This window comes from Oreochromis niloticus, linkage group LG3 (genome assembly GCF_001858045.2).
Source record: "Oreochromis niloticus isolate F11D_XX linkage group LG3, O_niloticus_UMD_NMBU, whole genome shotgun sequence".
Taxonomy (NCBI): Eukaryota; Metazoa; Chordata; class Actinopteri; order Cichliformes; family Cichlidae; genus Oreochromis; species Oreochromis niloticus.
Genome location: NC_031967.2, coordinates 7,078,323 through 7,217,682, shown reverse-complemented (window position 1 = coordinate 7,217,682; position 139,360 = coordinate 7,078,323). Strand labels below are relative to the sequence as shown.

Below are 139,360 nucleotides of genomic sequence, written 5' to 3'. Positions count from 1 at the left end.
CTCTTCTACTTTAATGTTCCTCACAGCTTCATTCAAACAGTCCTGTTCCTCTCTGTGTAAGAATGATCCAGTATACTTGCAGACATTTGTGACTGTAAATGTGTGTAACTCTGTCACATTGGCATGTCTAATCAATCAGCTTGGGATAATCTTCAGGCACCTTAAAGAATCAGGCTCACAGAGTTTATGCTCTTGCTTCACCTGAGCTCACTTTAGGAACAACAGCAGCTGGGAGGCTGGTGGTAGGCCATGTAAAATCAAGGGCTGGAGTCAGCGGATGCGCACAGTGTGCAGAAAAAAAAATTGACTATGTGTTATTGACTAAAACAAAAACCAGTTTGAATCGTAGGTGCTTCACCACTGACTCAGTGAAAGCTAACAGGTTATAAGTTACTGAGGTTACAAGTCTGATTCTTTGTTTCTATTATTTCTTCCAGGAAATGTCCGGTCTTTCCATCCCTCTGTTTCTGACAGTGCTCTGTTTCCTGCTTCTCAGGCCCCCTCCATGTAGCAGCAGCAACATTCTGGTAGTCCCCGTCGATGGTAGCCACTGGATAAACATGAAAATTATCCTTGAACAGTTACACTCCAGGGGCCACAACATCACAGTTCTGCGCTCTGCAAAGAGCTGGTACATCCCTAATAACTCTTCCATTTATACTTCTATTAATATAAGCACGCTGGAGGATGAGTCAGACATTAACTACTACAACAAAATGATACAAGATGTTATGGAATGTCGCACTTATCCTACATTTATACGCACGTTCTGCCAACAGTACTTGATCATGTCCATGTTAGATCAGGCTCACAAGATCTTGGCCAGATCAGTTGCTACAATAATAGAAGACACAGTATTTATTCAGAAGCTACAGGATACCAAGTTTGACTTAATGTTAACTGACCCTGGTCTGACAATAGGAATACTTCTTGGAACTTACCTCAAGCTGCCTATGGTTTTTATTTATACTGGAGAAGGTCATTTCACCATAGCTCCATCTCCTATCTCATATGTCCCTGTGCCAGGAAGTGAGCTCCATGATCAGATGGACGTTCTGGAAAGAATCAAAAATATGCTGCATTATCTTTATAGTGTCATTGAACAGCACTTGATCATAAATCCTGCCTACTCAGACCTGCTCCAACGACACTTCCCTCCTGGTACTGATTTGCTGTCTTTACAGCGTAGAGCTGATATCTGGCTGTTCAGGGCAGATTTTGTCTTTGAGTTCCCTCGGTCCACAATGCCTAATGTAGTATATGTAGGGGGCTTCCACTGCAAAAAGGCCCAACCCCTCCCTGCTGAGCTGGAAGCATTCGTACAGAGCTCCGGAGAACACGGAGTGGTTGTCATGTCTCTGGGGACGTTGATATCAGTCTTACCTCGGAAGGTCACAGAGGCCATTGCTGCTGCTTTTGCTGAGCTCCCTCAGAAGGTGATTTGGCGTTTTGTGGGTGAAAAACCTTCATCTCTTGGAAACAACACCGTGCTGTTGGAGTGGCTACCTCAGAATGACCTCCTGGGACACCCCAAGACCCGTGCCTTTGTGGCCCATGGAGGCACCAATGGCATGTATGAAGCCATCTACCACAGTGTTCCTGTTGTGGGCCTCCCACTCCTCTTTGACCAGTTTGACAACTTACTCCGGCTGAAGGTCCGTGGTGCAGCTCAGGTTGTAGAGGCTTACTCACTGACCAAAGAAGACTTCCTGGGCGCTCTCAAGGATGTTCTTGAGAATCCCTCTTTCCACACTAACATGCAGCATCTGTCCCAGCTACACCGTGACAAGCCAGTGACTCCAATGGACACTGCCATCTTTTGGATTGAATATGTCATCAGGAACAAAGGAGCACCTCACCTACAGTCAGCAGGTTTTCATCTGCCTTGGTATTCCTACTTCTGCCTGGATGTGGCTGCTTTAACAATAGCTATAACTGGAATTTTCATCTGGGCTTTGGTCTTTGTCTGTAGGCTCCTCTGCTGCCAGAAGTCAAAGAGAAAAATGAAACCAGAGTAAATGACCCAAACATGATACAGTCTTTGCAAAGTTTAGTTTAACAGAGTCAATGTCACATGATTAGTCTTTACAATAATTTCTCCCTTAAATTTTCGCTCTAAAGAAGATGTAAATTGTTGCAATTAGAACTGCATTTGCTAGAGATTTAGAAAAAGTTACCCCAAAAGAGATTTGTCATTCAGGGGGAATAGTTTTACTTCATATAGGCATCATATAGTACAACATGGTTTTTGATATGATATCAAAGGTCAGGAAATTTGTGTTAGGTTCATTATTTGTTTGTTGTAATAATGCTTCTTGGTTGATTGTCAGAGAAGATTCAACCCATAAGCTCAACTCTGCTACTAAACCTACAAATGCATTAAGGGGAAATAAACAGCCTTTCCAACACATACGATATATTGGCAGAAAGCATTGTTACGACAATGAAATAATTGACTAAACACAAATTTCTTTACTTTTTGTGCTAACTTTATTACAATTAGCTACAAATGTGCTTTAACTATCTGAAAGAAGCTGTTTGAGCTCCCTTTCACTCCCTTTAGGCCAAATTCATTCTGATTGGCTGCCCCTCATAAACAGAGGGTTTGAACAATAAATGGGAGGAAGGAAGTTTTTGGCTCATTGGAATTACGTGCACATGCTGTCCTGATTATTTGATGGGTTGACCATGTTTAAAATGACCAGCCAGCACTGACTACAAGGAAAGCAAACGAGACGAACTCTTTTGGCTTTTTGACATAGTTTTAGGGTGAAGGTTACACGATAGGTGTGAGAGTGTTACATGTGGCATAAACTGCAGTAGGTGTTAAATTGATATTCTTTCTTTGAGTCACAGCTCAGACAAATGCAAGCACAGGCATGAATTCAGATTCAGGATGAGTTACATTGTCATTATATCTAAGACTCACTTCAAATAAGCAAGTCACTGACAGCAAATGTTTCAGATTACTCAGGAAATTACCTGACATTTTTATCGCAGTCTGACACTAATAACATAAAACTGTTCTTTAACACTTCATGGGTCTCTATTGTACAGAGGAGATTCTTCAAGGAAAAAGAAAAAGAAAAATCATATAAAGTGGCATTTGAAATAGCTTGTTATTGTTTGCAAAATGGCTAAACACACCAATATGTCCAGAGTACATAATGTAATTTGCAAGTGACCACCTGCCCCATGCAAACATGTATGCTGAGGAGCCGAAAAGTCAAGCAACTGTGTTTGTTTCACAACCTGGTGCGAACAGAACAATCTTCGCATCAATGCCAGCAAGACGAAGGAGCTGGTCATTGACTTCAGCAAGAAGCCACGCCCTATTACACCAGTGAACATCCAGGCTTAGGACATTGAAAATGTGTACAGTTTGAGGAGTACAAATACCTGGGTGTTCACCTCAATAACAAACTGGACTAAAACAAACTGGACTTTGTGGACTAACTTATACATAGCTTTGTAGATTTGATACATATCTCTGTATATTTTATACATATCTCCGTGCAATTTTTCTGTTTTTCTATACATATTCTGTACATTGTTACCTGTATATACCTATATATACGAACTTCGGTTGCTTATGTATATAGGACCACCTTGTGTCTTCCTTTTATATTTTATTTTCCCTTGCTGTAAGAGCTCTGTAACAGCGAAATTTCTCATCCGTGGGATAATAAAGGTTTATTTTATTCTATTCTAATAAAGTTGCACAATTACACAGTGAATTCGCATTTATTATGATATTTACAAAATACCACAGTTTTTGTTTTGGTTGTATCATTTTATTTTGTTGTATTTATTGGTGACACCTTAAAGGCCGGTCTGTGAAAATATTGTCTTACATTAAACCGGTCCGTGGCGCAAAAAAGGTTGGGGACCGCTGGGTGAGGTCATTTAAAAAAAAACATGTTTTACTACTGAATTTACTTTATTGGGAATATCCAACTTTTTGTGCAATGAGTGAATTTTGCTTAAATTTTCCTCAGTGAACTTTGAGAATCAGAATCAGAATCAGGATGGAAACCTTGTGACGTGGGTTCTCACATGCCTCACTCATTAATCACAGTCATAAATCTTTCCTCTAGAAAATGAGAAATAACGTTGAGGGGATCAGGAAATAAGGTGAGGGGTAACTTTGTACTAAACCAAACAAAAGTACATCTGATAACCAGTAGACACCTGGGTGAAAGGCAAAATAAGGATAATATGTGAAGTACTTAGAACAAAACTAAAATGTAGGATAAATTATATATAAATATCTGCAATATGTAAGCATACTATACACATACTATACACATGAACACAGGACATATTAGACTCATGCTACACTAATTTAACTTTTACTTTGACGCACAGGCCACAGACCTTTATGAGTTACCTCTCATCTACATTCTGAACTTTGACCTGATGTAAAATAGTGTGTGTGTTCAAAGGTACAACAGTCTGCAGAAACATATCACACAGTATCTCAGCTCACGTAGCATCTGGAGCACAAGTCAAACTTCTGGAATTTGATAAAGGAAAAAACAGGTAAGGTCTATTATAATCTAACACTTTTCACTTAAAAATGTCAGCCATAATACAACTTTACTTGTGTATTATTTTAGCCCTTCACATATCAGTGTCACTGGGGATTTTATACAGCGTAATATACAAAGGTGAACGCAACTACTTGAACCCTGTTTAAAAAAGCATATTCAAACAAGATATTCGTCCTTCTCACAAGTCCAAACAAATAGCTAATTGGAGGGTGGATGTGTGAAGAATTCCAGCCACAGATTATAGAGGGGACAGACAGTGATGACTGTTGGAAAAGTAAAGTCTGAGGTATTATATATTTGTATAATTAATGACCACTTTAATAAGATGTTTAAAATTCAAATTTAAAAAATTCATTCATTTTTATTGTATAAAAAGGAATTTTAATGGGAATTTTTACATATGGTATCTTTTTGTTTTACATATTGTCTGTTCTTTCCATTGGAAAAATCCCAACAGTCCCAAACCCAGGTACTTTGGTCTGTAACATGATGAGTGGCTTCAGATCCTGTTACTGACATGTGTCTGTCTGTTTATATTTATAGGTCTCTGCAGCCATATGAAATTCAGAAAGCTGAGCAATAGGTTAGAGATTTGAAAGTATCTTATCTGAGTGAAGGGATGAAGAGACTGTCTGAAGTACAGTGGTTACTGTACAGTGGTTTATTGTGGGAGTTACGTTCAAAAAATAACCCGTGATAAGTGAAATCCACAAAGTAGCCATCTTTAATTTTGACAATTATTATAGATGTTTTAAGGCTGTAAAACCCCTCACTACACACGTTATACACTTTTCTCAGACAGGCATTTCACACTTTTCTTTCTTGTTTAAACACTCTCAAAGTTCAAACCTTCGTAGAAAAAGTCCAGTATTATAGAATGAAACCAAAGATCAAACCCTGTTTTCAGGTCAAGAACATGGGAATAGAGCAGCTGCCAGAGAATTCAAGATTAATGAATCAATGGTATGGAAGTAGAGGAAGCAAGAAGAATAAGTTGAGTAAAGTTTGACTTATCTGACTGTTTTGTTTCGCTTAATGCGCCTTATAGTCGGAAAAATACAGTCCTTTAGCATGTCCAGAAGTCCAACTTTTTGTGCGATGGTTAGCATCTTCCTCTGCCTTTTGGGTATTACCGCAGGTGCATTTGACAGTGCAAAACAATTTTTATACATTGTTGTGTTTGTTGGGGAGAAAACTTAAAAACATACAGTACAGCAGTTAAGAGTTACGCTGTTAACGATTGAAGATTTAGGTAAATTTGACAAGCTGAATGCTTCCTGTATTGTACAGGAGACATGGTATAAAGGAGATTGATTGACAATGGTCTACAGCTGATCAGGAAAAAAAAAAGGATGCAAAATTACACAAAAAAAATCCACAAAACAGCGAGGCTGCGAAAGCTGAACCGCGTTATAGTGAGGGACGACTGTATATAAAAAAGGATTGCTTCAGAATTAGTATGATAATATACTTCTACTGGCCAAAGTAAAGAATTCTACTGGTTTGATCTGGGTCTTCTGCAGTGTTGTTTCTGCACAGAGAGAACCTGGATGATACTGGTAAAGTGCTAAAGTGGCAGACAGAAAAAGAAACAGCTACCTGCTGTTGGTAACAAACAGCAGACCAGATCACAATCTAATACAAAGCTAGTAGCACAGATCATTGGACCCTGAAAGATGTTAAAGCTCAGTTTATCTCAGGCAAAGTTTGATTTTAACATGTTATAAAACCAGTGATGAGCAATGAGGCTTGTAGCACTTATCCTTTGAACATAGTGTATATACATATATATATATATATATATATATATATACATTAGTGCTGTCAGCGTTATTCTCGTTAAAATGACGTCAATGCAATAACCGCATTAACGCAGCAAATCTCCCCTAGCGAGTTAACGCGCATCGCCCCTGCAGTGGCTGCATGGCACTAACGTGTTAACGACCTAACCGTTAACGAGCTAGCCACGCTAATGCGTTGACGTCGTACAGCCCTCGCACAGGGCGATCCGCACTAATATATATAGCAATGAGGTTTGTAGCACTTATCCTTTGAACATACATATATATATATATATATATAAAAAAAAAAAACACCCAGCACGCCCCTGCGGGCGGTTTATCCTTCAAGCTCGGGTCCTCTACCAGAGGCCTGGGAGCTTGAGGGTCCTGCGCAGTATCTTAGCTGTTCCCAGGACTGCGCTCTTCTGGACAGAGATCTCCGATGTTGTTCCCGGGATCTGCTGGAGCCACTCGCCTAGCTTGGGAGTCACCGCACCTAGTGCTCCGATTACCATGGGGACCACCGTTACCTTCACCCTCCACATCCTCTCGAGCTCTTCTCTGAGCCCTTGGTATTTCTCCAGCTTCTCGTGTTCCTTCTTCCTGATATTGCTGTCATTCGGAACCGCTACATCGATCACTACAGCCGTCTTCTTCTGTTTGTCTACCACCACTATGTCCGGTTGGTTAGCCACCACCATTTTGTCCATCTGCATCTGGAAGTCCCACAGAATCTTAGCTCGGTCATTCTCCATCACCCTTGGGGGCATCTCCCATTTTGACCTCGGGACTTCCAGGTTATACTCGGCACAGATGTTCCTGTACACTATGCCGGCCACTTGGTTATGGCGTTCCATGTATGCCTTGCCTGCTAGCATCTTGCACCCTGCTGTTATGTGCTGGATTGTCTCTGGGGCATCTTTACACAGCCTGCACCTGGGGTCTTGCCTGGTGTGATAGACCCCAGCCTCTATGGATCTTGTACTCAGAGCTTGTTCTTGTGCTGCCATGATTGTCTCTGTCCAGAAGAGCGCAGTCCTGGGAACAGCTAAGATACTGCGCAGGACCCTCAAGCTCCCAGGCCTCTGGTAGAGGACCCGAGCTTGAAGGATAAACCGCTCGCAGGGGCGTGCTGGGTGTTTTTTATATATATAAATATATATATATATATATATATATATACAGTATATATACATTCTAGACAAGTGAGGCCTGTAGCTGTTTAGAAGTTTATTTGGGGATTTTTCTGACCTCTTCAATGTACTCCTTAAGTCATTATGGTAGCCCAGCCACTCCTGTGTTTTCTCCATTTGTGAATAATGGCTCTTACTGTGGTTCACTGAGGTCCCGCAGCCTTATAAATGGCTTTGTAAGCCTTTCCAGACTAATGGATGTCAATGACTTAAATTCGCAGACAAGTTCTGTTCAAACAAAACACTATATAGCGAAAAGTATTCACATTTTGCATGAATTATTGAATTCAGGGGTTCCGATGACTTCCATGGTCACAAGTGTATCATTTCAAGCACCTAGACATGCAGACTGCTTCTACAAGCATTTGTGGAAGAATCTTAGGAGCTTAGTGAATTCCTTTGGGAAACCGTGATACGAAATTTCCTTGCTATTAAATATTCCACAGTGAGCTGTTAGTTGTATTATAACAAAGTGGAAGTGATTAGGAACAACAGCAGCTGGGAGGGTGGTGGTAGGCCATGTAAAATCACAGACTGGGGTCAACGGATGCTGAGGCGCGTATTGCACAGAGTTCATCAAATGTTTTTATTGACTATGTGTTACTAGGTAAACTGAGTTGATAATCGGCCCTAGTTAGTTTCCGAACATTTGTTTATTGACTATGGGATTAAAATAAAGACCAGTTTGAAACGTAAGCATTTCGCCAGTGACTCAGTAACTTTCAAACTTTTAATATATTAGCGTTCACTGAGGTTACAAGTCTGATTCTTTGTTTCTGTCTATTGTTTCTTCCAGGAAATGTCCGGTCTTTCCATCCCTCTGTTTCTGACAGTGCTCTGGTTCCTGCTTCTCAGGCCCCCTCCATGTAGCAGCAGCAACATTCTGGTAGTCCCTGTCGATGGTAGCCACTGGATAAACATGAAAATTATCCTTGAACAGTTACACTCCAGGGGCCACAATATCACAGTTCTGCGCTCTGCAAAGAGCTGGTACATCCCTAATAACTCTTCCATTTATACTTCTATTAATATAACCATGCTGGAGGATGAGTCAGACATTAACTACTACAACAAAATGATACAAGATGTTATGGAATGTCGCACTTATCCTACATTTATACGCACGTTCTGCCAACAGTACTTGATCACGTCAATGTTAGATCAGGCTCACAAGATCTTGGCCAGATCAGTTGCTACAATAATAGAAGACACAGTATTTATTCAGAAACTACAGGATACCAAATTTGACTTAATGTTAACTGACCCTGGTCTGACAATAGGAATGCTTCTTGCAACTTACCTCAAGCTGCCTATGGTTTTTAATGTGCGCTGGATTAATACTGGAGAAGGTCATTTCACCATAGCTCCATCTCCTATCTCATATGTCCCTGTGTCAGGAAGTGAGCTCCATGATCAGATGGACGTTCTGGAAAGAATCAAAAATATGCTGCATTATCTTTATAGTGCCATTGAACAGCACTTGATCATAAATCCTGCCTACTCAGACCTGCTCCAACGACACTTCCCTCCTGGTACTGATTTGCTGTCTTTACAGCGTGGAGCTGATATCTGGCTGTTCAGGGCAGATTTTGTCTTTGAGTTCCCTCGGCCCACAATGCCTAATGTAGTATATGTAGGGGGCTTCCACTGCAAAAAGGCCCAACCCCTCCCCGCTGAGCTGGAAGCATTCATGCAGAGCTCCGGAGAACACGGAGTGGTTGTCATGTCTCTGGGGTCGTTGATATCAGTCTTACCTCGGAAGGTCACAGAGGCCATTGCTGCTGCTTTTGCTGAGCTCCCTCAGAAGGTGATTTGGCGTTTTGTGGGTGAAAAACCTTCATCTCTTGGAAACAACACCCTGCTGTTGGAGTGGCTACCTCAGAATGACCTCCTGGGACACCCCAAGACCCGTGCCTTTGTGGCCCATGGAGGCACCAATGGCATGTATGAAGCCATCTACCACAGTGTTCCTGTTGTGGGCCTCCCACTCCTCTTTGACCAGTTTGACAACTTACTCCGGCTGAAGGTCCGTGGTGCAGCTCGGGTTGTAGAGGCTTACTCACTGACCAAAGAAGACTTCCTGGGCGCGCTCAAGGATGTTCTTGAGAATCCCTCTTTCCACACTAACATGCAGCATCTGTCCCAGCTACACCGTGACAAGCCAGTGACTCCAATGGACACTGCCATCTTTTGGATTGAATATGTCATTAGGAACAAAGGAGCACCTCACCTACAGTCAGCAGGTTTTCATCTGCCTTGGTATTCCTACTTCTGCCTAGATGTGGCTGTTTTAACAATAGCTATAACTGGAATTTTCATCTGGGCTTTGGTCTTTGTCTGTAGGCTCCTCTGCTGCCAGAAGTCAAAGAGAAAAATGAAACCAGAGTAAATGACCCAAACATGATGCAATCTTTGCAAAGTTTAGTTTACCAGAGTCAATGTCACATGATTAGTCTTTACAATAATTTCTCCCTTAATTTTTTGCTCTAAAGAAGATGTAAATTGTTGCAATTAGAACTGCATTTGCTAGAGATTTAGAAAAAGTTACCCCAAAAGAGATTTGTCATTCAGGGGGAATAGTTTTACTTCATATAGGCATCATATAGTACAACATGGTTTTTGATATGATATCGAAGGTCAGGAAATTTGTGTTAGGTTCATTATTTGTTTGTTGTAATAATGCTTCTTGGTTGATTGTCAGAGAAGATTCAACCCATAAGCTCAACTCTGCTGCTAAACCTACAAATGCATTAAGGGGAAATAAACAGCCTTTCCAACACATACGATATATTGGCAGAAAGCATTGTTACGACAATGAAATAATTGACTAAACACAAATTTCTTTACTTTTTGTGCTAACTTTATTACAATTAGCTACAAATGTGCTTTAACTGTCTGAAAGAAGCTGTTTGAGCTCCCTTTCACTCCCTTTAGGCCAAATTCATTCTGATTGGCTGCCCCTCATAAACAGTATGTTTGAACAATAAATGGGAGGAAGGAAGTTTTTGGCTCATTGGAATTAAGTGCACATGCTGTCCTGGCCATGTTTAAAATGACCAGCCAGCACTGACTACAAGGAAAGCAAATGAAATGAACTCTTTTCAAGCTTGAAGCTTTTTTGAGCTTTTTGACATAGTTTTAAGCTGAGGTTTAGAGGATGGGTGTGAGCATGTTACTTGTGGCATAAACTGCAGTTGGTGTGAAATTGATATTATTTCTTTGAGTCACAGCTCAGAGAAATGCAAGATCACAGGTTATGACATACCCAACTGCCGATAACTGTGAGTTTGTGAATACCATGCATGAAACAGAACTTAAAGAGAACTGGACTCTAAAAACAAGATGTAAACCTTCAATAAAAGACCATGTAAAACCAATGGTATCATTTTTTTTTGCATTCATGTGATGTTTGTTTGTGTCTTAATGCATGTTCAATCATCCAGGTAAGGAACTCACAAAAAGTTGAGTCTGTTCATCTCTAGCAACGTTACCAGTGGGAGAACAGTTTCGTCACTCATCCAAATTACTTCTTCAGTCTCAGCTGACTGCGAGTTTCCTCAACTTTATAAACAGTAACTTTGCATAATGACTGAAACCAGCACCACTCTGTTTGTGCTGGGGCGACCCGATCGTTTGGGTCGACCATCTCTGTGATCCTCAAAACACGCTGGCCAGTCTTTCAATGACGAGAGTGTACACATCTTGGACAGGGAGGAACACTGGTTTGAAGAAGGGGGGAAGAAGAGGGCCTAAGGGTATATCTTTCACTATCTTACAATGCTTTGATTGCAGCCATTCCCCAACTCTCTGTGATCGGTTCTCGGGGCCTTAGATTTAATAACAGTTGATCATTTATGAAACTGACTGATCTTCTTTCTTCTCCTGGGTTATTTCTTATAAATATTGACATACATGAGCAAATTATGATATTTACTGAACAGTCAAAATACTACACTTATTTTGTATTAGATTGTAGTGTGGCAGTTGTGGGATTGTTTACTTCAGGGCTGCAAACTGCACAAAGGTGGTCAGGGTCTGTTCAGTTGTTTTTTTTTGAGATGCTCAATTTGGAAATAACCTCAGACCAAGTCAGGAAGAGACTCACACCTTAGTAAAAAAAAAACCCAAAAAACCTGTTTGGTAGATAGAGATGAACATGTTTCAGCATAAAACTGTTCTTTAACACTTTATGGGCTCTATTGTACAGAGGAAAATCTTCAGGGAAAAAGAAAAACTAAAATCATATAAAGTGGCATTTGAAATAGTTTGTTATTCTTTGCAAAATGGCTAAACACACCAGTATGTCCAGAGTACATAATTCAATTCAATTCAATTCAATTTTATTTGTATAGCGCCAAATCACAACAACAGTCGCCTCAAGACATTTTATATTGTAAGGCAGACCCTACAATAATACATACAGAGAAAAACCCAACAATCATATGACCCCCTATGAGCAAGCACTTTGGCGACAGTGGGAAGGAAAAACTCCCTTTTAACAGGAAGAAACCTCCGGCAGAACCAGGCTCAGGGAGGGGCGGGGCCATCTGCTGCGACCGGTTGGGGTGAGAGAAGGAAAACAGGATAAAGACATTCTGTGGAAGAGAGGCAGAGGTTAATAACAGATATGATTCGATGCAGAGAGGTCTATTAACACATGTTGAGTGAGAAAGGTGACTGGAAAGGAAAAACTCAATGCATCATGGGAATCCCCGGCAGCCTACGTCTATTGCAGCATAACTAAGGGAGGATTCAGGGTCACCTGGTCCAGCCCTAACTATATGCTTTAGCAAAAAGGAAAGTTTTAAGCCTAATCTTAAAAGTAGAGATAGTGTCTGTCTTCCGATTCCAAACTAGAAGCTGGTTCCACAGAAGAGGGGCCTGAAAATTGAAGGCTCTCCCTCCCATTCTACTTTTAATACTCTAGGAACAACAAGTAGGCCTGCAGTGTGAGAGCGGAGTGCTCTAATAGGGTGATATGGTACTACAAGGTCATTAAGATAAGATGGAGCCTGATTATTTAAGACCTTGTATGTGAGGAGCAGGATTTTGAATGTAACAATGTAATTTGTAAGTGACCACCTGCCCAACACAGACATGTTTGCTGAGGAGCCGAAAAACATGAGCAGCTGTGTTTGTTTCAAAACTTTATGCTCCCTGAAAGACTAATAAGTCAATTTCAATATAATGTCATTTTTTCCATAAAATTAAGAGTGTACTCACTTTACCTTTGCAAATATATGTTGTTTAGCATATGTAAGTAGCTTAATTTAAAATTTGGGGGTGTTTTGTGACGGGAATCAGCCTCACCTTAAATTTTGAAGCAAAAAAATAAGTCTGCTCATCTGTGGGGCCAACAGCCCATTTTCCCCATAAAACACTGTGGCAGGGTGTGGCTTGTGGCTCAGCTGCAGGGGAGAGGTGGAGCAGTGGGCTCAGGGTGGTGTCAGGGGAGCCTGAGACACACCTGAGCTCCATCCGCTGATTATGTCTCACCTATAAAGAATGTACCAGGATCTGAGTTGGTGTTATATGTGTGGCTGGCAGTTGGAAAGCTGCGGCCGAGGGTTGGAAGAAAGAACAACCAAATAAAAAGTGTCGAAACGTGAACTGTGTGGTCGGGTCATTCTTGTCACAAACACATGTTCAGACTAAACTAATCTGTTAATTAACTGTTTATATACATTTTTCCAAGCTGGTCTTACAATCCTACACCCGTTAATAATATTCTTGCTAGCAATTGTACATTCAAATGCCTTTGGAAGTTTACATATGCAAAAGATTTGCCAACCTAAATTCTGACATAGTGTGAAGAGGTTTTCTTTTAATAATTTATGCTCTGGTGAAATTCATACACAGTATGTTTCGATGAATAGTAAACAGTAGCTGTCAGTACATGCCAGGCGTCTGAGTAAATGGTGTCATGGGGGTTGAAATGAGCCACATCATGACGCAAAACAATTGAAGGAAGGAAAAGTTCTGAACCAGCGAGCGCCTCGAGGAGCTTTGTTCACATGTTTTTGGTTTGAGATCAACTTTGAAAAGGTGCAGTGAATGTAGAAAGAGTCCCACGAGAAACATAGCCATGCATGTTTTCATTTGCTGACCTTCCGTATTTAAGTAATCACCTTAACAACAAATGTGTTTATGCAAACAGCAGCCGCGGTCTTCAATTAATACTAGCAGAATGTTTTGTTGTATTGCCAATATACAGATGAGGATAGAATTATTAGCCCTCCCTATGAAAATTCATTGTTGTTTTTTACAAGTATTTCTCAAGTGCTGTTAAACAGAGCAAAGAATTTTTAACACAACTTTTCCAAACATCCAAGTTTTATTATGGATGCTTTCATTATTTTACTTTGCACACAGAACCCCCCCCCCCTAAAAAAAAAACCAAAACCTACCAGGGTCAAACCTATAAGCTCTCTGATGCTAATGGTAAGTTGTGCATCCTTGTTAGCTAACCATCTGTAATCAGTTGTTGTAGCTTTCAACAAGTCTCACACTCACCTCCTGAGCAAACCTGGCTCATTGTTCTTTGTAGAGAGTCTCAAGATTGTCTTTCAAAATCTTCAATCTTCAGTTCCAGATGCAATGAAGCATCGCCACAACATAATACTCCCGTTTCTTTGGATTGTATGCCTCTCCCTTCTTTCTCCAAACATAACAGTGTCTCTATCCGGTCTTTAAGTGATGACGTGATGAATCCTGCTTCCGGGCCCAAACTACTCCATGTTTAATAAGGCTTTTGTGTTTTTTACATGTTTTAATGCTTTGTATCTTCTTCTATTTAATCTCAACAAGCCCCTAAAAACAGTCAGTGATCACTGTTGGCCTCTCTCGGATTTTATTACCACTAATCATTTCAAAGCTCAGTTTTTAAAACCTTACGATGTAACTACAGTCCAGCCCATGCAGCAGTATATTAATAACTAATCTCGTATTATGGATGGATTATCTCAGTTGTTCTCCCGACTGAAGTTTGGTCAATTTACAGCATCCTGCCATGCTATTGCATTTGGAAAAAAGTTAGCGGTCATCCTCCAGCTTCAGTTTATATTATGCTAACATAGCTGTGTCGCTAGTGATCACATAGCACATTATTATATACCAGCTAGTCCAACTTCAGTAATCCTACAAATGTCACTGCTGTTTGCTTTCCTGTCTTCATTTATGTCGGAAATGATAGCAGAGGTGTAAGTCTTAATTTGTTTCGGAAATCCCTCAGTGAGAACATGGTATATTATATTTAGATGGAAACTAGTGAGCTAACTTCCTGCTAACTTCTAACTCTGTTTGGGCCCAGGCACGGCTAATGACGTCAGACTTAAAGACCAGATGGACAAACACCTCTAGTTTTGTCTCATCTGTGTGTCTTTTGTCGTACAAAAGACACATTTCCACTATGCTTACACTTCCTTCGGGCTGTTCTTAGTATAGTTCAGTCTGGTTTGAAGGTGTTGCGGTCAGGTGTTTCAAGTTTTCTTCAGCCTTGAAGTCAAATCTGGTGCACATTTCTAGTGATTGTCTTCTTTGAGACTACACTTCCCAACTTGGCTGAGTCAATCACTCATACATTGTTAGTTGTTCTGTCTTTAAACACATCTCTCACCAGCTCTTTCCAGAGTCTTTGAAATATTTCCCTTCCTGCCTCTGTCAGGCATGTTCCGTATTCTGTGATTCTCTTACTTTCTTGAAGATATTTTTTAGTACACTACTCTTGGGAACACTTGTGATAACTTTGTATATCCAACTCCTGCTGTAGTCTAAACTGACATATTTTCCTTTTGGCATGATGCTTTATAAAGTGAGAGTTTAAACCCTCCCTGAACTTTTTATATTGCATGTAAATTTGAAGCTTGTACTAAAGTTACTTTCAACTTGATTTTACAAGCTTTGGGAATTACAAAGTTAAAACACATCATTGCACAGCAGTGGTTTGTGCTGTGGCTCAGTAAAAAGTTCAGTTTTTTATTAGGGCTAATACTGCTGACCCTGTTGAAATATGATGTTGTTGCTCTGTTAATAAATCTTTGACAAAAACTTTAAATGCCATAGCGGAGCTAATAAGTTTATCCACATCTGTATATACAGTATATAGTGTGTTTATGGAAACACACAAAAAACTTCGCCAGCTTAATAGAAACCATGAGCTAAAAAGATGGTAAGTATACTACTTACCATCTTGGTGGCGCTGTCACTTGGTGTTCGCTCGCTTTGTGGTAGAGTATCACTTCCTGTTCCTGCTCAAACACAGTGGTGTTTCTGAGTAGCTTTTCTGCTTAGCAATTTAATTAAAATCTTTTGATACATCCCTTCTTCATAGTATAATCTTAACGTGCTTCATCTGAATCACCCTCTCTGTGTACTCACTACCTAATTTGTAGCCAAAGTATTCACTCACTGTGTCTTTACTGTTTCGCTAGCTTAGCTTAGCTCGTAGCCGACTCGTTAGCACCATGGCTACTTCACCTGTCCCTCCTGCACTTTCCTGCTCATTGTGTCAGATGTTTAGTTACTCCTCGGCCTCCTTTAGCAGTAATGATACCTGTAACAAATGTAGCATATTTGCAGCTCTGGAGGCCAGGATTACTGAATTGGAGACTCGGCTTCGCACCCTTCATTCACCCGTAGCTAGCCAGGCCCCTGTAGCTGGTGCAGCCGAAGATAGCGTAGGCCCCGCTAGCTGTTCCCCGGCAGACCCCAAGCAGCTGGGGAAAGAGGGCGGCTGGGTGACGGTGAGGAGGAAGCATAGTCTTAAACTGAAGCCCCAGGTACACCACCAACCTGTTCATGTGTCTAACCGTTTTTCCCCACTCGGCGACACACCCGCCGGGGGTCAAACTCTGGTAATTGGTGATTCTGTTCTCAGACATGTGAAGCTAGAGACACCGGCAACCATAGTCAATTGTCTTCCAGGGGCCAGAGCAGGCGACATTGAAGGAAATTTAAAACTGCTGGCTAAGGGTAAACGTAAATACAGTAAGATCATAATTCACGTCGGCAGTAATGACACCCGGTTACGCCAATCGGAGGTCACTAAAATCAATATTGAATCGGTGTGTAACTTTGCCAAAACAATGTCGGACTCTGTAGTTTTCTCTGGTCCCCTCCCCAATCAGACCAGGAGTGACATGTTTAGCCGCATGTTCTCCTTAAATTGCTGGCTGTCTGAGTGGTGTCCCAGAAACGATGTGGGCTTCATAGATAATTGGCAAACCTTCTGGAGGAAACCTGGTCTTGTTAGGAGAGACGGCATCCATCCCACTTTGGATGGAGCAGCTCTCATTTCTAGAAATATGGACCAATTTATTAAACCCCCCAAAATATGACTATCCAGAGTTGGGACCAGGAAGCAGAGTTGCAGTCTTACACGCCTCTCTGCAGCTTCTCTCCTCCTGCTACCCCCCCAAAAACCCATCTCCATTGAGACTGTGTCAGCTCCCAAACAGACAAAAAACAAACTAAAAACCAGCAATAAACAACTTAAACATAAAAAATCACAAAGAAAGAACAATACAGTATCCACATCTGAACCAAAGAGTAAAACAGTGAAATGTGGATTATTAAATATTAGGTCTCTCTCCTCCAAGTCTCTGTTAGTACATGACTTAATAATTGATCAACAAATCGATTTACTCTGCCTTACAGAAACCTGGTTGCAGCAGGATGAGTATGTTAGTTTAAATGAATCAACACCCCTGAGTCATTCTAACTACCAGAAATCCCGAAGCACAGGCCGAGGGGGCGGTGTGGCAGCAATTTTTCACACCAGTCTATTAATTAACGAAAGACCAAGACAGACTTTTAATTCATTTGAAAGCCTGATGCTTAGCCTCGTCCACCCCAGCTGTAAAACTCAGAAACCAGTCTTACTTGTTATCATCTATCGTCCACCTGGGCCTTACACAGAGTTTCTCTCTGATTTCTCAGACTTTTTATCTGATTTAGTGCTCAGCTCAGATAAAATAATTATTGTGGGTGATTTTAACATCCATGTAGATGCTAAAAATGACAGCCTCAACATTGCATTTAATCTGTTATTAGACTCAATTGGCTTCTCTCAAAATGTAAAAGAACCCACCCACCACTTTAATCACACTCTAGATCTTGTTTTAACATATGGCATAGAAACTGGACATTTAACAGTGTTTCCTGAAAACCCTCTGCTGTCTGATCATTTCCTGATAACATTTACATTTACAATAATTGATTACACAGCAGTGGAGAGTAGACTTTATCAAAGTAGATGTCTTTCTGAAAGTGCTGTAACTAAGTTTAAGAATATAATCCACCCACTGTTATCATCTTCAATGCCCTGTACCAACATAGAGCAGAGCAGCTATCTGAACGCTACTCCAACAGAGGTCGATTATCTTGTTAATAATTTTACCTCCTCTCTACGTACGACTCTGGATACTGTAGCTCCTGTGAAAACTAAAGCCTCAAATCCGAAGTCCCTGACTCCGTGGTATAATTCTCAAACACGTAGCCTAAAGCAGATAACTCGTAAGCTGGAGAGGAAATGGCGTGTCACAAATTTAGAGGATCATCATTTAGCCTGGAGAAATAGTTTGCTGCTTTATAAGAAAGCCCTCCGCAAAGCCAGAACATCTTACTATTCGTCACTGATTGAAGAAAATAAGAACAACCCCAGGTTTCTCTTCAGCACTGTAGCCAGGCTGACAAAAAGTCAGAGCTCTACTGAGCCAACAATCCCTTTAACGTTAACTAGTAATGACTTCATGAACTTCTTCACAAATAAAATTTTTATCATTAGAGAAAAAATTACCAATAATCATCCCACAGATGTAATATTATCTACAGCTACTTTTAGTACCATCGGTGTTAAGTTAGACTCTTTTTCTCCAATTGATCTTTCTGAGTTAACTTCAATAATTAATTCCTCCAAACCATCAACGTGTCTTTTAGACCCCATTCCTACAAAACTGCTCAAAGAAGTCCTGCCATTAATTAATTCTTCGATCTTAAATATGATCAACCTCTCTCTAATAATCGGCTATGTACCACAGGCCTTCAAGGTGGCTGTAGTTAAACCCTTACTTAAAAAGCCATCTCTAGACCCAGCTGTCTTAGCTAATTATAGGCCAATCTCCAACCTTCCTTTCATATCAAAAATCCTTGAAAGAGTAGTTGTCAAACAGCTAACAGATCATCTGCAGAGGAATGGCTTATTTGAAGCGTTTCAGTCAGGTTTCAGAGCTCATCACAGCACAGAAACAGCTTTAGTGAAGGTTACAAATGATCTTCTTATGGCCTCTGACAGTGGACTCATCTCTGTGCTTGTCCTGCTAGACCTCAGTGCTGCGTTTGATACTGTTGACCATAATATCCTATTAGAGCGATTAGAACATGCTGTAGGTATTACAGGTACTGCACTGCAGTGGTTTGTATCATATCTATCTAATAGACTCCAATTTGTTCAAGTAAATGGAGAGTCCTCTTCACACACTAAGGTTAAATATGGTGTTCCACAGGGTTCAGTGCTAGGACCAATTCTATTTACATTATACATGCTTCCCTTAGGCAGCATCATTAGAAGACATAGCATAAATTTTCACTGCTATGCAGATGACACGCAGCTCTGTCTATCCATGAAGCCAGGTAACACACACCAATTAGTGAAACTGCAGGAATGTCTTAAAGACATAAAGACCTGGATGGCCGCTAACTTTCTGCTTCTTAATTCAGATAAAACTGAGGTTATTGTACTCGGCCCTGAAAATCTTAGAACTATGGTATCTAAGCAGATTCTTACTCTGGATGGCATTACCTCGGCCTCCAGTAACACTGTGAGGAACCTTGGAGTCATTTTTGACCAGGACATGTCCTTCAATGCACATATTAAACAAATATGTAAGACTGCTTTCTTCCATTTGCGCAACATCTCTAAAATTAGAAATATCCTGTCTCAGAGTGATGCTGAAAAACTAGTTCATGCATTTATTACTTCCAGGCTGGACTACTGTAATTCACTATTATCAGGATGTCCTAAAAACTCGCTGAAAAGCCTTCAGCTGATCCAAAATGCTGCAGCAAGGGTCCTGACAGGGACTAGAAAGAGAGAGCATATTTCTCCTGTTTTGGCTTCCCTTCATTGGCTTCCTGTTAAATCCAGAATTGAATTCAAAATCCTGCTCCTCACATACAAAGTCTTAAATAATCAGGCCCCATCTTATCTTAATGACCTTGTAGTACCATATCACCCCATTAGAGCACTTCGCTCTCGCTCTGCAGGCTTACTTGTTGTTCCTAGAGTATTTAAAAGTAGAATGGGAGGCAGAGCCTTCAGTTTTCAGGCCCCTCTTCTGTGGAACCAGCTTCCAGTTTGGATTCGGGAGACAGACACTATCTCTACTTTCAAGATTAGGCTTAAAACTTTCCTTTTTGCTAAAGCATATAGTTAGGGCTGGACCAGGTGACCCTGAATCCTCCCTTAGTTATGCTGCAATAGACGTAGGCTGCCGGGGATTCCCATGATGCATTGAGTTTTTCCCTTCCACTCACCTTTCTCACTCACTATGTGTTAATAGACCTCTCTGCATCGAATCATATCTGTTATTAATCTCTGTCTCTCTTCCACAGCATGTCTTTATCCTGTTTTCCTTCTTCACCCCAACCGGTCGCAGCAGATGGCCGCCCCTCCCTGAGCCTGGTTCTGCCGGAGGTTTCTTCCTGTTAAAAGGGAGTTTTTCCTTCCCACTGTCGCCAAAGTGCTTGCTCATAGGGGGTCATATGATTGTTGGGCTTTTCTCTGTATTTATTATTGTGCTATCTACTGTACAATATAAAGCGCCTTGAGGCGACTTTTGTTGTGATTTGGCGCTATATAAATAAAATTGAATTGAATTGAATTGAATTGAATACTACTGAATTAAACATGTTGAATATCCAGAGCATTTTTCTCTACCTGTCCTTATATAGACGAAAGTCTGTATTTAGAACATTCCAGTGATAAATCTAACATCTTACAATGAACAAACAAAGATAAAGAATGTGATACAGCTTCTCAGAAAAGGCCTGTTTTCACAGCACAGCCATGTGACCTTCTGCAGGTTGCTTTGCCTCCAGCTGCTTCTCTTTCTGTAAAACCACCCATGAAAGCATTTCTGTCTCCATCTGCTGGATGTGCTGCAGCGTGCTGCGGATACCAGATGTTGTTCGTCCCATCGCACTCTGCATGATTCTACGTATATTCAGAGAGGTGCCTTGCACCTTTTCTCCCTTGAGACATTTTGTGTCTCTACTTAGGGACATGTGAGTTGAGCTGACTATATCCAATCTGCTATCTACAGCATCTGCTCACTGTGCCAGGTGGGCAGAGATCAACAATACAGGCAGGAGGCCACATCCTGCTTTTAATCCTGCTGAATCCTTCCAGTATTTTAGGCCTCTGGGTTTTTTTTTTTTATCATATTGAAATATCCAAAACACATTACTGGATGTCTTTGTCTGGATATCTCATCTCAAAAATCAGTTCTGGCTTGCTCAGCATTCTCAAGCTGATGCATATTTGGTTCTACTTTTATCAGCTTTCCTAATCCAGGAATATCATCCTATCTTTACCATGATATGAGATATGTAGTGCTGCACTAACATGTTAGGAGGTCATTTGTGAGAAGACAAGCGAGCACACGGAATACATGGATTAACGTGAATGAAAGTAATTGTGCCTCAAAGATAAACAGCATGCGTGTGTGAGTGTGTCTCTGTGTGTAAACTTCACTGAGTTTTTACCATGTAATGGTTCTGTTTCTGAAGCCTTGGGTCATTGCACTGGCATGCATTTAGAAACACATATCATCGACCTAAACATTGTTTCGAGCTCCAAGCACCCTTCATAGTATATTCCCTAATGGAAGTGGCCTCTCCCAGCAGGACAATGCTCCTTCGATAGGGCAGAACCTCTCAGGAAAGGAACATGACAAACAGACCATATTTCCAGGATCCTAATAATATAATTTAAATGAAACGTGGATTTAAACACTGAGGCATCACCCACTGGTTTTTGTACTGCAAAGTTTAAAGCCACAACTTTAGCATTTTGAACTGTGCTATTTTCTTGGCATCAGAACTAACCATAATTCAACAGGAAAGTACTTTAGGGAGCTAGATATGAAGTGGCCTTCCTAAATAAGTTGCATTTCATTGTTGAAGTAGTAAACTGAGTCAGCCCAGCTATCGCCAGGTCATGCTAACATCGAGGTCAAGCTAGCTAGTTTTGAGATTTCCCATTGTAGACAGCAGTCAGGTGTTATTGTAATGTTTTTCTACACGTGGGTCACAAATAAAAGTTTTAGATTTGTATTGTACATGTTGGTATTTAATATCGTACTTCTGCAATAGTGTATTCAGCAGCATACTGTTAGCTTAGCACCAAAAGAATCACACGTCACTTCAGTCATATCTCTGCGGGTGTTTGTGGGATGGTGGTGTTTGCATGTGTTTGTTGGCAGGAATGGCCTCTGCATCCATAACTTAAACCCAAAACGTTCCTGCTACAATGATACTGAGGGTGCGTAGGTGTTTTTAATTCAGTTATAATACGGAGCAGCAGGCACTATGGAGAGAATTCATTATGCTGTCATTAAGTGTGGCAATGGACGTTATGTGGAAATGCCCTGATATCAGCTCATTGCGCCAGTGGTATTTGGTGTTGACCAAATTTTATGCATGTGGCTAGAAATGGTAAGCATGCTAAGCATTATCTGTCTTGATAATCGGTTATAAACTGTTGTGTGCATTTGTTGGCAGTGCTGTTTAACCTTCTACAATTAAAGCTTAAAGTCCCTTTAGTTTTTTGCAGACTTAAATTGTGAACATAATCAGACAGTTTGCTCGCAGTGAAAATAACTTTGCTCTTCTTTTGAAGCAAACATCAACGAACTATCATGCAAAACCTGTGAAACACTGAAAGTGCAACGTAACTTCGCTCTAGTGAGCGAACTTTATATTACGAAAGCAACACTGAGATTGTGTTGTGATTGCAACAAACCAGAGCGTGCTGAGTAGAAATTGTCACTATTTATTTCCCTCTAACATTATTTTGCTTCTTCTTTTCATGTTGAATACTTAAGTCTTGGACACAAACTCATTGAAGTGTCAAAGATTGAATTTCAGCAGATATAATGATGACATGCATATGATATGGTAATAAATTGTTTATTAGGTTAATAAAATAAACACTTTTGCAACCTAATCTGTAAGAATGTAAAACTCTGTGCCACATTGATCTAGTGTCAATTGGATAATATGACCCTGCAAGGCTCTATGATGTGAACTGAACTGAAACCAAGCTGCTAGCAAACAGAAAAACAAGGCTTTTTGATATTTTCTGAGACCTTGCAGTTTGTTGGTCCGTGTGGTTCTTGCAGTTGTTCACAACACAAATTTCTATAATAAAGTCAACTTAATGTGAATTAACTTCAGTATGACCTTTATTCAATCAACTTACAGTTTTAATGATCTAATAACTAAAATTAGACATCAAGGTAACTGTAAAACTTAATTTTCCTGAAAGAAAACTTTTATAATGGAAGTGACACTTCAGAGTAAAGCTAACAATTAAGAGAAATTTCTAAAAAAAAAAAAAAAAAAGTTGACTCGCGTGGAATTTAAGTTAAAACAATCCAAACTTGTAATTTGAACACATTTAAATGATTTAAGTGTATCTAAGTTAAATCTGATTTGCTGATCTGACTTGGCAACTGAACTTTTTTAAAAAAGTAATTAAATCATGCGTTGCCAATAGAAATTGTTTAAATAAGTTGTATAAAAAATTTACAGTGGGGTCCCCAACTAAAATAGCAGGAGGTCCACTACCTCCATCATCCAATCAATCTGGGATCTGAACATTTCAAATGAACAAACAAAAATATTTTCATTCATTTTTATATAACAGTTAATTAACGATACAGATTTTTGTCTTGTAACTACTGATCAATTATTCATCATTCATCTGCTGAACAGAAAAGTGTAATCCATTTCAAGTACCAATATTAAACAAAAAACAATTTAACAATAAAATTATGCAATAATCTTTAGATCTGTTGCATTTAAACCAACATTAAGGTGTCCTGATCCATGCTCAATCATCCAGGAAAGTAAATCCCGAAAGGTTGATTCTGTTTATCTGGATGTGGCGTTTTCATTGGGAGAAACATTTCATCACTCATCCAAGTGACTTCTAAAGAAATATGTGTAAAGGGAAAGACCATCTCTAAATTAAGGGAGCGTAATTGTACATCTTTTATCATTTTACAGCGGTGTTATTGCAGCCATTCCTCAACTCTCTGTGAATGGTACTCACGGCCACTGGACATGTTGCATATTAATGATCAAGAAACTGACCTCATAGCCCATTGTTCATTCAGTGATTGTGCAAATGTACTGTTTATAAGGTTTGTTCCAGGTTTCCCCAACAATCTGTGTGATTGGAAGAGCAAAGCTTTTTGTCAGTGTTTTGATTGGTCAGTAAGTTCAGAATGCACTAATTAAATGGCAACCCAATTCCATTAGGACAATTAAAAAAATGTCTTACTACTGACTTAACTCCTAAGTTTCTCCTAAGTGACTAGATTTTTTTACAAAAAGTAAATTTTGCTCAGTGGACTTTGAGAATCAGAATAGAAGCCTGTTGAATTGGGCTCTCACATGGACTGTCACTAAACTTTCCTCTAGAAAATGATTAATAATGTTGAGCAAATCAGGAGAGAAGGTGAGGGGTAATTTTGCACTAAACCAAACAAAATTCCATCTGATAACCAGCAGACACCTGGATGAAGGACAAGAGAAACGATAATATGTGACATATTTAAAGCACAACCACAGAACTCCGAGTTACCTCGCGTCTACATACTGACTTCACCTGCGTGCTTGTTTAAAAGGTACACCAACGGGAAAAAACACATCACACAGTATCTCGGCTTGCGTAGCACTTTTTGGAAGTCAAACTTTTGGAAGAAACAGGTAAACTCTATTATAATTTAACAATATTCACTTAAAAATGTCAGCCATAATACAACTTTATTTGTGTATTATTTTAGTCACTGTCGCTGGGGATTTTATACAGTGTAATACACGAAGGTGAACGCAACTATTTGAAATATGTTTAAAGATTAGAGGGTGGATGTGTGAAGAATTCCAGCCACAGATTATAGACTGTTGGAAAATTGAAGTCTGAGGTACTATATATTTGTATAGCCCCCTGATAGCACCTTTAATAAACTGTTTAATATTAATGTCTTAATGTCTTATATGATTGAATACTCATTTTGCTATATGGACATTAGTGTCAGGAATAACTAGGAATGGGATTTGATAAGTTTTCATGATGCTGCTGTGTGGTAGGCAATGGACCCAAAATGTAGAGCTCCGGAGGCGAGGCGTAACTCAGGAAGGCAGCTTTATTGCTGTACTCTAACAAGCCTGAGTTGTACAAAATGCTAAACTAAACTATGACTCAGATTACAAAGGAAGACGGAACACAAGGCCAAGAGAGCACACAGCGATGAGGGAAAGAATGACGACGATGTGACAAAGAACAGAGGGAAACAGAGGACTTAAATACACACACGAGGTAATTAGGGAGGTGAAAGACAGCTGGAGAAAACAAGGCACAACAGAAAAGAACTGACAAGACACAGGAAGCAAAAGTGAACGCACATGAGACGAACGACTGTCAACAGAAAACTAACACTCAGACATATAAACTTGGCAAAGACAAGCGAAGAATCAACAGAAACATGACCAGCTACAGAAACTGGGCACAGCGGGACCAGACAGACACAGAGATACGACTGGGAAACTGCCCCGGATGACACTGAGAACAAACGATTAAAATCACTATCAGAAAATTGTAAGACTTCAAACATAAATTGTTACAAAAACCAAAGATAAGCAAGAGTACAAAACTAAAGATACTCCTAACTCAGAATAAGGATTTGCCCCTCCAAACAGTGAGTCAAATATCCAAGACCATGACATAAGAATTTAGCGATTCTAAATCCATTGTCGATTCTCTTATAACAATTTTCACTGGGTTCTCATTGGCTCTGCTTTGAGAGTCACCACCATCGCTAAGATGACATTTCCTTAATACAAATTCATTGCATGCTGTGTGGTCAAATGTTTGTGAATGTTGGTAGTTACCACCCTCCCACCCCTCCCCACCCTTGTTAGAATGCGTTCATGTTACTCTGTAAAATGACCTGAACAGTGGCGTATCCAGCGGGGTGGCCTGGGGGGGCACAGGCCACCCCCCCAACCAGACTGGCCACCCCAGGTGCCACCCCGAAGCTAAAACAATAAAATTCAATGAAATGTCAAATGTACGATTATGTTTTCACAGTGAAGCTCAGATATGTGAGTGCAAGTGAATGCAGCATCGGCTTCTGCACTATGAGCATCACGTTAGCAAAAGTAGGAGAGCCAAGCACGAAAGAGGCACCGCAGAAAACAATTTTGCGGAGAAAGATTAACAGGTTAAGATAGCTGGACTGGCCATCGAGCATACCAGGCAAATGCCCGGTGTGCTGATGACTTATTTATTTATTTTTTTTGTAACGGCATGAACAATGAGAAGTGGTGGATTCGCCAGATGCTGGCTGATGTGTAAAAATAAGTCAGTTGTTTGGTGGTGGCTATGGCGGAGCTTCCACAGAGGCCAGCAGGTGGATGAGGGAAAGGGGAGGCAGAAGGAGAGACCCGAGGCTGTTAGGATGCCTGGGTCGTTGACCCAGAGGTTTTGAGTTCATTATATTATTTATCATTTCTAGTCTTTGGTTTCTTTGTTAGAGTTCTGTCTTTTGGTTTATGTCTCTGTGTTATCCTTAGTTGCTGTCTCCCCTGTCTGCTATATCCCCGTGTCCAGTCAGTGTCTGTGTCTGCCCTGGTCCCACGTCTCTGTTCCCTCTGTTGCAGTGCCTGCCTGTGAGTCTGTGTCTTTAAGTTCAGTCTGTGTTATGTTTCCTGTTTTACTTTGGAGGTGCGTGTCTTATGTTAATGTGTCTGGTTTTGCTTCCCCTGTTTCGTTAGGCCTGATTTGCCCCAGCTGTGTTTCCCTCCTGTTGCCCATTCCCTGATTGCTCCCTCTATGTATTTAAGCCCTGTGTTTCAGTTTGTCGTTGTCGTGATCTACTGTTCATTTTGCTGTGTGTTCTGTCTGTATAAGTTTACGTTGGAGTCTTAGTTTTGTTACTTTTTGGAGTTCAGCATTAAAGCTGTATTTAAGTTCACCTTTTGTCTCTGACTGTCTGCACTTTGGGTCCTATTCCTGCCTGCACACAGCCGTCACATAACAGAGGCAGCCGCCAGTCCGAGTGTCAGGTGAACTGAACTTCAGGTAAGAAGTTATGACCTGCAGTCTATCTGGGTCAGATATAAACCAAGTTTAGGTGGAGTTTATTTTCCTTGTGCTGACTTTTTACAGTGAGTTACAATAACTCGTACTGCGTACTAGCTAGCATGACGGAGTTTCTATACAGCTGGGCGGGTGCTATGATGTTACTGATAGTGAACTTTATTTTATTCATAAGGTTAGTTAGTAGAGTTGCCAACGGCTCCTTAAAATGAATGGTCCCTCATTCAGAGAAAATATTACATGTTTCGTATTGAGCTGAGAAGAGACGCAGTTTGTCCTGTACTTTAGCTATAAGGAAAAAAAGACACAAAGCTGGAGTTATTCTGTCTTTGCTGCACAGCTGCCTCTTCTTCTCTCATTCTCTCCCCCCTCCCTCTCCTGTTGCTACTTCAATCATGAAACTGATCAATGATCAGCTGATCGGCTTTTCTCTCTTGTTTGTTTATTGCCCACTTTGCGCCAGAAAGAGGAAACCAGCAGAGGGCGCGCTAAACAACAGCAGCACATGTAAGCTTGATCAGCTGTTGTTAGAATTTTATTTAATATTAATTTCGAGTATCAGCTGATGTTTGCTGGAGCCACAGCTGTAAAGCTGCTGGTCATGATATCGGTTTGGATATGTGGTGAGAGGGAAACATGAAGATGAAACCAGGAGATGTCCTTACTGAATCATCAGAGCTGAACAGGTGATGGAGAAACAGGTTTACCTTTTAGGTGACATGAATGAGTTGAAGTTATGAACCGTTTCTGAGAGACAAATGACACCAGGGGCACAAAGAAATACTTTTTCTTATTCTCATTAAAAATATCTAGCTTTTATTAAATAATTATCTGAATCTTGCGAACAAAGTTTTTATTCTAAAATGTATAGAAATCATACATATACCAACAAGACAGTGTACAATCTACAACCTGTACATACTTATAGTTATAGAATATTCATAACATACTTCATACCGTGTACATTATAACATACCATAATAGACCCATTTCTGTAATATACTTACATATCTATATTATTGCTAATATATATTGTAATATATCTATATCATGGCTAAAGCACTTCTGGATGGATACAAACTGCATTTCGTTGCCCTGTACCTGTGACATGTGCAAAAAGTTGAATTCTATTCTATTCTACATCACTGTCACAACAGCGTTTGTTTTCATTCAAAGGCTTTATGGCTTTAATACCTGGTGGGCCGGTCTCTAGTCAAAATGCCCATTTTTTTTTTTGTCCCAGTCCAGCTCTGCAGGTTAATACTGGCAGTGTCACCATGCCAGCTGACTGTATTTCTTCATCAGCCAGTGTTGTTCTTTATACATCAATATTACCAAAGTTTACCATAAGGCAGCATATAAAGTATTTACTTGCTTTCAGGTTTCATTCAGATGTTAGTCTTTTAATTTGTTTCCCCACTTTATTCCTGTTTCAAAATCAAACACCAGTTTGTAAGAAGATTATCTTCTTTTTTTTAATAGGCAGATAAAGTTTTGCATTGGCTAATCTGCCAATTGTATGTTAAAAATGTTCGTATTTTAATATTCAAACATGTTTTTGCCGAAAACATATGTGCACTATATGTCAGTAAAAAAAATACTATGCAAATATTGCTGTCCTTGAATGCTGAGTAAACACTGACAAAGCACTGATTGTATCTCTTGTACTTTATCAGCACAGTATCTAAAAGCTTTGCACCGTAGTGGTTAAAATCTCATTCTAATAGGAGTTAAAAGCGTTTTCGGTTATTAGGTTTATAGGGTCATTGAATTATGGTTAAGGTCGGTAGAATTTTTTTTAAGATTATCTGCCAATTACATCTGCCACCCTTCTCCAAATCTGTGCCCCTACCTGGCCCCCCCAACAAACATTTTCTAGACACGCCACTGGACCTGAAACGCACTCATAATGACCATTTAACAATATAAATCTGTAGGCTACAGCCCTATACATCAACACAAATGACTGCCCTAATTAGGACACACATATGATCTTTCTTTTAGTATTTAGATATGAATACAAAGCTCAAAACACAAAGCAACGATAAAACACAGCATAAAGACGCAACGATCACCACAGTGATTCTACTCTAGAAACATGAACGAGTAGAAACAGAGGCGGCAGCAAAATTCAAGCTGTGGTTTCTGGGCTGGGATCTGCATTTACTCTGGGTTCTTGGCTAGCCTAGCATTAGCATACTGTCTGTGCATGTTAGCTGAACTTGTGTTAGCAGCATAACGCAGCTGTTTCTCTCCTGCATGCAGTTTCCACTTTACCATTACACTTTCATCCTTTTTTGCAATAAAAACAAAAGTAATGTATATATCCACGCTGCAGACTCTGTCACTACTTTCCTCCTAAGTACACAAACTGAAATCTGATTGTAGCACAAATAAAAGGGGATACAATATGTCGGATCAGCAGACATGCAGGCTTACAGTTCCAAGGAACTGGACTACTGCAAACCTGGTCTTGATTCCCATCCCTTGATGTAACACATCTCAAACTACTTGCAGGAACTTTTTCTGTACCGCTGTAATCTAATGCATTACTGAACTAATCACAGGTACCTAATAATGTGTTACTTGTTTCTGATGAAGTTAGAAAATGGAAGAACTTCTGAGTAGGAAATTGCATTGATCTATCTATCTTTTTTTTTTTTTTTTTTTTTTCATACACTGTTTTCTTTTCCCTTGGAAAGATCCCAACAGCCCCAAACCCAGAGACTCTGATCTGTAACATGATGAGTGGCTTCAGAGCCTGTCACTGACACGTCTGTCTGTTTGTTTCTTCAGCCATGGAAAAGTCAGAAAGCTGAATAATAGGCAAAATATTTGAAAGTATCTTATGTGAGTGCAGGGATGAACAGAATAAGTATAAGTAAGTATGAAAGTCCTGAGTAAAAGAATTGCTTCAGAATTAGTATAATAATATGACCTCTACTGGCTTATGATGACTCTGCCAAAGTAAAGGACTCTAAAGCTTCCACCACGGTCTCCTGCAGAGTTCTTCTTGTACTGACGAACCTGGATGCACCAAAAATAGCATAATACTAGTAAATTGCTAAAGTAGCAAACTCATTTCTACCAAATGGTTTTAATTCAGCCACACTGGAGGGCTTTTGAGCATGAACAGCCTATTTAAGGACATGTCAAAGTTTCAAGTACTCGCCCTAGTTAGTTTCTGAACATTTGCTTATACATTTGAATGTGGGGTTCAAACAAAAACCAGTCTGAATCTTAGGCACTTCACCACTGACTCAGTGAAAGCTAACAGGTTATAAGTTACTGAGGTCACAAGTCTGATTCTTTGTTTCTATTCTTCCAGGAAATGTCCGGTCTTTCCATCCCTCTGTTTCTGACAGTGCTCTGGTTCCTGCTTCTCAGGCCCCCTCCATGTAGCAGCAGCAACATTCTGGTAGTCCCTGTCAATGGTAGCCACTGGATAAACATGAAAATTATCCTTGAACAGTTACACTCCAGGGGCCACAATATCACAGTTCTGCGTTCTGCAAAGAGCTGGTACATCCCTAATAACTCTTCCATTTATACTTCTATTAATATAACCATGCTGGAGGATGAGTCAGACATTAACTACTACAACAAAATGATACAAGATGTTATGGAATGTCGCACTCATCCTACATTTATACGCACGTTCTGCCAACAGTACTTGATCACATCCATGTTAGATCAGGGTCACAAGATCTTGGCCAGATCAGTTGCTACAATAATAGAAGACACAAGATTTATTCAGAAGCTACAGGATACCAAGTTTGACTTAATGTTAACTGACCCTGGTCTGACAATAGGGGTACTTCTTGCAACTTACCTCAAGCTGCCTATGGTTTTTAATGTGCGCTGGATTAATACTGGAGAAGGTCATTTCACCATAGCTCCCTCTCCTATCTCATATGTCCCTGTGCCAGGAAGTGAGCTCCATGATCAGATGGACTTTCTGGAAAGAATCAAAAATATGCTGCATTATCTTTATAGTGTCATTGAACAGCACTTGATCATAAATCCTGCCTACTCAGACCTGCTCCAACGACACTTCCCTCCTGGTACTGACTTGCTGTCTTTACAGCGTAGAGCTGATATCTGGCTGTTCAGGGCAGATTTTGTCTTTGAGTTCCCTCGGCCCACAATGCCTAATGTAGTATATGTAGGGGGCTTCCACTGCAAAAAGGCCCAACCCCTCCCCGCTGAGCTGGAAGCATTCATGCAGAGCTCCGGAGAACACGGAGTGGTTGTCATGTCTCTGGGGACGTTGATATCAGTCTTACCTCGGAAGGTCACAGAGGCCATTGCTGCTGCTTTTGCTGAGCTCCCTCAGAAGGTGATTTGGCGTTTTGTGGGTGAAAAACCTTCATCTCTTGGAAACAACACCCTGCTGTTGGAGTGGCTACCTCAGAATGACCTCCTGGGACACCCCAAGACCCGTGCCTTTGTGGCCCATGGAGGCACCAATGGCATGTATGAAGCCATCTACCACAGTGTTCCTGTTGTGGGCCTCCCACTCCTCTTTGACCAGTTTGACAACTTACTCCGCCTGAAGGTCCGTGGTGCAGCTCAGGTTGTAGAGGCTTACTCACTGACCAAAGAAGACTTCCTGGGCGCTCTCAAGGATGTTCTTGAGAATCCCTCTTTCCACACTAACATGCAGCATCTGTCCCAGCTACACCGTGACAAGCCAGTGACTCCAATGGACACTGCCATCTTTTGGATTGAATATGTCATCAGGAACAAAGGAGCACCTCACCTACAGTCAGCAGGTTTTCATCTGCCTTGGTATTCCTATTTCTGCCTGGATGTGGCTGCTTTAACAATAGCTATAACTGGAATTTTCATCTGGGCTTTGGTCTTTGTCTGTAGGCTCCTCTGCTGCCAGAAGTCAAAGAGAAAAATGAAACCAGAGTAAATGACCCAAACATGATGCAGTCTTTGCAAAGTTTAGTTTAACAGAGTCAATGTCACATGATTAGTCTTTACAATAATTTCTCCCTTAATTTTTTGCTCTAAAGAAGATGTAAATTGTTGCAATTAGAACTGCATTTGCTAGAGATTTAGAAAAAGTTACCCCAAAAGAGATTTGTCATTCAGGGGGAATAGTTTTACTTCATATAGGCATCATATAGTACAACATGGTTTTTGATATGATATCAAAGGTCAGGAAATTTGTGTTAGGTTCATTATTTGTTTGTTGTAATAATGCTTCTTGGTTGATTGTCAGAGAAGATTCAACCCATAAGCTCAACTCTGCTGCTAAACCTACAAATGCATTAAGGGGAAATAAACAGCCTTTCCAACACATACGATATATTGGCAGAAAGCATTGTTACGACAATGAAATAATTGACTAAACACAAATTTCTTTACTTTTTGTGCTAACTTTATTACAATTAGCTACAAATGTGCTTTAACTGTCTGAAAGAAGCTGTTTGAGCTCCCTTTCACTCCCTTTAGGCCAAATTCATTCTGATTGGCTGCCCCTCATAAACAGTACGTTTGAACAATAAATGGGAGGGAGGAAGTTTTTGGCTCATTGGAATTAAGTGCACATGCTGTCCTGATTATTTGATGGGTTGGCCATGTTTAAAATGACCAGCCAGCACTGACTACAAGGAAACCAAATGAAATGAACTCTTTTCAAGCTTGAAGCTTTTTTGAGCTTTTTGACATAGTTTTAAGCTGAGGTTTAGAGGATGGGTGTGAGCATGTTACTTGTGGCATAAACTGCAGTTGGTGTGAAGGAAGGAAGGAAGGGATCTTTTGGCTTGTTGGCATTACGTGCACACACTGACCTGATTCTTTTAAGGGTTAGCCGTGTTTAATATGACCAGCCTGAGAGTCACTGAGTACAATGAAAGCAAACGAGATGAACTCCTTTCAAGCTTTAAGCTTTTTTGAAAAAGAGCTTTTTGACATAGTTTTAGGCTGAAGTTTAGAGGACTGCAAACTGCAGTGTATGTGAGAGTTTTACATGTGGCCGCAGTTGGTGTGAAATTCATACTCTCTCTTTGAGTCACATCTCAGACAAATGCAGACACACAGGCAGGGTTTTGGATTCAGTATGAGTTACGCCAGTGGATCCCAAAGTGTGGGGCCTAGAGCTATTGCAGGGGGGGCGCGGCATGAAAAGGGGGAAAAAAAACAAAAACAACGCTTGGACACTGCTAGCACGGGGCGCCCACACAAACGCAAAGCAGGAGATGAAGCATCGCTGAATATGTTTCCAAACCAACTTCATTCTAAGCCAAAGACTAGAAAATATGGTGAAGCATATCTTCCCTTTGGCTTCACCTGCACAAGTGCTGAGGTAGGTCTCCCTGCAGAATTAGTTTTCCCTGGATCGGGAGCAGCGCTGGGCTGTTCAAATCACGGACAAACAGTATCCCACAGTTGTTTATGTTTTTGAACCCATTTTGTAGAGGGTTTTTTTTTTTTTTGAAAAATGTATTGATAGCAATGTTGAACATTATTACACAGGAAAAAAAACAACTACATGTAAAATAATTACACCGTGATGCCTCTGCCTTTCTAAATGCAGGGACAGTAATGGCCTGTATATGTAAGCGTGTAAAACCTGCAGAGTCAGATTAACAGTATTTTGTCTCTATCTGCCATTCTGCAATTCATCTCATGTAAACAATAACGTGGCGCACAGCGTGACGTGAAAAAGGCACATACCTTTGACATTGCGTGACAAACTCTGTATTCCTTGTCCACACGTAAACGCAAAAAAAAGGAGTTTTAAAAAATCTCCGTTCTCGGTGATTCGATACGCCGTTTACATGTGCCCGAAACAGCTGCGCGTTCAAAAATACCCGTGTAGGTGCAGACGGAGCGTAAAAGAGTTGGTAGTTTATTTTCTTACTACCTGTAATTTATTGCAGATTATTTGTATTTGCTTAATTGTTTAATAAATGTTTGAGGTGTGAAATAAACCGCAATGGAGCAAAATATGGGTGGTGTGGTTGAAAGATGTGTTTGTGCGTGTGTGTGCGCGCGTGCACGCGCGGGGGTGGGGGGCGCGAACATTTTTCTTGTTAAACAAGGGGGGCCCAGCAAAAAAGTTTGGGAACCACTGAGTTACGCTATGATTATGTTGAAAAACGCAAGCAACTTATATTAACAGTCAAAATGCTACACTTATTTTATATGTAAACAGACTGTAGTATAGTACTTGTAGCATTGTTTTTTTTTCAGTGAGACCAATGTATCAATGTCTGTTTAGTTGTTTCTTTGAGATGCTAAATTTGGAAATACCCTCAGACCAAGTCAGGAAGAGACACCGCTCGATAGAGGAGAACATGTTCCAACGTATGCTGTTAAACTGTTCTGCAACACTGTGGGCCTCTACTGTACTTATACCAATCAAGGGAGAAATAAAAAGCTAAATTGTTTAAAGTGGCATTTCTTTATGCTCCCTGAAATAGAAATAAAGTCTATTTCAATAAAATGATTTTTTCCCTGTAAAATTAAGAATGGAGTCATTTTGTCTTTACACATATTTGTCCTTTAGCATGTGTAACTAGCTTCATTTATAATTTTGTGTTGTTCTGTCGTGTTAATCAGCCTCACTTCAAATGTTACATTTTAAAACAGCCTATTTTTCCCATAAAAGAGATACCCAGGCCAAGGTATTCTCTTACAACTAGCTAGTCCTGCTTACAATCATGGATAAACTTTATGAAATTTATGCAAATACAAGACTTAAAAGAAGTGTTTTTTTTTTTTTTAACTTTGTATTGGGGTCCTAATAACCCAGTGATTCAGACTGTCAGTGATTAATGTAGCAAAGTCATGTGGCAGTTGTAAACAAACTGGTTCTTATATAGTTATGTTCTACTCTACTTCACCACTCAAACCAATTTATACAACATTCACCCATTCAAACACATTCATACAGTGACTAAGTGATCTATCTGACATTCACATGCTGATCACCACATCAGGAGCAACCTGGTATACGTATCTTGCCCAGAGATACTCTATTAGTCGGAAGATCAGTGGCTTGTCTTTTCCAGCCCTAATGTCCAAGTATTCTCAGGCAAGCTACTGAGCAAACAATCTCCCCTAATGCATGCAGTGGAGTGTAAGTGTATACGTGATAAAAATACCTGAAAACCAAAGATTAAAACACAATATTAATGGGTGTGTGTGTTCTTCAACCCTGTGGGGACCAAAATCCAGGTCCCCACGGGGTTGAAGGCTTTTCTCACACTCAAAATGTGGTTTTAGTGTCAGGGTTACAATTGGGTTATGGTTAGGTTTAGTATAAGAGTTAGGGTTAAGCATTCATTTTTGATGGTTAGGGTAAGCAGCTAGGGAAAGCATTATGTCAATGAGATGTCCCCACGAGGATAGCAACACCAGACTGTGTGTGTGCATATGTGTGTGTGAATAGGTGAATGTGAAGTTGTATCAAAAAGCGCTCTGAGTGCTCTGATTGGCAGAAATACACAGCCTACCAGGGCTTATAGAGGACTATTTAGAGTGACTTCTTCTGACTTACAATCTGTACAGTACACAGCTCCCATCTGTCTTCATGGCCAGTCACATGTACAAAGAAATATAAAGATCTTTATATGGAGCTCTGGAGAACCTATGATGGCAGTAAGGTCTCAGGGTACTTTCTAATTTATTAATAACAACCTTGTGTTATCTAATGAATCAAAGTTTTGTGACATTTAAAAGAAACAAAAGTGAGTGATTAGGCTCCCCTCCCTCTGAACCCATGTGGTAAAAATACCAAGTAATACCTATTGTTTCAATACGCCCATTCTTCAGTCAAACAATTTCAATTGTGTACTTTTTTTTTTTTTCGGTCTGCACTGTATGAAAAAAGTTCCCCGGAGCTAAAGTGTACAACATTTACTGACTACAAATGATTAATTATATAAGTTGGGGAAGAAGCTTTTTCTTCTTTTACCTTGCAGTAAATTTTACCACAGTATTGTGCCTGGTTTGGTCGGCTTGTCTATCTGCACCTTTTTTGGTGTGGTTTCAACCTTCTCTCTCTAATCTACACAGAATGCACAAACCTACGCACACTAACTGTTTTGGCTATATTTGTGATAACATTTCTCTTCACTCTAACTTTCTCTTCCTATTTCTATTCCAGCCCTATAGTAATTCCAGTATTAGACATCACATCAAGTCTTGACACTTAATTTACCCTTTAAAAGGGAGTCCAAAAATGAGAGCTTAGATATCGTCTCTAGTTTAAAATGTTCTGGCCCTCACAACAATAGCAGAAGTAAGCACACACACACAGCTATATTTTCATGTCTTTAGAGGACATTATGTTGGCTTTCATTCATTTCCTGAAGACTTAGATAAACACTGACCTCAACCAGAACTCCCTTAACTGACCAGTTATCAATTATCTAAAATCCCCCTAAACTAATCTAAAACCACAACACGTGGTGCTTTGATAAGAGAAGAGTTTAACTCTTTTAAGGCATGAAGAAGAACTGTAGCTAATGAAAACAATTCCACATGACATACCTAATAGTTCGTTCAGTGTTGTTTAACAGCATGTTTAGAGATATCACAGCATATGGGTTAACATGACTGACGGATTGTAACTGGAGACCAGCTACAATCTAAAGAATTCTTTGAGAATTCACATCAGCGATCCCTGCACTCACGGTGCCTGTCCATGCCTAATCATTGTGGCTGCTGTAGAAGCAAGAAAGACAGAGGCTCAGAAAAAGAGAGGCTTGTTTTTGTTCTGGGACAGAAAGGCGTTCTCCTGCCTCAGGATGTTGCCTTTAAAGCTGAAGAAGTGGGTTTCCTGTGGAGGAAACGATCACAGAATAGACAAGGCTTGGTCGAGGCAACGTGTTCCCAACATTGCTTGAGCACAGGTCACCCGGCTGCAGACTGGGCTGCACACTATTTGTGGAATAAAGTCAGTCTCAAAGCTCTGAGGGGTGAGTAAGAAGGATTTAAGCTTTTTTATGGTTTCATTCCTCATGCACTTAAAAACTCATGGCATCTGTTTTGCAGGTTTTCATTTCCACCAATGGATCTGGGATGCTCTGAAGCCTTGTTGAGTGACAGCATGAAAAATGAGGGTGAATTTTTCCAGAGCAGAGTGGCTTTATGAATCTTGCAGAGTGGACACGTGTGATTAGGAAGAATGCACCTGAGAACAGAGTCTTCTTTTCTTCCTCTCTGCCTTGAGTGAATGAATGGGCTTTCCTACATTAACTCACCGTTCTGTGAGTGTGAACCAGCGTCTGATTGAGATCACCTCAAGTTTCCCATGTGACGTGTTTTACCCACAGAGACATGTCCAACGATACCTGCAACCTCCCCTTGGACACGGACATATTTGGCCTGACCTTTATTTATGGCCTCATCTTCACTCTGGGTCTCCCCAGCAACCTGCTGTCTCTTTGGGGATTGTACCACCTGGGGCGCTCAGGTGGTGGAGGATGTCAGCTGGTCTACATCCTCAACCTGCTGCTGTCAGACCTCCTCCAACTGCTCACACTGCCCTTATGGATTCTTTACCTCCAGGGTCCACACCAATGGCCCTACGGCCAGCTAACCTGTGAGCTAGTTGGCTACGTGTTTTACGTGAACGTCTATGCAAGTGTCATGTTCCTGTGTCTGATAGCTACAGACCGCTGCCTGGCTATTGTGTACCCATTCAGCAGCCGCAGGGTGCGAACAGTCAGAGTAGCAGCAGTGTCAGGTGTAGCGGTGTGGATCCTAACCTTCCTGTTCTGTCTGAGTGGGCTGCTGCCATCTGTGTTCAACTCTGACAGACTGCTGTGCTTGGAGCAGTACCCCGTCAGCCCCCGATATGCTCAATTTAAGATCGCCACTGTGGTTCTAGGCTTCCTGTTGCCATGTACCATCCTAGGGTGAGTTAATGCCAAAATCTACATACGCACATATGTTTCTGACTCAGTGTTTTCTAGAAAAATTGGATATTTCCCTGTTCTTTTAGAACATTTTGTGTAATAGATAAACAGGCTGGTTTCTGATCTCCAAATCTGTTTCCTCCCTCAGCTACACCTCAGCCCACATTGGGGTGACACTCAGGCAATCTCCATCCCTCTCCGCCCATGAACGGCACAAAATCGTAGGAATTCTTGTCGTGATTACTGTCAACTTCATTGTTGTCTTTGGACCCTACCACCTGGTAGGCGGATACAGGTTTGTATCCTTGCTGCTGACTGATGAGCCATGTGAACTGGAGCATTCACTTTTCCTCATCTATCGCCTGTGCTATGGTTTGACCAGTCTCAACACTTTGCTGGATCCCCTCTTCTACATCTTCCTCTGCCCTGATGCTCGGCTAGAGCTGCAAAGGTCCCTGCCCTGTTTGGGAAGAGGGCAAAACCCAAGCAAAAGCATGACTCTTAGTACCAGAGCTCACCTAGACACCAAGAGGGTGAGTGAAAATAGACAGAGTAACCTTCTAGCAATATAGTTTGGACTTGACCACAATCAAAGCAATTGCACCACCCAGTGGGAAGACATATGTTGAGTTTATGTCCTCTCAGTGAATGCATATTTATGCCTCACAGTGTTTCTACCTTTTCATCTAAAGAATTATTTGGGCATTCACAGTTCCTCATCTAGATACTGCTTAAAGGTAGGAGAGGAAAAAAAATATACTTTTGTGCAAACAGTGACTTCTGCTTACATGTAACTCAGCTGAAATATGGAAATTCACAGTTTCATATTTGTCAAAACTGCACATCCATAACTACTGTGAGTTCATGAAGCGATTGTTTTCTACTGCTCGGTTTACGATCATTAAAAACTGCATTTAATCACACGTGTGCTGTCGGTAATTTTAAAAATAGAAAAGGTGTGAATCACTATGGAAACACAAGATTGTGGTTATATAATGGTAAGCAACGAGTCATACTAAGGTGCCAGGATGCTTTTCTTTTCTTTTATTCATTTTCTAAAATGTCACTTTACTGCTAAAAGGTATTGACAGCATATAAATGAGCACTAAAGTAAAGGTGCAATACACTCTTTCTCATAAACAGCGTGAGCAATTTCATCATAAAAGGAAACCGAATGTTTTGCATCTGAAAAAAAAAATGCTGCTGTAGGCGCTTACAGCTGCTGATAACATCTAGTGAGAAACACATTACACATTTCTTAAGCAGTCTAAGTTTCGGTTATTTACAAAGCAAAAAAACGTTACTACTTTAAACTAAATTTACATTTTCATCAAACACCCAAACACCCTCAAAACAAGAGAAGTTTGCAAATTTAGCGACATACTGCACATGACTGTATAGTAATGCTAACTAAACTGGTTTTTCTTGCTAGAGCACAGACATTACATATAATTCACTAATACAAATGAGTCTAGGACTTTGTACTGAAAAGCTAAAATTAAATGATAAAGCTATCTTTCTCTATTTTTATGCAATGTATCGCTATATCAAGCACAAACAAGCACTGCTAGATATTTTTACTGAAACAAGGACTGATGGATATTTTGTATTGAGTGTTGACTGTGTTGTATTGTATTAGTCAAAAAGTCTCCAGCAGATTAGACCAATTACTGGATGCCTTTAATCTGAAAAGATAGAATTAAGAAGCAAAGAAAGTTTGTAAAAGGACATGGAGTGAACTTTGCTCTTCTTTGCTCTTTCTGTTATGAAAAAGAAAGGCCATTTCTAAAATTTAATTATTTTAAAGACAAATGTCTGCTATCATTGTCTAAATACATGAAGACGCATATGAAAACAACAGAAACCTCATAATATCCATCAGGTCACAAGTGCTCCATCCAGTGTCAGGATTAAGGTTGGATTTTAGTTTATCCACATGTTAAATAGACAAATCTTCATAAAGTCGAGAATGTTAAAGAGGATATAAGATATGACATGAAGTCTCATAGATATATTCTTTGGTTTACATTTGGGAACGCCTTTAACACAGTTCCAAACATGAACTCCCAGTGATGTTAATTTATAATAAAACATACTCTTAATCCTAGATGGGGCACCAATAACTTGATTGATGGATGGAGAAGATTACCTGTTTTACTATAGCATTGTATTAATGCTATAGTAAAACAGGTAATCTTCTTGTGAAAAAGTATTGTCTGAGTTATATGTGTTAGACAACAGGGAACTTTTTTATGTGCAGTTGAGTTAAATAAAACCTTTTTTGCACTTACTAAAGAAGACATGGTATGTTTTACTTCTAAACTGAAGTACTCATACTTTCTTCCTGAGTTGCAAGGGAATGCTTCTTTCTCATCATTATCTCAGAGTTGCCGATAGAGCTCCGAGCTGTGCTGCGGCGCCGGGCAAACTCTGCAAGATCCTCAGCCAGAACAGACTCCATCACTGCACCGAGAGAATGTCGGATCTTATTGCACAGGTCAGGGCAGCTGAACACATACAGAACAGGATTGAGGACGCTGTTGAGGAAGCCGATCGTCGCTGCAACTGGGAGGGCCTGTATTATAAAACCCTGAACAGAGTGAGAGTTTGGAGCCATCACTTCTATGACAATGAATATGTGGTAGGGTGCCCAGCAGAGTACAAAGCTCACCACCACAGACACTACAAGCCGAACAAAACGGAAAGGGCGACGGTTACATCTGTTTGCTATTATGGAGTGTACAACAGCATAGCTCACTATGATGATGACCAAAGGGATTAAGAAGGCAAAAAACAGCTTCATTATTGCCAGTCCTTCTTTCCGCTGTTTAATTATAGGTATATTATTTGTCTGATTCTTTGGTTCAGGCAGGAATCGTGCATAATCATAGTAACAGAGTTTCCGTCCATCTTTTAAAGGGATGACATCACGGAACAGGAAGAAGGGGATAGTGCAGATCAGAGCCATGGCCCAAATCACCCCACATATCTTCTTAACTAGTCGGATGTTTCTGTGGTTTTGGGCCCAGACAGGTTTTAGCACCACCAAGCAGCGGTCCAGAGAAATGGCCGCCAGCAGGAAGCCACTGACGAACATGTTGAGAAAAAAGATGGAGGAATGGATGCGGCAGAAAGTTGTCCCCAGTGTCCAGGTTTTGCCCCGGGCCATGTACAGGGTGAAGAAGGGCAGGCAAGAAGTGGCTAGCAGGTCAGAGACTGCGAGGTTCAGGATCCAGATGCTAATGATGGAGCGACGGACATGGAAGCCCACCACTGCAACGATGAGGAGGTTTTCCACGATGCCAATGGTAGCGAAAATGCCATGGAGGGTAATGGTAAAAACATTCAAAGAATGGGATCCTACAGGGTGGCTGGATACATTATGGTTGCTATTTTCAGTCATCTTGGATGAAAAATTTCTTGTCGTCGTGTCGGGTGGTTGCAGTTCAGATGACGTGCTTCACAGCTGAAAGAGAAAGAGATGATAACATGTAAAATCAAACAGTTCAGTTAGTGGAATCTGTTATGAAAGAGCAAAGTCATTTCTGAAATTACTTTTTTTTTTTAAGAAAAAATTTTGTTGTTATTGTTTAAACGTGGTTACTTTACGAGGAATGGCTCAGCACAAATCTGATTTGACTGTTCTTGTTCAGTAATAGTATATGGCTACTGGTCTATTTAGTATAGCTACAGTAAATGGAGTGATTCGTATATTTCTACGCTATCTTCAACATGCCACATTCACACAAACACGGTTTCTATGCTTTGAAGTGCTTTCTAACTACCATTCACACTCCGATGGATGCATCAGAGATATCCTGCCACAAGGATATTTTGCATGCAAACTAGGGTGAGCCACCAACCACCAGCCTTCCGATCAGTAGATGACCTGCTCTACCTCCTGAGCTACAGCCACTGTATGAAAGTGTTGAACCACCCCTTATTTCTTTCTTGTTTTCTAGTAAAATTGGAAATACAGATCTTATTTTATTTGGTATCTTTATTTTTCACAGTCTGAACTCTCTTAGGTAAGCTTTCTTGTAATTTCTTTGAGTAGTCTTCAAGTTCTCCAGGCTTCCTGGGGGATAGTTAAAGCTTTTCTTTGGATGTTGATTGGTTTTTATTCCCTTGTCTGTTAAGATAATCTCAAACTGCTTCGGTAATGTTGAGGTTGGGCAAGCTGCTGTGTGCTGATGATGATTTCAAATTTGGATTTATCACTTTATAGGACATGTTGTCACTTCTTTTCAGCCCAGTACTTGTGAAAAAAAGCATTCTTCAGGATGGAGCTGATATATGCCAAAATACACAACCGCTGAGACCATTTTCTGATCATGACTTGGAGATACTTTTCATCTGTTGCAGATCATTTTTTATCTTGGTCTGCCACTGCTTTTGTCGTCCACTTATCGATTTGCCCCAGTTTTCTTTAAGGACACACTGCACACCATCCTGAGATACCATTTTTTGACTAATGACTCATTAGGAATCACATTGTTGGTGCAAAAATACCATTTTATGCCTCTCAAACTGTGTTATATTTGATAGTTGTTGGAGTTTGTCAAAAGAAATGGGAACAAATTCTACACTTTTGTGAAAGAAAATGAGATCTTTAATACGTTTTCTGTTATGTGCACACAGTTAGGTAGTTAGGGATGATTCCATAGGTACATTTTAAGTGGCTTACTGAACAAACCAATACAAGACATTGCCCAGAAACTGGTCAATATTGGGTTTGTTAATAAAAAATAGTTATCACATATTACTTGCTACATTTCTTAATGCTGTAATGCTGGACATTTCTTGATTACCCCCACAGAGAAACAAAATTATTACTTCAACTCTGCTGCCAATTACCAGTTAACAGTATAAATCTTTTGCCACATGTGAGTAGAAGTGATCATTCTTTTAGTGTTTAATTATTAACACGAAGCCGACAACACAAAAGTAGTTGAAAACCGGTTCAAAGAGACTTCAAAGTGATCGCAACAGAGATTATACTGTAGAACCACACAGGAAGAAACGTTGGCTGCGAGACTGACTGCACACTCAGCTTTAACATCAGTCTGGGTTCTTCACATTGTGTTAGCGCGCTATTTGTGGAGATGCTTGCAAAGAGTTGATGTCATGTTAATCATTTGTAGTTACTTCTGTCCTAAACGCACTTTGCACTTGACCAATTTACCTTGTTGTTTTGGGCCATTGGAGTATTCCTATCTCCACTTCTCAGAAGTTGTATACACCTCCACCATTATCCCTCTCCATGCATATGAACTACAATCAGTTGATTGTAGCACAAATGCGCCGAAAGAAAAAGACGTTTTTCAACCCAGTATCATGTAATAGACACGCCGGTCCACTGTGTCCATTTCACGTTTGCCTCTATCTAGCAACTTCGTGGCTTTAAAAATCTCCTCCTGCTGGTAATGCAGCTTCTACATGTGTGCCCATTTTACACTAGGAAGGAGAAAAGCATGATGAACACAGTGGACTGGAGTGCGTATTTCACACTTTGCTGTAAGACTGAGTTGCATTTTTTGTTTGTTTGTTTGTCTCCGCCCAGCATGCAGACAATTGAAGAACCTTTGCAATAATGTCAGTGCAAGGACATTTAACTACACATTTAATCCCTGGCATATGTTAATATAAGATTTAAAAAATGCAATTCAACAGCTTATGTTGTTTTTTTACATGATAAATGTGTAAAACTACAGAAAATATTTTGTTCAGAGCCCATACTGCCCCATATTTATAAAACATAATGTTTTTGTTGATTGATTTTTTTTTTTTGTAACCAAAATGTTTTGTAGTAAACAGTGAAAAATGGGAACATTTCTGTAGATTTAATGTTTATCAGTTACTTTGTCATTGTCCCGAGTCCGTGTATTATTATCATTATTATCATTATCATTATTATTATTATTTGTGAACTCATGTTCTAGCTTTGGGATGATTTGTATTTTGAGATTTTCTGGTTCTGGGATTCTGGGGTGGTGCTCCCTCTGTTGGTTCCTGGTGTTAGTGTTTCCCCTGTCTCCTCAGATTAATCAGGTCCAGCTGTGTCTCCCGCCTGTGTGTGATTTCCCAGTGTCCCTCTGTGTGTATTTATGTTATGTGAACTTGTGCGCTTGTTACTGGTCCGTCTGTGAAACTGTCTGCGTAACTGCCATATGTTCTCCCTGCTCATCACCTCCTTCATGTTACTTTCGCCCCTTCTTTTTCAGGTTTGCTGTTTAGTTTAGTTTTTCCCAGTTCAGGTTTTCTTTAGTTTTGTTTTTGCCATCCCTGCCTTGTGTTTTGTTATTTACAATAAACCTCACTCGCATCTTAGTAAGTGCCACTTTCCCAGACATCACACGACTGTTGCCGCAGCCGTGACATACTTAACTACTTTAGTGTAGTATAACTGGCTGTGGGGAGTTAAATAAGCAGAAAAGCTGTAAATATATAATAAATTTATTGAAAAAATACAGTTAAAAAGCCAAAAATGTATGCCTTCCATCATATTTTCCAAAGCTGTCTAGCGGGCTAGATTGGGTGTCTCTGCTGTGCCGATTCTGGCCCCTGGGCCTTATGTTTGACATCCCTGATCTAGGCTTAGCAGTATGATTTGGCTTAGGTTTGGCCTAATAGTTAGTAAGTGGTTCAATAGACAGAATGCAAGGCAATTAAAATAATTTCACAATTCCCCCCCCCCAAGAAAAAAGTGGAATATATGTCAACATAGATTGCTGTCAGCTTCACCACAGTGGGTAAGTAAGAAGGACTACAGGCTGTTGTGTCTCAGAATATTAGTTTCTGATAGTTTGACACCAAACAAGTTAAACTTTCTAAAGTGCCTCGTTCCTCATTTTGTTTTTTCAACAGCTGTTACACCCTTAAGTCAGTTTCCTGTGTCAATCACAGGCAGTGTTTTTTAAAAGAAATTAAAAAAATAAAGTGTACACAAGACTGCAATCTAAGGGTGTGTAACTGTGCCTTCACCCTAAGCTGAAAGCCAGTAAGCTCGAACTGCAGGGCCACAGTATGCTGAACTCACAGGGTAAGTTCAGCATACTGCATTAGCAGTCACACAAAGCTGGTTACAAACTTGCCAAATTAAACCAGGGTTTTCCCCTACGCTTTGACAGAAAGTAGGCATGGTTTGGGTATCATCTGACAGGTTCACTGGTCACATGACTCTCTATGAGCGGCACCTACTCCACAGACTCTATCAGATGCTGATAAAATGATCATCAACATAAAAGAAGAACACAAATAATGGAGCTTTTGGAAAATGGGGCACAATTGTTAATCTGGTGATTTAGCACGCATAACGAAAGAATAAACATTGAAATTTCAGTTAATTATTTTTTCACTGCTTTTCATTTCTAAGGAAAAAAACTGTATATAAAACCTAGAAACTTTAAACTTGTGCATTAAAGCTCCCATGCAGCATGGTCAAGGAGCTGCTGCAGTCTGTCTGCAGATCAAGTGAAGTTATTCCCCTGACTGAACAGGTAGTCTAACAGTGTGCTCTATGTTCTAGTCTTTGCAGTTCCGGTAGTGTAAAAGAGACCTATCAGCAGATTAGAATCAAGCATGCAATATTTGCACACTTTCTGCATCACCAACTGAATGTGTATAATTCCAGTAAGAATGTGATGCATAGTTTGCACTTCGGTCAGTGGTTTTAGCACGTTCACCTTAACTCCTTGCACCTATAAAACACGTTGACCCAGCAGAGAATCGGTAATGCACTTTAATAATGCTGAAAAAAAAAGTGGCGTTTTTAAACTAAACTTTGGAACATCAGCTGCTCAATGCTCTTCTCTGAGCTGCAGACTCGGTGCAGTTTAAGGGTTTGAGAGTAAACATTAAACTGCAGTGTCTGTATAGAATAATGTTTAGAATAATAACACTGCTGTAAAGTTCTTTCACTGACCACAGAAAGCAAACAAACAAAAAAAGATTAAAGAACCAGGAATGGCGACACTATTTTCTGAAGTATTGATTTCATACCTGTTGATATCTAATCTGCTTCACGGCATAAGTTACCATGGTGATATGTTCCTTTAAGAAGTGAATCACCTCTGTAGTTCAGCAAACCCAGTGTTTATCCTGAAGTTAGCTGGATAATTCTGCTTCGTAATCCAGGCATCAGGAACCAGATCCGGGGAAAACTGAGAGTACATTAGGGGAGAATCACAGATGCTATGACAAAGGACCAAGAGGAGTTTCTAGGCATAGAGGGGGCTAATGGGCGAGTGGAGACTAGTGGGGAACGACGTACAACAACAGGCACAAACAAAAACAATGAAGGCATTTAGTCCCTATCAGAGTCCAGAAGATAAAACAGACAACAGTTCACACGCACCATATTTGGTCTATAATGCACTATTACATTTGATACCCACCTGCGATAAAGCCTGTCTGACTGGAGAACACAGTGATGTAAGGAGGGAAAAAGAGATAAACAGACTCAGTCGCAAAAGAGTGAAATTACAGGCTAAAAAAGCAGAATCCACATCATTAGAGTTTATAGGGCACAGCTACTCTCACTCATACAGAAGACTTTTACACACTGCGGCAGTCTTGATACATTTATGTAAACTCGCAAGACACAACAGTGCATATGTCAACGTGCAGAAAAAAAGGGCTCAACTTATGAGGGCAGGAAAATGTCTGTACAAAAACTCTGGATTTAAAGTATGAATTAGGCCAAACACTTGTAACCAGGGCATCTGGTGATATAAAATATAATTCAATTCAAGTGAATTTAATTCAACACCAGTCACCTCAAAGCACTTTATATTTTAAGGTAGATACTCTACAATAATATCATAAAAACAAGAAAAGAGGAAATGTCAGCAGTTACATACAGATACACATACACTACACTTCCGGGCTTGCCATAAAGTCCTGTTTTAAGAAGCCACGTTGGTATAAAATTGGAAACAGTCATGTTAATTATGGTTCTGTCTACAGCTTTTCTGTTTTTCCTTGCCAAACTGGCTGCTCTTATTGCTGCCTTTTCTATTCTTTTTTTTGTTTGTCATTCTGGTCACCCCGTCTGTGTGAGTTTTCACAGTTAGTGATCATCAACACTACTGCCCCCCCCAAAAAAAAAGAAGAAGAAGAAGAAGGACAACGCTTTTATTCTGAAACTCCAGCATGCATGTTTAGAGTGACATCGCAGATCAAAACAGCATTTTTTGAAAGCAGCTTGATAGCTGAACGTTGAATAATTTTGTTGGCAGCATCTCTGCATCTTTGATATCTCTGCATCTGTTTGTCTTTCACACATATTGTTGTTGTTCCCCACATCCTCTATACACAACTTCAACTGCAGATGTATAACGTGACCTAATAATGTAACACATGCATATACAATGAATTAAATATGACAGTATTTAACTCAACGGCTAACATTATTACATTACAATAAAACACAATCAAGACAGCTATAACACCTAAAAACACTAAATTAGGAAGAAGGAGGACTGACATGAACAATTTGGATTATATATATTTTGTCATTCATTGATTTATTTGGTTACTGCGCTGCTGCTGATGGAAACTGCGCCAAAATCTTGTAAAAATTCTATCAAAAGTAGTTTTAAAGCTTTTATTAAAGTAAGTCTTTATCTGATAGATAAGATATATTACAAGCCACATCATTCATGCTCATATTAAACTGGCAAGATATTACCCATTTCCAGTACATTTCATGATTCCAGTGAATATGGATCTGAGTCATCAAAACCTGCTCTCTGAAAGTGAAACTGGACAATGGATTCACAAAATGCAAAAACAAAATTCTTACCGGTTCGTTTTGTTTCCGTTTTATCTGCAGCAGGTCTGACGTGGTCTCTGTCATGCTGTGTTACTAGATGACACTTTGACAGCACTAGCCTCATGGATGTATAAGTACTGTGAAGTAGGAAGTCACAAACCTCAGAATCAACCTAAAGTTTTCACAAGATTGAAAAAGACTATAGCCAAGTGTCAAACCAGACACTTTTATAAAAAGGCCCAAGCTGTTCAGACAAATAAAGTCACCAGTCTGTAACTAAATGAAGAAGTCATTTTTAGATTGATATACTGCCAGTATATAAAGTCAGTATAGACTACCACAGTATCATTTGAGTTACAGGAAAAAGGCCAGACGCTATCACTGACATCTACCAGCATTCACACAGCATTGCTTTCATTTTTGCAGACATTACAGCTGTTGAAGACTCAAATAACTGACATGATATTACACAGAATCTGCTTTTAATGCATATCCTGTGTGATATATATCCTGTTCATCTTGTAATCTCACGTATTTTTATCTGCTAAAATGTTCAAAAAGTCACTGGTCACTGTTTTAAAATATATAAATACCAACTGGCCACTATATCAAGTACATTTTGTTAGCACAGCGTTGAGAAGACAACATCACACATTTGCTGCAGAATCGTCGGCTGCCTATCTGTGATTCAAATCTCGCGTTCCACCACATCTCAAAGGTGCTCTATTAGACTGAAATCTGGTGACTCAATTTAAGTACAGTCACTGTCATGTTCAAGAAACCAGTTTGAGACGATTCAAGCGTTTTGGCCTGGTGCATTATGCTGTTTGGAAGTAGCCATCAGAAGATGGTACACTGTAGTCATAAAGGAACGGATTAGCAACAATACTCAGGTAGACTGTGGTGTTTAAACTGTGCTCAGTTGGTACTAAGGGACACAGAACGCACCAAGCAAATATCCCCCATGCCGTTACACCACCAGCAGCTTGAGTTTCACCACAAGGCAGGATGGATCCATGCTTTCATGTCATTTATCACAAATTCTCACCCTACCAACCAAATGTTGCAGCAGAACTTGAGACTCATCAGACCGAGTGACATTTTTTGTCCAATTTTGATGAGCCCGTGTTAATCGTAGCCTCAGATCTTGGGGATCAAAACATTGGAGAAAATGAGAGAATTTCAGCCAGTCCTCATATTCTGGTAAACATCCTGTTTGGTTAACACTGAGTCTCATGCATGCTGTTAAATTTGTATCGTTTCTCTGACACATATGTTGTGTTTTGTCCTCAGTGCCTTCTCTCTCTCTCTCTCTAGCTCTGGACTTGAACATCTCACTTGCACAACCAACCTCTCCTTATTACTGTGTGCTGTTTTTTTTTCTGCTCACCTCTCTCCTTAACCAGACGAGGCCTTTGACAGAAGGGAGTTCTTTTTCCCCACTGTCACCAAGTACAAAGTACCTCAAAGTACCTTGCTGGATTTCTCTTTATAACACTGGAACGACCTAATCGAATAATGTTAATATCACTATAGCCAAGGTTTTACTTGGAATACATTGTACCAAGAAAGTGTTTCTTTTTCTGTGAATCCAGCCCTCCTCTATAAGTGCACTGGGTCTACACTGACACCTGCTGGCCAATGATAGTGTCGCCCCTTCAAGAAAGCCCCTCAAAGTTGCTCAGTTTTATCAAACCTATGCATGATAACTGATCGGGAACATAATACAAATTTCCTAAATACAGATTTTATCCTAGGGAGTTTTCTCAATTACAAAGCAAACATGTTTTTAATATGGCGAAGAATGAAGTGCTGAGTTATAACTTCTGCTTTTTGTCTTTCTATATTTGGTGGGTGATAAGGAGAGAGCACACAGCATGGTCTACATTTCTTGACATGAAAACTATGCAGTGACAAGACAGAAAAAAAATAAGTTGACTGCACATCGCTGACAAGTCATTTACAACTACGATTGTTTCCCCCACTCTGCAGTGAAGTGTGAATGTCTAGAGCTGTTGTTGTACTTTACTCTGCATGCTTGCTTCAACAAATAACATCTTGGCAAACCTTTTCTGAGGTCGGTCATTTGTCACACAACTTTTTCTGGAGCTTTTTCAAAAGACAAAATAAATAGATTTGAATTCATTTGAAAGTCTACAGCTCCATCTCTGTATTCAAATGATTGATATGCTTCCTGTTTGTGAGGAGACTATAATTTAGAGGTGTTGAGGAAACATAGCAGTTATTAGGTTACTGCGGGAAACGATGACAGCTACAAGCACACACTCACTGCATTTTAAACAGTAACAGGGTGTGGGTTGCAGTCTTCTCCAGAACCAATGATTGAAACCTTCTGTGATGATCAGGTTGAGTTAAGAATTAAAAATTAGAAAGAGACTTTTAAATACATCAATGTCCTCACAAAGATAGCCAAACTACTGTATGTGTGTGTTTGTGCAATCCCAGGGAGTGGACCGGGCAGCAGTCACCCACAGACGTGACTTTAGACAAAATACAAGAGCTGCTCATCCAAATAACCTGCACTTATTTGGGTCTGCTGCAATACACCAAATCTGAATCAGATAAGAGTTTACAACTGATCAGACAGACAGATGGATAAAAGGAGTTCTTCAACCCACTTACATGGACTGATCAACAGTCTGACTCGCCTGATTTCATCTGATCTTTCCAGCTAAGAAGTCGGGTCTGGTTAGTACTTAGACCAGCTGGGGGAAACAGGTGCTGTAAGCCTAGCTTATAGCCAAACCACCCTGAGCACACCCGACTGAACAACACATTTACTGAAGTAGTTCTGAACAGCGCTAAATCTTAAAATATGAAATACTAGAATATGACATCAACCAAGATTCATCTGTCAAATCATAAAACACCTGAGAAAGATCTCTGATCAGACAAAACTGCTATGTTTGCTATGTTTGCATTATCTGTCATTATAACACACTTGATGGCCTGACATTTACCCAAAATAGCACATCTGCGCTTATCTCCATATACATTTACATATCTAATGCCCTAATGCAAATGCACCAACAGAATGCATGCTCACCTTCCCTTTTTTGAAAGCATACTGCTTCCTCTTGTCTGATCTGTGCAACCAAGGAAAAAGACCAGTGGAATCCCCCCAAAGCTCCAGACCTGCTCTGACCTCTTTCTGTTCAGGATCTGTGCTCACACTGACAGCAAGAATTTTACTACTGCAGCGTGTGGGTGTAATATCAGTCTGTTACATTGCTCACTAGAATAAATACAGTTTTCTTTAAAATAGGTTATCTGAGTCAGTCATCAACATACATAAAATATGCAATAATAATAAATAATCCTATTTTGTTCTTTAAAACAGCGGCCCCCAACCTTTTTTAAAGGGCACCGGTCCGTGGCCTTGGGGGTTGGGTTGCTTTAAAACACTAAAAATTAGATGACTTACATCTCAGGGGGACTTAGAAATGAAAACAAATATAATGCTGATATTCCACATCTGTGAAATGGAAATACAATTTATTTAGGAATGTTTGAAACATTGTGCACTTTCTCTCAACCTCTAACTAATCTTGAGAGTTAGATATGTTTTACTTTGAATCACTGTTTCACTTTGTGAACCACTTAAAAGTTTGAGAACCAGAATACAAACAAAGTGACTCATCCAGAAATCTTAGATCGTGTGTGGGGAAAAACATCAGCGGTGAGGATAATACAGTTCTTTGCTGCCCTCTTCAGGTCAAATGCAGAGCAGTCATCAAAGAAGCATCAAATGCATGCACACAGGGATGCAAAGTCAAAGCACACAAAGGTCACTGCAGTGGGCTTTGTGTGCTTTGACTTTGTTTACTTCTTTAGATGTGAAAATCCATCTACACCATAAAAAGAGCAACGCAGTTCAAGCAGAAGCAGGTATTCGATGGAGAAGCTGCTAAAAGTGCAGTTTGGATTCAGGATGTTAAAATATGTGTGAATTAATTATGTACACAACGCGCATGTATTTGTATTTATCATTAAGAAAAAGGTCAATTCAGAGTTTTTCACTTCCTTCTGTGGATGAGCACTGACACCCACACTTCTGTTACGTCTAGACCTTTTCTGCTGAGGCTGTAACTTCTGTCTGTGGCTCCTTTGTTCAAACTGCACTCGTGCTGGAAGAGATTGAACAGTGAAGTGAGAGTGAAGGATGTTCAGGTTTTACATGCTCCTGGTTCCTCTCTATAGAGCCTGTAAGTCCTTCACACTAACTTTTTATTCATTTATGCTGTAAATGAGTTGTTATTGCCTTAAATCTCACTATCTTGTGTTTGTGGAACTGTGAACGCCTACGATATTTCAGCAGTCTCTAACTTATCTTGATTTGTGTTCCAGATGGTACGCTCCTCTACGCTAACCTTGGAGATAATGTGACTTTGCATTGCTCCTTTGCCTCCAGGGCCAAATATCTCTCCTGGTACAAGCAAGTCATAGGAGAGCCACCTCGAGTCATATCCTCTTTCTACAAACATTTACTCGACTCCAACAGGTTCCACCCCGGGTTTAAAAACAATCAACGAATTTCAGTTGATAGTGGAGAAGATTTCTATCGTCTGAACATTTTTAATGTTCAGGATTCTGACTCGGCCATGTACTACTGTGGACAGACCAGCATCTCAGTCACTAATTTTGACAATGGAACGTTTTTGGTCCTGAGAGGTAATGTGGAAAGTTTTTAAGATTTGGGAATATTAACAATATAAAAAGAAATCTGCTTTTTTTTTCTTGCACTTCCTATTTTAACATCTGTTTTTAATACTTTTTCAGAGCCCAGTCACAGGACTTTCCTAAAGCAGCCAGAATCAAACTCTGTGCAGCAAGGAGACTCGGTGACACTGAACTGCACGCTGCTCAAAGGATCCAGTGCCGAAGAAGTCAACGTTTACTGGTTCAAAAAGGATACAGTAGACTCTCACTTGGGAATCATGTACATCCACACAAATAGCAGCAGCCAGTGTGCAAAGAGGTCTGAGTCCAGGTGCTCTGCACAGAGATGTGTTTACAGCTTCACAAAGAAGAACGTGAGCCGGTCTGATGTCGGGACGTACTACTGTGCTGTGGCTTCATGCGGAGAGGTGCTTGTTGGGAAAGGCACGAGACTGGATGTCGTGGGTGAGGAACATATGTGTTAAAACTGAAACCTATTATGGTTTCTTTCATCCTCTTATTTTCCTCTTTTGCTTACTCTACGTTGCTTTGTATGTCTTTGCAGTGAAACAGGACGAAGCTGTCCCTGTCTTGGTTAAGACTGTGGTTGCAGCTCTGGTTGTCTCAGTTATTTTCAATGTAATCTTCTGTGGCACCCTCTGCAAAATAGTCCAGAGAAAAAAGTGTCCCTCTAAAGGTAACTATTGCCTATCATAAAAGCATTCTGATGACTATAAAACATGTCAGCAGTTAAATTTCTCTTTCCTTTCTATTTCTTTCATAAGGGTCACTTCAACAGCCTAACACTCCAGAATACACTGCGAACTGTGAGGTTAGTAAATGAGAAAAAGCACAGTACAGTAAGTCTTGAAACACCTCTGATTTCTTATATTTAGCTTCAAAGCAGCTAGACTTTGTGGTCATTTGTGGTCATGGTCTTGAGCAATAGTTCTTCAGGCTTTCTCAAGAGTTTTTCTTTGGACATGAACGGCTTTTTCAGTCATTTTCAGTCCAGTGCCTGACCACTGTGGGGAATAATTATCAAGGGATGAACCAGTGATGTATCGACACATAACACGCAACTTAACAATAAACAGTGTTGGGAAGGTTACTTTTAAAATGTATTCCACGACAGATTACAGAATACATGCCCCAAAATGTATTTTGTAACGTATTCCGTTACGTTACTCAATAAGTGCAACGTATTCTGAATACTGTGGATTACTTAATATATTATCATGCTTTTTACAACTACATGAATGTACTATTGCTGTGTGATTTATTACTATTACTGAAGGTTACTCGCCATACCAATAACAACTAGATTTTTAAATCTTAATATAAAATGAGTAACAGTAGGGTGGACATTAGGTAAGGCTGAACTTTTTTGCAGCGATCTATTCCGCGCGTATATAAAACAGGTCCGCGGCTCCGAACCGTAGTAAAGGGACCTCTGGCTAATACGTCGGGTTCTGTGTCGGGCTCGTAACCGAAAACTAGCTTCACTTTGTTGTCTGTGTCAACTTTGTTACCGAGAGACAGAGAGAGGCGTTGAAAGGCTGCTCCAACTGAACTTGTTGTTTCGGAGGAAAACACGAACACAGTTTACAGTCGAGTCTTAATAGCTTACTTACAACTGGGCTCATCAGGCACTCTTTTTGGCTGCAGTGGTTATTATTATGTTTACAGGCTTCCATCTCACTTTTCTGGTCGGTGACAACTTGTACTTTTCTCTTTCTCCCTCCCTCGCTCACAGACACATAACGGGTATGGCAGTCCATTCTCCCTGCAGCACGGACTACACTGCCCACAAGGCCACATTCTTTAGGGCTGTGCCTGTAACACTATACCTATTGCCTTCATATTAAATTCTTTTTTGAATAATATTTTTTAAAAATATTTCTTCACGTCATTATGCGGGCCGCAAGTAGAGGTGACAGGACACACGGGCATTATAGCCTCTTAATGCGTGTTTCGTTTGGGTTTCCACCGCCTAACATATGAAACAGGGAGAGACCGCCGTGTAATCCATTTATTTCAACAAAGTAACTGCATTCTGAATACCACCTTTTTAAACAGTACTCATATTTTGTATTTTAAATACGTAACGGCGGTACATGTATTCCTTTACTCCCCAACACTTAACAATGAACTAATATTAAATTGTATCTTTAGGCACAGCACATAATTTGTTCCTATTTCTTTAGCTGAAGCTTCCAAAAATGCCAAAGATAGCACAGTGTGACAGAAATAAAATAGCAACTTTGCACCAACAAGACAATTCCCAATGATCTGTTGGCCAAAAACTTGATATATCTCAACATAGTGTGTCTATAAATATTTGCAGGCATGAGTAGGATCTGAGAATCGTGTTCTTAAGAAATAAGAAAAACACCAGCAGAGACCTGACACAGAACCTGAGAGATGCATCCAGTCTTTCAGTTGATCCATCAGGTGAGAAAAACCTGAAGTATACCACCGGCAGCAGGTTTTATGGAGTGAAAAATCTAAATTAGAAAATGTCAGTTCAAATCAACTTTAGTATGTATGGATGAGGTCAGGATAGAGATATGACAGTGAGTGTCTACAGCCATCTATAAACCACAGAGGAGACTCTGTCATGGTTTGGGGTTGCATTTAGCCAATGGTGTTGCGCATTTTGTCAAAATTGATTGAATAAAGGGGAAAAAAAGTAGATTGAGATTTTAATCCATTTAATATTTAATAATAATGATCCCAAACATGCTGCCAGTCCAGTAAAAGCCTATATGTATAGAAAAAGAAACAGTAGAACACCATCAGTCATGAACTGGCCTCCCCGGAGCCCGGACTTCAACATTTTGAAACAGTTTGGAATCATTCTGACAGAGAACAGAACAAAAACCAGCCAACTTTCAAAGAAGAGCTTTGTGTTGTTCAGTTCTGGAGAACTATTCCTGAAGACTACTAAATAAATTACAAAAAAAGATTAAGAGTTAAGGCTGTGTTGAAGAGGGTTAGAGTGTTCATACAAAAATGTTCAAACTTGTTGGAACTGTACAAAGCCTGCTGTTTTCTTTTAAACTGTATTTCCACGTATTTCACATTTTCCTAGTAAAATATAAAAAATGAGGGGTGGATGAAGACTTTTGCATTGCACTGTATATGGACAGATTCTGTCATATGGCTTTTGTATTTCCCACAGAATGAAGGCTGTGCTGTTGTGCAGTATGCAACTGTGAATTTCAAGAAAAAGAATGAGACAAGTAGGAGACAAAGAAAGGACACAGTCAACGACCCAATCTACTCTGCAGTTAGAACGTCTTACGAGGAATGATTTTGTTCAGTCAAGTCAAAATTATGGCCACTGTCTCTCCTACATCTGTGATGTTGGTTAATATTAACTTCTCAAAGTAGGTTGTGCGATTAGATTTGGACGTTTATTAAAACAAAAAGAGGATTAGGCTCCAAGTGGAATAAATTTCAGGATGTACTGATGGATGGAGGGTTGGGTGGGTGGATTGCAAAAATGTTTCCATTGTAATGCACCTGAATGAGTTATTTGATCAACAGTGCAACAGTGCAGACATTAGGGGCAGGACTGTTTGTGGCTGAGTGACCTAAATTCACTTTTTCATAACAAAGTGGAAAAAGAAAACTCCAAAACAAAACCGCCCAGTATCACCACACAATGCATCTGCTGCCCAAAGTGGTGAACGGGTAGCCGACTCACAGTGTCCCTGGCCTATTTTAAAGTGGAAAAAAGTTATTACAGGAAACACATTTTGATGTACACTCTTTCATGTCTTTGAAACAAAACTACTTTCAAACAAAACTCAGCATATACATTAAAATTTATGAGCCTACATTTGCTGACCCAACTAAATTTCACTTCTTAAACTTTTCCTGTGGGTTTGAGTTGTTTGTGAGCATTTAAGCTGTGCATTCAATTTTTACCAGAGGTAGGACAAGTAAAAAAAAAAGTTTGAAATAACTCAAAACATGTTTTATATTTTAGATTCTTTAAAATAGGCACCCCTTGGTTTGATTACTGCTTTGCACACTCTTGGCATTCTCTCGATGAGGTTCATCAGGTCGTCACCTGAAATGTTTTTCCAACAGTCTTGAAGGAGTTCCCAGAGTTGCTGAGCACTTATTGGCTATTTTGAATTCATTCTGCAGTTAATTTCATCCCAAACTGTTGGGATGTTTCAACCCTCCTGTTTTGGCTTCCCTTCATTGGCTTCCTGTTAAATCCAGAATTGATTTCAAAATCCTGCTCCTCACATACAAGGTCTTAAATAATCAGGCCCCATCTTATCTTAATGACCTTGTAGTACCATATCACCCTATTAGAGCACTTCGCTCTTGCACTGCAGGCCTACTTGTTGTTCCTAGAGTATTTAAAAGTAGAATGGGAGGCAGAGCCTTCAGTTTTCAGGCCCCTCTTCTGTGGAACCAGCTTCCAGTTTGGATTCGGGAGACAGACACTATCTCTACTTTCAAGATTAGGCTTAAAACTTTCCTTTTTGCTAAAGCATATAGTTAGGGCTGGACCAGGTGACCCTGAATCCTCCCTTAGTTATGCTGCAATAGACGTAGGCTGCCGGGGATTCCCATGATGCATTGAGTTTTTCCCTTCCAGTCACCTTTCTCACTCACTATGTGCTAATAGACCTCTCTGCATCGAATCATATCTGTTATTAATCTCTGTCTCTCTTCCACAGCATGTCTTTCATCCTGTTTTCCTTCTTTCACCCCAACCGGTCGCAGCAGATGGCCGCCCCTCCCTGAGCCTGGTTCTGCCGGAGGTTTCTTCCTGTTAAAAGGGAGTTTTTCCTTCCCACTGTCGCCAAAGTGCTTGCTCATAGGGGGTCATATGATTGTTGGGTTTTTCTCTGTATTTATTATTGTGCTATCTACTGTACAATATAAAGCGCCTTGAGGCGACTTTTGTTGTGATTTGGCGCTATATAAATAAAATTGAATTGAATTGAATTCAAACCATCTCAACTGGGTTTATGTCAGGTGACTGTGGAGGCCAAGTCATTTAGCACAGCACTGACTCTCCTTCTTGATCAAATAGGCCTCACACAGCCTGGAGGTGTGTTTGGGATCACTGTCATGTTGAAAAATAAATGATGGTCCAACTAAACACAAACTGGATGGAATGTCATGTCGCTGCAGGATGCTGTGGTAGCCATGCTGCTTCAGTGTGCCTTCAATATTGAATAAATACCCAACAGTGTCACCAGCAAAGCACTTGGGGACACATTCAAAGTTTTAGCAATTTTCCGGATTGACTGACCTTCAGTTCTTAAAGTAATGATTCACTGTTGTTTCTCTTTACTTATCTGATTGGTTCTTGCCATAATATGAATTCTAACAGTTGTCAGATAGGGCTGTGTACCAACCTGACTTCTGCACAACACAACTGATGGTCCCAACCCCATTAAGAATTCATGTCTTCAGTATGTATCGAAAATTTAGAAAGTAGTAAAAAAAAAGAAAAAAAAAGGAAAAACCATTAAATGAGAAGGGGTGTCCAAACTTTTGACTTGTAGTGTATATATGAACTTTATTTTTCTAAACTAAGAGAAACAGTCTTGATGTTGAAAAAAAAAAACTAACTAGATTCCAGGGTCTAGAGGTTTTGTTGGAGGGTTTTGTGGTGCTTGTCCTGTGTCTTTGTTTTTATTCTAAATTTATCTGTTCCTTTATTTTGTGAGGCTTTGCTCCACATGGCATATGTGTTTCAGGGAAATATTAAGTTGTGTTTTAACTTTCCGTTATTGTTCAGCTAAGGGAGCAGAGTTAATGGCAGGTAAGCAAAAAGAGAAAAAGTGTTTTATATTGGAAGGTAAAGACCCTAAATTAATACAGAGACAACCCCAACAATCAGACAACTCCCTATGAACAAGCGCTTTGGCAGCAGTAGGAAGGAAAACCTCCCTTTAAACAGGAAGAAACCTCCAGCAAAACCAGGCTAAAAGAGTGGCAGACATCTGTCACGTTGGGGAGTGGAGAGGAAGACGGGAGATATTCATAGTGTGGAAGAGAACCAGAGATTAATAATGGCTAAGCAAAACTTGGTAAGTCAGTTATCTACTGGTTGAATTCCCGTATTTATTGTACTTGTGTAGTGCCCTTGTAAGAAGAATGTGACAAATGTCCTCTAAATGCAGGGATGTCAAACTCATTTTACATCGTGGGCCACATACAGCCCATTTTTGACCTTAAGCAACCCAAACAGTAAAACTACATGTTAAATGTGTGCTTTCTATGTGTTTGTTTGTTATTAAAAAAAAGAAATCTGTCTTTTAATTGCTTCTGTTTTAGTTAATTACTTAATATGCAGTATGAAAAGAGATGGGAATCGAGAACCCATCTCTGGTTCCCAGTAGTCCAATTCCCCAGAATCCTTAGTCTGCCTGCGTATCGATCCTGCTTATTGGTTCTTACACTCTCAGATAATTTTACACAGTAACATGAAAGCAACTTATCGAGTAGCATAAAGAACATCTTTCTCCTGCCTGTAATTAAGTAATGTAATGCATTACTTTTTAAGTTTTGAGTAATGACCCCAGCAATGATCAAAACAAAGAGCGGAAATGCCTCCAGCATCCACAAACATTTGACCACTCAGCATGTAATTAATTTGCATGAATGTAATGTTATTGATATGGATAAAGCTGTTAAATTAGTAAAAATGTTTTGACATTTTAAATCTGTGTACGCCTTCACATTTTCTGAAGCTGTCCAGTGGCACAGATTGGAGTTTTTACTAGGCTGATTCCTGCCCCCGGGCCTTATGTTTGACACCCCTGCCTAAACGCAACACATGCAGGCCTTTATAAAGTGACTGCTACAAAAACAGAAAAAATACACACTCGCTGAATATGATCTCTGTGCGTGAATCATGCACGGATGTGGGTTTCCGTCATGTGCCACAGGAAACAGGAAAGTCAAAAAATACATTCAACAAAACCATGTCCAGCTATTTTTGTGTGAATCACTTTCAATTTTAGACCATCTGAGTGATTAAATTAGGTTTTTATTTTAAGTTAAACTTTTTTGGGACTTCCTCTATTACTTTTACTTTTTTGAAGTAACACTCTACACTTAAAGGATTAGAAAAAGAATGACAAAAAAACAGCAGCAGTAGGTAATTATATTTTTTCAGGGGATCACATTTCTTCTCACTATGACTTTTTATCACTTTATAAGCATATTTGTGTGGTTATTTTGTTAGTTATTGTCACTAATGTCTTGTTTTATGTGTTGTTGTTTTTTTGTCTGATTTTTTGTAATTACCCTGATTATGTTCCACATTTCCCTGCCGTTACCTCCTGTGATTGGCACTCGGTATGTTGGAGTGTCCTGTTTACCCTCATGTGCTCCCTGTTGATTCTTTGGCCCCAGTTACAAAGCCCTAAAGACAAGTTCCAGTGTTTTGGAACCCCGTATGTAGTTGCTGGCAGTCACTGGGACCTCATTTTCTAAAGCACAGAGACCCAAATTTACAGACTGTCAGTGACCTCATGATTGCCAAGAAGTATATGGTGCTGCGCTTTAACCTACCTAAGCAGAAATAGTTGCTCGTAGTGTGCACAGTAGACGCTGACTTGGTTGCAAACACTTGCCAGCTAGTTTCTTAATCAGTAGAGAAACAGTGAAAAGTGTCCCACAAACTGAAAACTGAGAATGTTCACCTTCAAATCAAAAGGTTTGCCTTTCTACTGAAACCAACATGGTTCATAGGGTGAAACTTTCACTTTGAAGGTGAACATTCTACTTGTCTGGTTTCAGCTTGGTGGTAAGCTAGTGAGTTCTTTCAGAGGTGTTGGTGTCTTGCATAAAACCTCTGCCAACCATCGCTGAAGCCTTAAGACTTGATTTTAAATCCTTTCTTGGGTTTGTTTTCTTTGAACTTTGCAGGAGTTTTTCAGCTAGTCTGTCTGAGAGATTTGCGTTTAGGCCCCAACCCTTCTTCTCATGACAATAAGGACTCAGTTCCTGCATAGTGTGGACAGAATTTTTAGACTTTCTTGGCTGGCAAAAAGACTTCAGCCAGCATTACCACAAACACTGGTGTCCCACAGGGTTGCGTCCTCACCCACAACTGTGTCTCCTCATACAAAGATAACATCACACTGAAGTTCGCGGATGACACTGCAGTGATCGGTCGCATCACGGGACGGGATGAGGTGGTCTACAGGAGAGAGGTGGCCGGTCTGGTGTCATCGTGTGAGTACAACAACCTTAACCTCCACACTGATAAGACAAAGGAGATGATAGTGGACACGAGGAAGAAGAGGAGGCCTCACCAGCCGCTGTTTATGCGGGAGCGCGAAGTGGAAAGGGTGAGCAGCTTTTGATACCTGGGCACACTGACCAGCTGCATCACTGCATGGTACAGCAGCAATACTGCTATGGACCGCAAACGTCTGCAGAGAGTGATAACAACTGTAGAGAAGATCATCAGGACTCCACTGCCCTCTCTGCAGAGCAGAGGAGAGCTGCCTCCATCCTCAAAGACCCCACACACCCCCAACATAGACTGTTCACACTTCTGGCCTCGAGACGAAGGTTCAGAAGTGTGAAATCTAGAACATCCCGACTCAACAACTCCTTCTTCCCCACTGCTATCAGACTCCTGAACAGCTGACCTACCTCAACTGCACTTTTGCACATTAATTTAATTTTGCATATTAAGCTCCTTTGTACATCCATCTACATCGACATCTGGATACCACACTTTTATTTTTTTATCCTTATTTTATCTTTTTTATTTATTTTATCTTGTTCTTTTAACCCTTGCCTAACTTGGCATTTGTGAATGGACAGCAAAGGATGAATTTCACTACACAGAGAATGCTATTTATTCTGTACATATGACAATAAACAATTTGAATCTAATTCTATATATATATGCTAAGATCAAAGCACAACAATACCTAATAAAAGACTAAAATTGTTAAACTATTAAAACTATATAAACTATTTTTTGCACAAAATGGTTAAAACAATGGACGGATGTACAGATCAATTTACAGTTTACATATCAGATTGAACCTAATATGTAAACTGGGTGGAGGAACCCTACAATTTAATATCAGTTATGCTTTAGACCAGCAGAGGGCAGTAGCCCACCATTATTGTGCTTTGGTAAACTTGTGAAAAGATCAACATTTTGCTCAAGCGATCACACAACGCTTAGATGTGGCTGTGACCACTAGATAGCTCAGTGGTGAGATATATGTTATTTCAGGTAAGCTCACCACAAAGGCAAGATGCTTATCTCCACATATCAAAGAGTGATGTTTGTGAGACGTGTCTTGTTCAAAACACGAAGCAATCCACCCACACAGTGAAGTGTTTAGATGTGTTGTTGTGGTTGACTGACATAAAAAGCTTCTCGCTGCCCCCTTTGTTCAACCCCCCGAAACCCCGCTATCATGACAACGTTTGATGTCTTAAAACAAACACTTTTCTTCTTTATTGTGTAAGAAAAGGTAGCAAAGAACCAGTGGAGCAATCTGCTGGAGCACAGTGCTACTTTTTTCCTGAAATTACGGAATTTCATAAGTGAGTAAGTCAGGAAGTTATGCTTTTAACCTGATGCCATGATGAAATGTGACTATCTTGGCATCACTTGACATCATGTTATTTATCCAGAAAGAACAAACAAACAAACAAACAGACAAACAGACGTTTGTCTGTTTGTCTGTTTGTTTGTTTGAGTCATGAGGAGTGGATGTTTGTTCAACTTTGGTCTTGTTTCCTATTGAGACGGACGTGTTTTTCAGCCGGCTGAGTAATAAGAAATGCAAAAACACGTCTCGCTACTGAGTTCCCACTGTGGTCAACCTATCTGACAGCGAGCTGAAGCCCAGCGGTTTTTTCACCAGTCCCCCCACACAAACAACCCACCGCTCCTCCGTCCTGACAGGATGTCTATGTGGTTGTTTTTTTATGCTGTTTGTTTGTTCCAGTTGCTTCACAGTAACAGTTGTGACCTGTCACTTCTCATTCTCACGTATGCTTTGACACTTATGTCTATTAATAAGTTCAAAACCTCTCCACAGTCAAGTCACAAAGAAAAAAAAGTAGTGAAGTGATGCAGAGCTGAACCTGTTTAAATATATATAAAGGAAGGAGGAGGAGCAATATGGTGAGGTTTGTAGGGGCCTGGCTTTACTTTCTGTTCCCTGTTACCATGTTTTTTATAATTATTTTAATTTATTTTGCAATAAACATTTAATTTGGTTTTAAGTTGCTGCCATATTCCTGTTTTTGATCCATTTTCCTAAACTAATTTAAGCAAAGTGCTTCAAGTGTGGGCCACTAAATGAGATATTTGCTCAGCAGTGCAGGCACGCATATGTACTGTGATAATGGAAATGCCCCCGAGTGACCTGAATTTACTTCTTGAAGCACAGTGGAAAAACATACATACTCCTCCCCATTGTGGTGTTCACAGTGTTTTTGACCTATTTGGAATAATGATTCAGTCTACATTCATAGTTTTTGATGGTTTTAAAACGTTTTGGTAAATGATGAGTTAATATTGTTTTAGGAAACCACAATAGCTTCTAGCTTTCTCTGGGTCAACTGAAACTCGGCAAGTACTGCAAATGTATGAGTCTAAAATATTAATGGAAAACTACAAAATAAGTTTGCTGACCTAGCTTCATGTTCCTACTGTGCTTTTCCCTATTTTCTGTGTCATTAATACTTTTTAAAATCCGATTTGACTGATGATGCTATATGATTTTTATATTCAAATGACCATCAGAATTCGAGGCTTTAAAAAAATTACCCAAATGCACCGAATTTTTTCACAATGACTGTTATAAGACACAAAGACATGCTTATACGAGGATTTTAACACGGCCAAAGTTTCAACTCACGAAACAATCCATTACTGTCGTGTTTTTCACTCTTGTATCTGTGTACAGTAAGTGAGAGTGACTGTGAGAGATTATTCTTTATATGGTCATCTCAGCCACACATCTCTGGCTGCAAGTGCAGAAGCACCACCTACATGCTGCTCAACAGGCTGCCAATCAGAAGTGTTTGTTTAAAGGGCGGGTGCCCTTAAAGCGGGAGGAGCTAAAACAGCTTGTTTCCACCAGAGGATGAACTGAGGGTGGTCTCACCAAGGCCCAGTATTCAATAATTATAAATTATATTCACACAAAGCTACTTTAAAAGCTCCAATTTTTTATTGGGACTGTGTTAAAGTGCACATATTCATCTATTTACATGCACTCTTTAAAACTGAAGGCAAACAATAAGCATAATTACATCAGCTATGCTTTGGTTTGTATGATTTGAACACGGAAGAGCCAAATACACAAAACATTTGCTCATTTATTTCTTCTTACTGCACTGGCCATCTAAACCTACATTCTTATAGCTTCAAAGAGCAACTTCTTAATATCTCTGTTTTAACCCTGCTCACTCTAAGTGAAAGGAATTGGAAAATACATAATAACATGTTTGCAGTTTATTTAAATAAAGTGTGCTGCTCTGGATTTTTTGTGAACTGACTGGAAAAATAAAGACTTTACAAGCAGATGACCCAAGCGGAAAATTGTCATCTGGCCATGCTTTATGGAGAAGTTCAACATGAGAACAGAAGACAATAAAATGACAACCGAGAGAAAGAGAAAGTCTTGTCCAACATGCCAAAATCACACTAAACACCTGCTTTCCTCTTCATTACCAGTTGACGCTTTTAACCTGCAACACGACTTCCTCTCAACTGTTCGTAAAAGAACGACAACAAAATGTTTCCATTGTAGCTCTGACGTGTCTAAGAAGCCGTGAGCATTGCACAGCTTGCTGTCACTTTGCACTACTCAGGAAGTGTGGGTTAAAGTGAGAAGACTGTTGGTCAGTAAAGCAGCATCTGTTCTGAGTCAACAGTCGTAGAAGTTTCACCGCAGCTTTCTTAAAACAGTACCTGACCACAAAGATCAAAAAGACTTATATGAGTCACATGCAGTAGTCTACTTGTGCCTGGTGAAGTTCTAATGCAACTAAATGTGGCAAGTGTGAAGCTGAAAGGAGCCAATGAAAATGCTATGTTAGCTAAAAGTATGAAAATGGATAAAAATACCTGACAACAGTCAAGATTTTTCCCTTCTCACCACCAAAAACACATAAATGCATGTAAGTGTGCATTGTAATCTTTTACCAGGGACTCTAATCTGGCACCATGAGTCATTTTTGTCAGAGTGAACCTTCAATGTACTCTTGCCAGTTACTGGTGAAATGTCAGTACTTCACAGTCATGTGCATTTACATTGGCATCCAAAACATTTGTGGGAATGGACCAGAATACTTTGTCACCTTTTGAAAATATATCACCACTCATTTCAAAACTGAAACAACCCGGAAAAAAGAAGAAAACAATAGTGTGTGTGTGTGTGTGTGTGTGTGTGTGTGTGTGTGTGTGTGTGTGGGTGGGGGGGGTTGAATAATGCACATTTCCTGCAATTTTCTATGAATTTCTAGTTTATTTTACTGCAGTGGCATGAAGTGAAATCAACATCTGTCAGCAAAAAAACAAAACAAAAAAAAAAAACACAACAGCATCTGCCTCTCCTCCAGTTGTCACTGCCCTGCCCACACACAGAGTGCGATCTTTGACCAAACATATGTGCACAGAACCTGTGAAACTACAGGAAATAAACAAGCATTGCAAATGCAATGTTATGTTAAACCTTGCTGTGTAATCAAACCAACATACACACAATATTACACAAGTATTCGCTCCTCTCCTTTCACACGCATATGAACTTGTCTAACATCCTATTCTTAACAAATTGCAAGAGTTAAAGCAGTTACAGGAGCTTTAACTCTTCTGGGAAGGCTTTCCACAAGGTTTAGGAGAGTGTTTATTTATCTTTGGCCATTCTTCCAGAAGTACATTTGTAAAGTCAAACAATGATGTTGGGCAAGAAGGCCAGGCTCACAGTCAAAACGTTTTCTGTCCGGGTGAGGTCAGGACTCAGCCCACTTAAGTTCTTCCACACCACACCTCCCACAAAGTTGGGGAGCATGAAATTGTTCAAAACGTCTTGGTATGCTGAAGCACTATGAGTTTCTTTCACTGGAACTAAGGGGCCAAGCCTAACTCCTGAAAAACAACCCACACCATAATCCCCCTTCCACCAAGCTTTACACTTGTGCAGTCAGACAAGCACTGTTCTCCTAGAAACCACCAAACCCAAACTCGCCCATTGGAGTGCCAGACAGACGAGCATGAGAACCTTCACTGCTCTAGAGTCCAGTGCTCCGTTGGACACTTTGCGCTGTGCTTTGTAATGCAAGTCTTGAATGGAGCTGCTTGAATAAACCCATTTCTTGTAGTTCTCTATGCACAGTTATTGAGCTAATCTGAAGGCCACATGAAGCTTGGAGGTCTGTAGTGATTGACTCTACAGAGAGTTGGTGACATTTGTTCACTATGCATCTACTCAACTCTATGGTTCTATGTGGCCTACCACTTCATTTGTGAATTGCTGTCATTCCCAATCAGTTCTGCTTTGCTAAAACATTAGCAGTTGGCTGTAGCAAAGACATTTCATGACTGGTCTTGTTGCACAGGTGACGTTGTATCACTATACCATGCTAGAAATCATTGAGCTTCTGAGAACAACCCATTCTTTCACCAATGTTTGTAGAAGCATTCGGAATGTCTAGGTTCTTGATTTTATACACCTGTGACCTTGGAAGTGATTGGAACACCTGAATATAATGATCTGGATGGGTGAGGGAATACTTTCATCAATATAGTGTAGGAATACCTTTCTTTGTGTGTGCAGACAGGTCCAAGTCAAAGTGTCACGAACCAGGCATGTGGCTGACTAAGATCAGACCCAGATGTAGGTTTCATCAGGCAGAATTAAAATCAAAATTTAGCTTTATTAGCTGGCAACTGCAGAAAACAAACAGGAAAAGAAAAACTGATAGAGCAGAGTAGGTACTAACTGACAAGATGTAAACAAACATGTAGACATGACAAACTTCAAGGGGACACAAAAGGATGAAACACAAAGAGATGGCTACAGGAACAGGAAGAGATTAACACAGGAACCAGGACTAAATATATATGAACTTGACAGAAAGAACAGGGAAACCAGACAACCACATAGACAGGGCACAGAGAGGCCAGACAGACACGGGGTCACAACTGGTGAGCTAAAAACAGTAACAAACATGGAGACAACACTGACTCACACAGGAGACGCTGATTACAAGACACAGAGATGAAACTAGCACAAACTGGACACAAAAGGGAACTAAGATAATCAGACAAGAAACCAAGAACTATAAATAAGAAAACCAAGCACACCATTGTTTCTCTTGTGACATTACCAATAAGTTTGATGTGTCACATGGCCCTCTTCCTATTGAAAAAACTAAAGTTGTATCCAAGATAGCCGACTTCTAAATGACCACCATGGTCACCACCCATCTTGAGGAGTTTGCCCCCTCACATATACTAATGTGCCACAAACAGGACTTTAATATCACCAACCATTCCCATGTTATTACGGTGTATCCATATAAATGGCCCACCCTGCAGATCAAAAAGTCCAGAACAAACTCAAAAATACTGGGTTGGAGACCCAGGACCATTATAAAGGTAATTTTTATCACTTTTCATTTGAAATAATTTGAGACAGCCTCAGATGGTTCCCAGAGGAACTGCAGTTTTTGCTACTGCCAAATTCTCTTCATTTTTCAAATCTAGAGGTTGTCCCTCCCGCAGATTATCTCTAAACACTCCAACCATTGTCGATCCTGAAAATTGTCATCATTCTAAACAAGCTCTGTACATCAATTTATGCATATATGACCATATACATCTGAGATTTTGATGATGTGTACAAGTGTACACACATGATGATGTGTACAAGACCTTCTATGACTCTGTGGTGGCATCTGTCATTTTTTACAGTGTTGTATGTTGGAGCAGCAGTTTATCGGCAGCTGAGAGGAAGAGGTTGGATAAACTCATCAGGAAGGCCAGCTCTGTTCTGGGATGCACCCTGGACCCAGTGCAGGTGGTGGGAGACAGAAGGACTCTGGCCAAAATAACATCTCTGATGGACAGAGTCTCCCACCCTATGCATGTAAATGTTACTGAACTGCAGAGCTCCTTCAGTGATAGACTGCTGCATCCTAGATGCATGAAGGAGGGTTTCCGCAGGTCCTTCCTCCCTGCAGCTGTCAGGCTGTACAATCAAAACTGCTCCCAACAATCATAGATGTTTACATCTGTGCTGTAACTGCAATAATTTAATCAACCGATTTGCACTACAACCTGGTTTGCCTCTTATCTGTAGTTAATTTTTTTAAATTTAATAACTGTACAGTACTCTGTTTATAGTAACCATTGTCCTTAATGTAAATATGTAAGAAAAATTGTGTATGTTTCTGTTCTGTGTCCTGTGTACTGCTTGTTGTATATGTGTCTTTCTGGCTGCTGTTACAACCAAATTTCCCCTTGTGGGACAATTAAAGGATTATTCTATTCTATTCTAAGTACAGGAACAAATGTGAATTCCGCCCTAATGCTCATTAATGGGATCACGGCATTGACAATTGTGCCATTAACCATAACATGTCAGTATTCCCTTTGTGGTTTAGACTTCTTGACCTGATTTCTGCTTTACTTTCTGTGTTCCCCCCCACTAACACTCCCTCTTAACCCACGTAACTGTTTAAACACACCTCCCCATACAAATTCATGCAACATTGAAAACTTAAGTTGTGACTTCAAAATAAATAAATATAAATCAGATATCAAAAAACACAAAGAAGTGTTATATACATATACGAGCCTCTATAACTAACAAAAATTGACCCAAGAAACTTTCCTTTAAGTAAAATACACATTACCACACCTTCTGCCCTTAGTACAGCAACAATGATGTCACCAAAAAAGACTTGACCCCAATCACACCTCCAGTCACCTGATCAGTCTGATCTTTTGGAAAGAAACAAACTGTAGTTCTGAATTTAAAACCAACCATTGAGCTTAGCCAATCACGATCAGTCTTTGTCTCCTATAAGAGTTGGGTGCGTCCGTAAAGGCACACGATACATACTGCAGAGCTTCAGAGATGATGCGCCTTTGTGTTTTTCTTGCAATTCTCTATAAAATCTGTGAGTATTTTGCACTTTTTTCACAGTTTCTTTTTTCAAGGATGTAAATTCTAAAAAGAGACTGATAAGACGTTACAGATATAATTAAAATAATTGTATGCATTTCTGTCCAGGTCAGGTGCTAGCTGTTCACAAGACCTCAAGTGTAATTCAGGAGAGTGGAATCAAGATAGCTAAAGTCGGGGAGAATGTAACAATAACATGCATTTGTCAAGATGATGCTGTAACTTTCCTTTCTTGGTACCAGCAAAGCCTGGGTGGCAAACCTGACATCATATCAACTCGGATGAAGCACAACCCAGACGCTGATATCTACGCCAAGTACAAAGACAGGTTTAAAGTCCTTGTAGAAGATAAAAAAGAATATCTCAAAATCACAAACCTCAGCCTGTCAGACTCAGGGACATATTACTGTGGGGTTTTAGTTTTTAACGCTATTGAATTTGGACAAGGAGTTTTCCTTCATGTCAAATCGCCAGCGACCAGCATTGGATCTGCAATTGACCAGCCAACGTTGAAGCCGCTTCACTTGGGGGACTCTTTGAACTTGACCTGTACAGTGGAAGCTGAACCATGTGCAGGGGAGCTGAACCTTTACTGGTTCAGGCATGGAGCTTCTCAGTCTACAGTCATGTATCCCAGCGAGGGACACGTGTGTGCAGACATCTCACAGGAAACACCTCACAGGAAAAATTGCACTTTAAATCTTGCAATAAAGTCAGTGAGCTCCGCTGATGCTGGGATCTACTATTGTGCTTTGGCCTCCTGTGGGGAGATTATTTTTGGAAATGGAACAAAGGTTGAGATTGCAGGTAGGTGATACTGCAGGAGGGTGACTTCATACTACTGTTTCAAGCAATCTGTGAAACATTGACTGTGTAACATCTGCTTTGTGTGTGTGTTAGGTTCCCCTGTCTTGGTGTATTTCCTGAGCGCGGCATTAGGAGGTTCCTTTATTGTGCTCTTTGTCTTGGCTTTCATCATGTACAAGCTTAGGAAAAGCCTGTGCTCTGTCTGCAAAGGTGAGGTCGCTGCCATCTCTAATGTTAATAATCCTCTAACAATCTGACTAGCGTGCTTATTTACTTTTTTTGATTTGCAGGAACTGTTCCTCATCAAACCTGTACAGTCTCAGATGCAGTGGTAGGTGAAAAAGCCTATAGAATCTGCTCACATGTTTTTACTAGAAGCAGAAGCTATACTTATATTAGATATGATATGTTTCCAGTTATATTTTAACACAACTCCTCTTGTCCGTCACTAACAGAGCCAAGATGCAGACAGCCTCCACTATGCAGCTCTGAGTCTGAAGAGGAGTAGTAAACAACATCGTCAGGAAGAAAATGTGGATAATATTTGTGTGTATTCTAGAGTAAAGAGCAGAAAAGTGTGAATGGATGCAAGGGTACACACTGCCAAATGTAAAATAATGTGGAAATAAAATATATTTTGTATGTACCAGCTGTATGACTAATAACTATTGTGAGCTCAGCAAAATCACATAGCTCAGCATTGTTATACATAGACAATAAAACTGCACCCAAATGTAGTGTAGATAAGCATAAAAATCCCCCACGATCTATTTACGAAGGTATTACTTCGTAAATGCAGGTCACAGCTACAGTAAGTTCTCACTGTTTACCTTACACTTCTGTGGTCAAGGTGATGTGAGCGACAGAGTATAAGTTTCCACTGGTGGAAACATAAGTCCTACGAGAGCTTAAACACAGGAAGACCGGGCTGTTGCCCCCTGGCCACATAACCTCTCATGTTTGCAAGCCCACTCTCACAAGACCTGCTGTGTAGACAATGTGAAAAAAGCAAACGGCAATAAATTACGATCATAACAACCAGATTGAAGGACAAAGATTTCTTTTACATACCTTCAGCTTCAACTGTGTGAATGCATTTCTTACTCCACAGGAAGCTGCTTCTTTGTAAAAACAGGCAGTCATCCATAACCGCTGAACAGTTTCAGTTCCCTAAAAGTAGAGAAGCTTGACCCAAAGCTTCACATTTTAGGAATGTCATTATAGTTTAAAGTTATCTGCTGCTTAGTTGTTTTTGTAAAATACATAGATTATTAAAAAATAAAACCCAGGGCCAGGGCTTGTGGCCCTGCAGTATTTGCAATGAACTGAGCATCCATTCATTAAAACAAAACAAATCAAAAACATGTTTTATGTTTCTGACATTTCAAACTAAAGGGTGGGTAATAGTAGCATATCGACCCAGTACAACAGTTTGCTCTCAGACTGCAGGCTTACTTTTTCAAATCAGTTCAGTTTTATTTATATGGTGCCAAATCACAACAACAGCCACATCAAGGCCCTTTATTTTGTAAGGTAAAGCCTCTACAATAATACAGACAAAACCCCAGTGACAACCACCTTTGAACAAGCACTTAGCTGTTGCTAAGTGCTTGCTCAAACTTCCTTTTAATGAGAAGAAACCCGCAATAGAACCAGGCTCAGGGACAGCTAGTGATCTGCCGTGACCACTTGGGGCTGATGGGACAGGCCTCTCATCGTGGAACCAACTCCCACTTTGGATTCAGGAGAGTGACAACCTCTCTACTTTTTAGATTAGGCTTAAAATTTTCCTCTTTGATAAAGTATATAGCTGGAACATGTAACCCTGAACTCTCCTTTAGTTACTCTAAAGTAGGCCTAGTCTACTGGGGGCTTCCATTCATGCACTGAGCAGCCTCCCCCCTTTTCACTCTGTGCATTTATACACGACTTTTGCAGACGGCCTCTGAGCCTGGTTCTGCTGCAGAACAGGCTTCTTCCTGTTAAAAGGGAGTTTTTCCTTGCAACTGTTGATTGGTTATTAGGGTTTCTCTTTATTACTGTCCGGTCTTTACCTTGCAATATAGAGTGCCTTGAGTCGACTGTTGTTACTGTGACAAGATTCCTCACAAATAGTATTTCCAAATAAAGGAGCAACTTTCAATAGTTTGGAAAAAGAACAAAATAATGGCCACTTGAGGTTGGCTTCAAAAGTGAGGTAATTCCCATAGTCTCCTAATTTGAAATACCTAACTTCTGTCAGAGATGTTATAGGTAATTGTTACCATCATTACAAATGATTTGTTTTTAAATGAGTAAGATGTTTGAATTTCATTTAGGCTCACTCACGCGATAGGTTGATAGGTGTGCTAGCCAATAACTGCTAATAGCTGTCTGCTAGGCCTCAGTTTTGTGAGCAGAGTGATGCTATTTTGTCTTATTTATGTTACTAATTACTACATTTCTTTGTTCTACTGGTTTATGCTAATTTATGAACCAAGCATGGTAATATAGTTTACCCATATACAGTCAGTTGTGATCACTTAAAAAACATCCATATTTTCAAACTGCTAACACTGAAAATATATAGTATACAGACTTGGAGGCAATGTGCCATGACATAATATGTTACTATGTCAAAAATGACACTTTTTGTTAACACAGTAATAGAATGTGATATATTATAATGCACATATATTACTCAAAAAACATCAAACATGTCTTTTTCCTCCTGCGTTTGTGTGCATGGAGACAGAAAAAGGTAGTCCAGTCTAACGTTTGAGGAGTGGTGATATTGACTTTACTTTTATCTTTATTGCACAAAAGGATTTTGTTTCTACGTAAAGTGCATATTGCATCTAGAACAGAAACAGCCACCAGCATTACACTGGCTCTTTGCAAGTATCCGCACATACAGCGTGCTAACACAAAGCTAACAAAGAACCCAGAGTGAGTGTATGTCAACGGCAGCCCAGGAGCCAGAGCCTTCAAAGAGTAAAAAATCAGTGCAATCATCAACAGACTTGTCTCACTGTAGCTTCTATTTCTACATGTTCTTGCAGTGTAATCACAGACGCAGGTGCTATGAGGTATCTTTGTGTTGTTGTTTGTATTTTAAAAGACTGGACATACGCATGTGCTTAGTAGGACAGAGATTTGTGTCAGTCAACTACGTGACAGTGTATTTCTGGTAGTATAGTAGGTGACATCACAGTGGTTACATTCATATATAGTCTATGTTAAAAATACCATATGAAACATTTCTGTTATGCTTTCTCTTCCTTTTCTACATGTTGAACCATATGGTGTTAATAAAAAAAGAAACAGCTCTACCATGATTAAATATATCTCCTTATCCCATTTTGTTTGTATGACATTGCATAACCACACAAGCTGTACAAAATAAGGCACTACATCTCTTTTTATCCACACTAACACTAAAAAAGTCACAAAAAAGACCAAACTAAACATTATACAATACGACCAAAGATACGTTTATTGTAAAGTCGGTGAAGGCTCAGTCAGCTCAGTCAGCAGGTTCATTCTTGTTCATAAACATTACGGTGACAAAATCAAGAGGTGTGACCTGGCTACCTCGTAATGACACATCACATTCAAAACCAACAGTGCATAAAACATTCAGACCTTCAAAGAATGCTAATGTTAACTAGCCAGTGCTAATGGTGAACATTTAATTATGCTGCAGGTTGCAAAGCACCTTTATTAGTAGAATAACATTAATTGAGTGATGAGTAAATTATTCAGTAGTACTCAAGTGATTGGTCACATGTACAGGCAGAGCCTGCCATAGTGTAAACTGGATGTGCATTTTCTTCAGTAAATCTGCATAACTTGCACTTTGAAGTGAAGTTTTTCAAATCTGCTTTGATTACCTCCTTTGTAGAGCTTCTCATAGACCTAAATGAACCCTACAGGGGGCACTGAGCATGTGATCTTTCAGTCATCCTGAGTGACCAATCAAAAACAGTCTTCTCTCTGATAAGTAGAGAACGCAAAGACCTTCTCTCAATGATCCACAGCAATTTGAACAAAATGACACCCCCACTGTTATCTTTCTATGTGACATATCTACTCTCAGGAACAATAGGTAAGTTGCATCTTACATAATATTGTTGACAGCTATACAATGTATCTCATAAATTCCAATACGTATCCAGTTATTATACTAAGTTCACTGTGTATTTTCTTTTACTTTCAGCTCATTTGGCAGCTCTGAAGCTATCACCATCCTTAAATATCACATTTGTTAAAGCTGGTCAGGATTTAACTTTAAATTGTTCATTCAATCAAACTACTGTTGCAGTGATGTTTTACTGGTATAAGCAACCTCTGGGACAGAAACCACAGCTGGTGTCGAAATTCTATAAGCATGATAAAAATGGCACTTTCACTGATGAATTTAAGAATGAGTCTCGCTTTGAACTGGACACTATGAACTATAAAAACAACTTGAAGATCTCAAAAACACAAATGTCAGACTCTGCTACTTATTACTGCATAAGTGGCTACTCATATGTGTATGACATTTTGGAGGGGATTATCATCCAAGTAAAGGATTCAGATTTGGTTTTCCAAGCTTCAGTTCATCAATCAACACCTGAGACCATCCAGTCTGGAGGCTCTGTGATGCTGAACTGCACAGTGCACACTGGAACCTGTGATGAAAAACACAGTGTTTACTGGTTCAAAAACTCTGAAGAATCTCACCCTGGACTCATTTACACCCACGGAGGCAGAAATGATCAATGTGAGAGGAATCGCAGCTCACGGACCCAAACCTGTGTGTACAACCTGCAAATGGAGAGCCTCAATCGGTCTCATGCTGGAACCTACTACTGTGCAGTGGCTTCATGTGGACACATACTGTTTGGAAATGGGGCCGAGCTGAACATTGAGGGTAGCTACCGCTCATGCCTCTTTTGTTAAACAGTAACAATAGTTTCTAATCAAACATGATGTATGTGATGTCTTTTAATGTCTGGTTCTCTACAGGAGAGGGGGAATCTTTTATGTATGTGTACGCCTTGAGCGGAGCTTTGGCGTTCAACTCAGTTCTGTTGGTTTTCCTGGCTTATGCAGCCTATACAATGTACAAGAGAAAAAACTGCAAATGCACAGGTAGGTTAACTGACTTCTTTACATTTTACTGAATGCGATAACAAGGCAGAAAGACATAAATAAGTTGTTGTTAGTCATAATGCTCATTGTTACGTTAACTGAAGACATCAACTGGTGTTTCTTCAGCACACTTGGTTGAAATTTTTGGTCGACTCGCTTAAAGTCCAGATAATGTGTACAATAAGTACATTTCTTTCTTTCTTTTTTCTTTTTAACAAACTCATTTCATAAATATGTATACTATATAAATGCAGTTTGTACTTTTTCTTACTGTCAATTGCAAAGATGTAAAAAAAATTCTTAAATGTATTTATTTATTTTGTTTACTGGAATTAAATTAATTAGCTCAGGACCTAATAATACCTAATTTATTATTAAGTCATAGCTGGTTTACTGAAACAATCTTAGTACTTCAGCTGTTCAATATATTAAAGTGTCCTCTTCAGTTCTGTGTTGACTACATTTGTAGAGTAATTCATTCCTTTTTTCTTGACTGCTTCCAACTGAGTTAAAAGAGTCATCTTTTGTTTCCTTATTTTTTATGAACAGATCCTCGCGCGGAGTCTTCAGGGACCTCGGTTCCAAATGGAGACGTAAGTTTTTCCGTAATGTTCTAATTTTAATTATCAGTGAATAAATTAACTGTTTTTCAAGACCTTACAATGGTAGGAAAAAAACACCTTCTATTCAAAACAGTACCTTCACAATTTAATGCATTGCAGTATTACATATTCTTGTGAAGGTCACAATGTCCAGTTTTCACTTGTAGTGGTTCTGTTGTTTTGAAATTAATTTTATTATAAGTGGGGTTTTCTTTTAATGTGCCATCCAGTGGTTATGTTCGCTGGTTTAAGGGTAACATTTTTCTTTCTTTTTTCTAAACAGGCATCCCAAAATGCAGACCATCTCCATTATGCTGCTTTGAAGGTAAACAAGGCCACCAGATCAAGAAGGCAGCAAGAGGACAACCTTAGCCAATGTGTTTATTCCAGTGTAAAGCAATAAAGCTGGACATGTTTTCTTTGTAGTCTCTGTGAGAAAAATTACACATTTTTTGCTTTTTTGTTTCTGTGGGTTTTTTGGTTTTCTCCTCCGTAAACTAAATGTAAATCTGTGCCCTACAAAAATAAACAGACATGTTTGCTTAACTGCAGCTGAGCCAGGTTCTTTTGTCAGAGGTGTGATCTTTCCATTGTCACTGTACTTACATTGTTATTTATGATGTACAGCGAGCCACATACAACTGTACAACAGCTGTGTGGTTTCACAATGCCCATTTGTGTTGCAGAGCTTAAGATGTGAACAGCCCTCTTTACTTAACAAAGCCTGTGCATGATTAGCGCTTCACCCTCTAATTCAACACAGAGTATTTGATTCTAGATTGATTTTTGAATCAAACACGCTCATTAACACAATCTGAGTCAGGAGGAAACAACCGGCATGGCACTGCAAATGTGACTCATACAACACAGTCTTCTTCCAGGTGTGGTAGGTTGCTCACACAAAGCGGCAACCATTTCACAACAACAAATCCCGCCTAGTCTAAAATGATTATGTGACATAGACAAATCTTCCAGATTATCTGCCCTAAATGTATCGATGGCATCTGAAAGCCTTTGCAGGTTGTTTACTATAAATGTGTCGTCTGCACAGCAGAGCTGAGGGAGTCTTTTTTTAGCATCTGTGTGGTTGATAGGCAAAAACATAGCTCTCAGTATACTTCAGCCATGCACTCCTGTAGGACCCTTCGCACTCTTTGTGGTCTCAAACAGGAAGTCTCTGCATTGTTTTTGTACATTGCAGCCACACAGTTCAACTCGGATTACCAATTACTCTTTTAGGTAGTTAAAAAAAGAAAGGAACCTGGTAATTACAATAGTTTGTTTGCAATTTCCCTGATGTGCAGGTGTCCTGTACTAATAAAATAGCTAATATTATTAATAGTAATTTTAATAGCTAACATTTGTGCATACTGCACACTCTGTGCATGTATAATATAAGTAAACATTACCACCAACAGCTATTTAGAGATTAGCCTGAGCTTCTTTTAATGACTCCCAGCAAATCTATTTGTGCTCCCCCCCCCCATATATCAGCTCTTAAATATGAGTCCTTCATATATGAAGCACTGAATACCCCTGTAAAATTTGCAGGCAAATAATGTGAATAATGTAAAAAATATATCTTTACTAATGTTATCTTGACATAATGGTTTTAACATTACCATATTCTTCCAGGACTCATTGTTTATCTCTTCAGGGTTTCTGTCTCTGATAGCACTGGCACTTGTGCAGAGTAGCAAGAGAAAGTGTTGCCCACAATTAGCTAACATAGACACACCCAGCTGTTGCTAATACATTTAATATAAAATCAGATTTTTCTTTATGGCCCAAGACTTTTTTTGTTACTGAAGAACATAATGCAGGGGTGTAATTATGCAGAGGTGCAATACATGAAAATAGTTAACGTACCATTTAATGTTACAGTTTGTCATTTTCTGATATATTGTGATCAAAAACAGCAATTTGAAAACAGCAAGTAATGAAAGTAACAACAGTTAAAGCAGTGTCATAGTGTACCTGATTGGATTTAAGTTGAAATTAAAGTGGCAGAAATCGGTGTGGAACATCACAAGTCTTAATGCTCCTAGGCGTTACTTCTCGTTAGCCAATCAAATGCAGTCCACTCAGAGGAATAAAGAGCTTGGTGAGTGTCAGTTCATTCAACAGGATACGATGTGGACACGATGATGCCTCTAAAGTTTGCTTTGTGTCTGACATGCCTGGCACTGGGTAGTGTAGGTAAGTTGTCTATTCTAAATACAGCTGTATAGAACAGATATATATACTGATATACATAATCTTTTAAAATCAATGTTTTTTTTCCTCATCAGCTCAGAAGACTAACCTGAAGTCCTCAGTTTATGTGCGTCAAGAAAGTGGTTTTGTGTCGGCTAATGTTGGTGACAAAGTGACTTTGCAATGTTTCTACGAAGAAGAGGCAGTGATGTTTTACTGGTATAAACAATCTCTGGGACGGAAACCAAAGCTTGTGTCTAAATTTTATAAACATGAAAAAAATGGCACGTTTTACAGTGAGTTTGAAAACAATTCTCGTTTCTCACTAGACACTGGAAATGGTAACAATCACTTGATCATTTCAGATATACAGATTTTGGACTCAGCTACTTATTACTGCATTGGTATCTATGTATACGATTTTGAATTTGCTGAAGGTGTTACTGTCAGTGTAGAAGGTTCAGGGATGAACATCCGAACTTTGCTCCATCAGTCTGAGCCGATGGTTCCATCTGAAAGTATTCAGCCTGGAGGCTCTGCTCTGAACTGTATTATACACAAACATACCTGTGATGGAGGCCACAGAGTTTACTGGTTCCAGGACTCTGCCGAATCTCATCCTGGACTCATTTATGCCAATGGAGTCAGGAGTGATGAGTATGAGAAGAGGCCTATGACACAAACACACGCCTGCTTCTACAACTTACCCATGAAAAGTCATAATCTGTCTGATGCTTCGAGCTACTGTGCTGTTGCCTCATGTGGACGCATATTGTTTGGAGACAGGAAAGAGCTCCACTTAGAGCGTAAGTAGCAATACAAAATAAGTTTCAAATTTGCATGACTGTGACTGTTTTACACACAAAGCATTGTTCAAAAATGTTTGCTTTACTCATCTGAACTTGCAGATGAGCACTCTGTTGTCTTGGTGTATTTCCTGAGTGGAGCGTTGATATTTACCATTATCCTGCTGCTTATACTGTCATATGCAGCACTGACGATTAATATCAAAATGAAACGCCAAAGTTCAGGTAGGCTGTGGTTATTTTTCACTCATGTTTAGGTAGCACATACAGTCATAAAGACTTTAAAAGCATCTTTGTCTCCAACCTTATTTCATAACCAGACTCTCAAGCAGGATCTGCAGATGCCTCAACTCCAAATACAGAAGTGAGTACTAATCTGTCAGTCTAACTCTATGTAGATAGACAGAAGTAGGTTACACCAGTTTTCTAGTTTGTGATGTTGCAATCTTTGTATTTCTGCTATCTGAAAAAAACAGAAAATGATGGACCTTTCCTATGTTTTGACCTATGTTTACTAAAAACAATCTCTAAAAACAAATAAGAGGAAAAATTGCCAAATACAGGCTTCCATCAACATAATGACCAATCATTAGAAGTTATGACAAAGTGGAAGATATCAGTAATACTCTATATGGACAAAAGTACTGGGCCATCTAAACATTAGGCCCAGAAGAGCTGCTCGGCCATAACAAAACATGCCGCGAAGCTCCCGGTGCAGTTTTTGTGCTGATTTAACACCAGAGGAGGTTTGGAACTCTGCAGCTACTAAGTCAGCAGAGAGTTGGCAACTTTTACACATTTCTCTGGTACAAGGAGACGTGAGACACAATATAAATGTATACATATTGAAGTCTGAATGAAGTCTGGTATGAACTGTGAGCTTTGTCTTCCCACCATTGACTGAACCTGCCTGCTACTGAATGCAAAGCAGCACATATGATGATGCAACTGGGGGGGAGGGTATGTTGATAAATAGATGACATGGGTATGACATGATAATATACATCCTTAGCAATGTGTCATTATGTTGTAGTGGCAATAAAGATGAATAAAGTACTAATATGAAAATGTTATAATATTATCAGGGTTACCAAGATTCGGACAACCTTCATTATGCTGCTTTGAGGGACCACAAGGTCAACCGATCCAAGAGACAAAGAGACAACACAAACACCGAATGTTTGTACTCCAGTGTCAAACAGTAAACCTGGACATGTCATTTGTAGCCATGTTGTCCTGTAAGAAGAACTGTTTCTTTAAAGCATTTGTTTTTTGTTTGTTTGTTTTTTAGCTTTGTTGTTTGTTGAAGCATTGTTGTCATATATTGCACATGGTAGGCCTTAAAAGAAGAAAACTTATAGCAAGGGCAAACTGTTGATGTAACTCAAGAGCACACTTGGTTTTAGGTGTGTCTTCTGTCTCAGTGAAATAAGAAGCCAGAGGTAGAGACGGTAAAAGAGAAAGATTGCTACATAAAAGCCAGTAGAACTGTGAGGAACATAAGCTAGCAAGCTCATATTACAAATATTACAGACTCTGTAATGCAAAAGGGTCATAAACAAAACGTCTCTGCAAACTCAAAGTGTGGCCTTCAGAGATGAGACTTCTTCCAGTTGAGCCTGCACGCACAGGAGCAGCAGGTCTGTGCCTTCTCATAGTGGTGTTGTGGTATGGAGGCACTTAACTTCTAAATATGCAGTTACACTGAACATGAGAGGAAACAATTTATCCATGATCATCTTCTGATAATTTAAGTCATCTGATATATCTTTCACAACTGCATTTGCAGAATGTTGTTCCATTTTGTGTTGTTTACACACCTGAAACCAGAGAAGTGAGACTCTGTATGTAGCTCCTGTGTGGTCAACAGTCAGATGACTGACTTTCAAAGTGCTTTGAAGAACACCTAGCTCACTTTGTCTTTCTGGTTTCAGACAGGAAGTGTCTGCAGTGTGTTTATGCACTGCAGCCATGCAGTATTAATGATGCTCACATTTCTTTAGTAGACTACATCAATAAACTAAAATAAATCAAAATGCAGTCAATCACATTGTCTTTGTTTTATTCATTTTATTCATATAGGATGCACTCTATAACTATATTGCTTCTTACCCACACAGAACCAGTGAAGCCCAAGCTCCTGTGGCCTTCAGTCTATAAGGTTCATTTTAACAAATGCAAGTCTATGACAGACATGAAAAATAAAATAAATGTAAATAAAATGTAAATAAAAATAAATGTAATTTGGTGCAATGTAAACATTTCATTATGGCTAAAACATGAACCAAATGTCAAAAACTTTGTTCTATGGCTCTACTGGTTTTTTAAGATCCATTTTTTTTTGGCTTTTAGCCTTTACTAGAGGACAGTGAATACAGATGCAGGAAGTTGTTGACCTCCTTGACCAGGAGAACTGTATTGAGATCCAGTATGGTCCCAATTAACATAAATGACTGAGACTAAGTGAGTGAGAGTTCAATAAAAGTGACAGTAGCTGTAGGAGGCAGCTGTGTCAGAGACAACAAGAGTGAACCACCAACCACTACACCTACCAATGTGATGACGCCTCAATTAAATCGTCGTTCATCTTTGTAAAATTTTCTAACATCACCTTTCTAGTTGTACCTGCATTGCTAGACTCTGGTAGAAAACAGCTATGAAGATGCAGGTCGTTGCACGTGTCACCAGGGTGGAAAAGTCAGTGACGGGGACGAAAGCTGATCTGTTTGCAGCTGCAGTACTTCCTTCTCTCCTATACTCAAAATTCAATTTTTTATCACGCAATGTTCAGTCCTTGAGTCTTTTCAAGGCATGTATGCTTGATTTTATTTAATTTACATCTACATACAAGCTTCAACTCATGGTTCTCAGTGTGGGATAACATCGCTTTCATGACATTGCTGTTCAATTCAATTCAATTTCAATTCAATTGTTAATGTTTAAACAGCAAGTTTCAGGTCTGGGCAATTGGAGTTTCACTGATTTTCCCTTAATTATCCAGATTTTTCATGTTATTTTATTTTTTTATCACCAAACGCACCACTTTGATTCAGTCCATTTATGGCCCCCATTGGGTGGACATTGATGGTTGTATGGTGAGTAAGTCACATGATACCCTCACGATTATTGCCCTAATTTTCCCCAATGGCCACTCATATTATTGCAACCAAAAAGACAATGAAAAGATGTCTATAAACTACTGACAGAACAGAAGCCTAGAAAATTGAATTTTGATTGGGCAGCATTTCTCTCTAAGCATGCTAGATAATTAGAAATGTGAAGGTGGGACCAGCAAGAGAAAAACTGAAGCATATCCAAATGTATGAATGATGGGAAATTAAAAATAAGGAATATGATCTTTTCATAGAGCATTTAAAAAGGATATGGCCCACTGAAGTAAGAAAACTTGCATCACCAGATATGGCACACACACAAGTCACTACAATAACTAATGTCTGTGGCATCTTTCAATCAGATCTTGGTTCATTTCACTGTTCTTAAGACATTAAGTAGCACTAAATTACTTTTCACACTGATCGGAAACATCCTAACCTTGGCCAAGTTTGCTCTCACTCACGTTATTGATTTTGGGTTTTAATGGTTGAAATAATATGATATTACAGCTCTGGTATTGTTTTCCACATCTCTTGCCGCGAGAACCAAAATTCATAATGAAGGGGGCGTTAAACTTTTGTTCACTGTTTCAAAAGTAGTTCAGTGTCACTTTTGGTTAGCCAATCAAACGGAGCCTTGTCTCTAAGACTAGAGGACGTATGGAGGTTTTCTACATTGGTCAAGACCTTTTGATCACAATGACATCTCTGAATTTTGCTTTGATTTGCCTCTTCTTCTGGAAAATTGGTAAGTTGGGAATACCTTAAATTCTTAAAAATATAAATTAAATCTCACGATTTTATTTTAATGATTCTTATAGAGTGATTAGGCTTTTACTGTGATTTTAAGTGCAAACTTTCATGCTCTTTTCTTTACAGACCGGGTAACTAATTTACAGCTCTCCTCAAATGTTCGTCAAGAGAGTGGCTTTATATCAGCTAATGTTGGGGACAATGTAACTTTGCGATGTTTCTACGAAGGTGATGTAGCAGCTATGTTTTACTGGTACAAACAAACCCTGGGACAAAAGCCAAAGCTCATCTCTAGCTTCTACAAACATGACATAAATGGCACTTTTAACGGGGAATTCAAGAACAATCCAAGATTCTCTTTGGACAGTAAAAATGGAAAGAACCACTTGACAATCTCGAATATACAAATGTCTGACTCAGCAACTTATTACTGCATAAGCTGCTATGCTTACAAGTTTGAATTTGCAGAGGGTACCAGTATCCATGTAAAGGGTTCAGGTTTGAACCTTCAAACTTCAGTCCATCAGCTGTCTTCTGCGACCGTCGAGCCAGGAGCCTCTTTGACTCTGAACTGTACAGTCCACACTGGGACTTGTGATGAAGAACACAGTGTTTACTGGTTCAAAAGCTCAGAAAAATCTCATCCAGGACTCATTTACACTGATGGGGGCGGGAACAATCGCTGTGAGAGGAAAACTAACACACAAACAAACATGTGTGTCTACAGTTTGCCAATAAAGAGCCTGAATTTATCTGATAAGGGGATGTACTACTGTGCTGTCGCCTCTTGTGGACACATACTGTTTGGAAATGGGACCAAGCTGGACTTGGAGGGTAAGTGACCTGTCTCACATTTGCTAAACAGTCTTTAATACTCTCTCATTCAGCTTTTAATGGAAACATATATGGATGTTTGGTTCTCTACAGATGAGGTGACCTTTCCTGACTTTCTTGTGAATGTTTTAAGTGGAGCTTTGGCATTCACCATCACTTTGAGTCTTTTAATGGGTTTTCTACTATTCAAGATGAATAAAGGTAACCAGTCACTAGTATCTACTTGCAGTTATTCCAAACGTGGTTAGTTATAGTGCACAAAAAACTGTTACATGAGTGTATGAAAGGGCACATGTGGCCTACACTGTAAAGTGCTTTGATTTGTCAGTATGACTGGAAAAACACTATATAAGTGTTAAACTATAATATTGTTTTCTTGAACAGCTTTACAGACAAAGGCTTTTATCTTTTTTGTGTTTAACAATAGAGTCACAAGCAAGATGTTCAGATGCCTCCACAGCTAATGCAGAGGTGACTATAATTTTTGATAAATATCAAATTATCTTTTGAACTGCTATCTATACATATATTATACTGTACCACTTGATTTTTTTTCTATAACTTTTATTGACTCAAGAATTTTTGTACCAGGGATACCGAGATGCAGACAACCTTCACTATGCTGCCGTACAGACACAAAAGTTCAACCGACAAAGAAGACAGATGAATGACACCATGAATCAATGTGTGTACTCCAGTGTAAGGCAGCAGATTTGAACCTGTTTCATCTATACTTTGTTTCAGCGTAAGATGTGGTTTTGTTAGCGTGTGTTTTGAGATCTGTTGTGAAGATAATCAGTACAAAGCCTTGGTTACAAAGGTGCTACATTTCCATAATCAGTATACTTGTTGATTCTCAGGGTTAAGAAAAACAGTAAGAAAACATGTTACTTTATCAAGCCAACCTTTGACATTTCTGAACATGTGCATAACTCACTGTGCCACATCAGCACAAATATAAACCGGTTTATGTCACAAGAAATACAATGTACACAGTAATGAGTGCTCTCTACGGGGAATATCTGTTTATCTGTTCATATTGTGGTTACATATTTAAGAATCTTTTTTTTTTTATAGCTTACATTAAGGTCTGGAGTTAAAAAAAAGTCATAAAGTTAAATCTCTATATGTCTGGGCGAGCATATTCAAAGAAAAAACAAATAACAAAAACAAACCATCTGCTCTTTTGTTTTTGCGTCTGTGTAGTTGCAAACAGGAAGCCTCCACTAATTTTCCACCATTGCAGCCGTATACTGGCTAAAACAACAAGGTTAATGCAATTAGCAATTTTGAAGTAATTTGGATTTATTGTTTACCTTTATTGTGCACCTATTGTGTTTAATAAAAAGCAGTTCTGTGTATTCGCATCAGTATATAGTATACAATTACTCTTGAGAATGAGAAAATGTGTAAATGATTTGCATGGCACAAGTACAGATATCTTTCCTATGCAAGCAGTAACATACATGGATAAAAAATAAATCCAGCACAAAAGGGCCACCAACTGCAGTTTCTCCAAAGGCTATTTGAGGCTGGCAGCAAAAGTGGGTCAATTTCCATAGACTCTGCTGAAAGTTTGCAGCAAGGCTATTTTTCCATAGTGTAGTGGTTTACGTGTTCAACAGGTAACAGATTTCTGGTTCAATTCCAGGAGGAGAGATGAATGGAGTATTCCTCTGCAATTGCAAAGGTCAGGAAAAGTAAAAAAAATTAAAATGGAGCTACCTACTAAAGTAGCATGGTCTCTATGAAGGGCTTTCTTGCTGTGCTGGTGTATTTTGCACGGTTTTAATGGAATTTTCTGACAAATAAAATATATTACACACCATTCAAGATGTTTAATTGGGTTATTTTCTTTCCTGCTGACTGTTTGATATCTGTGTCTTTGTGTTGCACCTGTACAATTTATGAATACAGCTTTGCTAACATTAGCTGGCAATTCAGCACTCCACCCTGATATGACTAAAATAACTGATATATAAGACTTGGTAAGTCTTGAATCTTTGTTTTTCCCCATTAGCTGCCTGTCCTCATAAACACACCAAAATGGTCTTTTTTAAATTCTACATAACTTACACATCTTATCTTGCACAACTAAGACATAGAACTCAAGACTTCTTGGTTTAAGAAGCAGTGATTGTGTGTTAAAGTGATGTCACCCACTTGTGTGGATTACTTTGGTATTTTGGATGTTGCCCTGTTTTTCAGAACATCAAAACACCATATTTGGACTGGAGAGTTGAGCTTCTGAGTTATCAGCTTAGTGAGTCTAAGGGGTTGAACAAACTGAATACCCTAAACCTTGAAGTAAACATTAAACAAGAGAAAACTATAAGCACATGTCACTCAATATAGCTACACCTCTTTTGATGCATACACATGTGCATAGATTTATTATGCTTAAGAAAATGTGTTCACAAAAAAATTCCACCCTGTCATAGTTTCTTCTGTAAACACAAGGTCAAACTCAAGCAGTCATTTCAGTGAGACCTATGTTAGCCAAGTTAAACTGTAGTGGTCTTTGTGGGTTTCAGAAGAATGAAGAGGTGTAAGTACTTTAGTGGGGAGTCAGTCTTAAAGAAAACTGCATTAAACCACAAAGTAGATGGAAGTTGTGGTTATATTATATAATATACCTCTGAGGTACTAAAATGCAAGCCGTAAAGACCACATGCAAATAACCAATAAACCTTTATAGACCATAAAACAATCCAAAGAGAGACGGCATTATGTCAAATGTCAGCTAATAGAATTCTTTGCAGTTCTGTGACAAACGTGGAGATGAGACCTTGTATAGACTACAGAGGCCTGTTGGCCCATCTTAGGGCATCTGTCCAAACTTTAGGCCTAAAAAGTAAGCAAATGTCTTCCCCATATAATTATAATAAAGCAGCAAATTATCTAAGGAGAACAAAACGGTGTGTTTTGTACCCAGAAAATGTTTTTTAAAATGTTGTACATCAGTTAAATTGGGCATTTTAACAGGGAGTCTACAGAAATCGACTACTTTTGGAGACACCCTCAAGTTTTTGCCATTTCCTCATTGCTTTTTATTGTTTGCATGAGATTTAAAAGTCACCTGACTGTTTGAGACATCACTCAAATTTGCCAGAAAGTGCTGAAATTTTATGGCATTTCCCTAACAAAGGATATTGTCATAATGTATTTGGTTAGAGTTTTTGAAAAGTTCCTAAGGGTTTTCTCCAAAAGCAGCATTCATGCTCAGCATTATTATTATTTCAAACTTATGAATACACAAAGATTGTTTGCTGTTTTCGAAGGACCAGATTCCAGAAGATCTCAATCAACATATTAACATCATCCTGGTTTGACCAATTTTGGCACACCTTGGACACCGTGTAGAGTTTTTTTTAAGTATGGAACAGCAGAAATTATTTAATTTCATTAACATGCCTAAAAATGCTTGTTTTTTTTAAATATATTTGAAGAATTAAACACACATTCACAGGCAACGGGCCCTTCTGCCATGCGCATGGAAAGGTTAAACAGCGTCTGGCGCTTTAAACTCTGAGGGGCTGTAGCTTCGGCTTCTAGTGGACGATTTGTGTGATTGACACCTCTTTTTAATCATTTGAGCCAATGGAATCACAGTAGATGCCACGTTCACCTCATCTCAACCAACAGAAGTTGCAAGACCAGACCCCACATAACCCCAAATTTATGACACGCGGCATCTGTCCAGTCATGTGTCTGTAACTGGGTCTAAAATGTCGATTATTGATGGAAGTTGCTCTGATGCATTGTGTTACCACAGCCATTATCAGGAACTACAGCGGCTATTGGCTACACCGGAGGAAACAGTCCAGTAAGCGAATTTCTGTCTTAGCACATTTGTGGTCTTCTTTTCCGGATGGTTCAGTGAATTTTGAAACTCGCTGTTTTGGAATCGGTGAGAATTAAGATAGCTAACTTGCCATTGTTTACATTGTTACATGAAGTCTGGAGAATTCCTGGCTCAGTTGTGTGTGTTTAGCAGACTTTTGCTCATTTACTTAACTGCTCTTTTAATCATCGCTTGTTTTCACTGTGCTTGGTAGAAATGGTTTATATTAGCATTTAGCTGAGATTCTAAGGTTTCTGTGATTAACACACGTGTTGATGTTTCCATAAAAGGCTTGACATCATGGAGGGTTACATACCACTTGAGCTCCACTGACCCTGGTACCAGGTTTGTTGGGGCTTAAGAGGCTGGCTTATCTCAGTCAGTCAAAGCCACCAGTGAATTATCAAATCCAGTTAAAAAAAAATCAAGATGTTGACAGTCAAAATACTTAACTTGAGAATTTACAATGGGACTTTGCTATCTAATGGATAATGTCACGCTTGCTAAATCAATCTTTTATATAAAATCTATGGGATAAAAACCTGGAAACTGTTTTTTTTAGTTCACTTTTACAGACGGGTTGTTTAATGCCTTGCAACGTGTTGCTGATGTCTAGAAATATACTTTCATAGGATAAGCCATGTATATAATTACTGACTGCAGTTATTCTGTAGAACAGTATGATGTTAATTCTAGTGCCAAAGAACTCTGCTTTCTATTCTAATATGTTGTATAAAGGTCAATTATTTATCAGTGATTTGAAAAAGTGTCAGAAGCCGTAAAGTACGTCATATAGTTTGACCCAACTGCTTCTTCTTATGGAGCTAAGATTGCTTCTGTAGGTGGATGTGATCATCTACCCTCCTGGCCAATCAAAACAGTCTTGTCTCTGAAGAGAGTGAGGATGTAGAGCAGTGCTTTTCACTCAACACGGCAATTTCAACAAGATGACACCTCCGAAGCTTGTCTTCTATCTGACATGCCTCTTCTTGGTGGAATTTAGTAAGTTGCATTTTATTTAAAAAACAACTATTTATGTAATGTATTTTAAATGTATCATTCTGGTTAAAAAAAATTCTGCTCTTTACCCCATTTAGCTCAGATGAATCATTTAAAACAACCCAGAAATTTGCATCAAGAGAAAGGATTTATATCTGCTAAAGTTGGAGACACGTTGATTTTGCGATGTTTTCATGACAGTGATGCTGCAAAGTATTACTGGTACAAGCAACTACTGGGACAGAAGCTACAGCTGATCTCTAATACCTATAAATTTGACAAAAATGGAACTTTTTATGATGAGTTCAAGGACAATCCACGCTTTACACTGGAAACTGATGTGGGTATAAATCACTTACAAATTTCCAACGTACAAATCACAGATACAGCAACTTACTTCTGTGCAAGTGGTCTTTCATTTGTGTTTGAATTTGGAGAGGGTACCAAAGTCATTGTAAAGAGTCAAGGTTTGAGCATCAAAGCTTTAGTCCAGCAGTCTGCTTCTGAAACCATCCAGCCTGGAGGCTCTGTGACTTTAAACTGTACAGTACACACTGGGACCTGTGATGGAGAACGCAGCATTTACTGGTTCAAAAAAACAGAAGAATCTCAACATCCAGGACTCATTTACACCCATGGAGGCGGGAATGATCAGTGCGAGAGAAAAACTCAAACACAAACTAACACCTGCGTCTACACCCTGCCGATGAATGGTCTGAATCTGTCTCATGCTGGGACCTACTACTGTGCTGTTGCCTCATGTGGACACATACTGTTTGGAAAGGGGACAAAACTGGACTTTGAACGTGAGTAACGTCAAGACTAAGCTTAGTAAAAATACTGTAGATCCCACCCAACAGGGAATGGGACAAAGTTGGACTTTCAAAGTGAGCAGCTTTTCTACGGGAATGGTCTGATTTTACTCATTAGTATTTATTTAAAATTTGGAAAAAAGGTTGAAGTTGTGATCTTGCTTTCACATTTTACAGGGAACGTGGAGTCACTGGGTTTAGTGTATTTTTTGGGTGGTGCTTTGATATTCGTCATGATTCTTTCTGGCTTTCTGGCTTTCCTGATATGCAAGATGAATGGGAGAAACTGCTGCCAATATTCAGGTACAGTGTATTATTATTGCTAGAAGCTTAATCTGTAATTTAAAAAAAAATTATTTTTAGTAAAATTACTTTTTCTTCAACTTTTACCTTCAGAGTCTCATGTAGGACAGTCATCTCCCCACACAACCAATGCAGAGGTAAATATCATTTGAGTTTAACTTTCACAAGCACAAATCTTCCAGTACAATGCACATATGAAGCAGTTACAATGTATTAATATATTATTTTGTTAGCAGGGTTACCGAGATGCAGACAGCCTGCATTATGCTGCTTTACGTGTAAACCAGACAAAACAATCAAGACGACTTAAGGATGACACCATGAGTGAATGTGTGTACTCCAGTGTAAAGCAATGACTGTCTCTTTCTTTCTTTATAGTTGTTATAGAGAAGTACTTGTACAATTTTGATTTTAAAAATGGTTTCTGGGTCTTGTTTTTGTTTGTTTTTGTTGGTAATTTCATGATGGATATCCTCATATTATTCCTTTATAGTGATTTATAGACTTGACAGATGAAATATATCACATATTTTTTGATTTTAGTGCACTTCATATAATGCTCTGGAATTCTTGCCATGTGTTTAATCACAAAATAAAGTAAATGTCATTATGAAGAACTTGAGTGCATGCGTGTTTACTTCTTTTGGGTATCTGGTAGCTCCCCGTGTATCGTACAGTACATGTGACTGTCCTCACTTATCCCAGACCAGCAGTGCCTGTGGCTACTAAAGCTGGCAATAATTATTGGAGGACTGTGAAATTTGACAACTCTAAATACTGTGCATGTAGTTTTAAACATCAGTAGTTTGTTGTTGAGATTTTGTTTCTCTATAGATTTAGTTTCTCTATAGGTTATTATCACTAGTCTCGGATTTTGCCTTCATAGGAACTAAGGGTAAGTAGCTGCCAGGTGCTGACAATGAAACACACTTCATTATGTGATCAGTAAGTGTGACCACCTCTATAAAAAATATTTGCCAAAAATTTGGCAGTTTGATCTTGAGCATTGGTCTGGAGCATTCAGGTATGTGCTACTACAATGCCAAGAAGGAAAGGCATTACCAGTGATTGTTGTAGAGATGCCGATCAATCTGGGAAGTGTTATATGACCATTTCCAAACAAATTGATGTCCATCATTCCACAGTGAAAAATACTATTCAAGTGGAAAGCATTCAAGTTAGCCCACAGTGGATTCAACCCATTGTCATACTGTAGAATGCTCAGAGAAATTGCAAAAAACCTGAGAAGTACATCTCAGACTCATCTCAGACATGCTCAGTTAGCATATGAAATGTTCATGAGAGCATGATCAGAAAAAACAGAACAAGTGTAAGTTTTTTTTTGAAGGGTTGCCAAGAAAAAAGTCTCTTTTAAAAAGAACCCATCAGCGTGGGATATTTTTGGGAAGTTGCATTAGAACAAACAACATGCCTTGTACAATAATATCTGTTGGACAGAGTAAGTCAAAATGGATGTGTTTGGCACAACACCACAGTCGTTGAAAACCAAACACAACATCAGCACAACACACCTTGGAATAATTGTTAAGTTGATGGGGTGGTGATAATTTGTTTTTGGTTTTCTTGCATACATAACACCTGGGCAGAGTCAAATGTGAGGCCTGTCCAACAGCTAAAGCTTGGCTTTAACTGTATTATGAAACAGGACAGTGATCCAAACATAGCAAATCTACAAAGGAACAGCTAAATGACAAAAGAATCAAGGTTTCGCAAGAGAGCAGTGCATGCCCAAATACCCCAAACTATGATGAACTAAAGCAACATTGTAAGGAAGAGTGGGCCAAAATTTCTCCACAACAGTGTGAGAGACTGACACAGAAAGCATTTGCTTCAAGTTATTGCTCTTTGTGAGTCTTGGAGCTTTAAGTTGTGGGACTATGGGAGAAAGCTGGAGTACCCAGAGAGAACCCTCACAAACACAAGGAGAACATGCAAACTCCACATGGAAAGACCCTGGTCTGATGGTGGAATTGAACTCTGGACTTTCTAGCAGTGCTAACCAACAGTGCTAACCAACATGCACTTTATCACTTTATCCAAAACCTAGTGAGGGTTTACTCATGTTTGTCAATGGGTGTCTGTAGCTCAGGAGGTAGGGCAGGTCACCTATTGATCAGAAGGTTAGTGATTCAATCCCTGGCTCCTCCAGTCTGCATGTCAAGAGTGTGAATGTGTATGAATGTAGTTAGATAGCACTCAGTTTAGAGAAATCGTGTGATTGGTGAATGTGGCATGTTGTACAGTGCACTTTGAGTAATTTTGGAGAGTAGAAATCGCTATATAAGAATTAGTCTATTCACTGTCTGAACAGAGTTTCATCATGTTACTTTTGCATGTTCCGGCACATGTTGTTATTACACGGCTTGACTGAGGTACACATTGGGCTTACATCTGGGGCAAGAGCTAAAACTGTTCTGCGCCAGCACAGGGTCAGCAGTGTGTCTGCACCTGGCCCGTGGCTGCACACAACTTACACATGGCCCACATACCGCAAAGAATGACGGCCCTTTGGTGGCCCAGATCAGGTTTGCCAGAGGTAATCCAAACATGGGCCAGCACAGGACCACCAGTGTGTCTGCAACTGGCCTTGTGCTGGCCCATGTGTGGGCCACCTCTGGCAAACCAGATCTGGGCCACCAAAGGGCCGTCATTCTTTGGGGTATGTGGGCCATGTGTAAGCGCACTGTGTGGGCCAGATCTGGGCCATACCAATTTTGCTATGTGGGATAATACAGCAGTCGAAGCTAGCTACGTGGTTAGTGAGATGATTGCTAAAGCAGGAAAGCCATTTAGAGAAGGTGAATTTGTCAAAAAGTGCATATTGTAGGCTGCAAATATAGTCTGTCCAGAAAAGAAATGTCAGTTTAGCAACATCAGCCTTTCTGCCAACACCATATAAGATCGCATTTCTGACCTGTCAAGTGACATTTATGACCAATTGTGTGAGAAAGCCAAATGTTTCAGTGTATACTCAGTCACTCTTAATGAAACCAGAGATATCACCGATACTGCTCAGCTCGCAATGTATGTCCGTGGTGTTGATGACTGTTTTGAAGTGATGGAGGACTTGCTTACAGTAATTCCAATGCATGGCCAGACCACCGCTCAGGAGATATTTCACAAGGTGTGTGATGCCATTGAGAATTTCCGTTTACCATGGAAGAGGTTTGTTGGAATAACAACTGATGGAACGCCATCAATGACAGGGAGGAAAAATGGACTGGTGAGAAGGGTGTGGAGGAGGCCATTGCTCTGCACTGCATTATCCATCATCAGGTCCTTTGCAGCAAATGCCTTAAGTCTGACAATGTGATGTCTGTCGTTGTGAAATGTATCAACTAAATTAGATCCAGGGCCTTAAAGCACTGAAGGTTCTGTGCTTGTTTTAGAGGAAATGGAGTCACAATATGGGATGTGCTCTACTTCACTGAGGCACATTGGCTGAGCAGGGGAAACGTATTTAAGAGATTTTTTGAGTTGAGGGCAGAAGTGAAAGCCTTCTTGGAGAAGGATGGAGTGGCTGTTCCTGTGCTAAGTGATCCCAAATGGCTTGTGAACTTAGCTTTTGTTGCTGATATCACATATGAGCTGAACAAGAACAAGAAGTTACAAGGTCAGGGGCAACTTGTCAGTGCTGCCTATGACAATGTGAGAGCATTCACCACAAAACTTGTGTTGTGGAAAGCCCAGCTCTCTCAGACAAACCTTTGCTATTTCCCATCATGCAAGGCACTTGTAGATGCAGGCACACCATTCAGTGGTGAGAAGTATGTTGATATCATTTTGAGGAAACAGGAGCAATTTGATCACAGATTTGCAGACTTCAAGATGCACAGAGCCACATTTCAAATTTTTTCTAACCCCTTCTCCTTTGATGTGCAAGATGCCCCTTCTTTGCTTCAAATTGAGCTCATTAAGCTGCAGTGCAACTCTGAACTCAAAGCTAAATTCAGGGAGGTGAGTGGAAAAGCCGACTAGCTTGGGTAATTTTTGAGAGAATTGACCCCTATAGCTTCCCTCGGCTTTCCCGAATGTTAAAGGGCCCATGTGCCTTTTTGGGAGCACATACTTGTGCGAAAAGCCCTTCTCCTCCTTGAGCTTCAATAGGTCCAAGTACAGGTCCAGACTTACTGATGATTATCTTCAAGACATACAGAGGGTCTCAACTGCTTCCTCCCTCAGGCCAAATGTGACTCGGCTATGCGAAAGGAAGTGCTGCCAGGTCTCTAGCAGCAAGGAGTAGGCAAGAGAAGCCATGTTCAGAAGAACAGTTCATGTTCTTCTTCACTGTTCACTGTTCCATTGATGTTCAGAAGAAGGTTAAAGGTTAAAGAACTGTTAATACAGACATCTGAATCTGAATACAGCATATATAAAAGACAGAAGAAACCACATCTTATTATTTCTTAATTTGTTTATTTATTTTTTCATCTTATTTGTGTTAAGAGAAAAACTAAGAGAATGTCTTCCCATATAGTTATTATCAAGCAGCAAATTACCTAAGGAGAACAAAACTGTGTGTTTTGTACCATGAAACAGTTTTTCAAAATGTTGTGCATCAGTTAAATTGGGTATTTTAACAGGGAGTTTACAGAAATCGACTACTTTTGAAGACACATTTGCCAGAAAGTGCTGGAAATTGATGGCATTTCCCTAACAAAGGATGTTGTTATAACGGTTAGTTTTTGGAAAAAAAAACTTACTTTTTAATGTTTTTTGTATAATTATGTGTGTGTAATTTCTTTAGCGCAGCATACTGATCCCATGGATGATTAATATATCTTTTCTTGCCATGAGCTGAAACCACTGCAGTACTGTCTTTGGGTATTCTCCAAAACGCTCCTGTTATCAAAGAACCAGATTCCAGAACATCTCAAGAGCAAAAGTGGATGTCAAGTGACATATTAACAGTAGAATTACTCTGTTTGTGTTATGTCTCATGTATAGACAATGCTGTATTGCCTTTGAGTAGATTTGCAAACAAAAGTCAAGGAAAAGCTCCCTGCTTTTCAATCAACATATAAACATCATCCTTGCAACAATTTATGCTTCTGAAGTAAAACTGCTTCAGTAGGGTAGAGTGGCGGCCCCCATGATCGGAAGGTCGGGGGTTCGAATCCACTGAACGGCTACCCTGAGGTACCCCTGAGCAAGGTACCGTGCCTACACACTGCTCCCTGGACGCCCAATGGCTGCCCACTGCTTCACTGGGTTAAATGCAGAGAGGAAATTCCCCACAGGGATCAATAAAGTATACATTATTATTGTTGTTGTTGTTATTATTATTATTAAAATTACACCACTTTCAATAAGTAAATGTCTAACTGTTGTACAGGTTTGTCCAATTTTGGTACACCTTCGACACCATATAAGAGTTGAATTCTTTTAAGTATTGAACAGCAGAAATGATTATTTATTATTATTTATTTATTATTAATTTCATTAACATGCCTAAAAATGCTTTTTAAAAAATATTTTGGAAGAATTAACCACACATTCACAGGCAACGGGCCCTTTCTGCCATGTGCATAGAGAGGTTAAATGGCCTCTGGCGCATTAAACTCTGAGGGGCTGTAGCTTCAGCATCTATTGGACGATTTGCTTGATTGACACTTTTTTTAAATCATTTGAACCAATAGAATCACGGTAATGATGCCACGTTCCCTTCACTTCAACCAATCAGAAGTTGCAAGACCAGACCCAACATGACCCCAAATGTATGACATGTATGTCACGTCATGTGTCTGTCACTGGGCCTAAAATGGCGACTGTTGATGTAAGTGGCTCTGATGCAGTGTGTTACTGCAGCCATTATCTGGAACTACAGCGGCTATTGGCTACCGGTGAAAACAGCGGAGGAAACCGGTCTGGTAAGCAAATTTCTGTATTAGCACATTTGCACCGCTATGCATTTTTGTGGTATCCTTTTCCGGCTGGTTCAGTGAATTTTGAAACTCGCTGTTTTGGAATTGGTGAGAGCTAAGATAACTAACTTGCCATTGTTTACATTGTTACATGAAGTCTGGAGATGTCTTGGCTCAGTTGTGTGTGTTTAGCGGACTTTTGCTCATTTGCTTAACTGCTCTTTCTTGTAGAAATGGTTTATGCTAGCATTTAGCTGAGATTCTAAGGTTTCTGTGAATAACACGTGTTGATATTTCCATAAAAGGCTTGACGTCTTGGAGGGTTACATACCACTTGAGCTCCACTGACCCCGGTACCGGGTTTGTTGGGGCTTAAGAGGCTGGCTTATCTCAGTCAGTCAAAGCCACCAGTGAATTATCAAATCCAGTTTAAAAAAAAATCAAGATGTTGACAGTCAAAATACTTAACTTGAGACTTTACAGTGGGACTTTGATATCTAATGGATAATGTCACGCTTGCTAAATCAATCTTTTATATAAAATCTATGGGATAAAAAACTGGAAACTGGTTGTTTTTGAGTTCATTTTTACAGACGAGATGTTTGATGCCTTGCAATGATAAGTCATATATATAATTACTGACTGCAGTTATTATGTAGAACAATATGAAGTTAATGCCAGTCCGAAAACTTAAGTATAACTGAACTCTGCTTTAAATTCTAATATGTTGTATAAAGGTCAATTATTTATCAGTGATTTGAAAAAGTGTCAGAAGCCGTAAAGTACGTCATATAGTGTGACCCAACTGCTTCTTCTTATGGAGCTAAGATTGCTTCTGTAGGTGGATGTGATCATCTACCCTCCCGGCCAATCAAAACAGTCTTGTCTCTGAAGAGAGTGAAGATGTAGAGCAGTGCTTTTCACTCAACACGGCAATTTCAACAAGATGACACCTCCGAAGCTTGTCTTCTATCTGACATGCCTCTTCTTGGTGGAATTTGGTAAGTTGCATTTTATTTAAAAGACAAAAACAACTATTTATGTAATGTATTTTAAATGTATCATTCTGGTTAAAAAAAATTCTGTTCTGTACCCCATTTAGCTCAGATGAATCATCTGAAACAACCCAGGAATTTGCATCAAGAGAAAGGATTTGTATCTGCTAAAGTTGGAGACGCGTTGATTTTGCGATGTGTTCATGACAGTGATGCTACAACGTATTACTGGTACAAGCAACAACTGGGACAGAAGCTACAGCTGATCGCTAATACCTATAAATTTGACAAAAATGGAACTTTTTATGATGAGTTCAAGGACAATCCACGCTTTACACTGGAAACTAAAGTTGGTATAAACTACTTACAGATTTCCAACATACAAATCACCGATACAGCAACTTACTTCTGTGCAAGTGGTCTTTCATATATGTTTGAATTTGGAGAGGGTACCAAAGTCATTGTAAAGAGTCAAGGTTTGAGCATCAAAGCTTTAGTCCAGCAGTCTGCTTCTGAAACCATCCAGCCTGGAGGCTCTGTGACTCTAAACTGTACAGTACACACTGGGACCTGTGATGGAGAACGCAGCATTTACTGGTTCAAAAAAACAGAAGAATCTCAACATCCAGGACTCATTTACACCCATGGAGGCGGGAATGATCAGTGCGAGAGAAAAACTCAAACTCAAACTAACACCTGCGTCTACACCCTGCCGATGAATGGTCTAAATCTGTCTCATGCTGGGACCTACTACTGTGCTGTTGCCTCATGTGGACACATACTGTTTGGAAAGGGGACAAAACTGGACTTTGAACGTGAGTAACGTCAAGACTAAGCTTAGTAAAAATACTGTAGATCCCACCCAACAGGGAATGGGACAAAGTTGGACTTTCAAAGTGAGCAGATTTTCTACGGGAATGGTCTGATTTTACTCAATAGTATTTATGTTAACTTTGGAAAAAAGGTTTAAGTTGTGATCTTGCTTTTGGGTTTTACAGGGGAGGTGGAGTCATGGCGTTTAGTGTATTTTTTGGGTGGTGCTTTGATAGTCATCATGATTCTTTCTGGCTTTCTGGCTTTCCTGATATGCAAGATGAATGGGAGAAACTGCTGCCAATATTCAGGTACAGTGTATTTTCATTGCTAGAAGCTTAAACTGTAATTTAAAAAAAAATTATTTTTAGTAAAATTACTTTTTCTTCAACATTTACAACCAGAGTCTCATGTAGGACAGTCATCTCCCCACACAACCAATGCAGAGGTAAATATGACTGGAGTTTAACTTACACAAGCACAAATCTTCCAATACAATGCACATATGAAGCAGTTACAATGTATTAATATATTATTTTGTTAGCAGGGTTACCGAGATGCAGACAGCCTGCATTATGCTGCTTTACGTGTAAACCAGACAAAACAATCAAGAAGACTTAAGGATGACGCCATGAGTGAATGTGTGTACTCCAGTGTAAAGCAATGACTGTCTCTTTCTTTCTTTAGAGTTGTGACAGAGAAGTAGTTGTACATTTTTGATTTTAAAAACGTTTTCTGAGTAATATGTGTATTTCTTTGCTCTCTCTGTCTGTTTTTGTTTGTTTTTGTTTGGAATTCCAAGATGGATCCTAATATGATTCCTTTACAGTCATTTATAGACTTGACAGATGAAATATATCACATATTTCTTGATTTTGATGCACTTCATATAATGCTCTGGAATTCTTGCCATGTGTTTAAGGACAAAATAAAGTAAATGTCATTATGAAGAACTTGAGTGCATGCGTGTTTACTCCTTTTGGCTATCTGGTAGCTCCCTATTCAATTCAATTCAATTCAATTTTATTTATATAGCGCCAAATCACAACAAAAGTCGCCTCAAGGCGCTTTATATTGTACAGTAGATAGCACAATAATAAATACAGAGAAAAACCCAACAATCATATGACCCCCTATGAGCAAGCACTTTGGCGACAGTGGGAAGGAAAAACTCCCTTTTAACAGGAAGAAACCTCCGGCAGAACCAGGCTCAGGGAGGGGCGGCCATCTGCTGCGACCGGTTGGGGTGAAAGAAGGAAAACAGGATGAAAGACATGCTGTGGAAGAGAGACAGAGATTAATAACAGATATGATTCGATGCAGAGAGGTCTATTAGCACATAGTGAGTGAGAAAGGTGACTGGAAGGGAAAAACTCAATGCATCATGGGAATCCCCGGCAGCCTACGTCTATTGCAGCATAACTAAGGGAGGATTCAGGGTCACCTGGTCCAGCCCTAACTATATGCTTTAGCAAAAAGGAAAGTTTTAAGCCTAATCTTGAAAGTAGAGATAGTGTCTGTCTCCCGAATCCAAACTGGAAGCTGGTTCCACAGAAGAGGGGCCTGAAAACTGAAGGCTCTGCCTCCCATTCTACTTTTAAATACTCTAGGAACAACAAGTAGGCCTGCAGTGCAAGAGCGAAGTGCTCTAATAGGGTGATATGGTACTACAAGGTCATTAAGATAAGATGGGGCCTGATTATTTAAGACCTTGTATGTGAGGAGCAGGATTTTGAAATCAATTCTGGATTTAACAGGAAGCCAATGAAGGGAAGCCAAAACAGGAGAAATCTGCTCTCTCTTTCTAGTCCCTGTCAGTACCCTTGCTGCAGCATTTTGGATTAGCTGAAGGCTTCTCAGCGAGTTTTTAGGACATCCTGATAATAGTGAATTACAGTAGTCCAGCCTGGAAGTAATAAATGCATGAACTAGTTTTTCAGCATCACTCTGAGACAGGATATTTCTAATTTTAGAGATGTTGCGCAAATGGAAGAAAGCAGTCTTACATATTTGTTTAATATGTGCATTGAAGGACATGTCCTGGTCAAAAATGACTCCAAGGTTTCTCACAGTGTTACTGGAGGCCAAGGTAATGCCATCCAGAGTAAGAATCTGCTTAGATACCATATTTCTAAGATTTTCAGGGCCGAGTACAATAACCTCAGTTTTATCTGAATTAAGAAGCAGAAAGTTAGCGGCCATCCAGGTCTTTATGTCTTTAAGACATTCCTGCAGTTTAACTAATTGGTGTGTGTTACCTGGCTTCATGGATAGATAGAGCTGCGTGTCATCTGCATAGCAGTGAAAATTTATGCTATGTCTTCTAATGATGTTGCCTAGGGGAAGCATGTATAATGTAAATAGAATTGGTCCTAGCACTGAACCCTGTGGAACACCATAATTGACCTTAGTGTCTGAAGAGGACTCTCCATTTACATGTACAAACTGGAGTCTATTAGATAGATATGATACAAACCACTGCAGTGCAGTACCTGTAATACCTACAGCATGTTCTAATCGCTCTAATAGGATATTATGGTCAACAGTATCGAACGCAGCACTGAGGTCTAGCAGGACAAGCATGTATTGTATAGTACATGTGACAGTCCTCACTTATCCCAAACCAGCAGTGGAATTAGGAGATGACTGTGGCTAGAAAAGCTGCCATTAATTATTGGAGGATTTTGAAATTTGACAATTCAAAATACTGTGCATGTAGTTTTAAACATCAAAAGTTTGTTGTTGAGATTTAGTTTCTCTATAGGTTATTATCACTAGTCTCGGATTTTGCCTTCATAGGAACTAAGGGTAAGTAGTTGCCAATGTGCTGACAATGAAATATACTGTCAAATTTTGGGCTTTTATAGAGGTGGTCACACTGACTGATCACCTAATGATGTTTGATCGTGAGCATTGGTCTAGAGCATTCAGGTATGTGCTACTACAATGCCAAGAAGGAAAGACATCACCAATGATTGTTGTAGAGATGCTGCCCATCAATCTGACCATTTCCAAACAAACTGATGTCCATCATTCAACAGTGAGAAATATTATTCACAAATGGAAACTGTTAAAATTAGCCCACAGTGGTTGTCAAATTCAACCCATTGTCATACTGTACAATGCTCAGAGAAACTGCAAAAAAAAGTATGTCTCAGATTCATCTCAGACATGCTCAGTTACCAACTTAAATGTTCATTAGAGCATGATTAGAAAAAACAGAATAAGTGTAAGTTGTTTCGAAGGGTTGTCAGGAGATAGTCTATTTTAAAAAGAACACAACGTGGGATATTTTTTGGAAGTTGCATTAGAACAAACAACAAGTCTTGTACAATAATGTCTGTTGGACAGAGTCGATAAAATTGGATGTTTGGCTATAGTGCACAACACCACAGTCGCTGAAAACCAAACACAGCATCAGCACAAAACACCTTGTACTAGTTGTTAAGTTGAATGCGGTGGTAATGATTTTGGCTTTTTTTGCATCCATAACACCTGGGCAGAGTCAAATGTGAGGCACTCTGTCCAACAGCTAAAGTTTGGCTTTAACTGTATTATGAAACAGGACACTGATCCGAATCTAGCAAATGTACAACGGAACAGCTGAATAACAAAAGAATCAATGTTTTGCAAGAGAGCAGTGCATGCCCAAATACCCCAAACCATGATGAACTAAAGCAACATTGTAAGGAAGAGTGGGCCAAAATTTCTCCACAACAGTGTGAGAGACTGATACAGAAAGCATTTGCTTTAAGTTATTGCTCTTAGTGAATCTTGGAGTTTACTTAAGTCGTTGTTAAATATTATTAGAGTTACCAGTTAACCTAACCCCAGGCATGGCTTTGGACTGTGGGGAGAAGCTGGAGTACCCAGAGAAACACAGGGAAAACATTTAAACTCCACACAGAAAGACCCTGGTCTGATGGTGGAATTGAACTCTGAACCTTTCAGCTGTGAAGCAACAGCGCTAACCACCATGCCAGTGCCATGGTTGCAAGCCCTGGAATTAGACAGCAGACTGTGAAGTTTGGAAATATTCCAAAGTCTAGATGTGCTGGGTTATTTGAACATTACTGTCTTTGGAATGATAGATTGGAAGTTGGAAGCCCAGTCCTCCGGTGAGGATACACTGTACTACACTCCAAGTGTTATCAAGGCCTAAGAACATGCAAGAGACATATAGCTCAGACATTGCCAAGCTTAGAAAGATTTGCACCACATGTTAATGAACCAGGACATAATGGTGAGCATTAGATTAATGGAAAACAGACATATATGGACAAGGACTGGGAGCATGGAAGTAATGCTGTGCTACTATAACCACAGATCCAATATGAAATGTATGGACATAATGAACTGAACCTGGTAAAAGAGAGCATTGTTGATCTAGACAATACCCAACCACCTCCTCCTTCTACAGAAATGTCCAAGACCATGCCTTACCTGGCTCACTGACAAACTTTTACCAGAAGACAATCTTGCAGACGTTAACACAGCTCTACTGTACTCACCATCCCCAGTACCAGTATGACAGAAACCATTGAGCGTGCTACTTTCTCACTGTAATACTATTAACACTTGGGTATAAGATCAAAAATGCATGTAAAGAGAACCTTCCATTTAGAAGAAGGTTGGAAGCCAAAATCAGGGAAGCCCAGAACGATGTTAGTTGGCTGCAGAAGGGTTTCATGAGAGACAGATCCTCTGTGGTTAAGAAGTAGAACAAAGTGTCCATAACTAAGTCTCTAGAATCTGACAAACAAAAGCACACAGCTCTGTCTACTGGGCTGAGGAAATACAAAAGTAAAATACTCATTATATTTGGATAGCTTTGAAGATGAACCATAATAGTCAAGTACCTATATAGCTACATGCTTTGACTTGCATCAGTGTGAATGCAGAAAAGAAGAAGTGGTCACCACACCGACATCTTTCCCCTCATATGTTTGTTTTCAAACTCTGTCAGTCTCTGTTTGTGCAGCAGCTCATGTGGTTTTTGAGCAGGATGTAAAGGTAGTTCCACACCCACATAAATGCACCATTAGCACCTTTAAACATACCACCAAAAGTGGTGGATTTTTAGGTATCGTAATACTACTTGGGTGAAATATTTAGAGTACTATTTACATCAATGAATAGAATAGACTAGTTGAACTGGGGTATTTGTGTTCCAATAAGCAGAAATAAAAAACAAAACAAACAAAAACAAATCTAACATAACATCCAAGTTCCTTAGCAGATCATTTAAAACTATTCAGCGGAAGAAATCACATCACTTGAATTGCACTACCATTACGACTACTCCCATTATACCTATGCACATTTGGAGGTTTTGTGTGTGGGTTGTGTTTGTACCACCATCTTACTACCCTAACACAGCTTTTTTTCCCTGCTGCTCAAAGCAAAGAAACAACAACACATTTCAAAACAAGCATTTCTATAAAAATAACTAAATTTCACATAAAATTTAAAAGTGAAATAAGAGATTAATTTGAAAAGTTCTTTGGAGTATTTGGGATGCATATCCAAACAATGAATTCAAATTGTGATTTAATTATGCAAATGCACTGGCCTTTCTGCTTTAATAAAAAGTCATTTGGACACTCAGAAACAAACTCTAAATAATCATGTTTCAGTGCCAAATACTGAGCAGAATCCACTCTAAGGTGTCACCAGTCTCTAAGCTGTAAACTAATGACATTAATGTAATTTTCCTTTATGAACATATACTGCACTAGTAAAGAGCCTCAATGCTCTTCATATATGCTCATGATATTACGAACCAAACTTAACACCATAGGTGGTTGTGAACATGTGATTATGTTTCCATAGTAGGACGTACAGTGTCACTGTAGACTGGCCAATCAAGATCAGTCTTGGGTCTTCAGAGTGGAGAAAGCATCAAGATTCTTTTCATTTGACAAAACGATTTGAACACGATGACACCTGCAAAGTTTGTCTTTTATCTGACATGTTTGTTCCTGGGGAAATTGGGTAAGTTGTGTTTCTGTTTTCTTTTTAACATCTCTTCAAGTTTTTCCATTTTAAGTTAATGAATATGTTGAACTGACTCTTCATTTGCTTTTATTTTGATTTTTATTGTAGTCCAGAAGACCCATCTGCAACCACAGGCATCTGTTAATCAAGAAAAAGATTTTATCTTAGCTGATGTTGGAGAAAATGTGAGTTTGCATTGTTTCTATGAAGGTGACGATTCAGCGTGGATCTTGTGGTATAAGCAAATTCTGGGACAGAAACCGAGGCTAATCTCTACCTTCTACGTGTACGATACAAAAATCACTTTTCATGATGAATTCCAGAACAATCCACGGTTTACACTGGATACAAAAAACAGAAGAAATAACTTGAACATTTCAGATTTGAAAATCAATGACTCAGCTACTTACTACTGTGCATGCAGCTATAGATTTGTGTTAACTTTTGCAGAGGGTACCATTGTCAAAGTAAGGGAGGCAGGTTTGAAAAACCCAGCTTTAGTCCAGCAGTCACCATCTGAGACCGTCCAGCCAGGAGGCTCTGTGACTCTGAACTGCACAGTACACACTGGGACCTGTGATGAAGAACACAGTGTTTACTGGTTCAAAGAAACAGAAGCATCTCGTCCAGGACTGATTTATACTTATGGAGGCAAAAATGATTATTGTAGGACGAAAACTAACCCACAAGCAGACGCCTGTATCTACAACCTGCCAATGAAGGATCTGAATCTGTCTCATGCTGGGACCTACTACTGTGCTGTTGATTCATGTGGACACATAGTGTTTGGAAACGGGACCAGATTGGATCTTAGCCGTGAGTACTGAAGAGTCATTTACGGTCAATTCTGACCACTTCTTATAAGAACATAAGACATAAAAGCTAAAAATCTCTTTCCGATGACTGGCTAACTGCAGGTGAGGCAGATTTTCTTGTCTTGGTGTACTACTTGAGTGGAGCTTTGGCATTCAGTACCATCCTGGTTCTCCTACTGGTTTTCTCAGTATGCAAGACAATCAAGAGAAACAACTGCCTTTGCCCAGGTATGTGGTACTGCTTGTGCCTGATAGCTTGAATTTCTTACGTTTGTCTTTTAGCCTTTCAATCTGAGTGTTTTTTTGTCTTTGACTATTAGAGTCTCATGCACAATTACCAACTCCTTCAACAGCAAATTCAGAGGTAAATCAAATCCCAGTTACTTACTAATAAAACAATGCTAAATTTCTGTAAAGGAAATATCTCAAATTAATTTTGCATATTCTCTTGACAGGCTTGTCAAGATGCAGACAGCCTCCATTATGCAGCTTTAAGTGCTAAGCAACTTAACAGATCAAGAAGACAGAAAGACAACACCAAGAGTGAATGTGTGTACTCCAGCATAAAGCAGTAAATATGGACATTTCAATGTTTAAATGTTGATCAGACAAAACAATTCTACATTCTGTTCAATACAATTTATGACCAGTACTAACATTCTAGCCCAACTGCAACTGGAAAATCGGGGGAATGCATGTCTGTAGCTTGTCTCCCATCCATATTCCAACAGGATTCATTCGCTGTTACTTGAGGAATTATTATTTTTAAATACATATACATTTCTGATCAGTATGTATTCATTTTAATAAATATTTGATCTCAAGGTTGTAAAAAAACTGTTATTTAAGAGATACTCTCTGTATAAATGAAGTTTTCGTGCCAGACTACAAACAAATTCCAAGGTTTCAGTTTTTTCCTCCTTTTTTGAACCGTTTTATTGGATTTTAGGCATTCACATTTACTAAAAAACCAGTACTGTGACTAAATAAAGCTGCTAGGCTATGGCTGTAGACTCTCTTTTTCATTTTATCTCTGTCAGTGCAACATCAATGATCTTGTGTTTTGAGCCATTCCAAATTGCCAGTATTACTACTTCAGGTACTATACAGATTAGTACCAGAGCCAATCTAGGAATTTGCTGCAATTAATTTGAAGCTATAGAAGAGCATCGTCAAGAGATAGGTCACAGCAAATAGAAGATGAACCAGTTAAATTATTATATACACTTTTTTCTAAAAATATATACTGGTGGCTACCAGTGCAATCCCTCAGCCTCCTACTAGATGTATTGTATAAATTTGAAAATACCAAGTGACATTCTTCTTGAGTGACATTCCCAACACTTAGAAAAACCTTATCTTTGACCTTGACCTGTAGGTCAAGCTCACTGAATTCTAAAATATAAATGTATGCTATCACTTTGAAAACCCTAGGAGAGATCTTCATTTATGGTGTTCACAAGAATTCAAGAACACATTCCCCCTGATCTCACAAATATTCAAATTCATCCAAGAATTTTAGTAGATATGAGTTATTGTGTTCACAAGATTTTCAGTAAATCTGACCTCTGATCTTGATCAAGCTCGCCAGGATTCCAGAGTCGTCTCTATTTTTTAAGGCGGCTGAGGTCTTTTAAACATCTGTTGAACAATGGTCAGGATTTTGTCTGTTGCACATTCTCTACAGTGAAAATAACAAAGTTCTCATTTTAAAGTAAAATGTCAATCATATACATGTAGTTTCCCTCTCTGTAATGTTCTGGATATTTATAATTTAGCTATTTGTATATAGTATAGCTAGTTCTTATATTTTGTAAACTTTGTAATATACTGTATTATTTAATTCAGCATGTTCACATGTTCAGCATGTTACTGTTCTTACTGTCTTGGAGCAACTGTAAATACATACTTTCCATAGGGATTAATAAAGTATTCTGATTCTGAATAGCCTGTCCCACCTGCAACTCATCGAAAATGCAGCTGCAAGAGAAGTACTTGCAGCTACTGACAGTTACCAAAAAGAGAGAGAGTATTACTCTGATATTTGCATTTTTACATTGGCTGACAGTTAAATACAGAGTTGATTTCAAGGGTCTATTAGTTGTTTTTAAACCTCTCCAATGGCTTGGGTCCTGGTATGCGTGTCCATATCTCTCTCTATATATATTGACATCCATGTATGTACGTGTGTGTATATGTATATATACCGATATGTACATCTCAATGAGCTTCATGAGGTAGTCGCCTGAAATGGTTTTCCAGCAGTCTAGAAGGAGTTCACAGAGATGCTGATTACTTGTTGGCCCTTTTGCCCTCACTCTGGTCCAGCTAAACGCAAACCGGATGGGATGGCATGTTGCTACGGGATGCTGTGGTAGCCATGCTGGTTTAGTGTGCCTTTAATTAAAAAAAAAAAATCCCCAAAAGTGTCACTAGCAAAGCACCCTCACACCATCACACCTCCACCACCATGCTTCACATTGGGAACCATGCATGTAGAGACAGTCTGTTCATTTTTTCTGCATCGCACAAAAGACACGCCGGGTGGAACCAAAGCTCTCAGATTTGGACTCATCAGACCAAAGCACAGATTTCCACTGGTCTAATGTCCATTCCTTGTGTTTCCTGGCCTCAAAAAATCTCAAAAAAGGCAACAAATTCCACAAATGAACCCTGACAAGGCACAAATGTGAAGTGAAACCATTTCAGGTGACTACATCATAAAGCTCCTTGAGAGAAGGCCAAGGGTTTTCAGTGCTGTCAACAAAGCGAAGGGTGGCTACTTTAGTTCTTTTAACTTAATATTATGGGGTTTAAGTGATTGTAATAATTCCTGGAGTTTTTGTTTATCTGAATCCCTGCGTCTCCCATTAAGTCTCAGCCTCTGTGTTAGAGATTCCCTTGTTGGGTACTTCCTGTTTTATTTTGATAGTCCTACGTACCTTGTACTAAATAACTTCCCATGTCTCATTATCCCTGATTTGCTACTGCTGTGTTTCCATCCTATTTCCCCTAACCTCCTTACTTTGCGTTTATTGTTTTTTCCTTGTATTTTTTCTGTTTTCCCTTGGATTATTTTGAATGTTTATCTTGAACAGACAGCGATAAAAGCTTATTTTATATTTCACTCCATCTTTAGTTCTGCATTCAATCCATTGAAACTCAATGCCCCCATTACTGGGGGAGAGAGGGAGAACATCTGGAATGTACCGCCAGATCTGTTATTTAAATATAGGTGATATCCACAGAAATGTCAGAATCTCAACTAAAAGCTCACAAAACCACAAAACAAAGCTACTGTAACACAGGAAATGGTTAAAGAGCAGGTAAATAGATTCTGAAAAAAGAAGTAAACACAAAGTGCGACGATCATCACCACGTACACGATCATGCCATAGGGCGCTGAGAGCAGAAACCTCACAGATTCATAAACTGCCGGTTCCATCACTTTCTGAACTAAATTTACTGAACCAGCCGCAAGAGAAGTTCCTTATGAATTCCCTCTTAGTTTTGTTTTCTTGCAGCCAACTTCACCCTGGCTACTTAAACTGGAGTTTTCACAAAGCGCCAAATCAGTGCACTACATGTGGTTTCAAAGCTGTTCCATTTGTGATTCATGCTTAAACTCACCTCAGTGTCTTTTGCTCAGCTGCTGTGAGGAGTACTGTGAAGAGGAGGATTGAGGATTTGAGATACTCAAAAGGGATTAAAAAGAGTTGTGTGGATACCCCAGGTTTTCCCCAATAACAAGACAAATTGCACATATGCTCTTCTTTTTCAGACATAGCTGTTACTTTTTGTCAAAGTTCAAACAACCTCTGTAATGTAGCTTTGAGTTCAAGTCATCCAACTAATCGAGATCAGAGGAGGAGGAATTTTACTCTAGCGCAAAGAAACCAGGGCTTTGTGTTTTGGTTTTTTTTTTTAAGAATCTCATTGAAGATGCATTGTGAAGTTGGAAATATTCTTTTGATATTGGTCTTTAAATCGTGGTTTTCGGTCTAAAGATAAGATCTCTTTAAGCTTAGACAGGCTTTAGTAATGTGTAACTACTTGGCCGTATTATCTATTCTGTGATCTTTGTGGTTACAAGCAGGATATGACCTGATTCTGCCTTTTAAAAAAAAAATTCTTAGAAACTGACTGAAATCATACGTTCTTTCCTCTCTCGGTGCACAGCCATTTACTGTTTTTGACAGGATGTTAATATTATGCAGACACAAAAATGTTTTAGATCAAGACCAAGGAAACACTCAAAAATGCCAATATAAACATCAGTGTATAAAGTGAATATAAGTTCATATTTAGATTATTATGTCAGCAGTATAACATCAAATTCTGCAGTTTTAAAACAAACTACTTGTTTTATGTTGCAAACTACACTACATAAGTAATTCGTTTTTGTATATAAATTTCCTAAGGATATGCTTCCCCAAGGCCAATGGTCTGTTTAATAGTGATACAGATATTGTCCAAAAAAATCAACCAATTATCATTAAATTCAATTTGGCAACTTTTGCAAAATCCACCACCTTCACTTTACTTTTTTATTATTCTATTCTAGGCTGTAGAACGTAAATGAGAGTTACTATGCTCTTTCACCCTTTTTAAAAATTTTGTGCTTAATAGACATCTCACAATGTCAGCATTTATTGTTATAAAAAACAAAACGTGATACTATGGTTTCCAGTGAGCACGTTGCATTTCCTAAGTAGGACATACAGCGCAGCGTCACATTTAGTCGGCCAATCAAACACAGTCCTGCCTATAAAGAGTAGAAAAGAGGGTTTTTTCCTTTCTTTTTTTCACACAGCAATTTTCTGCACAATGGCTTTTTCACTGCTGGCTTTTTATTTTGCAATACTGTTATCTGGGACTGTGGGTGAGTTGTGTGTTTGTTCCTAACTCTTGTAGGTTCATTTCTCCTCTCTAAGAATATTGAATTCTTTCACTTTTGCCTTACATTTGCTTTATTTCATATTTCAATTCAGCTCATCTGACTGATCTAGAGCTGTCCTCATCTGGTCATCAGAAGAGCGCTTTTGTGTCACGTAAAACGAGTGACAACTTGATTTTGAAATGTTTCTACGAAGGTGAGGTTGCTGCAAGGCTTTACTGGTATAAACAACCTCTTGGACAGAAACCAAAGCTCATCTCTTACTCCTACATATATGAAAAAAATAACACATTTTTTGGCGAATTCAAGAACAATCTCCGCTTTTCACTGGATACTGAAAATGGCAAAAACCACTTGATGATTAGAGATTTACAAATTTCAGACTCAGCAACTTACTACTGTATGACCTCTTATTTATACAGATTAACATTTTCAGAAAGCATTACTGTTATTGTTAACGATGCAGAGTCAAACGTCCAAGCTGTGGTCCAACAGTCAGCATCTGAGATCATCCAGCCAGGAGACTCTGTGACTCTGAACTGTACAGTACACACTGGGACCTGTGATGAAGAAACCAGTGTGTACTGGTTCAAAAACTCAGAAAATTCTCAATCCCATCCTGGACTCATTTACACACATTGGGGTGGGAATGATCAGTGTGAGAAAGAAGCTAAGATACAGACACACACCTGTGTCTACAACTTGCCAATGAATAACCTGAATCTGTCTCATGCTGGGACCTACTACTGTGCTGTTGCTTCATGTGGACACATACTGTTTGGAAATGGAACAAAACTGGACTTTGAACGTGAGTAACATTAAGACCACAGTAGATCCCACCCAGTTGTCTAAAACCAAATAAAAAAACTGTAAACGAGGACTCTCGATGTCTGACTTCATGCAGATAATGTTTTCTGGATCGGCACCTTTGCAGTCACCTCCATCCTGAGTGTATTGCTGGCTTTCTCAGTGTGTGTGATCAGCAAGAAATGCATCTGCAAATCTCCTGGTAACTAATGTTTAGGGGTTTTTTTAACCTGCAAATTATTCCAGAAGTTTAAACATAAGAAACTTTTGTTGTTCTTGTAGAATCTCAAGCAAGTCTCCCCAAAGCAGATGCAATGGTGACGTATTACCAGTAACTATTCAGTTACCATTTTTCTACGCAAAAGTCAATCTGTCGACATATTTTTATTAATAAGTATTTTGTTGCCAGGGTTTCCAAGAGGCAGAAAGACTCTATTTTCCATCTTCAACTGTCAACCTGCGCCGCAGATCAAGAAGTCAGAAGGATCACACCTGGAGTGAATGTGTGTACTATAGTGTAAAGCAGTAGTACGCAGAGAAGACACGGTGTTTGAAATGTATTATTTCTCTTTTCTGTTGCATCATGTTCACAATATACATTTTTTTGCTAGTCTCTGCCAACAGTCTTTTGTAAATTTAATGTTTTTGAAGCTCAATAAACACAATAAAGACTAAAAGAACTTCAAGCTTGAGACAATGTCTGTGTGCCATTTCAATTCAGTGATAACATGTCTGAGTGACTGTGATTATTGTGTACGAGAGAATTAAGCCAAGCTTGTCTCTTCAAGAGAATGGATCATGAAATGCAGTAATTCTGATGCCAAGTTCAATATATAAACTAGAGTTAATCTGTTATCCTAAATACATAAGGTCCCAAGCAGGAGTGGATCTAGAGAAATTTTCTTAGAGTGGCAGGGAAATCAAATGGGATGGCAAAATCCAAATCATTTCTTTACACATACGGATGTGTAATTTTTTTTTAAATTTAGAAATAATTTACAAAAAATGGCACAAATCTGCACTGTCATGAAGAAATTTTTGACCGAAAATTTAAACCTAAGTTTTCATGATTTATTGGGTTCCAGAGTATAATTGGCCATTTTTGACTACTTTTAATTTTACCTTCATTTTTCACCATTAAAAACTGTTTATATTCCCTTGTTTGGTATCATTCTTTTCAGCACAAACTCACATGTCTGAATCCGCTGTTATTTTTTTCATTTTGACATAATGTATTAGTGCAATTGATATAAATCTACAATTTTATAAACTTATGCTCAAATTTTGCAAACAGCAAAGTTATTTACAACTATTGCCCCCAAAAATGCAGCCAATACCTAGCACTGCACGTTTCATACAGGATCGTTAATTTAAATGCCCTTCATAAAGTAATAACAAGCTCTGAGCTATGTTTAATATTAATAAGTCCTAAAGTACGACTACATTGTATTTTCAGTTTTTCCTCCATTTTGCTTTAGATTGCAACTTAGCTTGCAAAAATAATTTAAAAGATAAAAAGCACCTAACCTTTACTCTAGATCTCATGGTGAATACTCTCACTAACACCAAGTCTCTTGTTCTCAACTTCACGGATGTTAATCCTAGTTCAGCCTGTACTGGGTTGGGTGTGTAAAGGAGGATTATGGTAAATATTTGTTGTCAATATGACTACTTTTTGCTCGCACATGGCAAGGATAACCTCATCAAGATTTAGGAAGGTATGCCATGTGAGAGGTCACTACTGAATCTCTTGCAGAACAAATGATCAGGGGTAATATGCTGAAATGAGGAGAGGTTGTTTCAGCAAAAGAATATGCCCAGTCAAATAATATGAACTATTTACCAGTTATGTCGATTGCAAGTATTTGCAGATATCAAATTGGAATTTTACATTAAGGAAACGACATGCTTATTATTATTGGCAGGTACAAAGCCAGATTCTTATTAAGTGGTATGACTGCTTTGTTTGGGCAGAGAAGGATTTGTTTATGAGGCAAGGAAGATGCATTAGGGGACAACATTTTTCAAGTAGGGCTAGTTGAGAGTGAGGACCATTAGCATGGATTTGGGGAAAAAAAGTCCATGTTGAGGTGGAAATGCATAAGAAAGAGTAAAGCACTTCCAATGATGTAACTTATAGTCTAAAGTGTTTTGACTGTTAAAAAAGATTAAACTGTTTATGGCTAATAGTTAGAGGATGGGGAAATCCTGGATACTGATGTGTGAAGAAAAGCAACAAACCTGTGGCCTTAAAAGGTGACCCAAGTTCAGGCACGTGGTCTGACAGCAGAGTCTGTTAAAATAGGACAAGGAGAGCTGACAAATTATTGTCAATTGAAGGATGACAACAAGTAAATCCCATCCCATTGGTCATGTTGTTTTAGCAAAACATCGTTGACAGACAGCTTTGACACAAATTCAAAATGTCTTTACTGTAAACATTTTAGTCTATGACAAACAGGCACAGAAAGCTAAAAGTGGGTGCATCCTGTCAAACACAGTGACTTTTACCATTTTTCTGTTTAGATGTGTCAGTGCAACGGCCTCTGTGGTTTTCAGCAGGATGTCTTGTTACGCTCACACATACATCACGACCTAAGGTCCACTTGCTGTAAACACCCAAAAACTGTAGTTTTCCACAGGTCTTGTTTATTTCATGCTGCAACTCATGAGCTCAGAATACTTCTTTTATCCGGAATGCAAAACCATTATTGAAAATGATGTATGATAATCATTATTCAAACAACAGTAGAGTACAGAGTAAATAATATAAATTACAAATGTTACATTTCATTCATGCAACTTAAGAGCAAAGATATTATAATCCTGAACGTAAAATACCAAAATCCTGTGTGAATGTATTCATGTTGATATTCCTAATGATCTCTTTCTGGGCCGTGTGTTGCTGTTTTCTGGTTTACTCTATTGTTATCCACAATGAGCTCACTGCTGGAATTGTAGTTCTGTATACTCAAATTATTACTCATCACATCTTTTAAATTAAATGTGTTTTACAGCATGGGATATGCTAGAAATGAGAATCAATTATTACAATGAAAAACACATCATTATTAAACTGGAAAATCAAATGAAACTGGATCAGAGCAGCTTCTGCGTTGATTCAGTTTATACAGTATAACAAACCTAATGTAGACCAAACTCCACTTTCAATACTTTTAGATGTGGTTGTAATTCCAAAAAACAGGCTTTATGTGACTGTATAATTCTTCTTAGATATCATACTGTATTTTCCACTACAGGCAGCAGTAAACATGTGATCGTGAGTTCCATACAGTAGATACTGTGTCACCTCTGGCTGGCCAATCAAACACATTCTTGCCTCTCAAAAGTGGAGCAGCTATCAGTAACCTTCATTTTACACAAGAATCTCACCACAATGGTGTCTTCAGTGTTTTTCTTCTGTCTTTTGTGCCTGTTATTCGGAAAAATGGGTAAGTTCCATTACTATGGATTCAGATTTTTGTGTTGTTAGGTTTTTACGTTTAACTGAAAAAGCATTTGTTTTTTTCTTTAATTCCACTATAGTTCAGATGACAGAGTCGCAAATGTTCTCATCTGAACATCAAGAGTCTCGTTTCATATCAGCTCAAGTTGGTGGAAAAGTGACACTAAAATGTTTATATGATGCTCACGTTTCTGCAAGAGTGTTCTGGTTTAAGCAAAATCTGGGACAAAAACCAAAGATCATCTCTCACTTTTTCAAATATAATGTGAACAACTCTTTTAATGAAGAGCTCAAGAACAACCCACGCTTTACACTGGATACACAAGATGGCAAATATCACTTGACAATCAAAGCTTTGCAAATTTCAGACTCAGCTACTTACTACTGTGTTCAGTATTCATACACTTTAACCTTTTTAGAGAACATCATCATCAGTGTAAAAGGTTCAGGTGTGAACATCAAAGCTGTGGTGCAGCAGTCAGCATCTGAGACCATCCAGCCAGGAGGCTCCGTGACTCTGAACTGTACAGTACACACTGGGACCTGTGATGGAGAGCACAGTGTTTACTGGTTCAAAGACTCAGACGAATCCCATCCTGGACTCATTTACACACATTTGGGCAGAAACGATCAGTGTGATAACAAACCCAGCACACAAACGCACACCTGTGTCTACAGCTTGCCAATGAGCAACTTGAGTGTTTCTCATGCTGGGACCTACTACTGTGCTGTTACCTCATGTGGACGCATCCTATTTGGAAATGGGACCAAGCTGGAGCCTAAAGGTGAGTAACCTTTTCTACCTGTTGCTCACTTTATCAGTATTTTTCAGTACAAGAAAAAGCTCTGTTTCTGGTGTCTTGCAGGCACGTTTAATTCTCATGGCTTGGTGTATTTCTTGAGCGGAGCTTTGACATTCAGCACCATCCTCAGTGTTTTACTGGGATACTTGCTGTACAAGACAAACAAAAGAAACAGACAGCAATCGACAGGTAAGTGAGTCTTTTAGGTAACAGCGTAGACTGGTTTTAGCTAAAGTTGGATTTTCAGTTAAATCAATTAAATCAATGTTTCACAAACAGAATCTCAAGCAAGATTTTCAGGCCCTGCAACAACAAGTTCGGAGGTGAATATATTTTTTTTAATGACTTGTTAAAGCGCTCTTCAACAAACTTTTTACAGTCTTCTGTGTTATGGCCATTGTTTACATCTGAAATCATGTTCTTATCTACTTTGTACACATTTTCAACAGGGTTACCAGCATGCTGACAGCCTTCATTATGCTGCTTTAAGCATTAAAATCCCCAAGAGATCAAGAACACAGAGAAACAACACCGAGAATGAATGTGTTTACTCGGCTATAAACAAATAAAAGATGGATATTTGTAAATCATGTAGTTATTTCTTTGAATCTCCTTGAAATGGCTGCAGTCTTATCTTGTTACATAGATGTTTTTGTAGTTTTATACTGGTTAAATAGGAATGATTGCCACTTAGGAACTGTATTTGTGATTTTACCTGTATGGCATACTGTAAATGTATGCTCTTTCTTTCTTTCTGCTGCTGTGGCTCAGGTGGTAGAATCTGCCAATTGGAAGATTAGTTGCCCAGGTATTCCTGTCCACATGCTGAAGCATCCTTCTCCATGACACTGGACCATGAGTTGCCTCCAATGTATCCATCAGAGTGTGACAGAGTTACAGAGTGTGAATACCAGAACAATGCTTAGTGAAGATAAAAGTTTTCTCTGAATATGCTTCATTAAATGTATAAGACTTCTTGTCAGGGGGGCTGGATCTCTGACCCACTATTTTTTGAGTTATTTTGTATTTTTTGATTACTTACGAGATAAAGTTCTGGGGTTGTTATTAGTTCATCTTAGTTTAAGTTTAGCCAAATTTGGGTTATCGTCAACGTCTCCTTGTTTTTGAGTCTTTTTCCGTTTGTCATGTGTTATCTCCTTGTCTATGTAGGTTTCCCTTGTGTCTCTCTCCTCTGTGTCCCTCTCCCTCTCTGTGTCTCTTGTGTCAAGCTTGCGTGTCCTAGTTCATGTCTCTCCTTGTTTCCTGTTTTATTTTGAAAATCTTGTTTCCATGTTCAGTGTGTTTAGTTTTGCTTCCCCTGTGGCGTCACGATCATTTGTGCCAGTGTTCAGTCCCAGTTTAGGTTTAGTTTCGCCCTCATTTCGCCTCGTCTTGTAGTTCTCTTTTTTTGTATTAGCTGTAGTAAAGGCTCGCTTTTTGTTGAAACATCAGGTTATTTCTCTGGTGTCTGCTTTTGGGTCCACTCCACAAACACACCAGCCCGCCCGGCTGTGACACTTCTAGAAAGATGCACTTTGAGTGGAAATTACCAGCCCATCTACTTTTTAGTGGGGTGGATTCATTGATAATATTCCACAAGTTTCACAAGAGAAATAAGTGGTAATTGTTTTTCCTTTGTGATTTTCAGGTAATTACCCTGCACATCCATTGATAATCACATAAATCTATTTCAGTCAGACAACTCAGGTTTAAATTATTGATTTATTACAGCAGCAGATGCCCCAAACTAACTACTCCTTACTAAAATGTTTGATATAGAGATTCAAACAATAGATAGCGATGCAGGGCAGCAGCAGCACTGACTGCCAGTTTGAGAGGATGTGTGTGAGGAATGTGCCCTGTTAGTGTGTGAACCAGTGAAAGGCTTCACCTTATGCAGCAGTAGTCATTTTAGTCTTCAGTTCACACTACTGGTTTATCTGGCTTTGTCACACATACGTACTGGAGGACAAATGCCATTCACCTACTCTATCCACAAATAACAGTAAAGTAAATTGACAAAGAAATCAGGCCTTTTAACCATTGGTGTACAGCCTACAGGGGAAACAGAATATTCACTTTTATTATAACTAGGATGAAATACAGTCTTTCAATTATTTCAATTTAATTCAATTATGACTAAATCATATTTGCTACAAGAGATCCAAGTACTTACCCAGGTCAGTTCTGTCATACTGATCATATTACAGGTGTGCTAATTGAAGAGTGAAAAGTGTTTATTCATGTATTGAATAGTAATGCAGAGAAACACTCAAACATTTAGTCTAAGGAGCTTAGAAAGAAAAGCGTCTGGACTTCTTTAAGTTGCTTGAAGGTGTTTCACCTCTCATCCGAGAAGCTTCTTCAGTTCTAGGGTCAAATGGTGGAGAGTCCCAGATTAAAGCCCTATGGGAGTGTCCCCCAAGAGGGACAATGGACCCCCCTCTTGATTCTCTACCTAATCACATGAGCCAAGGTGTGAGAACGGATATAGGTCACAATCAGCCAAGGTTTCCGGTGAACCCACTGTGAAGCCTAGCCCCACCCTATCATGTGATTTCCTGAGGTCAAAAGGCCCAGGATGTGAATGGGTGTTAGGGCGTCTGGGAAAGGATCTCAAAACTGGTTCATAGATGGCAGATGGTTGGTGTCGTAAACCACTACCTCTGTTCAAAGATAGTCGTTCACAGTGGACATAGATGGTTTCTTTCACTCCTCTTTCAAACCAAGTCCAGACGCTTTTCTTTTGAAGCTCCATAGACTATGACGACCTGGATCATTGTGAACCTTCACAGACACTCAAACATATAGCAGTTCTAGAAGTGCCGGGCGGGGGGGGGGTTGAGATGTTTTTTTGTAAGCCAGTGACCATATTTGCAAAAGAGAGTGGTGCTATGTTACAAGCTAGGTTAGTAATCTATAAACTTGTGGCAGAGGTGTGGTCTCTGGCTCTGCTGCAGTGCAGAGCTGTTACAGTGGGCTCAGGGGGCTGTGCCAGGAACGCTGATGGGGCAGGTGGAGATGATTGTGTTAGCAAGGTCTCCTTCCTTTTAGTGAAGCCGGCGACCTGAGATGAAGGTATGTCGAGTGTTTACTGCCAGGAAAAGATATTGGTGCCAAACCACAAAGAAACATTTCTGTGCACTAAATAAAAGACACCAAAACAGTCACCTGAATGCTGTGTGGGGTCCAGATCCTTCACAAAACTGTAGGGGTAAAATGCACAGATAGCCAAATAACAGGGAAATTAAAATAGAATGCCCACACAGCAGATCACTTTTTTTTTTTTATCAGATAATTAAAAAATAGAAAGGGAAAAAAAATTAAACAGTCACCAAAATCCCCCAGCACCACAGTTTGGAGAAGTTTAATTCAGCAACTCTAATTAGTGGAAGTGAGGCCTGTAGACAGTGAATAGCTACAATTTTCTTTGTCAGAAGTGTCATTGTGATTGTGGCTGAAGCCACTTACTAAGGTTACTGCATTGAAATGTACTGTACTGAGCTCTTATTGGTCAAAAAATAATAATTAAAGATACAGTACACCCAGTCACATCCATAACCACAGAGACTCAAAGACCATGATCCAACTAGTAACACTATCTCCAGATAGTCTTTTAAACACATATGTGGCGGGGCGTTCCATGCGGTGCCGTGCAGGGAAGGCGGATGCACCTGCACTGCATCCGCAATCATGCCCCGCTGACTTAAATATTGTACTGGGTCCCGTGTTTGTTGTTGTTGTTGGTGATATGTACGGCTGGCAGCGGGAGAGCTGCAGCCATTGAGAGTACTGTTACAGCAACCGTGTGCATGCTAATAAAGTATGCTGCAAAGCATGTTCATGCCATTGGGTCTGCCGTGGTGATTTACAACACAGTATAGTAGAATCTAAAACACAATAGCCAGTCGTATGAATCAGCTGGAACATAAAATTTGAGACAAGGTGGCACAAAGACTTTTTAATCAGAGTATAGGATCAGGTTAACTTTTGGGATACTTGTCCACACAGTGAGGTAGCAGAGCGTGTTGTTGGGCACTTTGGTATTAATGAAATTAACAACAGGTGCCCTGGAGAGGCAATGATAAGACAACCTCCAAAACAGGAATGGTTGTAAAGGTGGAGGCCACCAACATTTTTTATCCTCCTCATCTTTTCATCATATGATCACATGACTGAAGACCACTTATGGTTCAGGGGTTTTACTGCGTTTTGGGGGATGTGGTCTTAAACTGTTGCAGTTTATGCATTGTTTTCAGTAAACTGCATGTTCAAAAAATGTTTTGTCTCACTCCCATATTTTCTTGTTTCATGTTGAAGCTCTACTTGGAACCTTGTTAAGATCCAACCATGCAAAATATGATTTTTTTCCATTTTTCAAGTGGTCTTAAACTTTTGATTGGGACTGTACAATGATCCTTTCGGCAGGGCTCAGATGCTGACAACACAGTGCCACCATTTTTCTGTTTAGATGCATCAATGCAACGGCCTCTGTGGTTTTTAGCAGGATGTGCTCTTACCCTCACAAATATCTCACGACCAAAGGACCACCTAATGTAAAGAGCAAAAAACTGTAGTTTTCAACAAGTCATATGTACTCGATGCTACGGCTTATATGAGCTCAGAATACTGCTTTCACCTGGAATGCAAAGCCATTATTATATATATCAGTTATTATTTAACAAGCGGTACAGTGCAGAGTAAAATAATTTCACACAGATGCAGGTAAACTGAGTAAAAATGACCTTTTAAATTGCATTTATGCAACTTCAGAGCTACCATATTATTATATAGAACCTGAATGCTAAACACCAAAATCCGGGGTGCAAGGATTTATGCCAATATTCCTAATACTCATTGTTTCTGGACCCAGATGATGCTGTTTTTCTTACCTACGCTGGGCTCACTGCCATAGTCAGTATCCTACATACTAAATACACATTTTGAATTGAATGTGCTTTAATCACAGCATGGGATATGCTGAAAAAAGAGGTGAACTATTACAATAAAAAGAAGACAAAAGGACCTCAGCTTCTCCTTTGATCTGGTTACTATAACATATTTAATGTAGACCAAATGATTACGATTTATAATCTTCACACGCAAGCTTTATCTGACCATGTAATTCTTCTTATATCATACTACAGGCTGCAGTGAACACGTGATCGTGAGTTCCATACAGTAGATACTGTGTCACCTCTGGCTGGCCAATCAAACACATTCTTGCCTCTCAAAAGTGGAGCAGCTATCAGTAACCTTCATTTTACATGAGAATCTCACCACAATGGTGTCTTGTGTGTTTGCCTTTTGTCTTCTGTGCCTGTTCTTTGGCAGAATAGGTAAGTTCCATCATCACTCTCATTATGTCTTTCTTTTAAGGTGTTGTGAGATCATTATATTGAATTGATTCTACATTTGCTTTTTCTTCGATTCCACTACAGTTCAGATGACAGAGTCGCAAATGTTCTCATCTGTTCATCCAGAGTCTCGTTTCATATCAGCTCAAGTTGGTGGAAAAGTGACATTAAAATGTTTCCATGATGGTGACAGGTCTGCAAGACTTTACTGGTTTAAGCAAAATCTGGGACAAAAACCAAAGATCATCTCTCACTTTTTCAAATATAATGTGAACAACTCTTCTAATGAAGAGCTCAAGAACAACCCACGCTTCACACTGGATACACAAGACGGCAAATATCACTTGACAATCAAAGATTTGCAAATTTCAGACTCAGCTTCTTACTACTGTGTTTACTATTTATACACGTTAACCTTTTTAGAGAACATCATCATCAGTGTAAAAGGTTCAGGTGTGAACATCAAAGCTGTGGTGCAGCAGTCAGCATCTGAGACCATCCAGCCAGGAGGCTCCGTGACTCTGAACTGTACAGTACACACTGGGACCTGTGATGGAGAGCACAGTGTTTACTGGTTCAAAGACTCAGACGAATCCCATCCTGGACTCATTTACACACATTTGGGCAGAAACGATCAGTGTGATAACAAACCCAGCACACAAACACACACCTGTGTCTACAGCTTGCCAATGAGCAACTTGAGTGTTTCTCATGCTGGGACCTACTACTGTGCTGTTACCTCATGTGGACGCATACTATTTGGAAATGGGACCAAGCTGGACTTTGGACGTGAGTAACATCATGAGTGAGTTTATTGAAAGTAGTTCTAATTCTAACCTCTGAAATGTAATGTAATGAAAATCTGTTTCTGATGTGGAATTTATGCAGATAATGTTGGTGTTTCTCTCTCGCTTTTCTGGACTGGCGCCTTTGCGTTCACCTCCATCCTGAGTGTACTGGTGGCTTTCTTACAGTGTATGATGAGCAAAAGCTGTGGATGTAAATCTTCAGGTAACTAATGTTTTGTTTTTACCTCAAAACTTAATCCAGAATTTTGAATGTTATTTATATAAATTTTTTTTATGTTGCAGAGTCTCACACAAGAGCCTCCAATGAAGATGGAAAAGTAAGTTAATACCATTTAGTTGCCATTTAAGTAAAATCAACCTCTGGAGATATTAATAATATAATAAGATAATATAAGATAATAAATCTTTTGTTGTCAGGATTTCCAAGAGGCAAAAAAGTTCTTGTTTGCTCCTTCAAGTGTCAAGCTGGATAACAGGTCAAGAAGTCAGAGGGATCAGACCTGGACTGAATGTGTGTACTACAGTGTGAAGCTACAGCGATACACAGAGCAGTAAAATTAGACGTGTTTCATTTACTAATTAGACACAATGTTCTTGATGTTAACTGGAGAATTAAATGCAGTTTTTTTCTCTCATTGTTTATTTGTGGTGTGCAGCTAAAACATGCTTGAATAACACGCTTTCTTTATAAAGCATAATACTTTCAGTTTTTGGGTTTCGTTGTTTTCTGTGGGGTCATCTTCACAGTGTAATTTTTAATTTTGCCTTTAATGTTTTTTGTAACTTCACTGTATTTTGAATTTGTGTCTTGACAAAATGTTTTTTGTAAATCTTATGTTACTGAAGCTCAACCACAATAAAATATTTAAAAACCTTCAAACCTTGACTCTATATGTGTGTGCAAGTTCAGTCCAGTGATAACGCAGATTGTGTATGCATCGCTTACTTGGGGAACAACTGACACATGCACTATGGGAAGTAGGCAAGGCGGTTTTCTGTCCAGCCAACATACATTGTCAGATCGGCATACGCATGGCACAAACTGACAGCTATGTATGTTAGACGATACATGCAAAACTGCATTTCTCTTTTCAAAGAATACATTAAAAACTGCAAAACGTGTAAATGCACTGCAAACTGTGCAGCCCTGCAATTGTCAATATAAACACAATTTGCTTGCCCTAAAATAAACATCATTTACTCACCATTTGTCATCCGTATGCTGAACCGACGGCTTCTATTCACATGGTGGAATTATTCTGCAATGCACACACAAGCGAGTTAACGCAATGTCCTCATCTTTCCTGATTGTTTTTTCACTAGTTTTACATTTGGCCAGGGTCAGCAGTAATACATAATGTTATATGCTATACTAATGGTAGTGTGAGGTGATACCTGGAACGTAAAGGTTGCACAAGTAGTTCAATTCCTCCAGGATGGCACATCAATACATGCCATCGCCAGAACGTTTGCTCACTCCCAGCACAGTTTCAAGAGCAAGGAAGAGATTAGAGGAGACAGGCAGTTACTCGAGGATACCTGACTGTCATTAGGTATTGGGATGAAATACTCTGACTCATTATTAGACCTTACACTGGTGCAATGGATCCTGGGTTCCTCCTGGTGCACAACAATGCAAGAGTATGCAGGTACTTCCTGGAGAATGAAGGAATTGATACCACTGACTGGCCCCAACGGTCGCCTGACCTCAATCCTCTTGGACATTATGTTTCAGTACTTTTGACACAGCCAGGTTGCACCACAGACTGTCCGGTAGCCCACCGATATCCTGGTCCAGATCTGGAAGAAGGACACCATCCATCATCTCATCAAGAGTATGGCCCAGAATTGTCAGGCATGCATACAACCACGTGGGGGCCATACAAACTGCTGAGCATTCATTGAATTGCTGCAATGAAACTAAGGCAATGAGGACTGGCCTGCTGCATGTTTTTTCTTTTTCTTTCTTTTGGGGGTGTCTTTGTCACTACTACTAATGCAATGAACCATTCTGTTCTGATGCAGTCTGGAGGGACTTTCCCAGACTGGGTTTTAAATATATGGGTCTCAGTCATCCACTGATGTGTTTCAAAGGAAAGCAAAGCAATATGTTAGGCATTAGCTTCACTGCAAGAGCTGCTGACAGTAAGCCAGTTACAAGTTACAGGCATCCTAATTTTTCTTTGTTCACTCCTATAATCTCTCCTTCTCCTAAAAGGCAACTGTGCCCTGGTTTTCAGTTCACAAAACATTATAATAAGAACAGGCTGAGGGCTGAAGGAGTTGTGGCAAACTTTCATGACATAAGCTTCCAGAAAGAACTTGCTTTTGAATCTGTGTTCACTCAATTTTGATGCATAAGGCACTACTAGCTCTGCTGTTACTGCCTGTCAGCCTTTCAGTCATTACTGAAATAGCACAACATCTCATCACCTTTGCTATTTATTTTCTGCCTCTTTAAGTAGCCAGTTGTTGTTTTTAGGATAATGTTTGGGTGTTTGACTGAAAATAGATGGTACCTGAAAGAAATATCAGCTTAGTCATTTTCATACTGTTACCTGAATGTGCGCTGTACCATTCAGGTAACTAAGGGCATTGCAAGGTCAAATGCCTGTCCAAACTTACCATATTACATTTGCTTTTATCTCACTTCTACAATGAAAGTGAGTGGACATTTCTTTGTAGTTTTTACATCATCAAGTGTATACAGTGTATACAGACCTCATTACAGTCTGCCTCCTCTGGACAGCATGAGAAGTGTGTCAGTCATACTGTCACAAAGAGATCGATATCATGCGAACATCTAGCAAGTGCCTGATGCCTTACTGTGTCTCTTTTGTACACGTACTGAGTCTGTAAATGATGAACAGGAATAAGTTCCACTGTGTGTCCTCACTTGTGTTTACACTCTTTATAATGATCAGTTTTAGACTGAAAATATAAAAAACAAAACATGACACAATCATTATGGACCTGTCACTATGTGATTCTATTAAAGGAAACAAATCTCTGTGTTAAATGCACAGAAGACGCATTTCATCCTGGGGGCAGATCACATGACTTTGCAAAGACCAATCAAAAGCTGTCTTGTTTCTAAAGCGTGGAAAAAAGTCAATGTTCATTTCATTTAACACAGAGGTTTGCACACGATGACACCTCCCAACTTTGTTTTCTATGTGACATGTCTGATGTTGGGAAATGTAGGTGAGTTATGATTTTTTTTAATCTATCAGTGGTTATGACTGCTCCTCTATACACATATGTTAATGAAATGTTTCCTGTAAAATTAATGCTGTGTCTGCGTTGTCTCATTCCCTAACAGTTCGTTTGACTCACCAGAATTTCTCTGTAACTCATAAGCAAGAGAGACGGTTTATATCAGCTATTGTTGGTCAACGCTTGACTTTACAATGTTTCTATGAAGCCAACGATGCAACAAGGTTCTACTGGTACAAGCAGAGTCTTGGACAGAAACCGAAGCTCATCTCTACTCACTCTGTATTTAAAGCAAATGGGACTTTTCATGATGAATTCGAGAACAATCCACGCTTCACCCTTGATACAGAAATTGGGAAAAACCACTTGTATATAACAGACTTACAGAAGTCAGACTCAGGTACTTACTACTGTGCAAGGCGGGTTTCTTTAGTCCTAGAATTTGCAGAAGGCACTACTGTCAGTGTAAAAGGTTCAGGTTTAAACATCAAACAGCAGTCAGCATCTGAGACCATCCAGCCAGGAGGCTCTGTGACTCTGAACTGTACAGTACACACTGGAACCTGTGATGAAGATCATAGTGTTTACTGGTTCAAAGACTCTGGAGATTTTTACCCAGGACTTCTTTACACCCATGGAGGCAGGAACGATCAGTGTGAGAAGAACGAACAAACATACAACTGCAGTTATAACCTGCCAGTGAAGAGCATAAATGTGTCTCATGCTGGAACCTACTACTGTGCTGTTGCCTCATGTGGACACATACTGTTTGGAAACGGGACAAAACTGAACTTTGAAGGTAAATAACATTATGACTGAGCTTAGTGAAAGTTGTTTCAATTCACACTTCTAAAACCAAAACAATTAATGGATGCAAATCTGTGTCTGATGTGTCACTTTATGCAGATAATCGTGCTTCTTTCTGGACTTTCTGGAGTGGTGCCTTTGCATTTACCTCCATCCTGAGTGTACTGCTGGCTTTCTTACTGTGTATGAGCGATAACTGTGGCTTTAAACCTTCAGGTAACAACTGTTTTGTTTTTAGCTCACAACTTCTTCTAGAATTTTGAATGTTAATATATTTTTTTCTATGCTGCAGAGCCTCAAGCAATCTCTTCCAGAGCAGATGCAAAGGTGAGTTAATACTGTTCAGTTTTATTTTACTTACGGAAAAATCCATCTTTAGAAATACTTTTCTTAATACGTTTCTTGTTTTCAGGGTTTCCAAACATCAGAAAAGCTAATTTTTGCTGTTTCAACTGTCAACGGGCACAACCGATCAAAAAGTCAGAGGGATCAGACCTGGAGTGAATGTGCGTACTACAGTGTGAAGCTACAGTGGTACACACAACAGTAAAACTGGATGTGTTTCATTTGTTATTAAGACACAACGTTCTTCTTTTGAGGTTAACTGTAGAATAAAATTCAGATTTGAACATTTCTTTCTTTCATAGATTATTTGTGCTGTTTGTGGTGTGCAGATAAAACATAATACATGAATTTGTGGTTTCTGTTTTATTTGTTCGGGGGGGTCATAATCACAATATCATTGTTTTGATTTTTCTGCTGGTAAATGATTTTTGTAATGTTACTATATTCTAAATTCTTCTCTCAACAAAATGTTCTATAAGATTTTTTTGTAAAAAAAGATAAACCGCAATAAAAATTGGAAGACCTTCAAAGCTTGACTTTATATGTGTGTGCACGTTCAATCCAGTGATAACACAGACCCGAGTGACTGTTAGTGACAGTTGGTATTGTGTGTGTCAGAGAATTCAGCTTAACTCTAGATAATAAAGAAATGTAGTTGTTCTGGTACCAAATTAAAGAAATAAACTAGAGTTAATCTATTAAACTACACAGTACATGAATACAAGAAGAACATTCAAGCTCCACACTGATTGTCCCAGTATCATATAAAAACGTCACTTTTCAAATGAAATTTTTCACTTAAAGCTCTGGTTCAAATCAACTTTGAGACTGCATAAAACATCTGCATCTAAAAAAACATACATAATTATTTGTTTATTATTCATCATATTGAAAATGGAAGTGTCTGCTATTTGTATGAATAATATAATCTGATCATGCATAATATTATAAGTATTAACAGGTGAAGTGATATGTGTGAGTGTCATGATATTTGGGAGCAAGTAAACACTTTGTTCTCAAAGTTGATGTGTTAGAAGCAGGAAAAATAGGCAAGTGTGAGTATTTGAGTGAGTCTGAGTTGTGGGCCAGATTGTGATGGCAAGACAACTGGGTCAGAGCATCTGCAAAACTGTAGCTCTTGTCACGATTCGCAGGTGGTCAAAGCTCACTGATATATGTGGGGCGTGTAGGCTGGTCCTTTTGGTCCCATCCAACAGATGTCCTACTGTACCTCAAACTGCTAATCCTGGTTCTGATAGAAATGTGTCTGATTTCACAGTGCATCACATTTATCTGAATATGAGGCTGCACAGCTGCAGATCAGTCAGGGTGCCCATGTTGATCCTGTCCACTGCCGACAAGTGCCAACAATGGTTATCAGAACTGGACCACGAAGCGATGGAAGAAGGGCTTGTGTCTTAAATAAAACATCCTTTGTGTATTTTGACTTTAAACCCTGAAGAAAACTTGCATGTTGAGTCTCCTTGGCTAAGCAAACAATTACAGTCTGGTTTGATGAATCACATTTTCTTTTACATCACATGGACAGCCAGGTGTGTGCGCCTTGCTTACCTGGAGAACACCTGTCACCAGGTGCACTATGGGAAGGAGGCAAGCAAATGAAGGCAGTGTGATGCTTTGGCAATGTTCTGCTGGGAAATCTTGTGTCCTGTCATTAATGTGGATGTTGCTTTGAGACGTACCACCTGTCTGGCTGTTCTACCAGGTGTAACAATTAATTTTAACATCCAATTATCTGCCAAAACAGAATTTATGAAGTTAGCATTGAGTTAGCGCACTAGTTTCTGTCTAAAGATAATATAGCATGTTCTGACTGAGGGATTTTTGAGAAATTAAAACGTACGGCTCTGCTATCACTTCCGACATAAATGAAGACAGAAACCTAAACAGCAGTGATGTTTGTAAGATTACTGAAGTTGGGCTAGCTGGTATATAACGATGTGCTACTTGTTGGCTAGCTACACAGCTACGGTTAGCATAATATAAACACAGTTAAGCTGGAGGATGAACTCTGTAACTTTTTTCCACTCAATAAACGTTAACATGAGGGTTCCCAATGTTCAGGGACAAATGCAATCACATGGCAGGAAGCTGTAAATGGACAAAACTTCAGTCAGGAGAACAACTGAGATAATCCATCCACAATATGAAGTTAGTCATTAATATACTGCTGCATGGGCTGGGCTGAAGCTACATCGTAAGGTTTTAAAAACTGAGCTTTAAAATAATTAGTGGTAATAAAAAACAGGAGGACTGACAGTGATCACTGCTCTTTGTTAGGGGATTGTTCAGATTAAATAGAACAAGATACAAAGCATTAAAACATGTTAAAAACACAACAGCCTTAATGGACCCAGAAGCAGGGTTCATACGTCGTGAGTTTACAACTGTAAACATTTAAATATATGACAATGAAAAGTCTGAACGCTGCACTAGTCCTACACTTATGTTACAAGGACAAACAGGCACAGAAAGGTAACAGTGGTTGCATCCTGTCAAACACAGTGCCTTTTACCATCTTTCTATTTAGATGTGTCAGTGCAACGGCCTCTGTGGTTTTCACCAGGATGTGCTCTTACGCTCACACATACCTCATGACCCAAGGACCACTTGCTGTAAACACCCAACAAAACTGTAGTTTTCAACAGGTCTTGTTTATTTCATGCTGCAACTCATATAAGCTCAGAATACTTCTTTTATAAGGAATGCAAAACCATTATTGTATAACAGTGATTGTTCAAACAGCAGTAGCGTATAGAGTAAAATAATCTGACACAGATGCTGAAACTGAGTAAAAATGATATAAATTAAAAATGTAATATGCATTTATGCAACTTAAGAGCAACGATTTCCTAATCCTGAATGTTAAACATCAAAATCCTGTGTGAATGCATGAATACAAATATTCCTGATTATCTATTTCTGGACCCAGAAGTTGCCGTTTTCTTGTTTAACCTTCTATTATCTACAATGAGCTCACTGCCAGAATCAATATTCTATATACTCAAGTTATTACTCAACACGCTTTTAATTAAATGTGTTTTCATTACAGCGTGGGGTATACTGGAAATGCAGGTAAAGTGGTCTAATAAATAAAACTGATCAAGTTTATATAACATTTTTAATGCAGACCAAGTTGAATTTTCAGAAGTTTTAGATCTGATTATGATTCATAATTTTTAAATATAGGCTATGTCTAACCGTGTAATTCTTCTTAAATATCATACTGTATTTTCCACTACAGGCTGCAGTAAACACGTGATCGTGACTTCCATACAATAGATAGTGTGTCACCTCTGGCTGGCCAATCAAACACATTCTTGCCTCTCAAAAGCAGCACAGTAACCTTCATTTTACACGAGAATCTCACCACAATGGTGTCTTCAGTGTTTGCCTTCAGTCTTCTGTGCTTGTTCTTGGGAAAAATGGGTAAGTTCCATTATTATAAATTCATTGTGGAGTTATTACACTGAACTGAATGTACATTTGTTTGTTGTTTTTCACTACAGTTCAGATGACAGAGACACAAATGTTCTCATCTGTTCATCCAGAGTCTCGCTTCATATCAGCTCAAGTTGGTGGAAACCTGACATTAAAATGTTTCCATGATGGTGACAGGTCTGCAAGACTTTACTGGTTTAAGCAAAATCTGGGACAAAAACCAAAGATCATCTCTCACTTTTTCAAATATAATGTGAACAACTCTTCTAATGAAGAGCTCAAGAACAACCCACGCTTCACTCTGGATACACAAGATGGCAAATATCACTTGACAATCACAGATTTGCAAATTTCAGACTCAGCTTCGTACTACTGTGTTTACTATTTATACACTTTAACCTTTTTAGAGAACATCATCATTAGTGTAAAAGGTTCAGGTGTGAACATCAAAGCTGTGGTGCAGCAGTCAGCATCTGAGACCATCCAGCCAGGAGGCTCCGTGACTCTGAACTGTACAGTACACACTGGGACCTGTGATGGAGAGCACAGTGTTTACTGGTTCAAAGACTCAGACGAATCCCATCCTGGACTCATTTACACACATTTGGGCAGAAACGATCAGTGTGATAACAAACCCAGCACACAAACACACACCTGTGTCTACAGCTTGCCAATGAGCAACCTGAGTGTTTCTCATGCTGGGACCTACTACTGTGCTGTTACCTCTTGTGGACGCATCCTATTTGGAAATGGGACCAAGCTGGAGCCTAAAGGTGAGTAACCTTTTCTACCTGATCCTTACTTTACCAGTACTTACAAATATAGATAAAAAAAAAAGCTCTATTTCTGGTGTGTTGCAGGCATGTTTAATTCTCATGGCTTGGTGTATTTCTTGAGCGGAGCTTTGATATTCAGCTCCATCCTCAGTGTTTTACTGGGATACTTGCTGTACAAGACAAACAAAAGAAACAGGCACCAATCGACAGGTAAGTGGAGTCTTTTAGGTAACAGCTTAGACTGGTTTTAGCTAAAGTTGGATTTTCAGTTAAATCAATTACTTTGTGTTTCACAAACAGAATCTCAAGCAAGATTTTACGGTCCCGCAACAACAAGTTCAGAGGTGAATATATTTTTTAAAGACTTGTTAAAGCACTCTTCAACAAACTTTTTACAGTCTTCTGTGTTATGGCCATTGTTTACATCTGAAATCATGTCATCTACTTTTACGCATTTTCAACAGGGTTACCAGCATGCTGACAGCCTTCATTATGCTGCTTTAAGCATTAAAATCCCCAAGAGATCAAGAACACAGAGAAACAGCACCGAGAATGAATGTGTTTACTCGGCTATAAACAAATAAAAGATGGATATTTGCAAATGAGGTGGCCAACTTTCTTTATCTATTAGAGAAATGCTGTATTGGTGTCTCTTAGCATAGACATTTTCGTACTTTCATTGTGTTAAAATTGTAATGATACAAATTTAGGAACTTCTGCCCTCTGTTTGTTGTTTTTGTGATGTCAAGGATTCCCCCTTTCTTTCTTGCTCTTTCATTCTTTTTTTTCTATGTACCAATACATTTGAAGGAGATATTTAGTGATACTTTTCTACAAGTTTAATATATGAAACAATGTGCTTGTTTTATCCTTACTGGTTTTCATGTAGTTATGAAGACATTATGGACAAATTCACTGATGATCAAATAAATCTATTTTAGCCAGGTAATGCATGTTTGAAAGGATTGATTTGTTTCTGTAGAATACAGTAAAGGCTCCAAAACCACTGCTGCCCACAAATATGATTATGGGGATATGATATATGATATGATATGACTTGAAATTGAGGAAAACCGTGGGCCATGTCCTTCGAAGACCGAGAAGGCCGGAAGTACAAGGCTGTAAAATGGTCTAGCCTCTGATTTGCGTCACCAGCTTCTCTGTGGAGTTCAATAAACTCAACCGTCTGCTCCTTCCTATCTAAAATATAACAAAACACTGGAATAAATTCTTGACCAGCTCACACTTCAGTTTCTGTTTGACATTTATTCAGATGTGTAAAAACTCTAACCACAGCCAAACCGATTTACTCACGACCAACTAAAACACTGGAAAAAAAGCCAAACAATAACATTTTCAAGTTATCTAAGTGACTTATATATCATCATGTTTAACCTGGGAAGCAAAAGACTGCGGGAGGTTTGACTGTGGCGTTTGCTTTATTGAGCCTTCAACCCCTTGTCAGCTTTCGAGTTGGTGGGTTACACACATCTCCAAAAACATCAGAGCACTTTTGCAAATATGCGAAGTCTTTATAAATCGAGCGTATATTTGAAGTTTACACAGCTACATTCTCACCTGAAAATATCTTAAAAGTTTATTTTGAGATTCAGAAACAGTAATATTAGAACTAAGTAGCTGCTGCCTTTGTTTGGAAATGGGAATTGGCTGGGCGGTGCTATGAATTCTGGGATAGGTTGGGCAACAAAGGATACACCCGACCCATCCTTCAAATTAGGGGAAATGAAGGACGCATTTGTCCGCTGCATTTGGAGGAGTCTCCGAATTGAGACAGGCTGTGACGTAATCGGTCTAGAAAGGTCCAAAGGATGCGGCCGCTGAATTTGGACACAGCTTCTTTCTCCCGGTGAAAATTGCCTAAGTGTTTGTATTACTCCCTTCTTCCAGCTCCAAGTCACTCACCAAGTAGTAAGGACCCTTTGTGATCCCACTGTGAGTGGATGACGTTGACTATGATGTGGTGCCTTCAAACAGGGGAGGAGCCACACAAACATATCACCTAAACCTTCTAAAAGCATGGAGAGAGGCTGAAACAGCTTTTCTAGTAAGCCGGGTGAGAAATAAGTTGGACTTGCCTAATTCCACGATTCCCAACTCCCTCCATTATGATGACCATCTCACACAGGGTCAGAGAGCAGCTGTTGCTGCATTGCGACAGCCTTTTGCAGCTGTGTATCCCCCCTGACCTGTCATACCAGTGTCATGGAGCACCATTTTGTAACATGCCTTTGTGTGAGGTTGCATTCACAGCCCTATAGGTTATCCCAGCATAAGAGACAAATCATTGAGCAAAAATTGGCCGAAATGCTAAAAATGGTAGCAATAGAAGAGTCACACAATGTGTGGTGTAGTCCCATAGGTTTTGCATCGACTACCACAAGGAGTTTGACGTCTACCCAGTGCCTCGGGTCGACGAACTCCTGGACTGGTTAGGCACTGCTCACTTTTTCACAACATAGTATTAAGAGTCCACTTTCTCCACTCTTCTCCACACAATTTGTCACACTTCCATTCAACTTGATCGGAGCCCAAGCCACCTTCAGTGCTTCATTGACCAGGTGCTTTGTCCACATGCTGCATATGCTGCCCCCTATTTGGATGATGTCATCATTCACAGTAAAACCTGGGCAGAGCATGTGCAGTGGGTGACTGCAGTCCTGGATTCCTTGAGGCAGTCGGGGCTCACAGCCAACCTGAAGAAGCATCCCAAGAGCAAAAATGAGGCGAGGTAGTTTTTGGAGTTGGTTTGTGCCTGGCTTTGTGTCCAGAGAGGTGGAGCAGCGGGTTCAGGGTGTAGTGTCAGGGGAGGCTGACTCACACAGCTGACCTCAATTATCTGATGATAGAAAACTCGGGAATGCATTTACCAAAAGATAATCATACAAACACTGGCACTTATTTAATCTTATTTTTTTATAATCTTTGTTAAACGCATCTGCGGTTATTAACATAAATTAGACTGTATATAGAGATGTCTAAGGGACTAAACTTAAAGGGGACATTAGCTAAATTAAATAACATCTAATTTTTCCTTTGCATGCTTGACATGTCTGTAGCAAGCATGACGGACCCCACCACAAAGTTCGTACACTTCGGCACCTTTATTGTGTTGCTATTACTTACAGCACTCGGCTGCAGCTGCACTTACACACAAACAACAATGAACTCAGGACCCAGTTCATTCCTTTTATGTAGGTGAGCCGTGATTGCTGATGGAGTTCCACTCCCCTGCAGCTGCGCCACAAACCATGCCCACCACAATGTCTTTTCTTAAATGTATTCTGATTGCAAAGTATTTGGTTTTCAGCTGCAAAGAGACTCATTTGGCAGTCCATAAAGAATGAATTGTAATCTAAAAATGTTAAAGAATAAAAAAAAATTGTCTTCCATACCATACGTTGGGATATATGTAAATGGTTTTTTTTTTCTTAGCTCATTTGCAATGCATGAAGTACTACTAGCTCTCCTGTTACTCCCTGTCAGTCTTAGTCCTGACTCAGACATTCAAAGTACAATGATTTACTCTTTCCTCTCTGTGTCAGGTTGTGGTTTTTGGGAGGATGTTAGGGTGTTAGTCTGACCAAAAATAGATGCTACCTGAGAGAAACAGCAGCAAAGTCAATTTCAATAGTGTTACCTGAATGGCACTGTCAGTACCCTTTAGGTAACACAGACATATTACCTACAGTCCATTTCAAATAACAGTAATGGCAACAGACCTTCCAAAATAATAAGAACACAAAACACAAGCTACATGTTAACATTAAAGTGGCTTTTAACATAAAGAGTTACCATGTTACATTTGCTTTTATTCTCACTTCTGTGATGAAAGTGAGTGGAAATTTGTTTTTAGTTTTCACAGCATCAAAAAAATGCATACAGACCTCATTACAGGCTGCCTCCTCTGGACAGCATGAGAAGTGTGTCAATCATACTGTCACAAAGAGATCGATATCATGCGAACATCTAGCAAGTGCCTGATGCCTTACTGTGTCTCTTTTGTACACGTACTGAGTCTGTAAATGATGAACAGGAATAAGTTCCACTGTATGTCGTCACTTGCGTTTACACTCTTTATAATGATCAGTTTTAGACTAAAAATATATTTTTAAAAAAACAAAAAAACCATGACACAACCTTTATGGACCTGTCGCTATATCATTCTACCAAAGGAAACAAATCTCTGTGTTAAATGCACAGAAGACACATTTCATCCTGGGGGCAGATCACATGGCTTTGCAATGGCCAATCAAAAGCTGTCTTGTTTCTAAAGAGTGGAAAAAAGTCAAGGTTCATTTCATTTAACACAGAGGTTTGCACACGATGACACCTCCCAACTTTGTTTTCTATGTGACATGTCTGATGTTGGGAAATTTAGGTGAGTTATGATTTTTTTTAATCTATCAGTGGTTATGACTGCTCCTCTATACACATATGTTAATGAAATGTTTCCTGTAAAATTAATGTTGTGTCTGCGTTGTTTCATTCCCTAACAGTTCGGCTGACTCAACAGAATTTCTCCATAACTCATAAGCAAGAGAGACGGTTTGTATCAGCTATTGTTGGTCAACGCTTGACTTTACAATGTTTCTATGAAACCAACGATGCAACGAGGTTCTACTGGTACAAGCAGAGTCTTGGACAGAAACCAAAGCTCATCTCTACTCAGTATGTATTTAAAGCAAATGGGACTTTTCATGATGAATTCGAAAACAATCCACGCTTCACCCTTGATACAGAAATAGGGAAAAACCACTTGTATATAACAGACTTGGAGAAGTCAGACTCAGGTACTTACTACTGTGCAAGGCGGGTTTCTTTAGTCCTAGAATTTGCAGAAGGCACTACTGTCAGTGTAAAAGGTTCAGGTTTAACCATCAAAGCTTTAGTGCAGCAGTCAGCATCCGAGACCATCCAGCCAGGAGGCTCTGTGACTCTGAACTGTACAGTACACACTGGGACCTGTGATGAAGATCATAGTGTTTACTGGTTCAAAGACTCTGGAGATTTTTACCCAGGACTCCTTTACACCCATGGAGGCAGGAACGATCAGTGTGAGAAGAACGAACAAACATACAACTGCACTTACAACCTGCCAGTGAAGAGCATAAATGTGTCTCATGCTGGAACCTACTACTGTGCTGTTGCCTCATGTGGACACATACTGTTTGGAGAAGGAACTACTCTGAAATATAAGGGTAAGGAACATTGTGACAACAAATGCAATATTGCGCTAATAAAACTCTAAAAAGTGCAAAAAAAATTCTGAAATCCTTGTTCTGGAATTCTGGGTCTTTACAGACAAGAATAAATCTCACTTCTTGGTGTATTTCTTGAGTGGAGCATTGGCTTTCACCTTCACCGTGGTAGTTTCTCTGACTTTCGTACTCTACAAGATGAATAAAAGAAAAAGCTTCCAATCAGGTATGGACCATTGGTGCTACTTACATCTAACAGCTTGTATTCGTTTATTTGGCTTTTCAGTCAGATTTCAATTGTATATATTTCACATTTAGAGGCTCAAGCAAGATTTTCAGCTCCCTCTGTAGAGGTATGTTTCATCTGTTTAAACAATTTTGCAATTTAAATAACATAAAACACACATTTTTCACAGCACTTTTTATTAGAAAGCATTTTTTGATATACATTTCCTTTTTTGACAGAATGCTCATACAGACAACCTCCACTATGCTTCTATAAATGTTAACATTTCCAGAAAATCAAAGAAAGAGAGGAACAGCAAGACCGAATGTGTTTACTCCAGTGTGAAGCAGTAGGACTCGTCCGAAATCTTCATGGTCCATAAGATGTAAAGTACATAGAATCTCAAGTGGAGTGTCAAGTGGACATTATGTTATCCTTGTGATAACACTGTTTTCTATCCACAACAGTGCACAATCTCTCTGTCAGAAGTTAGATCGATAGATAGATAGTGACAGAAAGTGGCATTATAGGACGAATTTCAACATTGCTGTGTATATAATGAATTTTCATGTCTATATTTTGTCAGAAAATAAAAATTGAAACACCTGTTGTTTGATTTGCACAACCCTTCTGCAGCTTTGAAAATGTAGGTTTGTCAGACATTTTTTTTTGTTTTTCAGAGTGTGTTCACTGTTCACTGGAGAATATATATATATATTTATATATATATATATATATATATATATATATATATTACTTAACAATATTTGTTTTCACTGTATTAAAATTGTAGGCAGTTTATATTATGACTTTGGATGATGTGTATAACAGATAATCCTGTTAGTAATGGAGAAGAACTAGAGAACACTGAATAACAGTTATTCAATCTTACAACTAAAAACCTTTAATTTCAAGATAATAGAGTTTTCAACAAAAGAAAGTTGTGATGTAGAGTGGCTCGTGTGCTTTAGTGCAGAGCAGTCACCATCAAAGCTCATTTTTGTGGTGCAAGTTTGTCTGACTCTCCCTTTGTTCTTTGTTGCAACATCCTAAAACTTAGAGTGTGAAATGCTGTGTTTGGTTAGCACTGCTCATTATGGCATTACTTTGCTCTTGTCTGTTCAAAACATATTGGGCCTCACTTCCTGGTATTTGTATGAAATCGATACAAATATCACTTGGAAATTAACCTGTGGAAAAAGTGAGCTTGCATGTAAAATTATAGTTGGATTTCTGAAATATGTGCACCATCCTATTCTGTACTATAACACGTCTTGCTATAGTACAGGTAAAGTAATTTATAAAATATTTTTCCTTTATTATTTTTCAATGAAAACTGACACAGTAACTTTTATATATATGTTTACTGTAAAATTCTGATCTGATATTTGAGTGGGCCGAGCCAGCCCGGTCATGTTAGGCTGACCTGTGACATCATCAAGTACACTCGTGTTCAAATTGTACAAAAATCATGCTACGTTCTCAGGAAGTCCGGACTCCCGTGTGAACTTATGAAGTTTGCGAGAACATGAGTACAGAGTTGCGTACGTGAGTATTGAGAAATGGCCCTTAATAGAGTGGGTCTACATGTGGTGATGCTAGCATTAGCCATGTTAGCACGTTAGCTTCAACAGGTGGTCAGGCTGAGTCCACAGGCGCAATAATAGTTATGATGTCTAATGTGTGTCAATTATAACATGAGGTATTATTTCCTTTCCTAAAGCAGTGTTTCTGAGGTGTCGCAGATCAATTATGGTTCCTTTAGTGCCACAACTAGAACTATGGAGATACCAAAAGCCCATGTTTGTATATGTAATGAGCTTTGTGAGTTGCAAATCCACCGTTAGTTATTATGTTATAGATGTAGAATTGGCGTGACATTGTACTGATGTATTCTTTACACTCTTTATTGTCCATGATTGAGCTTCTGTGAGCAGGATTTTGTTGGTATCCATCACACCAACCCTCTGCATCCCTTCTTCACCACATCCATTAATTTTCTCCCAGGTCTTCCTGATTTTGTCACGCCTGTTGGCTTGACAAAAGTCAACAGACAAAACTGAGACATAACTGTTAGGTCTAATTGTTGAATGTTGCCATTGTGTTTCTTAAATTTGTACAGTCTTAGTTCAAGCAGTATTATCAAAGCCATTCCTTTGATCCTGAGCACCTCTAACCACTCTGTGTTGGGGGAGGTTTTATTGTAGATACATCCTATCTGAAAGATCTGTTTCTTGTGTTGTAAGCTTCCTGCTTTTATGACCCTTTTGGTCAGCAGGAGGTCACACAAACGCACCCCCAAAACACACACACACACACACACATTCCTACTTACATACAGAAGTTCACACATATACATACAAAGCCTTGTCTTAGAACTATGTGGGCGTTGCTTTGCTGTGTGAACTGTCTCTCAATAAAAGGCAGCAGGAGGAGGCCATCGTCGGGGTCATTTTCGTGCTGGACACAGATGAGGCCTCCCTTGCACAAGTAATCGATTGATCGCTGACTGTCTTGTTTTCTTTCATGATGAATAAGTCTCTATAAATAGCGGGTTTGTGGGAACAGACCCAACAATAACCGTCTCAGTTTTGTCTGTCTAACATTTCTAATCTTGTCCATCTTGGTCATTCCCAATGTAAAAATGTGCATCTCGAACTTAGCCACCACAATCCCCCCGCCCAACTCAATTACTCAAACACCAAAAACATAGTAAACCCAAAGACTAACAAAACATTTACTTGCATATGTTACATAGTGTGTTACCAGTGGTGCCCAACCACTTTCAGATAGCTTGCATCTGTTATTCTTATTTTCTGACCTAAACCATACAGTGTCTTCCTCAGACATAAGTAACCGATAACTGTTGTTATCATAAATATTGTTGTTCATGTTCAGGTTATGTCAATATGGTATACAGTACTGTGTAACTTCTGAAAAGCCAATCAAATGCAAATATCTTCTATCTCAAAAGTGAAGAAAGGGTTGACAATATTTTAACATGATAGTATCTGCAGAGTTTTACCTGAGATGTTTATTCCTGATAGAAATGGATAAGTTTTTGTGTTTTTGAAACTGCAGTGATATGAATATTCTCATGGTTTCACTGGTTTCTGATGTGTATTTTCTTTATTTTTATTTTTTTACTTGAGCTCAGAATAACCTGGGATTGTCAATCACATAAGCACACATTTTCACACATTCAATAGATTTATCTACCATGTGGATAGAGGTCCCATATAGGCAGAGACTGTGTTAACTCCATTCAAAGACCATTCAAACCCACAACCTTCTTCCTGTGAGTTGGCAGTTCTTTCTACCAGAGAAAGAGGAAATTGCAACAAGCACAACAATGAAAAGCATTGCTCCATATCTGAATGTGTGCAGCCATTAACAATTACAACTTGTCTAGAGTTTGTGGTTGAGTGGTGTTGAATAACCTCATGATGTTATTATACTTAGAACTTAGAACTTCTAAGTATAATAATACTAAGTTCCAGAGTATCCAGAGTCATATGGAGTGAGAATGTAGCACTGTTTACAACTAGAGATGGACCGATCCGATAATAAGTATCGGTATCGGTCCGATACTGACGTAAATTACTGGATCGGATATCGGAGAGAAATAGAAAATGTAATCCGATCCATTAAATATCAAAATAGCACCTCACAAAACTTGCGACATGCACGTCGGAGCAGTGTGCTCACGTGATAGAGCGGCTGTGTGTATTTGTAGCCTCGCTACCAATCCGGCATTTCATCTCCGAGGAAGTTATCCCAGAGAGAAGTAAAGCAAGTGTGTAAGTTCATCTCTGAATGTTTGTAAAGCATTCCCATGTTAAGCTTAACAACCGATATATGGAGCGACTGCCTCTCTCTCCCTCTCTCTCCTGCTGCTACTTCAATCCTGAAACTGCTTAATGATCAGCTGATCGGCTTTTCTGTCGCGAGTCCATCTCTCTTGTTTGTTTATCGCCCACTTCGCGTCAGAAAGAGGAAACCAGCGGCTGAACAACAGCAGCACGTTTAAGCTTGATAAGCTGTTGTTAGAATGTATTTATATTACTTTCTACACCAGGATCCTTTTCTACATAGCTGACGGCTGGTAACTGTGCAGAGGCGGATCTAGCAAAGTTTAGCCAGGGGGGCCGATAGGGCATGAACAGGGAAAAGGGGGCACAAAGACATACTTTTCTTTCTTATTTTCATTTAAAATGTCTAGCTTTTAATAAATAATTATCTGAATCTTACACCCAAAGTTTTAATCTCATGTAAAATGTATAGAAGTCCATTACTGTATACGTATAGTAACTATTAAGTCTAATATACCCTAGTAAGCTATAGTACGTTTTCCTTTGGGAAGGTACCATCTGTGCAGTCTGCAATTCTGTTGAAGAAAGATGTTGAATCTATTTAAATATTGTAGAAAAATAATTGATTTCTGTGCATTTTTTTTTCACACTGCATCAAATTAAAGTTGATTACATCGATTAAGCATCATGAGGTGCAGGGTGGGTGGTTCCCTATTTTTTTTTTTTTTTTTTGCTGGGAGTTTTAGAACCCTATTAGTTAGGTTGCTTACTCTTTAAAATACCAGAATAGGGAGGATGGTGCAGGTTTAAGTTTATTAGATTGATCAGTGTTGCTGAACTATGAAATATTTTGGGTGCAGTGTATTTTTTGCATACAGGTATAACAGAATAGCTTTAGTGTATGTTTTTTAACTTGAGTATGAACTCATACAAAAAGCAGCAAGATATTAAAAAAACAGTTTTATTGATTAAAAAACACACTATATCGGATTCATATCGGTATCGGCAGATATCCAAATTTATGATATCGGTATCGGACATAAAAAAAGTGGTATCGTGCCATCTCTATTTACAACATCATTGACCTCTGTGGGAGTAAAATTTAGGTAGCTGCTCTCTATTGTGTTGGTACATGGCATTGAAGAAGTGGAAGAATTATATGTAGATAAGCCTCTTAAATTTCTCTAACTAGAAATATATGTTAAAAAAAAAAAAACGATTTTCAATTTTTTTGTAGTTTATTGCACTTTTTGGCAATTTATGTAATTACTATGCACTTAATGCATACATATTATTAAAATTTGGGCTATAATGGTTGTATTGATGTATAGCAACTTGAAATGCTCCCAAAAATGGCACTACAGCATGTAAAAATATAATATAAGCTCTGGCGGACTTGGTTCTATGGTAGGTCTTAAAGGGTTAAGGATATCTTATCCCTCAAAACTGTAAATAGAAAAAAGGTGCACAAAATAGTTTCCCACCACAGGAAATTTATTTTGAGTGTCTTCATAGTTTTATTTTTGAAATACACCAATTTTTATATACTGCAGGAAAAACGAAAATAAATATTATAGTACAAATTTGCAAAAAAGCAGCATATGCATCAAAGAAGTTTGATAAACATCAGCTCGGGTATTCTACCATTGAAAAGGAGACACTTGCTTTGTTGTGGGCCTTGCAACATTTTGAAGTCTATATAGAGTCAGGTCAGAGTTCAGTTCAGGTATTCACAGATCACAACCCTTTAGTTTTCCTCTCTAGAATGTATAATCACAACCAGCGGCTTATGCGTTGGTCACTGATTATTCAGAATTATACCCTCAATATCCATCACAAAAAAGGTTCAGAAAACATTGTAGCAGACGCACTCTCCCGTGCTGTTTAGAGATGTCACCAAACCCTGGGTTTGGTTCTTAAAGGGTGGGGGTGTTACGTGCCAAGAGATGTGGCTTGGCTGTTGTGTTCTGTTTATCTTTCAGGTGTCAAGCCTCCTCCTATTGGCCAATTCGAAGATAATTGGCATGTGTCTATTGGCTGATCTGGGGCCAGTTGGCCAATCACACGCCGAGGATCACTATAAATGAGCAGCTCCCTGGCCAGCTGGTGGCTGCTGGCTTCTGCTGTGACAAATGTTTGCAAACAGGCTTCTTTGTATTGTGTGTGGTGGGAGGCGGGACAGGTAAGCTGGGGTACCCTATACACTGGTTGCAGGTTTTAAACTGTTAGACACACCAGGTTATGC

At 39.3% G+C, this 139,360-nt stretch overlaps 16 protein-coding genes and 1 pseudogene across 38 annotated transcripts; 16 read left to right on the top strand and 1 right to left on the bottom strand.

Annotated features, from left to right (window-relative positions):
- The first annotated feature begins 348 nt into the window (after positions 1-348).
- On the top strand, positions 349-2,599 carry LOC109196189 (UDP-glucuronosyltransferase 2B15). 2 transcript variants are annotated; one of them, XM_019349625.2, is made up of 2 exons: positions 349-1,828; positions 1,907-2,599. In XM_019349625.2, exons 1-2 carry the CDS (start codon positions 441-443, stop codon positions 2,016-2,018), a joined length of 1,500 nt encoding a protein of 499 aa, XP_019205170.1. In that variant the 5' UTR covers positions 349-440; the 3' UTR covers positions 2,019-2,599. The 2 variants fall into 2 exon arrangements, with proteins under 2 accessions (XP_019205170.1, XP_025761339.1); XM_025905554.1 differs by having other exon boundaries at positions 349-2,599.
- Positions 2,600-4,437: 1,838 nt separating this feature from the next.
- Positions 4,438-10,904, top strand: LOC112841630 (UDP-glucuronosyltransferase 2C1-like). Of its 2 annotated transcripts, XM_025905553.1 has the most exons (4): positions 4,441-4,542; positions 4,739-4,839; positions 4,996-5,022; positions 8,324-10,904. In XM_025905553.1, exons 2-4 carry the CDS (start codon positions 4,813-4,815, stop codon positions 9,914-9,916), a joined length of 1,647 nt encoding a protein of 548 aa, XP_025761338.1. In that variant the 5' UTR covers positions 4,441-4,542; positions 4,739-4,812; the 3' UTR covers positions 9,917-10,904. The 2 variants fall into 2 exon arrangements, with proteins under 2 accessions (XP_019205157.1, XP_025761338.1); XM_019349612.2 differs by lacking the exons at positions 4,739-4,839; positions 4,996-5,022 and having other exon boundaries at positions 4,438-4,542.
- A 13,468-nt stretch (positions 10,905-24,372) lies between these two features.
- On the top strand, positions 24,373-32,492 carry LOC100691654 (UDP-glucuronosyltransferase 2C1 pseudogene; annotated as a pseudogene).
- si:dkey-165a24.9 (probable G-protein coupled receptor 132) lies at positions 26,600-38,712 on the top strand. Its single transcript, XM_005455232.4, has 4 exons — positions 26,600-26,893; positions 36,660-36,852; positions 36,929-37,794; positions 37,943-38,712. Exons 3-4 carry the CDS (start codon positions 37,214-37,216, stop codon positions 38,364-38,366), a joined length of 1,005 nt encoding a protein of 334 aa, XP_005455289.1. The 5' UTR covers positions 26,600-26,893; positions 36,660-36,852; positions 36,929-37,213; the 3' UTR covers positions 38,367-38,712.
- Positions 38,713-38,818: 106 nt separating this feature from the next.
- LOC100691382 (prostaglandin D2 receptor 2) lies at positions 38,819-70,400 on the bottom strand. 8 transcript variants are annotated; one of them, XM_019349630.2, is made up of 3 exons: positions 47,600-47,706; positions 45,796-45,956; positions 38,819-41,260 (listed from the first exon to the last, which is right to left on the bottom strand). In XM_019349630.2, exon 3 carries the CDS (start codon positions 41,195-41,197, stop codon positions 40,112-40,114), a length of 1,086 nt encoding a protein of 361 aa, XP_019205175.1. In that variant the 5' UTR covers positions 41,198-41,260; positions 45,796-45,956; positions 47,600-47,706; the 3' UTR covers positions 38,819-40,111. The 8 variants fall into 8 exon arrangements, with proteins under 8 accessions (XP_019205175.1, XP_005455283.1, XP_005455286.1 ...); XM_005455226.3 differs by lacking the exons at positions 45,796-45,956; positions 47,600-47,706 and adding an exon at positions 70,300-70,400; XM_005455229.2 differs by lacking the exons at positions 45,796-45,956; positions 47,600-47,706 and adding an exon at positions 53,880-54,050.
- LOC102082732 (uncharacterized) lies at positions 51,623-56,528 on the top strand. The gene is made up of 6 exons (XM_005455230.4): positions 51,623-51,795; positions 51,938-52,261; positions 52,370-52,714; positions 52,815-52,946; positions 53,035-53,081; positions 55,434-56,528. The coding sequence occupies exons 1-6, from the start codon at positions 51,753-51,755 to the stop codon at positions 55,563-55,565; spliced, it is 1,023 nt and encodes a 340-aa protein (XP_005455287.3). The 5' UTR covers positions 51,623-51,752; the 3' UTR covers positions 55,566-56,528.
- On the top strand, positions 68,327-70,215 carry LOC100691114 (uncharacterized). The gene is made up of 5 exons (XM_005455231.3): positions 68,327-68,416; positions 68,530-69,228; positions 69,322-69,438; positions 69,519-69,559; positions 69,684-70,215. The coding sequence occupies exons 1-5, from the start codon at positions 68,374-68,376 to the stop codon at positions 69,807-69,809; spliced, it is 1,026 nt and encodes a 341-aa protein (XP_005455288.1). The 5' UTR covers positions 68,327-68,373; the 3' UTR covers positions 69,810-70,215.
- Positions 70,401-73,193: 2,793 nt separating the features above from the next.
- On the top strand, positions 73,194-75,510 carry LOC100690852 (uncharacterized). The gene is made up of 5 exons (XM_003450418.5): positions 73,194-73,315; positions 73,427-74,125; positions 74,221-74,346; positions 74,896-74,939; positions 75,232-75,510. Exons 1-5 carry the CDS (start codon positions 73,237-73,239, stop codon positions 75,349-75,351), a joined length of 1,068 nt encoding a protein of 355 aa, XP_003450466.2. The 5' UTR covers positions 73,194-73,236; the 3' UTR covers positions 75,352-75,510.
- A 1,554-nt stretch (positions 75,511-77,064) lies between these two features.
- Positions 77,065-79,995, top strand: LOC100697887 (uncharacterized). 2 transcript variants are annotated; one of them, XM_019349665.2, is made up of 5 exons: positions 77,065-77,147; positions 77,240-77,950; positions 78,137-78,175; positions 78,271-78,314; positions 79,036-79,995. In XM_019349665.2, the coding sequence occupies exons 1-5, from the start codon at positions 77,093-77,095 to the stop codon at positions 79,153-79,155; spliced, it is 969 nt and encodes a 322-aa protein (XP_019205210.1). In that variant the 5' UTR covers positions 77,065-77,092; the 3' UTR covers positions 79,156-79,995. The 2 variants fall into 2 exon arrangements, with proteins under 2 accessions (XP_019205210.1, XP_003450409.1); XM_003450361.5 differs by having other exon boundaries at positions 78,053-78,175.
- Positions 79,996-81,679: 1,684 nt separating this feature from the next.
- Positions 81,680-84,471, top strand: LOC100690577 (uncharacterized). Its single transcript, XM_013274515.2, has 5 exons — positions 81,680-81,811; positions 81,943-82,650; positions 82,744-82,851; positions 83,078-83,121; positions 83,242-84,471. Exons 1-5 carry the CDS (start codon positions 81,724-81,726, stop codon positions 83,365-83,367), a joined length of 1,074 nt encoding a protein of 357 aa, XP_013129969.2. The 5' UTR covers positions 81,680-81,723; the 3' UTR covers positions 83,368-84,471.
- Positions 84,472-86,332: 1,861 nt separating this feature from the next.
- LOC109196196 (uncharacterized) lies at positions 86,333-89,222 on the top strand. 4 transcript variants are annotated; one of them, XM_019349677.2, is made up of 6 exons: positions 86,333-86,476; positions 87,324-87,496; positions 87,592-88,299; positions 88,483-88,608; positions 88,702-88,745; positions 88,842-89,222. In XM_019349677.2, exons 2-6 carry the CDS (start codon positions 87,442-87,444, stop codon positions 88,962-88,964), a joined length of 1,056 nt encoding a protein of 351 aa, XP_019205222.1. In that variant the 5' UTR covers positions 86,333-86,476; positions 87,324-87,441; the 3' UTR covers positions 88,965-89,222. The 4 variants fall into 4 exon arrangements, with proteins under 4 accessions (XP_019205222.1, XP_019205219.1, XP_019205225.1 ...); XM_019349674.2 differs by having other exon boundaries at positions 86,338-86,476; positions 87,319-87,496; XM_019349680.2 differs by having other exon boundaries at positions 86,339-86,476; positions 87,319-87,496; positions 88,845-89,222.
- A 5,120-nt stretch (positions 89,223-94,342) lies between these two features.
- Positions 94,343-109,509, top strand: LOC102081666 (uncharacterized). Of its 6 annotated transcripts, none has more exons than XM_019349688.2 (6): positions 94,343-94,499; positions 95,335-95,494; positions 95,596-96,303; positions 96,487-96,612; positions 96,706-96,749; positions 96,846-97,229. In XM_019349688.2, the coding sequence occupies exons 2-6, from the start codon at positions 95,440-95,442 to the stop codon at positions 96,966-96,968; spliced, it is 1,056 nt and encodes a 351-aa protein (XP_019205233.1). In that variant the 5' UTR covers positions 94,343-94,499; positions 95,335-95,439; the 3' UTR covers positions 96,969-97,229. The 6 variants fall into 6 exon arrangements, with proteins under 6 accessions (XP_019205233.1, XP_019205229.1, XP_019205231.1 ...); XM_019349684.2 differs by having other exon boundaries at positions 95,322-95,494; XM_019349686.2 differs by having other exon boundaries at positions 95,317-95,494.
- LOC100697620 (uncharacterized) lies at positions 102,167-105,058 on the top strand. The gene is made up of 5 exons (XM_003450360.5): positions 102,167-102,295; positions 102,407-103,114; positions 103,216-103,341; positions 103,434-103,477; positions 103,569-105,058. Exons 1-5 carry the CDS (start codon positions 102,241-102,243, stop codon positions 103,686-103,688), a joined length of 1,053 nt encoding a protein of 350 aa, XP_003450408.1. The 5' UTR covers positions 102,167-102,240; the 3' UTR covers positions 103,689-105,058.
- A 2,656-nt stretch (positions 109,510-112,165) lies between the features above and the next one.
- Positions 112,166-114,531, top strand: LOC109195390 (uncharacterized). The gene is made up of 5 exons (XM_019347395.2): positions 112,166-112,269; positions 112,364-113,068; positions 113,150-113,275; positions 113,366-113,409; positions 113,536-114,531. The coding sequence occupies exons 1-5, from the start codon at positions 112,215-112,217 to the stop codon at positions 113,653-113,655; spliced, it is 1,050 nt and encodes a 349-aa protein (XP_019202940.1). The 5' UTR covers positions 112,166-112,214; the 3' UTR covers positions 113,656-114,531.
- A 4,001-nt stretch (positions 114,532-118,532) lies between these two features.
- On the top strand, positions 118,533-119,807 carry LOC109195279 (immunoglobulin kappa light chain). The gene is made up of 4 exons (XM_019347266.1): positions 118,533-119,232; positions 119,332-119,454; positions 119,535-119,569; positions 119,670-119,807. The coding sequence occupies exons 1-4, from the start codon at positions 118,533-118,535 to the stop codon at positions 119,805-119,807; spliced, it is 996 nt and encodes a 331-aa protein (XP_019202811.1).
- A 2,584-nt stretch (positions 119,808-122,391) lies between these two features.
- Positions 122,392-133,929, top strand: LOC100712390 (immunoglobulin kappa light chain). Of its 4 annotated transcripts, none has more exons than XM_019349709.2 (5): positions 122,392-122,456; positions 122,575-123,267; positions 123,375-123,491; positions 123,568-123,602; positions 123,688-124,122. In XM_019349709.2, exons 1-5 carry the CDS (start codon positions 122,402-122,404, stop codon positions 123,823-123,825), a joined length of 1,038 nt encoding a protein of 345 aa, XP_019205254.1. In that variant the 5' UTR covers positions 122,392-122,401; the 3' UTR covers positions 123,826-124,122. The 4 variants fall into 4 exon arrangements, with proteins under 4 accessions (XP_019205254.1, XP_025761957.1, XP_025761956.1 ...); XM_025906172.1 differs by lacking the exons at positions 122,575-123,267; positions 123,375-123,491; positions 123,568-123,602; positions 123,688-124,122 and adding exons at positions 132,376-133,077; positions 133,181-133,303; positions 133,396-133,430; positions 133,543-133,929 and having other exon boundaries at positions 122,397-122,452; XM_025906171.1 differs by lacking the exons at positions 122,575-123,267; positions 123,375-123,491; positions 123,568-123,602; positions 123,688-124,122 and adding exons at positions 132,376-133,077; positions 133,181-133,303; positions 133,396-133,430; positions 133,543-133,929 and having other exon boundaries at positions 122,397-122,456.
- LOC109196205 (uncharacterized) lies at positions 126,646-128,793 on the top strand. 2 transcript variants are annotated; one of them, XM_025906170.1, is made up of 6 exons: positions 126,646-126,716; positions 126,886-127,070; positions 127,151-127,855; positions 127,943-128,068; positions 128,159-128,202; positions 128,323-128,793. In XM_025906170.1, the coding sequence occupies exons 2-6, from the start codon at positions 127,016-127,018 to the stop codon at positions 128,440-128,442; spliced, it is 1,050 nt and encodes a 349-aa protein (XP_025761955.1). In that variant the 5' UTR covers positions 126,646-126,716; positions 126,886-127,015; the 3' UTR covers positions 128,443-128,793. The 2 variants fall into 2 exon arrangements, with proteins under 2 accessions (XP_025761955.1, XP_019205260.1); XM_019349715.2 differs by lacking the exon at positions 126,646-126,716 and having other exon boundaries at positions 126,852-127,070.
- Positions 133,930-139,360: the final 5,431 nt, after the last annotated feature.

Bases quoted from the DNA above. Each gene is read 5' to 3' on its own strand.
- LOC109196189 (XM_025905554.1), top strand. From the start codon at position 441: ATGTCCGGTCTTTCCATCCCTCTGTTTCTGACAGTGCTCTGTTTCCTG.
- LOC112841630 (XM_025905553.1), top strand. From the start codon at position 4,813: ATGACTGTTGGAAAAGTAAAGTCTGAG. The intron at 4,840-4,995 runs GTATTATATATT...TTCTTTCCATTG, and splicing joins TTGGAAAAGTAAAGTCTGAG to GAAAAATCCCAACAGTCCCA. The intron at 5,023-8,323 runs GTACTTTGGTCT...TGTTTCTTCCAG, and splicing joins CCCAACAGTCCCAAACCCAG to GAAATGTCCGGTCTTTCCAT.
- si:dkey-165a24.9 (XM_005455232.4), top strand. From the start codon at position 37,214: ATGTCCAACGATACCTGCAACCTCCCCTTGGACACGGACATATTTGGC. The intron at 37,795-37,942 runs GTGAGTTAATGC...TTCCTCCCTCAG, and splicing joins TTGCCATGTACCATCCTAGG to CTACACCTCAGCCCACATTG.
- LOC100691382 (XM_005455226.3), bottom strand. From the start codon at position 41,197: ATGACTGAAAATAGCAACCATAATGTATCCAGCCACCCTGTAGGATCC.
- LOC102082732 (XM_005455230.4), top strand. From the start codon at position 51,753: ATGTTCAGGTTTTACATGCTCCTGGTTCCTCTCTATAGAGCCT. The intron at 52,262-52,369 runs GTAATGTGGAAA...ATACTTTTTCAG, and splicing joins AACGTTTTTGGTCCTGAGAG to AGCCCAGTCACAGGACTTTC. The intron at 52,947-53,034 runs GTAACTATTGCC...TTCTTTCATAAG, and splicing joins AAAAAAGTGTCCCTCTAAAG to GGTCACTTCAACAGCCTAAC.
- LOC100691114 (XM_005455231.3), top strand. From the start codon at position 68,374: ATGATGCGCCTTTGTGTTTTTCTTGCAATTCTCTATAAAATCT. The intron at 69,229-69,321 runs GTAGGTGATACT...TGTGTGTGTTAG, and splicing joins AACAAAGGTTGAGATTGCAG to GTTCCCCTGTCTTGGTGTAT. The intron at 69,439-69,518 runs GTGAGGTCGCTG...TTTGATTTGCAG, and splicing joins CCTGTGCTCTGTCTGCAAAG to GAACTGTTCCTCATCAAACC.
- LOC100690852 (XM_003450418.5), top strand. From the start codon at position 73,237: ATGATCCACAGCAATTTGAACAAAATGACACCCCCACTGTTATCTTTC. The intron at 74,126-74,220 runs GTAGCTACCGCT...GGTTCTCTACAG, and splicing joins GGCCGAGCTGAACATTGAGG to GAGAGGGGGAATCTTTTATG. The intron at 74,940-75,231 runs GTAAGTTTTTCC...TTTTCTAAACAG, and splicing joins CCTCGGTTCCAAATGGAGAC to GCATCCCAAAATGCAGACCA.
- LOC100697887 (XM_003450361.5), top strand. From the start codon at position 77,093: ATGATGCCTCTAAAGTTTGCTTTGTGTCTGACATGCCTGGCACTGGGT. The intron at 77,951-78,052 runs GTAAGTAGCAAT...CTGAACTTGCAG, and splicing joins GAAAGAGCTCCACTTAGAGC to ATGAGCACTCTGTTGTCTTG. The intron at 78,315-79,035 runs GTGAGTACTAAT...TAATATTATCAG, and splicing joins CCTCAACTCCAAATACAGAA to GGTTACCAAGATTCGGACAA.
- LOC100690577 (XM_013274515.2), top strand. From the start codon at position 81,724: ATGGAGGTTTTCTACATTGGTCAAGACCTTTTGATCACAATGACATCT. The intron at 82,651-82,743 runs GTAAGTGACCTG...GGTTCTCTACAG, and splicing joins GACCAAGCTGGACTTGGAGG to ATGAGGTGACCTTTCCTGAC. The intron at 83,122-83,241 runs GTGACTATAATT...TTTTTGTACCAG, and splicing joins CCTCCACAGCTAATGCAGAG to GGATACCGAGATGCAGACAA.
- LOC109196196 (XM_019349677.2), top strand. From the start codon at position 87,442: ATGACACCTCCGAAGCTTGTCTTCTATCTGACATGCCTCTTCTTGGTG. The intron at 87,497-87,591 runs GTAAGTTGCATT...TACCCCATTTAG, and splicing joins CCTCTTCTTGGTGGAATTTA to CTCAGATGAATCATTTAAAA. The intron at 88,300-88,482 runs GTGAGTAACGTC...CACATTTTACAG, and splicing joins GACAAAACTGGACTTTGAAC to GGAACGTGGAGTCACTGGGT.
- LOC102081666 (XM_019349688.2), top strand. From the start codon at position 95,440: ATGACACCTCCGAAGCTTGTCTTCTATCTGACATGCCTCTTCTTGGTG. The intron at 95,495-95,595 runs GTAAGTTGCATT...TACCCCATTTAG, and splicing joins CCTCTTCTTGGTGGAATTTG to CTCAGATGAATCATCTGAAA. The intron at 96,304-96,486 runs GTGAGTAACGTC...TGGGTTTTACAG, and splicing joins GACAAAACTGGACTTTGAAC to GGGAGGTGGAGTCATGGCGT.
- LOC100697620 (XM_003450360.5), top strand. From the start codon at position 102,241: ATGACACCTGCAAAGTTTGTCTTTTATCTGACATGTTTGTTCCTGGGG. The intron at 102,296-102,406 runs GTAAGTTGTGTT...TTTTTATTGTAG, and splicing joins TTTGTTCCTGGGGAAATTGG to TCCAGAAGACCCATCTGCAA. The intron at 103,115-103,215 runs GTGAGTACTGAA...GGCTAACTGCAG, and splicing joins GACCAGATTGGATCTTAGCC to GTGAGGCAGATTTTCTTGTC.
- LOC109195390 (XM_019347395.2), top strand. From the start codon at position 112,215: ATGGTGTCTTCAGTGTTTTTCTTCTGTCTTTTGTGCCTGTTATTCGGA. The intron at 112,270-112,363 runs GTAAGTTCCATT...ATTCCACTATAG, and splicing joins CCTGTTATTCGGAAAAATGG to TTCAGATGACAGAGTCGCAA. The intron at 113,069-113,149 runs GTGAGTAACCTT...GGTGTCTTGCAG, and splicing joins GACCAAGCTGGAGCCTAAAG to GCACGTTTAATTCTCATGGC.
- LOC109195279 (XM_019347266.1), top strand. From the start codon at position 118,533: ATGACAGAGTCGCAAATGTTCTCATCTGTTCATCCAGAGTCTCGTTTC. The intron at 119,455-119,534 runs GTAACTAATGTT...TTTATGTTGCAG, and splicing joins CTGTGGATGTAAATCTTCAG to AGTCTCACACAAGAGCCTCC. The intron at 119,570-119,669 runs GTAAGTTAATAC...TTTTGTTGTCAG, and splicing joins CCTCCAATGAAGATGGAAAA to GATTTCCAAGAGGCAAAAAA.
- LOC100712390 (XM_019349709.2), top strand. From the start codon at position 122,402: ATGACACCTCCCAACTTTGTTTTCTATGTGACATGTCTGATGTTGGGA. The intron at 123,268-123,374 runs GTAAATAACATT...CACTTTATGCAG, and splicing joins GACAAAACTGAACTTTGAAG to ATAATCGTGCTTCTTTCTGG. The intron at 123,603-123,687 runs GTGAGTTAATAC...TCTTGTTTTCAG, and splicing joins CTTCCAGAGCAGATGCAAAG to GGTTTCCAAACATCAGAAAA.
- LOC109196205 (XM_025906170.1), top strand. From the start codon at position 127,016: ATGGTGTCTTCAGTGTTTGCCTTCAGTCTTCTGTGCTTGTTCTTGGGA. The intron at 127,856-127,942 runs GTGAGTAACCTT...GGTGTGTTGCAG, and splicing joins GACCAAGCTGGAGCCTAAAG to GCATGTTTAATTCTCATGGC. The intron at 128,203-128,322 runs GTGAATATATTT...CATTTTCAACAG, and splicing joins CCGCAACAACAAGTTCAGAG to GGTTACCAGCATGCTGACAG.